Here is a 144179-nt window from a genome sequence, read left to right as displayed (position 1 = left end):
AGATTTCTCTAGGCTAAAGAATGCATAAGAAGTCAAGAAGTAACTCATCTGAGGGGAGGAAAGATACAGAATGGTAGCTGGAAGGGGTATCAGTGGTAGAAGAAGGTATCTGTGGGTGGAAAGATTTACAGACTAAGAGGAAGGAATATGTGAGCAGAGGTGATTGATGACTCAGCAAAGGGAGACAGGAACTGGTTCAGAGAGCCAGTGAAGGGGCTCAGAGAAGGTGGAAGACTGCCACTGCTTCTGAAACAAGGCAAGAGGAGGTGATGGCTGATAATAATGCAGAGAGATTTGAAGTACAGAGAAATTGACAAAGACCCTATTGCATGCCCTCCCTTGATTTCCCCAGGATAATAGCAGGATGAAGGTCTCTGCAGATGATACTGAAGAAAACTCTGATTTTAAAAATGATGTCAGATAAAATGGTTTGCCACTACTGAAACAGGGAACAGGGGACCGAACTTCACTTCATTTAGCACATTTATTTCTTGTAGGCAGTCAATAACGATGACAGGTAGTCAAGACTGGGATATAATTAGTGGGAAATTTCTCTCTGTGACACTGTCAGGAAAAGGAGGTCTTGTTTGATTAAAGAGCACTGACGTAGGCTGTTTTCATTGACTACTTTTATCGGAACAAAGCAATTGCTTCATGCCTTGATGTTCCTTTAGAATCAACCAAAGGTTCAAGACAGTTGGAAAAAAGGACATCTTCCCTCCCAAAGTGATGTATGTAGTCACTGACTTTCTTAGACCAGAAGGTCACTTGTGATTCCTGGTTACTTGTGGCAATCAGATGCTGCACTAATCATCAACTACATTGTTCTAGTCAGTCTAACATCTACTTCTAATTTATTACTCAAAATTTGCTTCTGCCCTTGGAGACACTAATTTTTTCTCATTCTTTTCTTATTGGCAATCATTTCTGTTTTCAGGAATTCTCCTACTCAGGAACTCACTCTGTATTAGTTATTGCTGAATACCCAAATTACCCCCAAATTTAGATGCTCAAAACAACAAATATTTATTATCTCATAGTTACTATGTCAAGAGTTTGGAAACAGATTAGTTGATGGCTTTGGCTTAGGGCTTCTCTCAAGGCTGCAAAGGAGTCCTGGCTTGGGCTGCAGTCTCATCCGAAATCTCCTCTGGGGGAGAATCAGCTTCCATATTGACTCCTCCATGGGGCAGCTCACAACCTGGTAGCTGGCTTCCTCAGTGAGAAAGAGAAGGCAAGAAAGATGGAAGTCAGTCTTTTTGTAACTTAATCTTAGAAGTGACATCTCATCTCTTTTGCCATATTCTATTCATTAGAAATAAGTCACTAGGTACAGCCCACATTCAAGTAGAGGGAGAAACTTGAACATCAAGAGGTGAGTGGGGCTTCCTGGCAGGTCCAGTGGCTAAGACTTCACACTGTCCACACTGGAGGCCAGGTTTGAACCCTGATCAGGTAACTAGATCCCACATGCCACAACTAAAGATCCTGCATGTCTCACCTAAGACCCAGCACAGCAAAATAAACGAATAATAATAAAAAGAGGTGAGGATCTCTGGGGACCATCCTGGGAACTTCTGCCATAGTCACACTGGTATCTCCCCCCAACCCCTTGCAACCAGCAATAGTAAATAAGCTATAGCTGATTGTTGTCATCACTCTGCATAGACAAGCTATACTCTCCCAACCTTTACCCCACTAAATTTGGTTCAGATGTTGAAACTGAGGTTACTGCACATGCACCAGGAGAATATGAAATGATTTACTGCTCACATAATGATACTTTCTAGGGAGATCAGGACCAGTTCCCAAGCTGGTCCAGTAAAATAAAAAAAAAAAAAAGGACTTGAAAGAGCAGAGAAAAGAGACTGATGTGGAGTTTCATGGTGGTTAGGGGGTGGGTGGGATGAGGGTCCCTGTGTGTGACTCAAGGCTTGTGTGGTTTGAACTGCCTGCTGGCAGCAAAGGAGGCCACATGTGGGCTTTCTTATCAGTTTTCCCAGATGTGCAGCAGAAGGGGAAAAGGAAGTGGTAGGGCTTGAAAACTGTCAGCAGTCAAATATCAAAAATGGAGTCAGACTCTTTATTACCCTTGAACTTCAGTGGATAACATTGGGTATTAAGATTCTAAGGTCTGATTCTGTGGTGGATCTGATGATTGATTATTTTGTATTTGTACTCACCCACTCACAGAAACACATGCCTAAAAACGTGAGTAGACTATAAATGGGTCCACATAGTTTAAAAATTTTCCAATAGTTTTGTCCTCAAAATAGTCACCTTGGGGAATCTTTTCTCCCCCAAATCACAATGTTATGATTTATCTAAAATATATTGGCATTTTGACAGTTGTCTTCAACAAGTTTATATTTTGATAAAAACAGCTCAGAGTGTTTTTCAACTTTTGCCTTTCAGTTTTAAAATGATTTTTCTTAATAGTTTGCTACGTCTCTTCTTTTTTAGAATTAACTTTGTTAAGGTATAATTTACATACAATAAATCAAATTTAAAGTACACATTTTGATGAATTATGACAAACATGCACACCTGTGAAACTATTGCCAAAATAAAGATACAGATGATTTCCATCACAACAAAAATTTTCCTGTGGACCTTTGCAATCTATCCTTTCTTATTTCCCCAGTCAGGTAAGGCAACCACTTTCCTGTTTTTTGTCACTGTAGGTTGCTTATGGAGAAGGCAGTGGCACCCACTCCAGTACTCTTGCCTGGAAAATCCCATGGACGGAGGTGCCTGGTGGGCTGCAGTCCATGGGGTTGCAAAGAGTCAGACACGACTGAGCAACTTCACTTTCACTTTTCACTTTCATGCATTGGAGAAGGAAATGGCAACCCACTCCAGTGTTCTTGCCTGGAGAATCCCAGGGATGGAGGAGCCTGGTGGGCTGCCATCTATGGGGTTGCACAGAGTCGGACACGACTGAAGCGACTTAGCAGCAGCAGTGACTAATTATCTTGAGCAGTTTTTCATGGCATTATTTGTTCTCCAAATCTCTCTTTTCTGGTAGATTACTATTTAAATCTTTTGTCTCTTTTTAACTGAATTTCTTGTCTTACTGTAGAGTTGTGCTTCTTGTATATTCTGTTTACAAATCTATTTCTATGTATGTATATATAAAATATCTTCTCCTAGTCTATGATTTGACTTTTCACTTTAACAATTCTTGAAGAGCAAAAGTTTATGATATTGATGAAGTTGTTTGTTGGTTGGTTTTTTTTTTTATAATTCATGCTTTTTGTATTTAAGATACCTTTGCCAAACCCAAGATCATTACAGTTTTCTCCTGTGTTTTCTTTTTATAGTTTCATAGTTTTAGTTTTATTGAGGTCTAGGATTCATTTCAAGTTAATTTTTGTATATGGTGTTGAGGTTCATCTTTTCCCTCCAAATGGCTTCCCAATTACTCCAACACAATTTATTGAAAAGATTGTCAGTTCCCCATTGCATTGTCCTTGTACTTTTGTCAAAAATCAATTTACACTATATGTGTTTGTCGGTCTGTTTCTGGATTCTGTGTTCCATTTTCCTGATTTGTCTAACTGCATCCAGTATAACATTGTAATGATTACTGTAGCTTTGCAATATCTTTAAGGGCTTCTCAGGTAGCACTAGTGGCGAAGAATCTGTCTGCCAATGCAGAAGACACAGGACACAGGGGTTTGATCTCTGGATCGGGACAATCCCATGGAGAAGGAAAAGGCACCCCATTCCAGTATTCTTGCCTGAAACATCCCATGGTCTGAGGAGCCTGGCAGGCTATAGTCCATGGGGCTGCAAAGAGTCCGACACGACTGAGGACTGAACACACACATTTTTGAAATTAAAAAGTGTATATTCTTTAACATTTTAATTCATTTGCAAACTTGTTTCAGCTGTATTCAGTTCTTTGTATTTCCATATCCCACTGGTCTTTTGATTGGGACTACATGGAACTTATATGTCAATTTGGGAAAGAATTGCTATCTTAACAATGAGAAGTCTTCTGATGCAAGAACACAGTATATTTCTCCATTTGTTATGTCTTCTTTAAATTTATACTCCAATACAAATTTTAAAAAAAGAAAAAATTCTCTTGGCAATGTTTTGTAGTTTTCACCACACAGGTGTTACCTATCTTTTGCCAAATATGTCAGTAATTTTTCATATTTTTAAATGCTATTATCAAAGATATTTAAAAATTTTAATTTTCTGATTATATGTTGTTCACACATAAAAATATAAATAATTTTTGTGTATTGATGTGGTTTCCTGTAACTTTATCAAAGCATTTTAGTATGTATTTTGGGGACTCTTTTACACAAAGAGTCATCACCTATGAATATAGCTATAAATTTTTTATACATGCCCTTTATTAGGTGGAGGACATTGTCTTCTGTTCTTAGTTTGCTGAGAATTTTTATCAGGAATAGATTTTGGATTTTTTTAACTAAAAGCCTTTTCAGTAGTTACTGAAATGATGATATGACATTTTGATTTTAGTCTGTTAAAATGGTGAATGACATTGATTTTTCAAATATTGAAACAACCTTGAGTTTCTGAGATTGAACCCCACTTGGTAATTGTGTGCTATATTTTTTAATATGCTACTAGATTTAATTTGCTGACATTTCATTGAGAATTTTTGCATCTATGATTATGAGAGATGTTGGTCTATATTTTTTGTTGTTGTTGATGTTTTCTCTATTATTTTTTTGGACCATTTCATGATTTCCTGCTCCTAATTGTTTCCTTTTCTATTTTCACCCATTTCTTTTCCCTGTCAGTAGCCACTGGTTAGTTCTCTGTATATGCAAGTCTGTTTCTGTTTTGTTATATTCTTTCCTTTTGTTTTTTTGGATTCCACATATAAGTGATAACATAAAGTATTTGTGTTTCTCTGACTTATTTCATTAAGCAGAATATCTTCCAGGTCCATCCATATTGTTGCAAATGGCAAAATTGTGTTCTTTTTATGGCTGAGTAATATACCATCTGGACTTCCCTAGAGGTTCAGACAGTAAAGAATGTGCCTGCAGCGCAGGAGATCTGGGTTCGATCCCTGGGTCAGGAAGACGCCCTGGAGAAGGGAATGGCTGCACTCTCCTGTGTTCCTTTTTGGCTAGAAGGAGATATCCCTCGATGGGGTTTTAATTTGCTTTCTTCTTATTATGTGTGAGATTGAAAATCTTGTATTATATTTAAGGGTCACTTGCCTTTCTGTATGTTCCTGTTCTTTGGCTTTTTTTTTTTTTTTTTTTTTTGCCTTCGAGGAGTTGGCATTTTTCTGTCTTCATTTCTTTGAGTTTTTTAGATATGGTGATTAGCCCCTTCTTGTTGTAAACCTATTCCAGTATCTTGTTTATATTTTCACTTTGTTTATGGTGTTTTTTTATCCCAAGAATATGGTTCTCATTTTTATTAGGTAAAATTTACTCATGTTTTCTTTTATTACATGTGGATTTTGAGTCATATTAGAAAGGACTTCTGGTCCTTACGCATATTTTTAACATCCTCAGAGTTGAAATTCTTTGCCTACTGAGAATGGATGTTATATTTGCCAATAGTCTAAAATTATTTGGAATAAAATCTGATGAATAAGGTAGGACAGAAAATTGAATAATGACAATTTTTATTAAATCACAATGTTTTTGTGTAGTGAGGAGATTGGCTTTTATATCAAATGCATACATTTTTCTGAAGTTGATTCCAAAGTGGAATTTTAGAAATATGTAGCTGGATAATATTTTTAAATATTAACTTTCCCTTCTACTGTAGTTCCTTCCTTACTTTTTCCCACTTAAGAAGGGAGTCTGGGGACAGTCCTGTGGTTAAGACTTCATGCTTCCATTGCAGGGAGCATGGGTTCAATCGCTGGTCAAGGAACTAAGATCGTGCATGTCTTGTGGCACGACCAAAAAAAAAAATGGAGTCTGTTCTATACTTTACAGCCTTGGAGGATATCTGCTATGACCAACCATGGGAAGGTTGATGGCTCTAGAGAGAAATAGCTATATGATACCTTTTAGCAAGAAAAAGCTTCCCTATTATAAGGGAAAGTTTCTATGTCTCAAGTAGCAGAGAACCACTGAGCCTGGAGAAGCCAGCTGAGAGGAACAGTGGATATCATATGGGCAGCTTGTGTGGACAGATGATCAACACAGAGAGCCCCTCCTGAATGATGTGAGACAGAGGAAGAACTTGGAACCACGAAAGATTCCCAAGCTGGTTGCGTAGAAACACCAAGAATGATTGTCATGCAGTTTCTTACCAACTTGGTTGTGTAGAGTCTTGAAATTGAAGTTTATTTTATAGAAAAATAAATATGGCTTATCCATTTAGATGAGATGTACTTTTTTTTTTTTTTTTTACAAATATTATGAGCAATGGTTAACATTTGTAGCTTTCCCAAGTGAGGGATTTGAAGAGATACATTCATTTGTTTGTCTGCTAAGAGAGGGTGGGTGGCTCAACTGAATTTGTTTCTATCACCTTATCACAGGGCTTTTAATTTAAATGCTTAGATCCCTAAGTGATCCCACAGATCACTAGGAAATTGGAAGGCAAAAAGATTGCATCTTCAATAACTTCTAATTGACATATAGAATTTTTTTTTCTGTTGTAAATGTTGGCAACAAACCTTCAAAGTGTTAGCAATACTTATCATTTCATCAGCAATAGACCTCACACAGATTTTCATCTCATAATACACTTACTGCATGTATATAAAAATGCTCTTTGCTACTTGTTGTTTAGTTGCTGAGTTGTATCCAACTCTTTGTGACCCCATGGATTGCAGCACGCTAGGCTTCTCTGTCCATGGGATTTCCCAGGCAAGAGTACTGGAGTGAGTTGCCATTTCCTTCTCCAGGAGATCTTCCCAACCCAGGGATCAAAACCTCATTTCCTGCAATGGCAGGTGGATTCTTTACCACTAGCCACCAGGGAAGCCCAAAATTGTGGTAGTTTCTAGATTCATTGCTAGATGTTCTTATTTATCTAACAAGGAAGCACTGTTACTATATTACAAATATTTTAAATATTTTTGTAATTTATATTTGAACATAATTTGTTTTCTTTGTGTTCATATGTTTTGTCTTGAGCATTTGCAGACTTTATTCTGACAAATGGCCCATAGGCTTCAGTAGATAGTAAAATGTGTTCTTGGCATAAAACAATTTAGGAGTGCCTGTTTGGTTAAATTCCAGGCTGGAGTCACCTCAAAAAGAGACAAGATAGCAATAAGGCAGCTCCTAGCTTTGCTTTTCCAGCTCCTTCTCAGCCAGAAGATTTGAGGATGTAACTTAACTCTGAGAGGATCTGACCTTGTGCAGTCATTTCAGGTTCAGTAAACCGCAGGAGCCCAGCAGTTTGTCTGTCTGACTTGACAGCTTCTACCAGGAGCAGTGTTTTCTAGGTCTGAGGGCCCGAAACTGCTCTGCACGCCTTGGCTGTTGACAAATTTGCATCTCTTCTTAACTTCTCATATCAGTGAAATATCTTTAAAGCTGACATTCTGGGCTTGGGGCCTTTTCTCATTTCCCCAGCATCCTGTCTTTGAATCCACTGCATTCAGGGCACAAGGCCTCTATCATCTCACTCGCTTCTGCCCTCCCAAAATGCCTTCTTCTCTGTCCACACCCCCTCCAGCTGTGGCAGGTGATGGCGCCAAGGGGCTGGAGGATTCCGGCATCCAAGACTTGCAGGCCCCTGCCAGGACCAGCTATCAGCTTTCACCACCTGAGAAGAGGAGAATGGAATCAAAATCAGGCCAAAAGCAAAGGCTGTGCTGAGCCAAAGTCTCTGATCTTGTCATTTTTTTTTTTTTAACACAAGGCTGTCTGATCCAGAACCCCCTTGTTTAAAGATCAACCTGAAAATAAGACTTTCCAGTGTCTGCTACCTAAGAACATTTTACTGCACGCAACTCCATCTTCTGTTTTAACTGTAGTAATGAGAGCTAACATTTTATAATGTCTGAAGTGCTCTTTTGTAAAAAAAAAAAAAATTATTTATTTTTTGGCTGTGCTGGGTCTTCATTGCGGCATGCAGGCTTTCTCTGGTTGTGGTGGCCTCTCTTGTTGTGGAGCATAGGTTCTAGGTGCGCAGCCTTCAATAGTTGCAACATGCAGGCTCTAGAGAGCAGGCTTCAGTAGTTGTGGCACATGGACTTAGTTGCACCATGGGGTGTGGAATCTTCCAGGGCTAGGGATTGATCTTTTGTCCCCTGCGTTGGAAGGTAGATTCCTATCCACTGCACCACCAGGGAAATCCTGAAGTGCTTTCTTAATTATGATTTTATTTATCCTCAGAGCAATCGTGTCCATCAAGTTTTCTTGCTTCCATTTGACAGAGGAGATGTCTGAGCCCTGATAGGTTTAAGACTATTTCTATAAAAGCACTGGCTGGAAGATAACGTAAGACTTCTGACTCCAGAGGCAATGCCAGTTTCACTGCCCTGTACTTTCTGCTGTCTATGTATGTACATGCTCAGTTGTGTCTGATTCTTTGCCACTCCATGGACTGCAACCCACTGGGCTCCTCTGTTCTTGGGACTTCCCAGGCAAGAATACTTGGAGAGGATTGCCATTTCCTCCTCCAGGGGGTCTTCCTGACCCAGGGATCGAATTCACGTCTCCTGCATTGGCAGGCAGATTCTTTACCAACTGCACCACCTGGGAAGCTTTCTACCATAGGAAGAAGTAAATGCTCAAGCTTGTGACTTGTTGGCTGTTTGTGTTCTGCCCTGAGGTTTTTTTTTTTCATTTATTTTTATTAGTTGGAGTCTAATTACTTTACAATATTATAGTGGGTTTTGTCATACATTGACACGAATCAGCCATGGAGTTACATGTATTCCCCATCTCGATCCCCCCTCCCACCTCCCTCTCCACCCGATTCCTCTGGGTCTTCCCAGTGCACCAGGCCCAAGCACTTGTCTCATGCACCCCACCTGGGTTGGTGATCTGTTTCACTATAGATAATATACATGCTGTTCTCTCGAAATATCCCACCCTTGCCTTCTCCCATAAGAGTCCAAAAGTCGGTTCTGTACATCTGTGTCTCTTTTTCTGTTTTGCATATAGGGTTATCATTACCATCTTTCTAAATTCCGTATATATGTGTTAGTATGCTGTAATGTTCTTTATCTTTTTGGCTTACTTCACTCTGTATAATGGGTTCCAGTTTCATCCATCTCATTAGAACTGATTCAAATGAATTCTTTTTAACGGCTGAGTAATATTCCGTGGTGAATATGTACCACAGCTTCCTTATCCATTCATCTGCTGATGGGCATCTAGTTTGCTTCCATGTCCTGGCTATTATAAACAGTGCTGCTATGAACACTGGGGTGCACGTGTCTCAGATCTGGATTCAATGCAATCCCTATCAAGCTGCCCTGAGGTTTTGTTTTTTTCAATGTTTTAAAATAATTCATATGAATTCCTAACATTTAGAAATTTGTAAATTTCACATCAAATCCAGGTTCCTGAATTTTTCCCGCTCTGGATGAACTAAAAGGTTTAGATATGTAGGTTATACAGTACTGCAAGGCAACAATTAATTAGAGCTGAGTAGTGAGGTTTCTTTTATATGGTGTGTGAATTACCTAGATTGCTGCAGTCCTCACCATTCCCTGTGGAGTCCTGGCATTGAGGCTGAACATCAGTTGTCATTTATTATTCTCTTTGTTCTTTTTTTCTTATAGTAGAATTAAAAGAGAAATGGAAAAACAACTCTTAAACTCATATCTCAAAAGTGGGAAAGTGAAATCTAGGCCTAGGGAAATTTGTTTATTTTTAGCTCGAATCGCCTGAGTCATGTAGGAATTTGAGTGTGTGAATCCTTATGGAGACAGTTGTTCCCAAATCTGGATGCCCATTGTAAACATTTTGGAAGATTTTTTAAAAATACATGACTCTGGGTTATGCCACAGACAGACCCATTGAGTCAGAATCTTCAGGTGTGGGCCCCAGGATTGGGAAAGATTGAAGGCAGAGGGAGAAGAGGGTGACAGAGGATGAGATGGTTGGATGGCATCACTGATTCAATGGACATGAACTTGGGCAAACTCCAGAAGATGGTGAGGGACAGGGAAGACTGGTGTGCTGCAATGCATTGGGTTGACGAAGAGTCATATACAACTTGGCAAATGAACAACAATGGTCAGTGATTTGTTAATATTTCACTGAATAAAGACCGTGGCCTGGTCAGGTCTCCTGAGGCTTGAACCAGCATTATAGGGTGGGGTTAATACCAGGAGAGTAGGGTGGAGGGACCTAGCTCCAGCTTCCGGGGGCACCTGCTGGGAACTGCCGTATGGAGGCTTCTGGGAACAAGCTATGCCTAGTAAACAAATAAAAGTAGGGAATATAATGAATAATTATGACATTTCATTTGGAATTACTTTCCTAAGCAATTTTGTGTATGTGGTTTTATTTCATGCTCAGGTGTGTATACTACAGATAGCCTAATTTCAGAGATTCTGTACTTACAGTGGGTCACAGATTGTTAATAGCTGCTGTGTGTTATATTCCCTGTAGACTCTCAAGGACCCCTTCCTCTCTACCTAAACATTGTAAAAAAAAAAAATCACTTAATAGGGACTTCTCTGGCAGTCCAGTGGTTAAGACTCCACACTTTGGGGCTTCCCTGGTGGCTCAGGTGTAAAGAATCCATCTGCCAGTGCAGGAAACATGGGTTCGATCCCTGGTCTGGTATGCTCCCACGTGCCTTGGAGTAACTAAGGCTGTGTGCCACAACTACTGAGCCCACACGCTGCAACTACTGAGCCTGTGCCCTAGCGCCCATGTTCCACAAGAGAAGCCACCACAATGTGAAGCCCTTGCACCCGCAACTAGAGAGTAACCCCTGCTCACCACAACTAGAGAAAAGCCCATGCAGCAGTGAAGACCCAGCACAGCCAAAAATAAATAAAAATTACAAAAAAGGGTTCTTCACTTCTGCAGGGGGTGTGGATTCGATCCCTGGTTGGGGAACTGAGATCCTGCATGCCGCATGAAGTGATCAAAAGTATTTAAAAACAAATAAAATTTTAAAAGAGAGGAATGACAGAATAAAAGATAATATTTAAAAAAATCAGCTAATAGTATTCATACTGAAGATAAGTTTGGCAGAGTATTGACATTATGTGAGCATCATCATAAAAGTGGCTTGGGGTGGGATGAAGGCTGTTGTGCTAAAAGTAAAAAGTTGTTCTGAACCTGGTTGGTTGATGAGTGAGAGGCTAGTGAGATTATGGGAAACTTGGTCAAACACATGTAAACGTTGCAGAGAAAAAATTTAGGATTGTGTTAGAAGACAAGATAGGCAGCTTGAAAAGGAATTTAGTTATATGCCAAAGGGAGCAGAGGGTTGGAACATAATTGTGCTAGATTATACTTTATAATATGATCCTCTGGGCTGGCTGTATATAATATAACTTCTGTGTAAGGATAAGCCTGTATCATCTTAATGGATTTTTGATAGAATACCAAAATTTTAAAGTAACAAGGCTGTGCTTCTATCAAGAAGTAATTCTCCTCATAACTCATTTTTTATTTTAATGTTCTGTACAGTGACTTGCTCATCACTCTTTTTTTCTTTCTCTCCGATCCTAAGTATATTTTTCCAAAAAGCAGCCACTGACAACCCTAAAGCCATTGTTCAGAGTTCTGACTCCTATGAGCCTCTCAGGTAATACTGTTCCTAGTATTCAATGTCATCTTTCTTATCCCGTCATTTGCTTTCTTGGCTGCCAAGCGTCTTCCATTTATCTGTCTCCTTTTTCTTGTGTCAGGCCATTCTGAGTGGTAATTTTTCATCCTGTCTGTTTCCTTATCCCAGTGGTCCATTCATTTCCTTCAGGCTCCCTTTCCTTCCTTCTTTGTGCCCCACTTCCTGACAACACTTTCTCTAGTGAAGTTTTGAAGCATTTCAAGAGTTGACAGCTGAAGATGGTGATGGGGCTGAATGAGAAGATGAGCTTATTGAATAGCAATCCCAGGGTTTCACATTAGAGCTCTTGGTGGCAAATGATGGAAAATCAACTCAGCTTAAGGAAGGAATTCCCAGTAGTAAAGACTTTGTATGCCAGTGCAGGAGACACAAGAGACATGGGTTTGATGCCTGGATTGGCAAGATCCCCTGGAGGAGGGTATGGCAACCTGTTCCAGTATTCTTGCCTGGAAAATTCCATGGACAGAGGAGCCTGATGAGTTACAGTCCACAGGATCGCCAAGAGTCGGACACGACTGAGCATGCATTCATATAGCTTATGAAAAAGGGAATTTATTGGCTCACGTATCAGAGGGGGTAAAGTAGGATAGCAGGGATTACTGTTGGAACCTGGACCTCACAAACTAGAACCAGAATTCAATGAATTTACTAGGTCACTGCCTCCCTTTTCCCCACTTTTTTTTTTTTTTTTTTTTGATGTTTCATTCTATAGGTGGGTTTCCCTTATGTGCTGGGAAATATGGCAACTGACTTTCAGCTCCGGATTCATATCCTCCAGCAGACAAAGGGCTTTCTGTCTCTTGCCCACCCCCTCCAACTGCGGATCCATATATCATTCCCAAGGAAGGCATTTGATTGGTCATGGGGTTGGGGGGAAGGGACTAGGATATGGCACTAACAATCTCACCAGAACCATTGACAGGGAGAAGAAAAGAGTGGTTCTTGAAAGGATTCTAGGACAATAAAAGTAGAATATAAGCACTATAGAATTAAAGCAACTTTTAATAAATTTTTTCCTCCAAAATTATACAGGGAAGAAGTCCCTTCCTCTGTAGTAACTCTTATAATTAAAAAATTACTTTGAAGAAAAGATTTATAGTACAGGTGTTCCCAACTACAGGACTTTTTGTTTTAATCTAACACCATGTTAGATTCTTTTTTAAAAAGTCAAGCAGCAGGCATGCATGCTGTCACTTTTAGTTATGTCTGACTCTGTGCCTTATGCATCAACCTGCTAGGCTTCTCTGTCCATGGGATTCTCTGGGCAAGAATACTGGAGTGGGTTGCTATGCCCTTCTCCAGGGTATCTTCCTGACCCAGGGATTGAACCCACGTCTCTTCACCACTAATGTCACTAATCCATACTGGTTGAGTAGTTCCCTCTCGCACTGACTCTGGGCTTGGTGGTTTCATTTGATCTGGGCAGTTGGACGATAATACAAAACAGAAGCTTGAAACATGTGGGCATTGGGGCTTACCTTCACCTACTGCTCTTGAGAACCCTGTTAAGCCTGGTTAATGTGCTAGATTATGAATGGCATGGCCTGGTTATACCCATTGTCTCTACAAACAGTGAACCACCGAGGTCACTGAGCATCAGCTGACCATGAAAACAGGAGTGAGCAAAGATGACACCACGTGGAGCAGAAGTGAGCCATCCCTACTGAATCAAGCCTTCATTTCTGAGGGTGGTGAGGCAGCAAACCATGTGGTCATCTGAGAGGAAGTCATTCCAGACCAAGAAAGTTACCAGCATAATATTCCTGGATATGATGGGCCTGACTTGGTCCAGGCATAAGGAAGCCAGAGTGACTGGAGTGCGGTGAACAAGGGGAAAGGAAGTAGGAAGTATGATCAGGGAGGTAGTGGACGAGAGTGAAGTTACCTGGGACCAATGCCGTTACAGTGACTGGCGTCTACTCTGAGTGACACAGGAAGCCTTTGGAAGGTAGCGAACAGAGTTGTCATCCATCTGGCAGAGGTTTTAACAGGATCACTCTGGCTTCTGCCTTGAGGACAGTTTGAGGTGGGGGAGTTGGCTAAGGTGAAAGGGAAACCAGTTGGGAGGCTATGGCAATGATCCAGGGAAAGAGATAATGGGAACTTGGATGATAGCCATAAAGGTGGTACAAGTGGTTGAATTCTGGCTATATTTTGAAAACAAAATAGCAGGATTTGTTGGAGGGTATGATGTAGGATGTATGAGAGAGATTAAGGAGTCAAGGAGGGACCCCAAGGTGTGGCTTTGAGGAAATGGTAGTTCCATTGACTTTGCTGGTGAAGTTACAGGAAGAAATTATTTGTAGGTGAAGCTCAGAAGGTCAGCTCTGGACATGTTAAATTTGAGATGTTCGATAGATATCTCAGGGGAGAGGTCAAGCGCGCAGCCAAGAGCTAAAGATTAAAGTCAGCTAGAGGTATAGGGTTCAGCATCATCAGCATGCAGATGCTAGTTAAAGCTATGAGACTGGAAGAAATTACCAAGGGAATGTGCACAAATTAAGAAGACTTTTAAGGACTGAGCCTTGAGGTATTCCAATGCTAAGGATAGGGAGATGAGGAGGAATTAACAAAGAAATCTGGGAATGAGCTTCTATTGAAGTGGGAAAAATAAACAGCAAGAGAGTGAATGTGAAATACCCCAGAAGCCAGGTCAGGAATATATTTCAAAGATGAACCAAGTGGTCAAATGAGCAAATGTGCCAACAAAATCATTGTTGTCAGGCCAGCAAAATCATTGACCATGTGATAATCATATTGCTGAGTATAAAATGACAAACTGGATTTCTGGTTCAAATCTTCTGTGAGTTGGATACTTCAAGTTGAACCTAGAGCAATGAAACTGCTTTGGGTCTCTTGACCAAATTGGGTAATATGAGGGTCAGACCTTGGACTATAATAAATTCGTGTGACCTTGTGAGGCTATTTGGCAATGCCTCTGTTTGTATCTGCTTTTAATGATATTTTGGCTTTGTCATGTGCAGGGCCTGCCTGGGAATTCAGTCTTCACATGTGCCTCTTCACCGGCCTGCCCTGTCAGAGCTAATCTATTAGCTGCTTTATGAGATATTCCATCTGGGCTGGGTCTTTCATGGATAGGTTTTTGGAGTCATTGCCACACACATGGTGAATGGAGCAGTAGAAACCATGACCTTTATCACAGTCAGATTGGAATTCATACAGCAGAGACTCGCCTGGGAACCAGAAGATTTCGTTTCTAGGGCTAACTCCATCGCTTACTTAGATCTGTTATTTAGGGTAAGTTACTAAATTTCTTAGTGTATTATCAGGAAAGGTTAGATTATACAGCTGTTAATAAATTAGCACTACACTCTCAGTGGCTTAACACAACAAAGGCTTATCCCTTGCTCCTGGTATATATTTATCCCAAGTTTATGAGCAGCCGCTACTCTCCCTAGTTACTCAGGAACCAGCTTGATGGAGGTTCCACCAGCTAGTAGCTTCTGACGCACTCCCACCCTCCTCCATCCCTTGAGCTCAGGGGAAGAGAGGAACAGGACTGGGAGAAGAAAGTGCAAATGGGTTTTTCACTTCCTCAGTTCTGAAGAACTATGCTTCATTTGTGTGCAAAGCCCATGGGTGAAAGCTAGTTTTGTGACCTCACCTATCATCAAGTCATGAAGTGTAAGGAAACAAACGAAATCTTCACTGACCATTGTAGTCTAGGTCACACTAAGTTTCTATATCTGTTGATACGATTAATAGCAATACTGTTGTTATTATCATGGATATATGATTATCTCATAATAATACTATTATTTATCTCAGATGTTAGGATTAAGTGAGATAATGCAGGTGACATGCTTAATGTAGAGCCTGACTGCTAACAAATGTTGGACAAGTTCTAGACATGATAAATGTATTATTATTATTAAAAGGGCTTTCCTGGTGGTTCAGTTGGTAAAGAAGCTACCTGCAAAGCAGAAGACTGCCTGCAGTGCAGGAGACCGAAATTAATCTCTGGGTTGAGATGATCCCCTGGAGAAGGGAATGGAAACCCACTCCAGCATTCTTGCCTAGGAAATCTCATGGACAGAGTAGGCTGGTGGGCTGTAGTCTATAGGATCGCAAGAGTCAGACATGACTTATTTTTATTATTAAGTGGGCAATAAATTGTTCTTTTGTTATTGTTATCATCATCATTTTGTGATTCTCTTAAGAGCAAAACTGATTTTGCCTAAGACCTTAACCATTTGTCACTTTTGGGCCATTGTAAAGTCATTCCGCCCTGAAGTTTGGCTTAGGATCAAGACAAGGGCCATTGACAAAAACATTCCAGGAAAACTGGAATTGAAGACGGCTTCTCTGTACCTTCTTCCTTTGGCCCACCCCTTTTGCGAGTATTCCTAGCCACAAATGCCTCTGTCGGCAACCCAGGAAGAAGTCTGAAGACATTGGAAGCATTTAGCTCTTTCTCCTCTTAAGTGATTTTCCAGGGTCCAGAGCGCTTCTTATACATCCAGGCTCTTAGAGTGTGAGACACGGGACGCTGCAGGGGCGGCTCAGTTTTCCTGGCAGTCAGGTTCCCATGTAAACAGTGGAATGAGGTGGACTTATAAAAATGGTCATACTCAACAAGCAGACTTACTCTTGTCTGAAAATGTTTTTCAACTTTCTCTTTTCTGTCTGGTTTGTCGAGGTCTAAAGATCCCACATGACCTCATTAAAAAGCAGAAAGCTCTGTTGAGAGGCCCTATTTGTTGTTAAACAGAGGGATGTGGAGAAGACTGTGCTGAAGGAAGGAGAAATGCCAGGTGCTCCTTTGAGCCTAGACTCCCTACAAAGTCCAGCAAGACTGAGTAGCCCGAGAGTTAATCCTGCCCCTGCCTGCTACCTGGGCTTTGCTTTCTTACATTTGGCTTCGAAATCAACCCTGCTCTTTTTTTTGGTTTGTTTGTTTTTTTTTTTCCTGCTCTTTTTTTTTTAACCTCCATGCCCTTCTTTTTTAAGAATTGTATTTATTTTTGGCTGTGCTGGGTCTTCGTTGCTGCCCACAGCCTTTCTCTAGATGCAGCGAGCAGGAGCTGCTCTCTAGTTGCGGTGTACAGGCTTCTCATTGTGGCGGCTTCTCTTTTTGGGAAGCATGGGCTCTAGGGCGCGGGCTTCAATAGTTGTGGTGCATGCACTTCAGTAGTTGTGGTGCATGGACTTAGTTGCCCTACGACATGTGGGATCTTCCTGGACCAGGGATTGAACCTGTTTGCCCTGTGTTGGCAGGCAGATTATTCGTCATTGGACCATCTGGGATGTTCCCCTTCTTTTTAATGCAATTGTGTATTATGTGTTTGAGGTATCTGTCTATCTTTTTATCTATCTATCTAGGCCAAGTCTTAGTTATGCCACGTAGGACCTTTAGTCACAGCATGCAAAACTCTTAGTTGTGGCATGTGAGGTCTAGTTCCCTGACCAGGGATTGAACCTGGGCGTTCTGCATTGGGAATGTGGAGTCATAACACTGGACCATCAGGGAATTCCCTGCCCTGCCCTTCTATCTATCATCTGTATTCTACCTGCCAAATGAAATCACACTCCTTCTTCAAGGTCTGGTTCAAATGCCACTTACTGCCTCCTTGAAATCTTTGAAGATGTCATTGCAAGGATTGTGTTTTTGTGCTATTAACAGTGTCTGGTGTTTAATAAATGTATGTCAAGTTGAAAACTTCCCTCTTCATTAATTGTATCCTTTAGTTTATGTTTTTGGAAGCCATTGACTATGTCAGAGTTTGTGGAAAGTTGTTTTTGCCCCAGAATCTCATCAGGAAAAACATTAAATGTTGAAATTCCCCCAAACTTCCAAGTTTATAAAACTTGAAATAGTTACTACAAGACATCATCCCTAAGTACATTGTATTCCCTTACCTTCTGTGAAATTGACTTGTAGATCAAAGTTTAACCATCAGTTCAGTTCAGTTACTCAGTCGTGTCTGACTCTTTGTGACCCTGGGGACTGCAGCACGCCAGGCCTCCCTGTCCATCACCAACTCCCAGAGTCTACCCAGACCCGTGTCCATTGAGTCAGTGATGCCATCCAACCATCTCATCTTCTGTCGTCCCCTTCTCCTCCTGCCCTCAATCTTTCCCAGCATCAGGGTCTTTTCAAATGAGTCAGCTCTTCGCAGCAGGTGGCCAAAGTATTGGAGTTTCATCTTCAGCATCAGTCCTTCCAATGAACACCAAGGACTGATCTCCTTTAGGATGGACTGGTTGAATCTCCTTGCAGTCCAAGGGACTCTCAAGAGTCTTCTCCAGCACCACAGTTCAAAAGTATCAATTCTTCGGCACTCAGCTTTCTTTATAGTCCAATTCTCACATCCATACATGACTACTGGAAAAACCATAGCCTTGACTAGATGGACCTTTGTTGACAAAGTAACGTCTCTGCTTTTTAATATGCTGTCTAGGTTGGTCATAACTTTCCTTCCAAGGAGTAAGCATCTTTTAATTTCATGGCTGCAGTTACCATCTGCAATGATTTGGGAGCTCAAAAAAAAAATAAAGCTTGCCACTGTTTCCCCATCTATTTGCCATGAAGTGATGGGACTGGATGCCATGATCTTAGTTTTCTGAATGTTGAGCTTTAAGCCAGCTTTTTCACTCTCCTCTTTCACTTTCATCAAGAGGCTCTTTAGTTCTCCTTCACTTTCTGACATAAGGGTGGTGTCATCTGCATATCTGAGGTTATTGATATTTTTCCCAGCAGTTTTGATTCCAGCTTGTGCTTCATCCAGCCCAACATTTCTCATGATGTTCCCTGCATAATAGCTAATAGATAAAGAGCAGTGACCACAGGCCAAGCACTATAAGTGCTTTGCTTGCACTGTATTATTTAATCCTCATAGGATCCTTGACTAGTTTTTGCAGTAGAGAACCAAGATGTAGAGAAGTGAAGGCAGTCCCATGGTTGGTTTCTAGTTAGAGACAGAACTGTTACTCAATTTACCTTTCTCTTACTCCAATCTCATGCCCTCAGCTCAGCCAAACTCTCTCAATAAAGAGAAACTATCAATAAAAAAAAGATGTATTGGAGTGTAGTTGATTTACAATATTGTATTAGTTTCAGGTGTATAGCAGAGTGATTCAGTTATACAGATACATATATTTATTCTTTTTCAGATCCTTTCCCCCTAATAGTTTATTACAGAATATTGCTTTGAGATCCTGTCCTTGTTGCTTATCTGTTTTATATACAGTTCAGTTCAGCCGCTCAGTCGTGTCTGACTCTTTGCGACCCCATGAATCACAGCACGCCAGGCCTCCCTGTCCATCATCAACTCCCGGAGTTTATTCAAACTCATGTCCATCGAGTTGGTGATGCCATCCAGCCATCTCATCCTCTGTCGCCCCCTTCTCCTCCTGCCCCCAATCCCTCCAAGCATCAGGGTCTTTTCCAATGAGTCAATTCTTCACATGAGGTGGCCAAAGTATTGCAGTTTCAGTTTCAGCATCAGTCCTTCCAAGGAACACCCAGGACCGATCTGTAGGATGGACTGGTTGGATCTCCTTGCAGTCCAAGGGACTCTCAAGAGTCTTCTCCAACACCACCATTCAAAAGCATCAATTCTTCAGTGCTCAGCTTTCTTCACAGTCCAACTCTCACATCCATATATGACCACTGGAAAAACCATAGCCTTGACTAGACGGACCTTTGTTGGCAAAATAATGTCTCTGCTTTTTAATATGCTATCTAGGTTGGTCATAACTTTCCTTCCAAGGAGCAAGCGTCTTTTAATTTCATGGCTGCAATCACCATCTGCAGTGATCTTGGAGCCCCCAAAATAAAGTCTGACACTGTTTCCACTGGTTCCCCATAGTAGTGTATGCTTATTCCAAGCTCCTAATTTATTCCTCCTCCCCCACAGTGTTTCCCCTTTGGTAATCATAAATTTGTTTTTGAAATTTGTGAGTCTATTTCTGTTTTGTAAATAAGTTCATTTATATCATTAAATTAGATGCTTTGTATGAATTATATCATATGACATTTGTCTTTCTCTGACTTTACTTAGTATACCTATCAATGTTTTGATGATTGCTATTGACATGATTATTATCCATCCATGAGTTGGTTCTCTTATTTATTTTCCTACTGTGTATGAGACTGCCGGCAACTGGGATAATTAGAGTGGGACTTGAGAACCCCTTTGGCCAGATGCCCTGTGGAAATAACACTGTATCAGTCTGCTCAACTTGGACAGCCTCATTCCATCTCTGAATATTGTGGGAATTTCCCACTGCACAGCTGTTGGCCAACTGAGAACTAATTAGTCCTAGAGCATAAATAATAACTGACCATGGGGAGTGCTCTTCCTGCGTCCAGTTGGGCTCTAGATGCCGGCCAAGTGTTTGACATGGCTACTCTAAGGCTGGGGCTAACTTGTGATATCTGAAAATGTCATCTGGGAATTGCCTGCCTCAGAACCACAGGAATGCTTGTTAAAAATGCAGATTCCTGGGCCAAATTTCAAGCCTGTAGGTTCATAATCTCCCACATGCCTCTTGCATTCATAACATCTGAGAACCACTGCATTTGGAAATTTGAGAGGGTGAGACTTTTTTCTCTATGTGTAATTTTTTTCTAGCCTTGCTTCTAAGAAGAGGTTTCTATTAGGTTATATGCTTATATAATGGTTATACAGTGGTTATACAAGGTCGTAGAGGCCATGAACTGAAGCATAAAGTCAAGTAAGAATTCTCCTGCTGGGCTTGGAGAATCAAATAAAGGCCCTGGGAGAAACGAAGACAATGTTATTTAAAGAGGAAGTAGCCAGCCTGTGGTCTTTGAAGTGGTGACAGAGAGAACAGCCCTGGAAGCCTTGCTTTAGTGTGCTTTCCTTCCAGCTTTTATACTCCATGCAGCAGAAGCCACACAGCTGAGGCTGGATCTGCATAATGTTGGAAGCAATTTTGGATCATATATCACATTTAAAAATCAGTGTTCAAGAAAATCTGGATTCATGGCCTCTCTTGATAACCCCCTAAATGTGGCATCATTGGGTCTGTTTTCTGAACCAGACGTTGATGAGAATTTCACAGACACCACCCACCCCTCCCGCTTCTGTTTGTCCATTTCACCACTATCCACCCCCTGCTCTCTTGCCGCACACCCGACCTTGTCACTCATTTCCATTACCTGCCAGACGTGCCTAAGCACATACCCTCCTGACAATGCATGGCTGGGAGAGAAGTGGGAAGAACACTGAACAGGAAGCAGAGGATCCTGGAAGCGTGTTCTTGGGATAAGAGCCCCCCACCATTTTAAATTCCTATGTTGACTCACTAGTTGAAAAAATTATAAATGTTTAGAGGAAACAGCATGAAAGCAAGATGACAAGGCGGGACCGGAAGGTAGTCAGAGTAAGTGGCTCCAGTCACCTCCCCTCAACTCCACCTGGGAGGTAACAGTCAGGGGTCTCTTCCCATATTTATGGAGCAAGGCTGGTTGTCTGTGTATGTCCTTGTCCTCCAGGTTTTTTAAGCGATAATTCTTTTTTTTTTTTTTAAATTGGAATATAGTTGCTTTTTGGGCTTCCCTGGTGGGTCAGTTGGTAAAGAATCTGCCTGCAATGTGGGAGACCCAGGTTCGATCCCTGGGTCAAAGGGGAATGGCTCCCCACTCCAATATTCTTGCCTAGAGAATTCCATGGACCGAGGAGCTACAGTGAACTACAGTTCAATGGGGTTACAAAGGGTTGGACACAACTGAGTGACTAACACCCACACATAGTTGCTTTACGCGGCTGTGTCAGTTTCTGCCATATAGCAAAGTGAATCAGCCATGCATACACATTTATTTCCTCGTTTTTGGATTTCCTTCCCATCTGGCCCCCACCAAGCCCTGAGTAGAGTTCCCTGCGCCATGCAGCAGATTCTTGCTGGTTATCTAGTTGATATGTGGGGGTGTATATATGTCAGTTCAGTCTCCCAGTGCAGCCCCACACTTGATGTCCGTGCTCGTTCTCTACATCTGCGTCTCTTTCTGCTTTGGAAATAAGATTATCTATGTCGTTTTTCTAGATTCCACATATATGCAGCAATATGCAGTATTTGTTTTCCTGAAGTGATAAATTCTTAAGTTACGTTTATGAAAGTGAAAGTGTTAGTTGCTCAGTTGTGTCCAACTCTGCGACCCCACAGACTGTAGCCCGCCAGGCTCCTCTGTCCAAGGAATTCTGCAGACAATACTGGAGTGGTTGCCATTTCCTTCTCCAGGGGATATTCCAGACCCAGGGATCAAACCTGAGTCTCCCGCATTGCAGGCAGATTGTTTACCACCAGGGAAGCCGTAAATTACTTTTATAGAAGAGACTTAGAGGCTTGTAGAAATGAATTTTGTGTGTGTGTGTGTGTGTGTGTGATAATGTGTATATGGTGACAAAAGAAAGAAATGTTTTGACGCAGGTTGTTACATACTTCCTGATACTTTCTAGGTACCAGCTGTTGGTCTGGCTTGATGCTTGCTGTGTTCATAGAGTATGTTATTTGATTCTCACAAACTCCATGAGGTAGATCTTGCTACCCAACCTTAAAGATGAGGAAATTGAAGTTCAGAGAAAAGAAGAGGTTTGCTTAAGGCATATTAGTGGCACGTGACAGTTGTTCAGTCACCAAGCTGTGTCCAATTCTTCTCGACTCCGTGGACAGCAGCACGCCAGGTTTCCCTGACCCTCACCATCTCCCGGAGTTTGCTCAAGTTCATGTCCATTGCATCAGTGATGCCATCCAACCTTCTCATCCTCTGTGGCCCTCTTCTCCTTCTTCCTTCAATCTTTCCCAGCATCAGGGTCTTTTCCAATGAGTTGGCTCTTTGCATCATGTGGCCAAAGTATTGGTGAAGCTTTCAGCATCAGTCCTTCCAAAGAGTATTCAGGGTTGGTTTCCCTTAAGATTGACTGGTTTGATCTCCTTGCTTTCCAAGGGACTCTCAAAAGTCTTCTGTAGCACCATAGTTTGAAAACTTCAATTCTTTGGCACTCTGCTTTCCTTATTGTACAGCTCTCACATCCGTACATGACTACTGGAAAGACCATAGCCTTAACTATATGGACTTTTGTCAGCAAAGTGATATCTTTGTTTTTAACACACTGTCTAGGTTTGTCATAGCTTTGCTTGCAAGAAGCAATCATCTTCTAATTTCATGGCTGCAGTCACCATCAACAATGATTTTAGAGCCCAAGAAGAAGAAATCTGTCACTGCTTCCACCTTTTCCCCTTCTATTTGCCATGAAGTGATAGGACCGGATGCCATGATCTTAGTTTTTTAATATTGAATTTTAAGCCGGCTTTTTCACTCTCCTCTTTCACCTTCATCAAGAGGCTCTTTAGCTCTTCTTCATTTTCTGCAATCAGAGTGGTATCATCTGCATATCTGAGGTTATTGATATTTCTCCTGGCAGTCTTGATTCCAGCTTGTAACTCATCCAGTCTGGCACTTCAAGTAATGTGCTCTGCATTTAAGTTAAATAAACAGAGTGACAGTGAACAGCCTTGGCATACTCCCTTCTCAATCCTGAATGAGTCAGTTTTTCCATACAGGGTTCTAACTGTTGCTTCTTGACCTGCATACAGGTTTCTCAGAGACCCGTAAGGTGGTCTGGTATTCCCATCTCTTTAAGAGTTTTCCACAGTTTGTTATGATCCACACAGTCAAAGGCTTTAGCATAGTCAATGAAACAGAGGTAGATGTTTTTCTGGAATTCCCTTGCCTTCTCTATGATCCAGTGAGAAACTTGATCGCTGGTTCCTCTGCCTTTTCTAAATCCAGCTTGAACATCTGGAAGTTCTTGGCTCCTGCAGTGCTGAAGCCTGGCTTGGAGCATTTTGAGCGTAACCTCACTCACATGGGGGATGAGTGCAACTGCCCTTCTTGGGGACTGGGATGACGACTGACCTTTTCCAGTCTTGTGTCCACTGCTGGGTTTTTCAAATTGGCTGACAGACTGAGTGCAGCACTTTAATAGCATCATCTTTTAGGGATTCTTAAATAGCTCTGCTGGAATTCCATCATCTACACTAGCTTTATGGGCAGTAGTGCTTCCTAAGGTCCACCTGACTTCACACTTCAGGATGTCTGGCTCTGAGTGAGAGATTACATCAACACGATATCCCGGTCATTGAGATCTTTTTCGTACAGTTCTTCTGTGTAAAAAGGTAAAGTGACAGAGCTGGGATTTTAAATTCAACTGTGTCTGATTGTGAAGTCAGTAGTTTTTCTACCAGGGAGTCTAATGTTATATTTTCTCATTTTTTTTTCATGGTTTCAAAAGACATGTTATAGTTGAAGACATATATAATGGTATTTATTGGATTGTGTTATACTAATCAGTAGGTCATGCCACCTTAGAAATTTAACAGCATTTTTCTAAATGATAGCAATGTTTGCTTGCTTTTAGGTTAGGGTGATCACAGGTGACCCATTCTAACTTCTAAGAATTTATAATTATTTTTCAATTATTTAGCATTGTATGGTTTAATATTTTTGGAAAAAGATCCTTAAAAGAAAGTGTATTAAAATCTGCAATTTCTTTCAAAGAAAGTGGGAACGTTTTGCCAATTAACTATAATGATCATTCTTTCATTTTATTCATTTTTTCCTCTAAATTTATTGAGATAATATTGACATGTAACATTGTACAAACAGCACACCATGTTGACTGATACACCTATCTATTACAAAATTATTACCAATATGGTGTTCACTAGTTCCTCTATCTCTTCACATAATTACCATTTCTTTTTTTATGGGGAGGATGTTTAATATCTATGCTCTCAGCAACTTTCAAAGGTATAATAAAATATTATTAATGATAATAACCATCATATACATTAGATTCCCAGACTCATCTCATAACTGAAGTTTATTCTCTGATCAACAACTCCCCTTTTCCCCCACCTCTCAGCCTGTGGTCCTACCATTCTACTCTGCTTCTATGAGTTCAGCTTTTCTAGATTCCACATGTCAGTGACATCATACAGTATTTATCTTTCTCTGAATTACTTCACTTAGTATAATGTCCTCAAGGTCCATCTATGTTGTAGTAAATAGGAGGATTTCCTCGTTATGATTGAATAATATTCTATTGTGTGTGCTGTATATTTACATACATTTGTATTTACATTGAATATTTCCATACACTTTCTTTCCCCCCCTTTTTTTTTTGTTGTTGTTGAAAAACACCGAAGTGGTTTCCATCAGTTCAGTTCAGTTCAGTTCAGTTGCTCAGTTGTGTCCGACTCTTTGCGACCCCATGAACTGCAGCACACCAGGCCTCCCTGTCCATCACCAACTCTCGGAGTTTACCCAGACTCATGTCCATTGAGTTGGTGATGCCATCCAACCATCTCATCCTCTGTCATCCCCTTCTCTTCCTGCCCTCAATCTTTCCCAGCATTTGGGTCTTTTCAAATGAGGCAGCTCTTCGCATCAGGTGGCCAAAGTATTGGAGTTTCATTGTCAGCATCAGTCCTTCCAATGAACACCCAGGACTGATCTCCTTTAGGATGGACTGGTTGGACCTCCTTGCAGTCCAAGGGATTCTCAAGAGTCTTCTCCAACACCACAGTTCAAAGCATCAATTCTTCTGCGCTCAGCTTTCTTTATAGTCCAACTCTCACATCCATACATGACCACTGGAAAAACCATAGTCTTGACTAAATGGACCTTTGTTGACAAAGTAATGTCTCTGCTTTTTAGTATGCTGTCTAGGTTGGTCATAACTTTCCTTCCAAAGAGTAAGCATCTTTTAATTTCATGGCTGCAATCCATATCTTGGCTTATTCTTTGGTGATAGCTGTTTTAGCTACTGTGAGGTGATATTTCATTGTGGTTTCTATTTTTTCTTTTTTGCTTTGAAGTTGTATGACTTCTTTGTATAATTTGAATATTAACTTCTTATCAAACAGATGATTTACCAATATTTTCTCCAATTCTATAGGTTACTGTTTCACTTTTTTTGATGGTTTCCTTTGTGCAGAAGCTTTTTGCTTTGTAATCCCACTTATTTTTGCTTTTGTTGATTTTGCTTTTGGAGTCAAATCCAAAAAATCGTTAAGACCAATGTCAAGGACTTTATTCCCTATGTTTTTGTCTAGGAGTTTTACAGTTTGAGGTCTTAAGTTCAAGTCTTTAATCAATTTTGAGTTAATTTGTCTGTGTGGCATAGGATAGGGGCCCATTTTCATTCTTTTGCAGATTGCTTGGGAAATCTTATGGACAGGAAATCTTATGGGAAATCTTATGTATTCCTGGTGGAATACAGTCAATGGGATTGCAAAGAGTTGGACATGACTTAGGAACTAAAACAACAACCCAGATATCCCAATGCTATTTATCTGGTGCCTTTGTTGTAAATCAAATGATTTAGATATAAGTGAATTTATCTCTGAGCGTATTCTAGTTCTTTGATCTATTTATTTTTATTGCCAATATTGTATTATTTTAATTACTATAGCTCTGAAATATAATTTGAAATCAGGAAGTATGATTCCTCCAGCTTTGCTCTTCCTCAAAATATCTTTAGCTATTCAGGGTCTTCAAAGTCAAATTCCCTGGGGCTTCTCAGTTCCTTTGCCAGATCCTCACGTTGGGAAATCTGCTGTGGGTCCTAGAACTTTCTCAACAGTATGAGAATTTATTTGGTATAACTGCTCTGCAGTTTGTGGGTCATGTGCTCAGTGGCTCTCTGGTGGGGTTAATGGCGACCTCCTCCAAGGGGGCTTATGCCACACCCAGGACTGCTGCACCCAGAGCCTCTGCCCTTGCGGCAGGCCCCTGCTGACCTGTACCTCCACAGGAGACATTCAGATACTCAAAGGCAGGTCTGGCTCAGTCTCTGTGGGGTCTCCTGGTGTGCACAAGGTTTTGTTTGAGCCCTCCAAGCGCCTTTGGTGTGTATGGGGTTTGATTCTAAATGTAATTTCACCCCTCCTACCATCTTGCTGGGGCTTCTCCTTTGCCCTTGGAGGTGGGGTATCTTTTTTGGTGGGATCCAACATTCTTCTGTCGATGGTTGCTCAGCAGCGAGCTGTAATTTTGGAGTGCATGGGAGAAGATGAGCGCATGTCCTTCTGCTCTGCCATTTGTCATTCCATACACATTTTTCAGTTCAGTTCACTCACTCAGTTGTGTCCAACTCTTTGCAGCCCCATGGAGTGCAGCAGGCCAGGCTCCTGGGTCCTTCACCATCTCCTGGAGTTTGCTCAAACTCATGCCCACTGAGTCAGTGATGCCATCCAACCATCTCATCTTCTGTTGCCCCCTTCTCCTCCTGCCTTCAATCTTTCCCAGCATCAGGGTCTTTTCCAATGAGTTGGCTCTTTGCCAGAGTATTGGAGCTTCAGCTTCAGTCCTTCCAATGAATATTCATCCTTCAGGATGGACGGGTTGGATCTCCTTGATGTCTAAGGGACTCTGTCTTCTCCAGCACCACAGTTCAGAAGCCTCAATTCTTTGGTGCTCAGCCTTCTTTATGGTCCCACTCTCAATTTGTACATAACTACTGGAAAAACCATAGCTTTGACTATATTGACCTTTGTCAGCAAAGTTATATCTCTTCATTTTAATACACTATCTAGGATTGTCATAGCTTTCTTTCTTTCCAAGGAGCAAGCGTCTTTTAATTTCATGGCTGCTGTCACCATCTGCAGTGATTTTGGAGCTCAAGAAAATAAAATCTGTCACAGTTTTTACTTTTTCTCCATCTGTTTGCCATGAAGTGATGGGACTGGATGCCATGATCTTGGTCTTCTGAATGTTGAGTTTTAAGCCAACTTTTTCACTCTCCTCTTTCACTTTCATCAAGAGGCTCTTTAGTTTTTCTTCACTTTCTGCTATAAGGGTGATGTCATCTGCATATCTGAGGTTATTGATATTTCTCCCAGCAATCTTGACTCCAGCTTGTGCTTCATCCAGTCCTGCATTTCTCCAGCGTCTCTCCATATAAGTTAAATAAGCAGGGTAACAATATACAGCCTTGACGTACTCCTTTTCCTATTTCGAACCAGTCTGTTGTTGTATGTCCAGTTCTAACTGTTGCTTCTTGACCTGCATACAGATTTCTCAAGAGGCAGATCAGGTGGTCTAGTATTACCATCTCTTGAAGAATTTTCCACAGTTTGTTGTGATCCACACAAAGGCTTTGGCATAGTCAATAGAGCAGAAGTAAATGCTTTTCTGGAACTCTCTTGCTTTTTTGATGATCCAACAGATGTTGGCAATTTGATCTCTGGTTCCTCTGCCTTTTCTAAAATCAGCTTGAACATCTGGAAGTTCACAGTTCACGTACTATTGAAGCCTGGCTTGAAGAATTTTGAATATTACTTTGCTAGCGTGTGAGATGAGAGCAATTGTGCAGTAGTTTGAGCATTCTTTGGCATTGCCTTTCTTTGGGATTGGAATGAAAACTGACCTTTTCCAGTCCTGTGGCCACTGCTGAGTTTTCCACATTTGCTGGCATATTGAGTGCAGCACTTTCACAGCATCATCTTTTAGGATATGAAATAGCTTAACTGTAATTCCATCACCTCCACTGGCTTTGTTCATAGTGATGCTTCCTTAGGCTCACTTGACTTCATATTCCAGGATGTCTGCCTCTAGGTGAGTGATCACACCATCGTGATTACCTGGGTCGTGAAGATCTGTTTTGTATAGTTCTTCCATGTATTCTTACCACCTCTTCTTAATATCTTCTGCTTCTGTTAGGTCCATACCATTTCTGTCCTTTATTGTGCCCATCTTTGCATGAGAAGTTCCCTTGGTATCTCTAATTTTCTTGAAGAGATCTCTAGTCTTTCCCTGTCTATTGTTTTCCTCTGATTATTTTCTTTCTGCTGGAATTTGATAGGGATTACATTGAATCTGTTTATTGCATTGGGTAGTATATTTAATAATATTAATTCTTCTAATTCATAAGCACAGAGTATCTTTCCATCTATTCAGTTTCTCTCTCATCAATATTGTATAGTTTCCAATGTATACTCTTTCACTTCCTTAATAAAATTTATCCCTAGGTATTGTATCCTTTTTGATATAATTGTAAATCAGATAATTTTCTTAATTTCTCATTCTAATAATTTATTGTTAGTGTGTTGAAATGAAACTGATTTTTGTGTACTGATTTTGTATCCTACAACTTCACTAAATCTGTTTATTATAACATTTTTTTTTGAGGGGGAGAGTCTTTAGGGTTATCTATATATACTGTCATGTGTAAGTAGATACAGCTTTACTTTTTATTTTCTGATTTGGATGCCTTTTATTTATTTATTTATTTATTTATTTATTTATTTATTTATTTATTTATTTATTTATTTATTTATCCTAGTCAGTCCTAGTACTGACTAGGACTTCCAGTACTGTTTTTAATAAGAGTTCAAAGAGTTGGCATTCTTGCCTAGCTCTTCATCTTAGAGAAAAAGCTTTCAGCCTTTCACCATTTAGTATGATGCTAGCTGTGGGCCTGTCATATATGGATTTTATTATTTTGAGGTACATTGCCTCTATAGCCATTTTGTTGAGAGTTTTGATAATGAATGATGTTGAATTTTGTCAAATGCTTTCTGTGCCTCTGTTGATTTTTACCCTTTTGTTACTGAAGTATATCACATTAACTGATCGGCAGATATGGATCCATCCTTACTGGAAAAAATCTAACTTGGCTGTGGTGTATGATCCTCTTAATATACTGTTATAATCAGTTTGCTAATATTTTGCTCTTTTTGCATTCATATTCCACAGGGTTACTGGCCTATAGCTTTCTTTCCTTGTAATGTCCTTGTTTGTTTTTGGTATCAGGGTAATGCTGGCCTGGTAAGATAAATTTGCACATGTTCCTTCTCTTCTGTGTTTTGGAAAGGCTGAGAAAGTTTGGTGTTCTTCAAACGGCTGATGGAATTTACCAGTGAATCCATTTCCTCCTGGGCTTTTTTTTTTGGATTGTTTTTGATTACTGATGCCATCTCACCACTTGTGATTTTTCTATTCATTTTCTATTCCTAATTCAGTCTTGTAGGTTCTAGAAATTTATCCACTATTCTAAGTTGCTATGTATTATTTATAATATTCCCTTATAATACTTTGTATTTCTGTGTTATCAATTTGTCTCCCCTTTCATTTCTAATTTTGAGTCCTCTCTTTATTAGTAGTCTGTCTACCTAGACGTTTGTCAGTTTTGTTTTATCTTTTCAAAAAGAAGCTCCTAGTTTCATTTTTTTCTCTAATAGTCTCTATTTCATCGATTACCTTCATTTTATTAATCTTAGACTTAGTTTTTTCTTTTTTATCGTTTATTAAGATGTAAAGTTAGGTTGGCTATTTGAAATCTTTCTCTTTCTTATGTAGGGATTTTTATTTACTGCTATAACCTTCCCTTTTACAACTGCTTCTGTTGCATCCCGTAAGTTTTGGTTTATCTGTTTCCAATTTTTATTTGTTCCAATTTATTTTTTATTTCTCTTCCAATTTCTTCTTCAACATTCGTTGCTCAAGGGCATTTTGTTTTATCTCCACATATTTGTGAATATTCTAGTTTTCCTTTTGCAGTAGATTTCTAATTTCATACCATTGTTGTCAGAAAAGATGCTTGATATGATTTGTTTTAATTTGTTGACTTGTTTGATGGTCTAATATATGGCTATTCTTGAAGAATGTTCCATGTGTGTTTGAGAAGAATGTGTACTCTGCTTTTGGATGGAATGTTCTGTAAATGTCTAAATCTATCTTGTCTAATGTACCACTTAAGTCCAACGTTTCGTTTTTGAATTTTGGTCTAGGTGATCTATCTAGTGTTGAATGTGGGGTACTAAACTCCCTACTATAACTGCCTCTTTCTCCCTGCAGAGATGTTTATTATTTGCTGTAAAGCAAGGGCTTCCCAGGTGGTGCTAGTGGTAAAGAGCCCACCTGCTAATGCAAGGAACAGAAGAGACTTGGGTTCGATTCCTGGGTCGGGAAGATTCCCTGGAGGAGGGCATGGCAATCCTCTCTAGGATTCTTGCCTGGAGAGTCCTCGTGGACGGAGGAGCCTAGAGGACTACAGTCCATAGGGATGCAGAGTTGGACATGACTAAAGTGACTGAGCACGCATAATGTGTATATTTGGGTGCCTTGATGTTGGGTGTGTGAATATTTATAATTACTATATCTTGGTGAATTGAACCCCTTTATCATTATACATTGACCTTCTTTGTCTTTTATTAATATTTTTGGCTTAAAGTCTGTGTGTTTGGTACAAGATTAGTTGCCTCCACATGCTTTTTGTTTCTACTTGTAAGGAATATCTTCTCCCATCTCTTCACTCTGAGCCTATGTGTGCCCTTAACTCTGAAGTGAGTCTGTTGTAGGTAGTATATATTTGGGTCTAGATTTTAATCCCTTCAGCCATTCTGGGTATTTTCATTGGTGAATTCAACTCACATATTTAGAGTTATTATTGATATGTAAGGACTTGACTAATGCAGTTTTATTAATAGTTATCAGTCTGTTTTATATTTCCATTGTTTATTTTTACCTCATTTCTGGCTACTTTTGTAAATTGGTGATTTTTTATCATCATATATTCTGTTTCCCCTTTATTTTTTACGCTTTTACTATAGGCTGTTGCCTTGTGGTTACTAAGATGGTTACATAAGACATCTGATAAAGAAAACAGTCTATTTTAAGATGAAAGAAACTTTAATTGTCTACAAGAGTTTCACCTTTTTGCTTTTCCTTCTTTAAATTTTTTATGCATTATTTACTTTTTATATAGTGTGTTCATTAACAAATTATAATAGCTATAATTATTTTTAATACTCTTTTCTTTTGATGTTTATACTGTAGTTAAGTGGCTAACACATCATCCTACTACAGAATTAGTTTTCTAAGTTTGAATGTTTACTTTTACCCATATGCTGTGTACTTTTGTACATTTTCATGTTTCTGATTGACATTATTTCATTTCAGCTTGAAAAACTACTTTTAGTATTTCTTGCAAAGCAAGTCTTGGGGTGATGAGCTCCCCCGAATTTTTTTCTGCTCTAGAAAATTTTGGGCTGGCAATTATTTTTCTTTCAGCTTTGAATATGTCATTGCATCTCTCCTGACCTAGACTTTTAGCTGAGAAATCTGCTTAGAGCCTGATGGGAATTTCTTTATAGGTTATTATCTTTTTCCCTTGGCTGCTGCTAGGATTCTCTCTTTGTTTTTGATTTTTGACAGGGTTATTATAATGTGTCTTAGATATGGTTTTATTTGCACTGAGTTAATAGAGTTATATAATTTTGTATACTTGGACATATAATTCTCTACCCAGACTTGGAAAGTTCTCAGCTATTATTTCTTTGTTTTAAATTGAGGTGTTGTTATCTCTGCAACCCCATGGACTGCAGCACCCCAGGCTTCCCTGTCCTTCACCATCTCCTGGAGTTTGCTCAAACTCATGTCCGTTGAGTCGGTGATGCCATCCAACCATCTGATTCTCTGTTGCCCCCTTTTCATCTTGCCCTCAATCTTTCCCAGCATCAGGGTCTCTTCCAGTGAATTGGCTCTTTGCCAAAGTATTGGAGCTTCAGCTTCAGTCCTTCTAATGAATATCCAGGGTTATTTTGTTTAGGATTAACTGGTTTGATCTCCTTGCTGTCCAAGGGACTCTCAAGAGTCTTCTCCAGCACCACAGTTTGGAAGCCTCAATTCTTTGGTGCTCAGCCTTCTTTATAGTTCCACTCTCACATCCATACATGACTACTGGAAAAACCATAGCTTTGACTATATAGATCTTTGTTGGCAAAGTGGTATCTCTTCTTTTGAATACACTGTCTAGTATTGTCATAGTTTTCCTTTCAAGAAGCAAACGTCTTTAAATTTCGTGGCTGCAGTCACCATCTGCAGTGATTTTGGAGCTCAAGAAAATAAAATTTGTCACCATTTTTACTTTTTTCCCTTTGTTTTCCATGAAGTGATGGGACCGGATGCCATGATCTTCATTTTTTGAATGTTGTTTTAAGCCAGCTTTTTCACTCTTCTCTTTCACTTCTCATCAAGAGGCTCTTTAGTTCCTCTTCACTTTCTGCCATTAGGGTGGTATCATCTGCATATCTGAGGTTGTTGATATTTCTCCCAGCAATCTTGATTCCAACTTGTGCTTCATTCAGTCCAGCATTTCGCATGATGTACTCTGCATATAAGTTAAATAAGCAGGGTGACAGTATGCAGCCTTGATGTACTCCTTTCCCTATTTTGAGCCAGTCCTTTTTTCCATGTCTGTTTTTAACTGTTGCTTCTTGGCCTGCATACAGGTTTCTCAGGAGACAGGTCAGGTGGTCTAGTATTCCCATCTCTTTAAAAATTTTCCACAGTTTGTTGTGATGCACATAGTCGTAGTCAGTGAAGAAGAAATAGATTTTTTAAAAAAATTCCTTTGCTTTTTCTGTGATCCAATGGATATTTGCAGTTTGATCTCTGGTTCCTCTACTTTTTCTGAATCCAGCTTGTATATCTGGAAGTTCTCAGTTCACATACAGTTGAAGCCTAGCTTGAAGAATTTTGAGCATTACCTTGCTAGTATGTGAAGAGTGCAATTGTACAGTCGTTTGAACGTTCTTTGGTTTGCCTTTCTTTTGAATTGGAATGAAAACTGACCTTTTCCGGTCCTGTGGGCACTGCTGAGTTTTCCAAATTTGCTGGCATAGTGAGTGCAACAGCACCATCTTTTAGGATTTGAAATGGCTCCAAATGAATTCCATCACCTCCACTAGCTTTGTTCATAGTAATACTTCCTAAGGCCCCCTTGACTTCACACTCCCAGATGTTTGTCTCTAGGTGAGTGACCACACCATCTTGGTCATCTGGTTCATTAAGACCTTTTCTGTATAGTTCTGTGTATTCTTGCCACCTTTTCTTAGTCGCTTCTGCTTCTGTTAGACCCTTGCTGTTTCTGTCCTTGATTGTGCCCATCTTTGCATGGAACGTTCCTTTGGTATCTCATTTTCTTGAAGAGGTCTCTAGTCTCTTCTCCTTCTGCTGTTTTCCTCTATTTCTTTGCATTGTTCACTCAGAAGTCTTTCTTATCTCTCCTTTTCTTTGGGATTCTGCATTTACTTGGGTTTATCTTTCCCTTTCTCCTCTGCCTTTCATTTCTCTTTTCTCAGCTATTCATAATGCCTCCTCAGACAACCACTTTGCCTTCTTGAGGTGAATATATCATTTGTTTCAAGAGCACAACATAATGATTTGATGTTTGTATATATTGCAAAATGATCACGTTAACATCCGTCACCATATGTAATTACAAAATTTTTCTTGTGAGAACTTTTAAGATATATTAGCAACTTTGTTATGCGTTGCAGTATTAACTGTAGTCATCGTGCTATATATGACATCCTTATGACTTATAACTTGAACTTTATACATTTTGACCTCCTTCACCCATTTCACCAATCCCTCCTTCCCCACGTACATTTGGCAACCACTAATCTGTTCCGTGTATCTGTGAATTTGGGAATTTTTGTTGTTTTAGATTCCACGTATGATGTCACATGGTCTTTGGTTTTCTCTCTTATGTCATTTAGCATACTGTCCTCAAGTTCCATCCGTTTTTGCAAATGGTGAGGTTTCATGTCATTTTTTATGGCTAAAGAATATTCCATTGTGTCTATATGTGTGTGTATAAAACACAATTTTTATCTATTCATCCATCATAGACACTTAGGTTGCTTCCATATGTTGGCTATTATAAGTCTTGATGCAATAAATTTGGATGTGTGTCTTCATCAGTTAGTGCTTTTGATTTCTTCCTATAAATATCCAGAAGCAGATATGCTGGATCATATGTTGAACTCTATTTTTAATTTTTTAAGAACCCTCCATACTGTTTCCCACAGTGGCTGCACCTATTCAGTCTAACGCATACCAAGTACTCCCTTTTCTCCACATCTTCACCAACACTTGTAATTTCTTGTTTTTCTGATAATAGCCATTCTGACAGGTGTGAAGTGCTATCTCACTGTGGTTTTGATTTCCATTTCCCTGATTATTAGGGATGATGAGCACATTTTATGTACTTGTCGGCCATCTGTACTTTTTTGGAAAAATGTCTGACACTCTACCCATTTTAAAATGATTATTTTGCTATTGAGTTGTATGATTCTCATTTTATATCTTAATCTATCAGATATATAATGTAAATATTCTCTCCAATTTTGCTTTCCGTTTACTGGCAGTTTCCTTTGCTGTGCAAAAGCTTTTTGGTTTGATATAGTCCTACTTGGTAATCTTGTTGCTTTCTAAGTTCACATCCAAAAAAATCTTAGTTGAGACTGATTTCAAGGAGTTGATCACCTGTTTTCTTACAGAAATTTTATGGCTTTACATCTTATATTCAAACTTTACTTGATTTATAGTAAATTCTGTAATTTCCAGCTTCATTCTTTTGTACATGGCTGTTGTTTTCCCAATACCGTTTTTGAAGAGACTGTCATTTCCCAATTTTATATTCTTGGCTCCTTTAAGTGAATAGGCTGGTCAAGTTCGTATCTAGGCGCCTTCCAGGTGGGCAGTCTGCTCCCTCTGATTTGGGCCTGGGTCTGCGTGCATGTGCACTCCCAAGTTGGTTAATTCCTTTGCTGTTTGCTACAGTCCTGTGGTTTGAATGTCAACTTGTGATTCCTGTTGGTTATCAGAATTAGCTGATCCAGGGTCCTTCCCTCAGGCAGCAGCCATGAAAGCTTGGGCATCAGACATGTGCCTGATCTCGTCTCAGGGACATACTGGTGACTTGAAGCAAGCTTGGGTGTCTGCTGGTTTTCCTAGTCTCGGAGGAGGATCACAGTCAGCCCCTACAGGAGTGCTAAATTAGAAGCCTGAACCCTAAGCATGAACTTTCTCTCCTCTGTGTATTTATTAAAAAAATATTTTTGATATAACTGCTTTACAATGTTGTGACGGTTCCTGCCGTCACATGAATTAGCTGTATGCATACATACACCCGTTGCCTCCTGGGCCTCCGCCCCACCCTTCTAGGCCATCACAGAGCAGCACGCTGAGCAGCTTCCCACATGGTACTCTATGTGTCAGCGCTGCTCTCGGTTTGCTCCACCCGTCCTCTTCCCCTGCCGTGTGCACAAGTGCGTCTGTACCTCTGCATCTCTACCAAGTATCAGCTTTCAAATAGTTTTTCTTTGTCTGTTTCCCGAGTGCATAAAGTCTTAAGTGTCTTAAAAGTTCATAGCTAGTGGTGGGACAAGTCAGATGCTTGAATGCAAAGATGGGTATGTTGCAAGTTACCTATTGAACGCCATGGCTAAAGTAAGTTTCTCAGATGGATCCAGCAAATCTCCAGGACATTGTTAATGGGCTACATATTGTTTAGACCCCCAAGCACACACCCCCCTGCACCCATGTCATAATTTGTATGTACTTAGCAATTACAAGACTATAACTATGCCCCAAAAGATTCCTCAACATCAGCCATTTATTGGTTTCATTTTAATGTTAATACATTCTAATATACATTGTAAAGATTTATTATTTTGTACTCTAAAGATCTCTTGAAAAATTCACTTACTATTTGTGTGGATAATTATTCTAGTTAAGACAAAAAAGATGAAGCAATACTCTTGGGGAATGCCACCAACTGAATACCAATACTCCAGAATTTACAGCTTATAACACAACTTTTATTAGAAAAGTTATACATAACATAGCATCAACTATTTTCAAGAACAATATTAAACCCGATAAGCAACAAAAACCAGACTAACAAAATGTGTAACGATAAACTAATGACCTTTCTATAATCAAACATTCAATTATCTACAATGTCTTTATACAAAGGGAGAAAAATCCATGGTTTACAGGCACATGATACTGAAATAAAGCGGCAATAGCAATTTTATACAATTACCATTCTCAAGAAACTGAATCATCAAAACAGTAATTACGAGTTCACAAATTTAAAACATCTCACATAATTTAAAATTATTGGGTATACACTGAAGTCTGATTTTTTTCCACACAAGTGCCAACACTTATGCTAGAACTTTTAGTGTATAATTTGCCCTAAAAAGTTAAGACATGTTTTGATAATCATAACAGTTACATGATTTTTGTGCTACCTGGCCTGTTAATATTTAAAGCCTTTATTTGGATGTTTTTCTTCACTTAAATTACAGGAAACTATTGGATTTCTGTTGCAAAGCTATTACAGTTCCAAACAAAGGAGTGTGCAAGCTTTGGAAAAAAAGATCAATACTAAAACTTACAATAAATATCAAAGAAGCCATTAGTTTTTACAGCGCTGTCTGCTTAAAGGTTAAGTCCTCCAGTTGTACAATTTCCCATCAGTCTGTCCTTTCAGTTAGCATAGCAATTTCTATTTTCATGATCGGAATACTCAAATATGTCCAAACATCTTTTTAAAACCTTGATTTATAGCTCCTGGAAAATTATAGATGCTTTTAATATTCACTCTACTCTAAAAAGTCTATTTCTGCTCATTTTAGAGTCTCACTAAAACAACAGATTTCAGTATAGTAAGATTCATTAAAAAGTTTCAAATGGAATGATTTACAAAATAGGGCACTTTAAACCAAGTCCTATCTTTTTGTAGTTACAGTACAATTAATTTCACATTCCCACCCCTCACCCCCCATGGTGAACTGTGAAATTATACTTTAAAACTCATCCCGAGAAGACAGTCTCTGTTTGGGGAACCATCCCTGAAGGACAATGGTCCCTGCTAAGACTGCTGGGTGTTGCTGATGGGAAAAGACAATTTCTGTCAAAGAGTCACACTGCTGTTCTTAACTGTCAGGTGTTTTTTTCCTGAAACGTTCTCCTTTATAATGGAGAACTAAGATAAAAACCCCAACCTTCTGCTGCTACTCAATTGTATGCGCCAATATTGCACACATCTGTTCTGGGGTGCTTGCTTTCTCCACCAGAATACAAACACCATACAAGCAGTTCTACTTTAAGAGGAAATGGGTAAATTTAAAATACTGGAAAAAATGAAAAGAAGGCAGAGACTTTGTACAGACAAAAATTAAATTTTCCAGAAGGGTTTTGCGTGCCGTGCACACTAGTGCAAGGAACAGTAGCACCGGCGCGGCAGCTGCTCAGATAATGTGGAACCTCGGTCCCGGCGTGGCAATGATGTCACTGTATGGTTCTTCCTGGGTCAGCTCGATGGCTTGCTGCTTTTTAAGAACCAAGAAGCTGTAGAACTTTGCTGCAGCTTGCTTTCTGTTCGTGTTTCGGCACAGCTCAAGCAAACTGATAGATTCAGCTCCAGTTTTAGCAAGAGCTCGCTGAAATAAAAAAAAAAGGAAGGATTAAATGAAGGCAATCAGCAAACCAAAGTAGTAATTTTAGAAGCATACTATTTTTGGATAGTATGCAAATGTTTCTCATGTTAAAAAAGCAAAGGGACAATGTTAACACAGACTCATTTCTTTGTAGATTTAACTGAACTGATAAAACACGCACTAAATGCAGCACTTAGTTTTGCCAACTTTCAACTATCCTTTGAATCTAATTTAGGAGACCCTGAGCATCTCACCTGGTATTTCACAGACACTCAAGCTATCTCCTCTGCATCCGATACATGAAGGCCCAAGGATAGGTGACACTCTAACCCTGTACAATTCAACACATTAAATTTGCTCAACCAAAAATAAGATGTATACACACACCAAGGAGCTCTGCTTTGCAGAGTAACAATGGGAAAGTGTTCACCTGGATGCTTTCCAGGCTTGATTTTAGCCTAAGAGCTTATGTATTAAAGTAGTTTAAGGTATGTGGTTTTGGAAGAAGTTTCACAAAAGGCAGGCTTGCTGGTTATATAGCATATAAGTTTTTTTCCTTTTAAGGAAACAATGCCAAAAGCCTTTGATGAAATTTTTTCTCTAAGCCTTCACTGGCATACCTGAAGACCATGAAGCATCTGCTGGGTCCTTTTGTTCCACCTTCTTTCCTCTTGATCCTGATCACCTCCTGAAGCATCTTCATCCTAAGTGAAAATGACCCCACACAAAAACAAACTGACAATACTGCTATAAAATGAAGCATTTCTGTTGTCTCCTGAAAGCTCTAAATTAAATTGTGTATTTTGGTTAGTGGACAGAACACTTAGCATTTAGTTCAAAGTTTTTTTTTTTTAATTACAGAAGAATGTCCTCTGTGCATTTAGCTGATTCTGTACTGATCTAGAAGCATGGGATCTACACAGTGCAGTCCATGGACTAATGCTGGCAAGCAATGGTTATTGGCTGCTGCTAAGATAAGAAACTTATATCAGGTATTTTGAAAGAAATGGGCTATAGTTTATAATATATATTTAATTGTAATAGCCTGGTTCCCAGTCACCTGCCACCTACAAGACTGAGGTTGGCACCAGGCAAGAGCTGAGATACTCCCAAACTATGTTGGCACTATACATAATACCCAAAGGACCAGGAGTTAACAATTTCAAAAATATCAGAAAGTATAATTTTAAATATTAATTGAACACAGTCTGAGATACTCTAGAACACAGGCTGGAAGAACTCTGGGGCTAAATTCTGACTTTAAAACAATATAAGGCTCATAATCAAGCCCTAAATGGCTATGAAACCTATGCTGGTATAAATTACAAATATGAACAGATGGTAATGAGAATTAGTCTTGGAAGAAACTTTAAACATAAAGGTTTAAATAAAATATTTGACAGGACATCAAAAACAAAAATATCTAAGTCTTCTATAACAATCTTAAAGATCTAACAAAAGCGGGGGGTTGGGAAGACAAAAGACCCTGAACAGCCAAAGTGTGCATGAGGAAAAGGAAATCCATTCCCAAACTACCTCTACTTTTTTAAAAAATAAAAATCAGATTAGCCAAGTCACATCCCACTCCACTCTAATGAAAAACAAACCCCTCACAAATAGAGGGGTTATACAAGAGAAGATGTTAGTAGCAGTAAGAACTGACCCTCAACCACAAGAGAACAAGAGCAGCTTACAATTTAGAAGTCAAGAAATCAGTCAAAGGGCAAACCTCTTGTCCTTCAAAAATCCACAAGGGACCGAGTGAGTTATTTAACACAGCATAAAACTTGAGGGTCTCGATGGTCTAGAGCAGTGGTCCACAACCTTCTGGCACCAGGGACCGGTTTTTGTAGAAGACAATTTTTCCATGGATGGGGTATGGTGTGATGATTTGGGGATGAATCAAGAGCATTACATTTATCGTGTGCTTTATTTCTATTACTACATTGTGATATATAATGAAACAAGTATAAAACTTACCATAATGTAGAGCAGTTAAGAGCCCTGAGCTTGTCTGCCTCCAACTAGACGCTTCCATCTGAGGGTGACAGGCGACAGGGGCAGGCGCGCCCCAGCACTAGCATTACCGCCTTGGTGCTACTGGCATTAGATAATCACAAGGAATGCACAACCGAGGCCCCCTGCATGTGCATTTCACAGTGGTTTGCAGGCCTGTGACAATCTAGTGCTGCTGCTGATCTGACAGGAGGTGGAGCTCAGGCGGTATGAGGATGGGGCGTGGCTATAAATATGGATGAAACTTCGCTTCCTCACCTGCCGCTCACCTCCTGCTGTGAGGCCTATTTAGTTCCTAATAGGCCTTGGACCAATGGTTGGGGACCCCTGGTCTAGACCACTAAGAATCTGGCTAAGTTTTGCACTTATTCAAACATTTTTATCACTCTGATAATTAACTCAGCTCCAATATGAAAAATAATAACAAGCTGGCTGAAGATTTTCACTAAACCTGGAATGGGAATTTACTCGTCAGACCTTTTTTACATTTCCTTACCTCCTCCTCTTCGTCCTCTTCTTTCTCCTTCTCCTTCTCTTTTTCCTTTTCTGGTAAAAGTTCTAACTCTGGAATTAACTGACAGATATTTGGAGGTTCTTCTGGGGGCAGCTCTACAGGAGGAATTTCCATCTGCTCTGCCTGCTGAGGCTTAAAGCAATAAAAACAAGGCAATTTAAGGATGCACATTTTAAGGGTAGCTTCTTTTAAGTATGCAGTTGCTGCAGTTTTCAAAATGAAAAGAAATACTGGGGTCACACCTCCACACTACCTCATAATCAAAAACTGATTACAAGTCTCAACATTAGTTTACAAAAGAAAATCTGTTCACTGTCTTATTATCCTAGAGCAAAGGTGCTTTGTTTTTATACCTACTATTTGCAAACACTAACAAAAAACCCTCAAAACTTTCTGTACTAACATTTTAGGAATAAACAGAATCCACTGACTCCAGGGCAATGCAAAAAGGCTCTAACATTAATTCGCCTGGCACAGGCAACCATTACTGTATAAGACTGCCTTAAGGTTATTGCAACTCAGCTTGAGTGCTAAATAGGCCTTTGGGCTTTTCCTGAAGCAAATAATACAAATGAGGAGACTATTTTCTGGGTCCATTTCTTGTATTTTCTTCTCTGACTTAATACAAACAAATGAGAACATTAAAATACTCACAAAGGAACAATTATCCAGAGAGTGGAGACTAGAGCAACCCACCTATTACCTGCTCCCCTTCCTTAACTCAAAAATGCACCCAGCCTTTTACAACTCCTTAACACCAGGGGGGGCTTAGAGAACTAGTTCTTAAAATTCGCAAGGAATATTCTTTTGCCAGTGTCTTGATGGAGGCTGAACCAAGAGCCTAAGGCACCAAAAAGTCTCCCTTTGTCCAAATTAATGTATTCTACAGACTTAAGCTTAGGAAGTTTCAAACCAGACCCCCTCCTTCCTTTTCACTTACCACAGGACACTGAAGTGAACTTAATGGTAGCCAGTTTAAATAGAGTAGCAAGATGCTACTTTACTTTTCGGACAAATATATTCTAGTTTCTTAACAAGATAGCCTGAAATTACTTTGTACTATAGATATGCAGGAATATTTGCTAAACAATAAGCCAGAATCTGAAAGAGAACAGAGGCCTAGGAATAAATGTACACTATATGGTCAATTAATTTAGCACAAAGGAGCTAAGAGTATACGAGGAGGAGAGGACAATCTCTTCAATAAATGGTGCTGGGTAAACTAGACAGCCACATGTATAAGAATGAAATGGATTAAGGACTTGAATCTAAGATTTGAAACCATAAAACTCCTAGAAAAAAACACTGGTAAGAAACTTACTGGTTTTGACAGACTTTTTTGGATTTGACACCAAAATCAAAGGCAATAAAAGCAAAAATAAAGTTGGACTTCATCAAACTAAAACACACTACAGAGGATACCATCAATAAAATGAAAAGGCAACCTACAGAATCGGGAAATACCTGCATATTATTTACCTGATAAGAGACTAATACTCAAGATATATACACAACTCAACATAGCTCAAAAGCAAAACAAACAAAATGGGCAATGGATCTGAACACACATTTTCCCAAAGACAATATACCTGATGACCAAGAGGTACAAGAAAAGGCTCAACACATCTCTAATCAGGCAATGCAAATAAAAACCACAAGAGTATCACCTGACACCTGTCTGAATGACTAACCTGTTAAAACGCCAAAAAAGACGAGAGACCGAGTGCTGGCAAGGATAAGGAGAAAAGGGAACCCTCACGCACTGCTGGTGTAAATTTAACTGGCTCAGCCATTATGGAGACAGTGTGGAAGGTCCTCAAAAAATTACAACTAGAAATTTCACTTCCAGGTATTTATGCAAAGGAAATGAAATTACTATCTGGAAAAGATGCTTCCATGTTCACAGCTAAGCTATGAAAACCTAAGTATCCATCAATACATAAATGGATAAAGAAAATATGATACACACACACAGATATATTATTCACAAGAAATTATGCCTTTTGTGACAATATGGATGAACCTGGAGAGCACTATGCTAAGTGAAAGGAAAGACGAGTCCTATATGACAGCTGTATCACTTACATATGGAATCTTAAAAAGCTGACATTCATAGAAGCAGGGAGTAAACTGGTGGTCACGAAGGCTAGAAGGTGGAGGAAATGAGATGTAGTAGCAGATGTTGGTCAGAGTATAAACTTCCAGTTTTAAGTAAGTTTACATACTTGAAAGTTGCTTAGAGTAGATACTGTGTGACAAGAAAAAAAATCTAATTCTGTAAAGTGATGGATAATAACTAAACTTATCATAGTAACCATTTCACAATATATACATGTATCAAGTCATTATATTGTACACCCCAAACTAATACAATTTATATATCAATTTTATCTCAATAAAAATGGAGGAAAAATGTTCCATCTTGCTAATAGCTATTTATTAGCAGAAGTTTGTTCTATTTTACTCAAAATGTATTTAACAGGTTCCTTATGTTGCTTTTCTTATTCTATCTAGAATTGTCTGATTCACCATGGGCTAATGTTTGAGAAATAAAATTAGAACCAAGTTCAGTGTCAAGGATTCCATATTAGCCAAGGATGCTCAGGCCACTCTGAAGCAAGACTATCCAAGAAAACAACTCCTAAACTAAAAACAACGCCCACTCAGGGCACACTGTGTTTAGACTTCTGGCTGCCATTTTTTCTCTCTGGATCCAGTCCTTGCTATTTTCTGCCCAAACCAAGATACTTCAAAAGGTCTCCTTAAATAACACTTGCTACTACTAGGGATCTAAAATACTGTCAGAACATCCCCAACATTTTGATGGAGAGATGTGCTTACAGGGATCACAGGTTCTGGGTCAATTTGTCCCGCTTTTCGTTTAACTCCCTGAGGTGGCGGCGGGGGCATGGCTGACTCATCCAAGTTTGTCCTGCTGGTCTCTATCGGCTCCTGGAGGCGGCTTGGCTCTTCCAAAATGGGCTCATCTACGATTGGTCATATGAAGAGAAGACTTAGATCATCAGTCCTTAACAATATTTTAGGACCACTTAATATTAATATGCTACAACATAGGTACTTTCCCTAGAAGGAAGGCAGAATAAAATTTTACCTCCACAAAAGTTACTCAACTTATAACAATACATTCAGAAGTGGGAGGGAGCTTTAAAAGCACAAGTGCCACTTCCAGTCCAAGGCAGGACAATCCTTTAGCAGACTAGCACTCAGCCAAGTCCTAAACCTTAAACTTTCTGAAAACAGAAAGTTTCCCATCTAACTAAGCAATCAGAGAATATAAAGCATGTATTTCCCTGTTCAAAAATTTGAGTACACTTCTTTGTTCCTGATTTCTTTTACTTTGGCAATAATATAGGTAAAATTTAAGCCAAATGTTCACTTAAACTTTATGAGGGAACTATTCTAATAGAACAGACCGATAACATCACGCTGCTGATGTTGCTGCTGCTGGTCCTCTCTGGGAACCTCTGGATTTTCAAATTCTTTGAGGAATTCATCCAAATTATCAGCCTCTCCTCCTTTCCTCCTTTTTCGAAGATCTTCTGGTACTAGTGGTGTAAGACAGCGTGTAAAAAGCTATAAAAAATTAAAAAAATTAAAAAATCAATTATATAATCTCTACTACAAATCACAAGAAATGAAAACCTACCACTAACATTACAATGTTTTAATAGTCAGTATATATATATATAAAATTGAGCACGATTTCTACTTAATGTTATACCATATTCACACTCCATTCTGTAATTTGAAGCCCTGGAAGATTTTCATTGCAGTAATTTTAGAAAATTTTGAGGATGAAGGTTTTTTTATCCATTGTCTAACTTGGAGATTAAGTTTTATCTACCTGCAGTTTATTTTCACTTTCATACACTTAAACCTCAATCTAACTGAAATCATACCCAATAGCTTTACATAGTACCCTTTGCACTTAATGATATGGTAATTTTATCAACTATTATTTCTAGTATTTTTAATGACTGAATATTCCACTGAGTGGAAATACATATGCATGTGCATATATATGCCACGCTTGAAAGATTTTTTAATATTTTAAGGTTCTTTAGAAAAATTTAACTGTAAATAATATTACTTAACATCTTCACGGAGTAGTTTCTTCCCCCATATTTTAAATTATCTCCTCAGGAAAAATTACTGACAATGAAATCACTAAGTCAAAACAAAACAAAACAAAACCTTAAGAACCTTCTTCCAAATGATTATGATTGTGCTTCCAAAAAAAAAAACAACACAGCAGTTTTAACAAAGCCTTGCTGCTTTAAAGACTTTAGATTATTTAAACAAAATCAATCAGTTCCAAGAATATTTCAACTCTAAAAAAGGGCCTGTAAATGAAAAGAAATTCTCATAAAGCTAGAAATCTATATTGTGGGAAAAGTAGAACCCACCCATGTTTTAGCCAGAAAGCACCATCTAAAGAAATGTAGACTTGAACCACGGTACACACTAAGGCAACAGAACTAATAATTTATCAGAGGAAGTTGAGAGAGAATTATTATTAAAAACACCAGTAGCTTTTTAGAATAGTGAAAATTCATTCCACATCTTTTAGAAATGTAGGTGTCACTTATCATAATCTTTCAGATCAGGTTTATATTCAGTATACTGTGGTTTAAGGGATTAAAAAGATGATGCCATATGGCTGGCTGAACAATACCTGATCAAAAATGATTTAAACAAAAGGTTTTAAAGTTTGTTTTAAAAAATGACCAAAATGTGTATGAAATTTAAAATCCTGCAAACGCCATTACCTTCAGTAGTCTGTTATTCCATAAAGGCTGAGCAGGTAAAGAGAAGAGTTTTTCCACTCCTCCTGTCTCTTTCCACATCATCAATTTCTTGGTGGGTGGTGCCAGATCCAAAGTAGTAACAATGTCAGAATAATCACTAAGCTGGGCTCTAATTGTCTTGCTATCCAACTCTTTGACACTGTCAACAATGAGCTTCCTCTTCCTCTTGGCTTTTGTTTCTTTGACTGGCATGATAAAAAGAAAATAAGGTCATCTTTCTGAGGCACCAGCATGAACCATACAAGGTGTCTCATTTTATTTCTGCCTTTCTACATGCCTAGAAGAAATGTTAAAGTTAAACGAGTACAGAATCTATTTTAACTGATGTTTCCCAAGCATCATATAGAAGCTGATGATAAATGTTCAATAATTTGCTGAATGAATATGTATAGACTTTTAGCACAAAACGGCCCCCCCCCCCCAAAACTGTAAGAACCAATTCATTTTTGCTCATGTAGTTTTATACTATAAACACGAAACATACTACACCTCATTCGGAGTTAGACTCAAGCGCTAGGTTTTGCAGATTAGGTAAGTGACCATTGAACAAAATTAACTTCACTTTATTTCCTCATCTGAAATATGGCCAACCACTTATAAGGGATTGTAAAATATTTAGTATAGTGTCTGGCAATAGATTGAGGACTCCATAAATGGCTGCAAGTACTATGGTTTTTATTAGAAAAGTTACAATTCATATACGGCAGCTGCATAAGCAGCTTAATGAAGTGAAACAAGCCCAAACCCAGTTAGATGAATCTGAAACTCCATCACTATACACTTTGTTTGTTCATTTATAATCCTTACTAAATTCTTACAAAGCAGGTAACATGATCTCAGTTTCTTAAGATACAGAAAGGCTCATGGTATTAAATAAATTCCTCAAGATTTCATTCTGTCATACGTTATATAAATCTATTGGTTTTAAAGATAAAATATGCACGTGGTTTAAAATTCAAAAATATGTTACACAGTAACAGCCTCTGCCCAGCCCCTGTCCTCCAGCTACTGAGTTCCCTTCCTGGAAATTAAAAGTTCAAGTTCTTGTAACAGCTGGTTAAGCTCAACTGTCTTAAACAATGCAGTATTTGTCCTTACTTTTTAAAACAGATCTCTGTGATATCTGTCAATAATACAGTACCTAATTTACTCAAAGATCCAGGCTCCCGTACTGCTGAAATTCCGTGAGGAAAGGCTTGTTCCTTTTTGTAAGTTCAGTTCCTAAACTGAGCTCGTTACACAGAAAGTACTCTTTTTAAACCGGAAGCCAAGTGCCAATTTTGGTGATCGGATTCTAAGTAGGAAATCTCGACAGTTAATCTTGTTTTAACTTAGAAGGAGTAACAACATCTTGAGTCACACTGTAAATGACTTATTCTATTCCACCATATCCATAAATCATTTAGAAATTGTTAAGTTTCACATCCAAATTACATATTGCCTCTTCTACTAGAAGAGGCACCTCCAATTATACTTTGCTATGCTTCTTATTTCAGCACTAAAACTGAATAGTCAATCTTGTTATTCTACTGAAAAATGCCTTGCAGTGTTTTTAAACTGTTATGCATGTGACCTGTTTGCATTTTTGTAATCCCCAAAGACTGAGATACATATTTGCAGAAAGCCTGTTTCATCCTTTGGAAGTTGTTTCACAGCAACTTGTAAAAACATTCTTTAAGATACTAAAATTGTCATTGATTAAAGATTCTAGTATAGATGACGGACAAAGGAGAAAAGTTATTTAAAATGAGTTACTGGAAAGTGTGTTTGCTCACCAGTGATATCAATAGGTTCCAAAGCAAAGGCTTCCTCTTCATTTGGAACAAGCGTTGTCTGATCAGTCATAGTTGGCATTGGTTCGACAGGATCCACTGAATCAGGACTATCAGGCCCACCCACTATAAAAGCAGAAATTTGGTCACAAAAGGCTTGGAATTTACCATACATCCAACAAATGGTAAGGAAAAAACCCCCCTGAGTAACTGAAAGAAACCCACTGGTACCAAAGAGAACACATTTTTCTAATTATAAGGTCTCTCCTGTTGACCTACTGGCCAAAACATAGAGAGGAGCACACGGTTCAACACATCAGAGAATCAACCACAGGCACTTCTTAAGAGTCACAGTTTGTTAAAAGCTGGAATGTTTAGTTTTTGGTCTTCTACATGAAATATGTTTTTGGATGCCATACAATCACATGCAATCACTGAGCATGAAATGCTTACTTGACACGTTATCATCCTCGTCCATATCATCGTGTGCAGGCTGCTCTGGCAACATCACCCCCGCCTCAGACAGGGCAGGGGGGTCGTCAAAGATACCACCATCATTATTACTAATCAGCTTGTCATCTGAAATAGGGAATGTAACTTAGTTGCAGTTTAGAAAAGAAATGCTGAAAGAACAGATGCCAATCACTGGGAAAATAAAATTATGTCAAAATGTAATTTAAAAAATTTAAATTTGTATTCAGTATGCATCTGTTCTCTTCATGGTAGTATACAGAAGTATTAAACACTTCCATACATGAAAAAAATGTCTCCTTAATTTTAAAACATACTTACAGACACAAATAGATAAGCCTGAAGAATTAGTAAAACTTAAAATTCCAAGACAAGCACTTATAAACAAAATTAGGTATTGCTAACATTTTAAGGTTACAGGTTTACAGATAACTGACAACTGAACCAACTGATCACAATTCACATATACATACCTAGAGAGATGCTCAAGACTGAGAATTAGCAGCCACTCTAAAACACTGCAACTAAATAAATTATGTTAAGAGTAATCACCTTGTAGTGACTTACCTAATATACCACCATCATTTCCTTCTCCAAAATTGTCATCCTTATATTGGTCTTCATATTCTAAATGGTTAATTTTCTCATTAAGATTGCTGGTGCTCTGCTCAGGCTCTAATAGGAGGTTAGAAGCACCAGTGCTTGCTAACATGTCATCATCCTCGAAAGCGCTGCCTTCTCTCATTATCTCACGATCATCCATTCCAAAGTCACCTAAACAAATTTTAGTCAGTCATTAGTTGAAAAAAGTTAGAAATACTGCTAACACAGAACAAAATGCCTTATGATTTAATTATAAAGCCATATTTGCCTCATAAATATTTGCCTATGTATCTCTGAATATGAAAACATCTGGTTTAAGCTTTAAATCTTCAGCATCTACATTGCATAAACCGACTCTGGGGCATGATCAGAAAATTCAAATATAAGATCCAAATTTGTTATGTGACATAACTTTAACATTACAGCTAGTGGCTAATGATTTCTTTCTCTATTACCAAAATCATTTTCTTGTAGAATACTGATGTTTCCAACTTCTTCTCTCATGGTTATCTCTTCCACTCTACTCTGGTTCAGGCTGAACTGCTGGGCCACATCAATGTCACTGTAAAAGAATTTCAAAACACTTTAGCCTCAATTCTCACTGTACTGTTTTATAAGGGAAAACATATCTCAATTCTATAAGGGGGGAAAAGGCATACACACAATCTGTGGAGCCTAAATATCTGACATTAAATAAATGCAATCCAAGAATCTAAATGATTTAGAAGCGAATTTCATTTGTATTTAAATTTTAAAAATGTTAATGACCAGTGAGCAAAATATAAGTATGCTGAAATCACTACACAAAGCAACATGGTATACAGAGAGGAAGAACTTAAGAGACGCATGGGTTAAATGGGTTTTCATCGGGGCCCTGCAATTTATCACCTGTGTGAACACTGACGTTAACTGGCTTTTCTGGAACTCTGTTTGATATGAACCAACCTCAGACTGGGTAATAGTGTAGCATGCATTTAGTGGGGGAAAAACACCTGCACACAGGAAGACCCTTGCAGGTGAAACTGGTGTTAAGGGTCAATTGTACACATTAAATAAAACTGGCAAAGTATCAATAATGAAAGAAACTGGATGATCAGTACCTGGAGCTCATAATACTAATCACTCTTACTTTCTAGCTGTTTTAAAAAGGAAAAACTTCACCATAAAAATTAAAAAAACAAAACCAAAAAAAAACACCAAGTATAAAGAGAAAAAGTAAAGCAGTCAAATAGTATCTAGCACTAATTAACATAATAAATTCAAAGTAAGTAATAAATTTATAATTATGCCAGATTGTTTTTCTAAAAAAGCAAAAAAAAATTGTTAAAAAATAAACAGGGCTTGATGTAGAGGGTTTCCTGGTTAATTGTGCTACTTAATCACTTAGTAACAGTCACATTCCCTGTCATGGTAATAATAGCTGGATGCTGAAGACCTGAGAAGACGTAAACAACATACCACAGTCCTTTGTTGTAATGGTCATCTCTGTATAACTTTCTGTTCTCAAATCTGTGCTGTGACAATGACCTTCACTCGCTCTTTGAATAAAGTTATCTCCCATGCTTATTAAAAAAAAAGAACAAAACTTGTGGCTGAGTATAGCTTGGTCAAGATGATAAAATGGTAGAAGACTTTAGTAAATACCTCTGAAAAAAAATCATGAAGCTACAGTTCAAGTTTACTGATATCATTATTATGTAAAGCAAACAGCTAGACAGCTGTTCAATTTACATAATGGCCTAAGCAAATCAGAATTCTCTTTAGCAGTGTTAAAGCTGACATCATTTACATGGTTTTCTTATAGAAGAAACACTTCTGGGTTATGTTTCATATTTATATACTGTCATAAATACAGCATATGCATTTTGGCTACATGTTATCTCGATGTCAAAACATCCCAAGGAAACTATGTATTTGTAAGCCAATAATGTTTTTTGGTACACCAAGTCAATAATTAAACAAAAGAGAAAAAGAGAGACATACTCTAAGTCAGGCAGTGGCTGATCAAAATCATGAAATTCTTCAGGTAAAGTAATGGCATTGTACGCAGCTTCTCGATTTTCCTCAGGCAGGTCAACAACACCTGGAAAAGTAACAAGAAGCTTGAAGCCCTGGCTATACCGAAGATCATCAAGGGGTGCAGGAAGGCCAACTGTCAGTTTAATTCCCTAAGGTTCCATTCCAGGAGGGCTGCTTCAGCATCACTGAGGCACAAGCGCCTCAGCGTCCTCTACAATCGCCAGTCACGCTTCTTGTATCACAAGAGAACGGGCAAAGCACTAATTATGAATTTAACTGAGAAATCTTTAATAAAGGACACAGCAACAAATAAGTATTAGCAACAGCTTTCTATATAAGCACGAAATTTATGAGAAAAAGGAATGACTGCAAAAGAGTATCCCAAATGTTAAGAGGAATTAGTTATTTTAGAAAAGTGGGATTAAATTATTTTTATTTTCTTTACATTTCCCCTTATATTTTAAAGTGGTCTATAATAAACATCATTGATTTAAAAAAGGAACAAAATATTATTTTAGCAAAATACGCTTAGTAGACACAAAGTAGAAAACAATCAAGTATCACAGCCTCCGCTTAAGCATTTCACTTTTAATCAAATCTTAGAATCTCAAAGATCTCACTATTCATGCTACAATAATTTTAAATAGAATACAACATCAGTAGAAATGAACAGTATAAAGCAGCTCCCCTACACATTGAGATTATTTTAATCAGAATAAAATTTCGTCAATACTTCAAAAAAAAGTATACAATTGTAATTATCTATGCAGATGGAAGTCTGGTTGCAAGAGTTCAGTTTTAGAAATCAACTATTACCTTAAAAAAAAAACAACAAAGAAATATAGAGAACATTTAATAAAGTTTTAACAACTTCAGCTAAAAGTGAATTTGATTTTAAGACTACATTAAAATTCTAAGATTTTTTTTCTGAGCTGTGTTTTTAAAAACACAGAACAATGGGTTTTCAACACTTCAACCTCTGATGACTGCTGAAAAAGGAGTTAAAAGGGCAGCTCCAAAGGAATAACAAAAAAGGTCTGCCATAATTCCATTCACAGAACAAAAATGAAATGGGCTATCTCCCTTGAAACACTGCCTCTCCAAGCTTTGCCCATTTTTGAAGGGCTCCTTGTATTGCAATTAAAACAAACTATGCCCATCTAGAAATACATGCTTAGCAGTTTTTCACCCTAAACACAATGAACTTCAAAGTTAAAACAAAAAAGTCAACAATACCTGGCCGAAAAGCCATCTTTATTTTAATGAATGCCTCATTACAATCTGCCAGGAGGTATTTGGCTTTTCTGTGATAGATTCGAACTACTCCCAGTAAGAGATGTCCTGATGTTCGGAGTGCCATCTTCACCTGCGGATTAACATTAATTTATACAGTAATATTCTGGTTTCAGAGAAAAATTCAAAGCCTGTATGTTGTGCAATTTATAGGCAGTTTATATCTCTTCATACTTTTAACCATTTATTTGAAGTTACCTCATAATCATGTATATATTTTCTCACCTGTAAATTTCCTGAGTATACCCGAAAGACAGACAGAAACCCATGAATTAACATGGATATGAATGTAGCTATGATGCAAGTACTAGGCAACCCATGAATTGCTATCATTAGCACATTAAGTATGTGACACTTCTGGATGCCAATCCAGAGTCCCTGCTCCCTGTCAGTTAACTGAACTCTGATTTTATGTGGGAAGTGAACATCCCCAGACTTGAAAAATGATGGTCTCGTTCCTCTCTGCTGATGCTTGTTTCTGAGTGGGCATATAACCTAGTTCAACTAACAAGGAGTATTAAGTAGGTCAGAGAATTCTGAGATTTTCCCAATTAAAAAAACAAAACAAAAGCCTCCACAAAAAAACTGAACCCCCCTCCCTTCTTCTCCCCTCCCTCCCTGTGAGTAGGTGGGGCTCACAGCGGCTTGCAGCAGCCCTGTAACCCAGGGTGTAAGCATGAGGACAAGAAGCCAGCAAACTAAGAAAGGGGGGTCTAGGTGAGTCCTTGGATGACATGTTTGAACTGCTGAACCAATCCTAGATCTTCCTACTTCTAAAACTTCTAGTTAAGCCAGACCACTAATTTCCTTACTGTTTAAGCCACTTTTCACTTAATTTTTATTACCTGAAAATAAAATTTAGCTGGAAAGCACACTAACCTATAGTGGATAATAGTATTTTTTTTTTTTTTTTAAAACAAGAAATCATACTCCTCAGCCTGTATTTTATCAAGGTGGATCTTGATCAGTGTTTATGAGGGGGTCTATGTGGGATGAGACACAGTAGTTGGGAAAAGAATAAGGGAATTAAACCCTCAATCTAAACAGAATCAGAATTCCTCTGGTTACCATAAGATTTTCTAAAAGCACAAGAAAATATGAGTTCAATTTTATCAGATTGTTTTCCAGATCACACCACAGAAACATCAAATTCTAAGGTAGCAAAGAAAGCTGCTAAATATTTGCTTACAGCTTAACTTATGATTATTATACTATGTTACATATAACTTACAATACAATGTGTTGTTTTACTTAATATGTACACTCCCTATAGCAGTCTAGGATTCTATTAACAATAACTCAGAATCTACATTTATGGTCACATCACATGACAGCACAAAATGAAGTTTAGAGTTATAAATTCTTATTTAAAACTGTAATAAATTTGTGACTAAATCTAGGTCACATCCGATGATGAATCTCTTACCCAATTAAAACACGCTCTTAATGGAAAAATGAGACTCTCCCTTTACGGTTTGCCTTAGGAAATTTGAAATTAATAATGACTACACCTAACCCTTCACCTGAGAAAAAAGGAGACAAAAAACTCAACCGTGGCAAGCCATTATCTTGTTCAGAATTAGCAACTTTTAGAAGGTTGTGTATGGAAAACAGAGTAGTGGGTACCTTAGAAGAAGGGGATGGGGGAAAGGCAAAGGGGTAAAAGGATCAACTGTATGGTAATGGATGGAAACAGAACTTTAGGTGGTGAGCACGTTGCATGGTATACAAAAGTAGAAATACAAAATCTATTACATAACGTTGCAAATCAGTATTACCTCAAAGTAAATTACTTAAAAATGAAGATAACAGTTCCCTCATTTAAAAAAAGGTAGTGTTTGGGCAAAGGCTTTCTTTCTTTCTAGATTAGTTTGGTTCAGAGTTTAGGAGATAAAATGAGGTGTGGAATTTCTGTGGCTGAGCTTGCTCATTATTAAGCGTGTAGGTATGATCAAGAACATAGGATATACATCCAAGGACAGCTCTGCAGGGGCTAAGAGGGACCGTTCCAACCAGAACGGGGGGGAAGGCATAGAGTTTTTAGTGGGCCATCTGTCTGACACTTCTTGTAAACGACTAAATCAACATTTCCCCACAAGAACCATGCAACGAAAGCAAACATTAGAAATTTTTAGGTCATCTCATCCTGTGGAGATATCTATTGTAATATATTCTATCATAATAAACCAAAATCAAAGAAAAACAAGACTTAGAAGTGATTTTAAAGTTATAAGTGTCCCTAATGGCATACAAAGTACTCTGCACATATTATGAAAAAATGTTCTTTTAAAAGCCAAATCAGCTTCAGTATTTGCTTATGGATTTTGTTAAAGATTAGCCACACATATCCATTTCCAGAAAAGAGTTCAAATTCTCCTTTCTCCATTTACTTAACTCAGTAAGCATACCTATAAAAAGAAAACATTTCTCAATTTGACCAGCAGTGCATGTTGGTACAACTTCCCCATAGAATACACTGCTAATGCATCAGATATCTTAAAAATAAGTACATCACCTGCTCCAACAATCATATTCCTAAAACATCAACATTAAGGAAAGACAGAGAACAAAAGATTTTACAAAGAACAGTTACAAAATGGTTGTTTTTTTAAAGAGGAAAATAAAACTTGTAATCATACCACCTACAGCAATCTTTAGTAATATTTTAACATGCTTTCTACGCTTTTATATGTGCATACACACAATTTTTCTTTTTGTGTATGTGTATAAAAAACTGCATATTGTTTTGTAATGAGCCTGTATCCAGGAAAAGCTCTGTCCATAGCATTACTGTAATTTTTAATGGCTGCATTAAAATACCAGAGGAATTAAATTCAAAATTTGGGGAAAAATATGGATTAGCTCCCTCCTTTCAAAAAAATGCAGCTGGTAAAATAAATCAAGCACAATCATAACAATAAATTACAGATCCATTATCCTTGATCTGAAGTCCTAGGGGTCAAATGTGTTTTGGAATTCAAAGCTTTTTTGAATATTATAAAGTTAGTGCAGTGCACTGCCATTTATCAAAACATTCCCTGGAGTGTCTGCAACAGCCACCCCCCCACCATAATCATACACATTAGTGTTTCCACAGTGAATTTATGAAAACACAAATGACCTCACTTCAATTACAGTCGAGTGGGTTTCTGGGTTTTTGTGTGTATTTTAAGTTCTGTGCATAAGACACTATGACACTGTACAATACAGCTGCTAAAATGATGGCAGAGTTAGGAATAGAGCTTCTCCTGAATGCAGTCTTGTTACAAAACATACAATGCAGTTTTTGTATACATGCAGTAAAAGGGAGAAAAATTACATGTATAACACATGCACCCATGAAAGTCTAGAAGGCATACCAAAATATTAAAGGTTTCTCTAGGTGGTAGAACTAAAGGTCACTTATTTTCCCATTTGCAGAAAGTCCAATAAATTCTACAATAATAACTCTAAAATTGGCTGAAGTTCCATAGAAACTTTATAATGTACTTTAATTCCAAATAAAACTTTCACTTCTCTCCTGTAAAACATTTTTCTACCTAACTTTCTGAACAAGTCTCTGCTACATCCCAGCTTTATTTCTGGGATCCTCTTGCTCTTTCAGCAATAAAGAACTACTCTCATTTAACTGTCAATTCTAACAGTAGCTCCCAATACCGATACAGAGACGTGCAATCTGGAATCTTTAAAAACAGGAAAACTGGTAGATGTATGTGTATATGCATATGTATAAATACAACATCCAGGAAAGGACCTTTAAAACACAGACATAATATATGTATAAAAAAATTACATTCAAGGCCCTTCATACATTTAAAAAATCAACCTGTTTATTCCTCAATGAAATGCTAATGATGTTAGTAGCTTTGCGTCTGTGTGTTTAAATGGTCCACCTTTGGCAACACAAAAACCATGTATTAAGTCATACTATTTGTGAAATCCAAGGGTGGAAACCACTGCTTCAGAAGTTTCATAGGATATTAAGAAAATCTCTAGAAACAGAGCAGCGAACAAGGCAGATAAGGTTAGGACATTCACAAGCCTTCCATTCTAGTGGTACACAGTAATTAAATATTTAGGGAAAGTGCATGGCCAAGTACAAAATTTCAATGATGGGAAAAAGGTTGGTATCTTCAAGAAATAGCAAGCAGGCCTGTGAAGCTGAGGTGGAGCCAGTGTTCTGGAAACTGTTCACTATGTGGATAAAGTAGTTGGGTCTGGCCCCTGTAACATTTTCCAAATAATGGGTCCTTATTTTGAAAACTTTATATAAATTCTATAAATTCCTCAATCAAAACACCTATACTCATATTTAGTATAAAAACATCTACAAAGTCAAATATAAAATATTTGGGTACTGCCAGACCATGCTTATCTGTCATTAAAAGAGGCAAATGAAAATTATCTTTGTACTCACAACACAATTTTTAGAGAAGAGAGTATCAAATTGAGACTCTGGCTAATCTATGGATTTTCTTTACCCCCAATATACACAGATGCCTGCCTAAGAACTCGTTTTTATAGAATTCTATTTCACACATCAGTGAACAATCAACAAAGTGAATAAAAATATCAAAATCAAACATACCTTTGGTGAGATGATGCTCTCCACACTGCTCTCTAAATTACACTCAAACACATGGGCTTTGGTTAGCTTCTTATCCCAGTGGGCCGCAAGCCAGATTTTGGCCAGTGGCCCTCTTTTACTGAGGACAAAATGTGCGTAGAACATTGTTCTGGTTGACTATGAAACAGGAGGAAACCTGAGGGGGAAGAAAAATTAATACAAATGCCACATGAGAACTGAATTATCAAGATGTACAAGAAATCTGGCTCCCCTGATGGCTCAGTTGGGAAGGAATCCACCTGCCATGCAGGAGACCCCGGCTGGATTCCTGGGTCAGGAAAATCCCCTGGAGAAGGGAAAGGCTACCCACTCCAGTATTCTGGCCTGGAGAATTCCATGGATTGTATAATAGGGGTCTCAAACAGTCGGACACGACTGAGCGACTTTCACAAAAAATATGAAATGTTTCCTTTTCTTTTAAATCTGAGAACTATGTATGAAAGGCTCAAGTGAAGTTGAGTATGAATTAAAGCAACCTATTGTTTAATTTTGATAGCATTAAGAAAAAAACTGCCCGCCCATACTAAGGTGAAAAGGGGACAAAGGTCAGATCACTTTTATGCTGCACTGTCATCTTACAATAAAAGTGTTAGTATGTTTTCTCACTTTAAGTAAAAGTTGTCATCAGAAAACCTACTCTTTTTGAAGATCCATCCAGTGTTAATTCTATTCCAATCCAGATTACTAACTGTGAAAGTCAGTAAACTGTGAAAGTTTGCTTTTGGCCAAAAGTTAGAAAATGTGTTCCTCATGATAAGAAAAAAATGTCCAGGAAGAAAAACACTTGAGCAGAGATATTAATCAATGAGGAAATTTCCATTTTAGAACCCCATTTAAAAATGAGACTCTCAGCCAAATGCATTGTACAATAATTGCTACCTCATGTCAAGCACTTTACATTTCACCAAGTTGATAAGTAAGTGGATTGACCCCATTTTATTAGTTTAGAAAAGCTGAGCCTTAAAAAGAAGCGTTACCAAAGTTTTCTCAACTCAGGAATCTGGAAAGCACTTGCCCTCTTATAATTTAAATACTAAATTGAGAAAAATGATACAGTATACAATTCATCATGACTGAAATATTCTTAGTAGAAATACAAGTATGTTATTTTCCTTTTAGTAATCTAATGTATAAATACCCAAGGCACAAAAACAGCCTGAAATACTCCAGTTTAGAGAACACATGAACTGTGTAAAATGGTAACTTCCCTTAGAGCATGTCGTTTTTCTTTTCCACAGATTTTTAAAAATCTTTCACCAAATGAATTTCTATTTTTTTCTAAAATGTCCGTAACTGGAAAAAGGTAAGTCATACTTTTACAGAAAGCATGAAAAGTAAGAAAATTTTAAAACTTATTTCACACCTATCCCTTGCTCCCTACCATTCCGAGGTTCTGGCCAAACACCAAATCTTCTTTAAACTTTATCATTTTGAGAATGTTACATAAATGGAATCATACAGTATCTGACTTTGGAATAGTTTCTTGGATTCAGCATGTTAAAAAACCTATCAAGGTTCTTGGTGCATGTATTAATAGTTTGTTTCCCTTTGACGCTGAGTAGCATTCCCTGGGATGGGTATGGTACCACAATTTGCTTAGCCATTTTACCTATTGAAGGACATTTGGTTGTTTCTAAGTTTTTTGACTATATCAAATAAAGCTGCTATAAATACTTGTGTATACAGACTTTTGGTGAATATAAATTTTCACTTTCCAAGACAAATAGTCTGAGCTGTAACTGGACAGACAGCACAATAAATATTCTTTTAACTTTTAAAGAAACTTAACACTGCTCTTATCAAAATTCTAGTGAGGCTTTCTTAAATAAGCTGCTGACAAGATTTTTCTAAAATTCATAAGGAGAGGCAAAAGACCTAGAATAATTAAAACTAATTTGAAAAACAAAAACTGTGAAGACTCATTCTACCCAATTTTAAGACTCATTTTAGAGGTGTAATAGTCAAATACTGTGTGACCAGAAAGACACACAAATCAATGGAACAGAGTAGAGAACACAGTAATAGATCCACACAATTAAGTCCAACTGATTTTTCACAAAGATGCAGAATTCATAGGAGGGAGGTAGTCTACTAGTCTTTTTGACAAATGACACTTCAGTGATTAGATATCACCCCACAGGCAAAACAAACAACAACAAAAACACAAAACCCTCAACCCAAATCTCACACATTATATAAACATTAAATTACAGACTTAAATATAGAACTATAAAATTTTAAGGGGGAAAAAAACCCCACAAGAAAACACCTTTAACACCTAAAGCTTTGTAAGAATTTTTAGACATCACACCAACAACATGTCCCATAAAGGGGTGAAGAACCTATTATGAAGGAACCCACTGGTGCAAGCCACGTATCTGAGAAGGACCTGGATCCAGAATATATATAAAGAACTCTCAAAACTAAAGAGTTAAAAAAAAAAAAAAAATCCAACTAGAAAAGGGTGGCAGGGGGGGAATTTCAAGGAAGAGAAAATACTGAAGGCAAATTAAGAACAAGAAAGATGCTCAGCATCGCTAGTTAGGAAAATGCAAATTAAGACTCAATGAGATATCACTGCACACCTCTTTTAAGAGCTAAAATAAAAAATAACAGCAACAGCTAATGCTGGTGAGGGTACAGAGAAGCCACATATCTCATAAATGGCTACTGGGAATGCAAAATTTCCTTTTGAATTAGCTTAAGAAAAAAAGATCCAGGCTAAGTCAACTTGAATTTTCATGCTTTCATAAAGGGACCCTAACTTTAAATAAGAACTTTGCTTACTGTACTTTCAATTAAAAACTGTGCTCATTCTTTCCAGTAAGGTACAGAAAATACATATATATTAAGCAATTCCAGGCAAGAGATTTCACGCCTGTCAAAAATGTTTGGGAGGGTGGTAGTTCAAGAGTAATATGGTCAGGTTTGTCTCATCTTGATGCCAATAATTGATGGAATTTTCTCTCTGAACCAGATGCTTTCAGGGAATCATTAACTCACACTAGGAAAATTTTTTCAAAAGAAAAAATTGGCTTCATCAACTGCCTAAAGTTGTGAAGTTTTTCTTGCACATGTGGAGTTAAGAGAAGAACTAAAGAAGAATTCATGTCATTCTAAAGTAAAAGGACTAACTCCCCACCCCACAAAAAGCAAAGAAAAAAAAAAAAAAACAGCACCTCAAGTGTACCTTATACCCTAGTAAATCAAAATATGCTTCCCATAATCAAAAAGAGCCTCCTATGTTGTAGCACTTCTACTTCAAGCCTTAAAGTTTGTTAGTGTAAAAATCAGGCTGCCTCTATAGCATTATAAATATAATCCACAGGATTTTGTAGAAATCCAATACGGCTTTGAAATGTCACTAAAAACACTGACTTAGAAATATAGTCGCTGTTACACACAATAAGCCCCAAGTTTTACTACAGGAGACAGTCATGTTCCAAATAAGTTAAAAAAAAAAACCTATTTAGCTCCTACAACACTCTGCTGCATGTCAAATACTAAATATGTGTTTAATGAAAATGGAAATAAATACACCAAGTGATCTCATAATTGATACATGTAAAAAATTTTGGAAATTTTAGAAATTGAAACTGGCATGTCTCAACAGGTGTCAGTAGCTCAGGGCCAGCACTTCAGCTGCTGGTTAAGAGTTCCACGCTTAAAATACCCCAGCTATGTCCAGGCAGAGATTCCTAAACAGATGCTTTCTTGGCATTGGATGAGGAGTAACTAAAGCAGAGTGGTGCTAAAATTAATCTGGGAAACAATTAGCAAGAGGAAATCACCTTAATAACTAAAGGAAGCCTGATGGGACAATAGTGATCAACTACTGACTTATATCTAAATAAGAGTAAAATTTGGTCATCCTCACTTTTTGCAGCATTTCTTTCCTTTACTGATACCAAACCTTTAGCCTGCCCCCCACCCCCACAAAAAAAGGTTGGTAAAAAGTTCTAAAGATTCTAAATTTTGGAAATCCCTTACAATAGATCTTAGCAGAAAGCCTACATTTCTGCTTACCAGAAACATAGCTTACCAATTTCATAATTTCTCCATTTATTTATAAAGCAGCAAACAACTTTTAAAAACTGATCCTAAAAAGTAATTTAAAAAATTTGATATGAAATGGCAGAGTAGTATTTAGGAACATATTCAGCAACGCAAAAAATGGCACTTTAAGATATTTCGAAAAAACCAGTCAAATTACAGCTCATGTTTCTACAATGATGTTAAATCATTCCAATATTTCACTCATCTGTTGGAAAGCAGGGCAAGATAGTGGTTGTATAAACTGGTATGCCCTCTTTGAAGGGCAATTTGGCAAAATCTTAATACTCTCCAGCCAGAAACTGGGCTTCCATTAATAAGCCAAAAGTATACTTGAGGATGTATAATAATGACAGATCAAAAATTAAACTTACTAAGACCTCAGAATTTTACGTGTCCATCCTCTTCATGACAGTCTTAGAAGATAAATACTGGCCCATTTTATAGACCAAGAAAGAAAAGAAGAGGTATAAGGAACTTGGCAAAGGTCACCAGTAATCAATGCAAATGCAACTTTAACTTCAGAGCCCACAAAGTCTAACTAAATGTTTTGCTGCCTTGCCAGCTCGACTACAAAGTATTAGGAAAAAACCTACCTAGCCCCTAATAAAGTGATTTTAAGCAAATCAATACAATCATGCAATAGAATTCTATGCACTCTCAAAACAATGATAAAGTATTGAAAAGAGAGTTCTCTCTATATATGTATGTTAACACGCACTTGCAGGAGCATAAAATATCTGCAGTGAAAACAGAACTGATGAAAGTGGTCACCTTTGAAAAGTAGGTCCGGTGAGCAAGTAAGGCCTACCCTTCTGCACTGCCAGACTTTTTTTTTAACTCAAGGCATACACAAATGTCACCTATTGAAAGTAAAAACAATTCTATTGGGAGTACTTTCCCAGTAACTAGTGAATTAAGCTGGTTATTCTGTGGTGTTTATTTTCCCTAACCATAAAAAACTGGAAGGTGGAAATTCAGTGATTACTAACCTCGGAAAACAACATCATCTAACTCAGGTAAGAATGCAACCGTCTTCTGGGGTTTGTGGGGAGGTTCTCCAGAACAAAAGGTATTTGCAATGCTCTACATCAGAGCTGCGTCCCTTTTGATACTAAAGTTCTTTGAAGGAGGGTTTTACAACCAGATAGTCCTAGGTTCAAGTTCAGCTCCCTCCTTAGCTGTTCTGTAACTGTTAAAAGCGATTTAACATGCGAGTCTCAGCCTTCTCAGCTCTAAAATGGGAATGTTTCCCAAACAGGGTTTTGAGAATTAAACATCATACCTAACACAATGCCTTTATAGACGCAGTTACTCTGGGAAAAAAAATCTCCTCGATAGTACATAGAAGTTATCAAGATCATGCCTAATAACTCTGATATCACAACATTTAAAGATAAAACACAAAATCTTCATTTTCAATATCAAGAACTTTCCTTTCTGTACCAAATAATGAGATAAAACTCAGAATCTTTGTGTTCCAATAAATGGAAACTCACCAGGAAAATCTCATCCTTAAGAAGTTAATTTTAGAGTGCAGTAATATGTTGCCTCTACACACAAAAAAGGTCAAGATTATGCGCTACCACCATGTTTGACTTGCATATAAAAAGCAAAGTCCACTGAGTTATGCACTACTGTCACCTCATCTGCAAACTGTTAAATAATTTAATCACCGGGTATGGCACAGGTCCCCATCAACGTCTTTTTAAAAGTAATTGATTAGCAGCCTCCAACAATAGGCAAAGAAATTTAATGACCCTACAACTTCAAAAAGCTTCCCCAATCTGTCTTCAACATTCTGCACAATCACACAGCTCACTGGCATTGACATTCGTTGGAAGAAAATAGAAATTTATTTTCTGGAATTCAATGATTACTCTAAACAGCGTAAGGGGAGCAGATGTTAAACTTTGGCTTGCAAAGAGAAGCCGATGAATACTAGCCTTTATCCGAAACCCTTAAAAACACAAGCGCGTTTTTGAACGCTGGAAGCCTATCAATCAAATCTAAAGGTGGCCAAACCTTCCAGCGTTTCCCTCTTTGAAGAAGGTCGCGAAGTCTGGCAGCACAGCTCGACAGTGTCACCCCTAAACTATTACAGCAGATCCTTCTCAAAGCCTTTCTCAGCGAGGAAAAAAAGACACCACCTATTTGTCAGAAACACACACCTCCCTCCCAAACATTCAATATCCTCAATCTCCAGGAAAAGTCTGGGAGGAAAACCAATTATGCTAATTTCCCAAGAATCATAGGCAACTTCCCTTGGTCGCGTTTGCTATTGGTCTAACATTTGCTATCCCCATCGTAACCATTTTCCTTTAAAAAAAAAAAAAAAACAAAACGGGGAATGGGGGAGCAGCAACAGTCCCCGGCTGGGGGCCCGCCGCGTCCTCCGGGCCCGCGTGTCTCCGATCACCGCACCCGCGCGCGAAAAACGGTTGCGGCCCCTCGGAGCTGGCATCGCGGGCTCCCGCCGCCTCCCGCCCGAATCCCGCGTCCTCCTAGACAGCCATTTTCACCCGAGGAGTAGGCGGCCCGGTCCTAGAGCGGGCTCGTTCAAACCTCCTCCTCGCCCTCCGCGGCCCAGGCTTTGCCCTGCTCCCCGAGGGACCCGCCGAGTAACGGCTCCTCTGGCCTAGAAACAGACCTGGACCATTTGTTACTCAACAAGAGACGATGCGGGCCCAGGCGGCGCGGGTCCCGGCCGAGGACGGGCCCTGGGCCAGGGACCCGGGGCGGGCGGCGCTGCCGTCCCGGAGCTCAGGAGAGTGGCAGCGGGGCTCCGTCCCGGGGCGCGGGCCGTGCCGCGGCCTCCCTCGCCCTCCCGCCCCGCTCCGGAGTCCGGATCCCCGACGGCAAGGCGGCGGGGAACGGGTGGGGGGGGGGGGGGGAGGGAGCTGGAGCAAAAGAAGGGGTCGGCCGACTCTCTTACCTTGCTCTCCGCCGGGAGTTGGGCGGGCTGGGTGGCCTGGGGAGGGGAAAAGGGTCGGGGAGGGGGCGGGGAAAGGGAGGGGAGCCCTAGTGCGGTGTAGCTTCGCAGCAGCTCCCGCCGCCGCCACAGCCGCCGCCTCCTTTTCCGATTCACTCAAACAAACAAGATGGCTGCCGTTACGCCGCGGCTCTTCCTGCCGCCCAAATCCTCGGTTCAAATCGGCAGGATGTTTACGGTCAAAATGGTACCTGTGCGCCTGCGCAGCCAGCCTCGGACCCAGAAGGAGCGACGCAGGCGCAGCGACCATTTCCTTTTCCTAGGAACCCGCCCTCTGGGTGAGCAGCCCCAGACTGAGCCAGCGCAAAGCTGATTCCCTTGCTAGAGGGTCCTGTAGTTTCGCGACACTGGCAAGTGGCTCACGCGCAGTGCTTGCCAGTGAAGCGCTAACTGGATTCAGTTTTAGTCTTGGGCTTATTTTAAAGGGGGAAAAAAAAAAGACAACTTCTCTCTGTGCAGTTTTATGTGCCCCTGACACGTTCATTTTAATGAGTCTGTAGCAACTAAGGTAGCATAAAACCATTAAATATGGTATTTAAAATGTAGGGGTTCATTCATTCAGTCAACCTATATTTATAGACGGTCTTCCCTGAAACATGCTAAGGTCTGGAATCTAATGACTAGATAATGAGATAATATCTGCCTAAGTGCTGTGACCCAAAGTGCTTAAGAAGATACAATGGTCTTGCCCCGCCTCCTGCTCAAGCTTCCTGGCCCCTCTCTTCCTCACTGTGCTCTAGTCACTGCACCTTTTAAATTACCAAATACACCACGAATGCTCCTGCCTCACGATTTTTGCACTCGCTGGTCCCTGTGCTTAGAGCAGTTGCAATTCCATCCCTTCCCCTTTTGTCTAATTTCTTTTGCTTTTAACTTAAAAATGTTTTCTTGGCGTATAGTTGATTTTCAATGTTGTTTTAGTCTCAGGCATACAGCAACGTGAATCACTTATACACACACACACACAATCTATCCACTCTTTGATTATTTCCCTAAATAGCCATCACATAATATTGAGTAGAGTACTGTTTGCGACCTCATGCACAGTAGCCTGCACCAGGCTCCTCTGGCCATGGGATTTTCTAGGCAAGAGTACTGGAGTGGGTTGCCATTTCCTTCTCCAGGGAATCTTCCCGACCCAGGCATCGAACCCAGGTCTCCCACATTGTAGACAGACCCTTACCGTCTGAGCCACCAGGGAAGCCTCCTCTGTGCTAAAGTAGGTCCTTATTATTTTATATATAGTAGTGTGTACATGTCAATCCCACTCTTTCCATTTACCCCCCACCCTTACCCCCTAGTTACGGTAAATTTCCTACATCCCTAACTTATTTCTGTTTTGTTAATCTTACACATCTTAGTTGAAAAGCCACCTCCTCAAGAGAGTCTTCCCTGATCCTCTGTATTATGTAGGATAACACTATTACTATAAGAAAAGGTCTCCATCCTGCCCCAAACTTAAGGGCTTTACAACATGGCCCTGCCAATTTCTGCTTGTATGACCACGAGTAAGTAACAGCCTCTCTCTGTGCTTTTGGTTTATCACCTGAGAGGATTGTTGCGAGGATTCATGAATTAATATGTGTAGAAGCTTTTGGAATGCCGCATGGCCTGTTACAAGTAATCTCAGTTTTATTACTTACTATCTTCATTATCATTATCAAAATTATTCTCCCCTATAATTTTTTCCCCCTAAAGAATGGCACCCTGAGCTAGACATAATGCTCCAAGCCAGAGTAGAGGAGAGTAGGATCAGCATCTTTGGATGTGGACACCCAGCACTTATAATCCAGCCCAGTTGCGTGCTAGTTTTTCAACTGCCCTGGACCCTTCCAGGGTTTTCACACTATACAATACAACTCACTTTTAAATTTCTTGTGTTGTAGCAACAGGTGGATAAGAAAGTGAGCAGCTTTCTGCTCCACTTATTCTGGGTCACCTGATTTTGGCTTGGGGCACAGTTCAACTCAAAAGCTGAAGTCCATGAGCCAAGTGGTCATGGCAGCTGGAACTCAAAGCTTCATCAGGTGACTCCTATTTCAGTTGGGCAATTTTTTTATTTGTTCTTTTTTAATGGGGACTTTGCCGACTGGAAAAACCATAGCCTTGACTAGATGGACCTTTGTTGACAAAGTAATGTCTCTGCTTTTTAATATGCTGTCTGGGTTGGTCATAACTTTCCTTCCAAGGAGTAAGTGTCTTTTAATTTCATGGCTACAATCACCATCTGCAGTGATTTTGGAGCCCAGAAAATAAAGTCAGTCACTGTTTCCACTGTTTCCCCATCTATTTGCCATGAAGTGATGGGACCGGATGCCAAGATCTTAGTTTTCTGAATGCTGAGCTTTAAGCCAGCTTTTTCACTCTCCTCTTTCACTTTCATCAAGAGGCTCTTTAGTTCTTCTTCACTTTCTGCCATAACTGAGGTTATTGATATTTCTCCAGGCAATCTTGATTCCAGCTTGTGTTTCTTCCAGCCCAGCGTTTCTCATGATGTACTCTGCATATAAGTTAAATAAGCAGGGTAACAATATACAGCCTTGACATACTCCTGTTCCTATTTGGAACCAGTCTGTTGTTCCATATCCAGCTCTAACGGTTGCTTCCTGACCTGCATACAGGTTTCTCAAGAGGCAAGTTAGGTGGTCTGGTATTCCCATCTCTTTCAGAATTTTCCACAGTTTATTGTGACCCACACAGTCAAAGGCTTTGACAGAAATAGATGTTTTTCTGGAACACTCTTGCTTTTTCAATGATCCAGCAGATGTTGGCAATTTGATCTCTGGTTCCTCTGCCTTTTCTAAACCCAGCTTGAACATCTGGAAGTTCATGGTTCATGTATTGGAGAATTTTGAGCATTACTAGCGTGTGAGATGAATGCACTTGTAAGGTAGCTTGAGCATTCTTTGGCATTGCCTTTCTTACGGACTGGAATGAAAACTGACCTTTTCTAGTCCTGTGGCCACTGCTGAGTTTTCCAAATTTGCTGACATATTGAATGCGGCACTTGCACAGCATCATCTTTTAGGTTTTTCCAGTAGTTATGCATGGATGTGAGAGTTGGACTAGAAAGAAGGCTAAGTGCCAAAGAATTGATGCTTTTGAACTGTGGTGTAGAAGACTCTTGAGAGTTCCTTGGACTGCAAGAAGATCCAACCAGTCCATCCTAAAGGAAATCAGTCCTGGGTGTTCATTGGAAGAACTGATGCTGAAGCTGAAACTCCAGTACTTTGGCCACCTGATGTGAAGAGCTGACTCATTTGAAAAGACCCTGATGCTGGGAAAGATTGAGGGCAGGAGGAGAAGGGGACGACAGAGCATGAGATGGTTGGATGGCATCACCGACTCAATGGACATGAGTTTGGGTGGACTCTGGGAGTTGGTGATGGACAGGGAGGCCTGGCATGCTGCATTCATTTCATGAGGTCGCAAAGAGTCAGACACAACTGAGCGACTGAACTGAACTGAATGGGGACTTTAAGAGGCTGGCAATAAGGATAGCTGTTGAAATTCCAAGCTAAGTAGGGAAGGGGTGCAAGCACTGTTATTATTTTCAACATTATTTCCCTCAACCAATACAGATTAAATGTTTAAAACATTTACAGAACTTCTGTGGTGGTCTAGTGGTTAAGAATCTACCTGCCAGTGCAGGGTACATGGGTTCGATTCTTGGTCTGGGAAGATTTCACATGCAGTGGTGCCAGCTAAGCCCATGTGCCATAACTCCTGAGCCCATGCTTTAGAGCCTGTGAACTGCAACTTCTGAGCCCATGCACCCTAACTGCTGAAGCCTGCGCACCTAGAGTCTGGGCTCAACAACAACAGAAACCACCACAATGAGAAGCCCACACACTGCAACTAGAGAGTAGCCCCCCTCCATACAACTAGACAAAGCCCATGTGCTGCAATGAAGACCCAGTTCAGCCAACACACAAAACTGTTACAGAAGTAGATGATCAACACACAGTAATAGAGTTCTTTAAGATTTAAACACAACTTCATAGACTTAATCATCAGATTGCTAGACTTAAAACATAATTCTCTATGACATAAAATATATAGTGTAAGTAGGCGAGATTAGATTAAAAGTAGGAGGTTAGATTAAGAGAGCAATAAGGCAAATGGACAGATTTTCAGTATTAATAACGGAGTGTTAAGTATGTTAACACAGAGTGTTAAGTATGTTGTAACAGAATTTAAAAGCTATTTAAATAAATAAAAAATCAAGGTATAAAATATTTGTTTTATGCGGTTACTAAAGTTCATTAGAGTCCAGAAAGAGTGAATAAACCCTTTAAGATGTGGTATAAACATTTTCCAGTCATTATCCATCCATTTTTATCTGTTTAGATTCTGACTTTTCTTTTAATGTCAACAATATTTTTTATCCCTAAAAAGGATGGTACTATTTTGATCAAAAAGGAAACACATTCTAAGGACAACATAGTAAAAAAAAATGTTATAATCAGATGCATTATATTTAAGAAGCAGCAGGACTAAGGACAAAACATTGGTTTTGAAATATCATATTAAGATAATAAGTTAGCTAAATCACAGAAATCTTAGATTTCATTCACAATCACATGCTCAGCTTCAGGCATGTGGGTTTGAATCAGGATCCTGCTCTGGAAAGGGGCTGCAAACATCCCTGTCAAGGCCATACTAAGGGTCTGTTCAGGCAGGTAGGTGTCTACAAAGAAATACTGCCAGGGGCCAGGAGTGGCCCCAGGGATGCTGCTGATCTCTGGACCAGGTGGGAATGTGAATTTGTCAACCCCTGAGATTGAGGCTTCTCAGGTGGCTCAGTGGTAAAGAATCCACCTACCAAGCGGGAAAGGTGGGTTTGATCCCTGGGTCTGGAAGAAGGAAATAGCAACCCACTCCAGTATTCTTGCTTGGAGAATCCCATGGCCAGAGGAGCCTGGTGGGCTACAATCTATGGGGACATGACTGAGTAACTACACACACACAGTTAGTCCCTATAGTCTTCTATCTTTTACCTTGCTTCCCTACTGTTATCATTCATTTCTTTTGTGCAGTGAGACCATGAGAATCAGAGGCAAAGGTGATCACTGTATCTTATGTTTTGGATCTAATCAGTGGCTTTTCATCCAGTGCTGCCACCCTCTATGTCTGTGTGGTAACAATACACCTAATTACCATTCAGCAAGTACCTATTTGATAATTACTATATGATAACACTGCTTTCAATATATTTTAAATTTTTAAAAATATTTTAAAAACTTTCCTTTCACTCTACATCCCCTTCCTGCCATTGTACCATGTTCAACTACTCTTTACATCAAAATTTCTTTAAAGAATTGTTCACGTTTTGCACCTCCAGTTCCTTCCTTTCCACAGTCTTTTCATTGCAGTAAAATATATGCAATACAGAATTCACCATTTTAACCACCTTAAAGTGTATAGTTCAGTGGCATGTAGTGTAATTACAATGTCATAAAACTATCACTACTAATTCTAGAACCTTATCAACCAAAAAGAAAAACCTATACCCATTCAACTATCTCTCCCTATTCCATCTTCCCTCTGGCCCCTGGAAACCACTAATCTCTGGATTTTCCTGTTCTGGATATTTTATATAAATGGAATTATACATCTTGTGACCTTCTGTACCTAATTCTTTAGCTTAGCATAATGTTTTCTAGGTTCCTTCACGTTGTACTGTAATCTGTACTTCATTCCTTTTTATATGTGTATAATATTCCATTGAATGGATATGCCACTTTGTTTAACCATTCATTAGCTGATGGACATTTGGCTTGTTTTCACCTTTCGTCTATTGTGAATAGTGTTGCTATCAACATTTGCTTAGTCATTTGTCTGAATACCTGTTTTCAGTTCTTCTGGGTTTATCCCTGGAGGTGGAATTACTGAGTCATATGTAATCACTGAGGAATAGCCAGACTCTTTCTCCAGTGTCTATACTATTTTATATTCCTACCAGCAATGTGTTAAGGTTCCAATTTCTCTAAATGCTCACCACCACTAGTTATTTTCTGTTTTATTTATGAGTTCTATCCATCCAAGTGGATGTGAAATGGTATCTCATTGTGGTTTTGACGAGCATTTTTTCACCTGTTTGTTGGCCATTTATATTTCCTCTTTAGAAGATGTCTATTTAAATACTTTGTCCATCCTTAATTGGATTGTTGGTCTTCTGTTGCTGAATTGTATGAATTCTTAATATATTATGGACTCTTTCATCGGTATATTATTTGTAGATGTTTTCTCTCTATGGGTCATTCTTGACAAAAATTAGCACAGAATCCAAAAATCTCAAATGTTATGATATTCAATTGTGTGGGTTGAGAGTAGAGTGTTGTTTTGTTTTTTGATTTAGTTTGCCTACAGGCTTATTATTAGTAGAGATACAAATTTTGAAGTCCTTTGTTTTTGTTGTTGTCGTTCCATCACTAGGTTGTGTCCAATTCTTTGCAATCCCATGGACTGCATCACGCCAGGTTTCCCTGTCCTTCACTATCTCCTGAAGCTTGCTCAAATTTCACGTCCATTGAGTCAATGATGCCATCCAACCATCTCATTCTCTGCCACCCTCTTCCCCCTTTGCCTTCAATCTTCGCCAGCATCAGGGTCTTTTCCAATGAGTCAGCTCTTTGCATCATGTTGCCAGCCAAAGTATTGAAGTTTCAGCTTCAGCATCAGTTCTTCCAGTGAACACTTAGGGTTGACTTACTTTAGGATTGACTGATTTGATCTCCTTGCAGTCCAAGGGACTCTCAAGAGCCTTTAGCACCACAATTTGAAAGCATCAAATATTCAGCACTCAGCCTTCTTTATGGTCCAACATCAGTATATGACTACTGGAAAAACCATAGTTTTGACTATATGGACCTTTGTTGGCAAAGTGATGTCTTTGCTTTTTAATATGCTGTCTAGGCTTGTCAGAGCTTTCCTTCCAAGGAGCAAATATCTTTTAATTTCATGGCTGCAGTCACCGTTTGCAGTGATTTTGGAGCCCAAGAAAATCTAATACTGCTTCTACTTGTCCCCCTTCTATTTGCCATGAAGTGATGGGACCAGATGCCATGATCTTAAGTTTTTTAAAAGTTGAATTTTAAGCCAGGTTTTTCACTCTCATCCTCTCAAATCCTTTAGTTGTAGGCAAATCTAGAGCCTATATTTAATATCCAAATATTTCCCTAAACATTGGAGTTTTTATACATGCAATTTAGTTCTCAGACTATTTGAAATATTACCATGGAACCATAATTAAAATAAATGTTAATGGGTATAAGAAAGGCCACTAACAGAAATTCAATGTCTCTGAATCTTTCCTAATTTCTGAACATTTGCAGAAGAATTTAAATTTAATGCATTGGATTATCAGGCTTGGAAATTTGGTTGTACATGTCTAACATTACAACTGATAGGCTGATTTATTTTGGAAGTTAGTAGACTCCTGAAATTTTTGTAAAATAAAGACCGTCCAAGAAGAATTGCTATGAATGACTTACAGAAGATGTGTCAGTCAGAGTCTAGCCAGGAGATAGAAACCACTCAGTAAATTGAATGGAACATTTAAATATAAAGCATTATTATCTAGTAATGAACTACTAATAGCAGGGAGTAACTAAGGGATAAATAATTAATAGTTAACTAAATAAGAGGAGATGACATCTTAGCAATAAAGTAAACTTGACAGAATACAAGAAAAGCAGACATGGGGGGGCGGGGGGCTACTACTTCTACAGCTGAGGCTAAAACCCATGGAAGGAGAAGATTTGGAAAGAAGCCAACACTGACATACAGGTCCTGTTGGAGAGGGTGTGGCTGTGGCCTACTTAATGACAGAATTTGCTGAAGTGTCAGCAGCCAGGGCTGGCTGGAAACCGCCTGTTGTGGCCCCAGTAAAACTAGTTGGGAATCAGCCCTCTGGGATGCTGGTGAAACTCACTGGGAAGTCACTTTCTGATTTTTTGCATGTCGCTGGCAAAACATGTTGGTGCATGAGTGCCTATGTGCTGCATGGGTGTCCTATGTTGCTTTCTGTCAAGAGTGCAGGAGCAACCTCCCCTCACCGCCCCAACCCTCCATCTTCACACAAGAACCCAAAAGAGCAGTCCCTGCCTCCAGCAATGTCACTGCCTCGCCCTCTGCTGACAAAGACTAACTCTGCACTAGCTGACATGGGGAAATGTTTGCAGGGTCCAGTAAGCACAATGCAAAACAAACACAGGTGAATTAGGAGCTCAGAGACAATAAATTGATAACTGGCACAGATGGTGACTTGTGACTATTTGTGGGGAGAACCCAGGTTTATGGTTTGTGAAGAAAAGTTTTGGAGGTGGTTATTTGTGGAATACATGCTAGCACTGTGATTAGTTTGAGAACAAAAGCTTAGCAATGGCTGAAGCAGGAAACCTGTAATAATTGAAAAATAGTTTATGTTGCAGGTTATCTGAATTTGTGAGCCAAGAACTTCCCCAAACAGGAAATTCTCTCTTGGAACAGACCCAAAGATAATGCCAAAATAGGTACTATACAAATACGTATGAGTCAATATCACATGTTCTAGATAAAGTGTTCTGTTGCATGAAGAATTGGAGATACCAGCAAACAAATGATTTTGTGTTTTTCTTTATCCGGGAGGACTGTTGTGACATTAGATCAGGCCTAGCTTTCAGGACCTGGAAAAAAAGATGCACTCTTCCTTTTAGGGGTTTATCAGTGAAGAATTCCTTTTTTTCTACAATAACAGTGGTTTCAGGGACAAAGAATAAAACATTTACACTGGATATTAATCCCTTATGGGTCATATCATTTGCAAATATTTTCTCCCACTCAGTAGACTGTCTTTTCATTTTGCCAATGGTTTCCTTTGTTGTGTAAAAGCTTTAAAAAATTTAATTAGGCCCTATTTATTTTTGTTTTTATTTCCCTTGCTTTAGGAGACAGATTCAAGAAAATATTGCTGCAATTTATGTCAAAGAATGTTCTGCCTATGTTTTCCTCTAGAAATTTTACAGTATCTAGGCTCTTACTTTTGTACATGGTGCTATAGAATGCCCTAATTTCATTTTTTTACATGTAGCTGTTCCATTTCCCCAGCACCACTTAGCAGAGACTTTTTTTCCTTCATTGTGAATTATCGCTTCCATCCTCATAGATTAACTCACCATTAGTGTGTTGGTTTATTTCTGGGATGTCTATCCTGTTCACTGATCTATGAGTCTGTTTTTGTGCCACTACCATACTGTTTTGATTACTGCAGTTTTGGAGCATAGCCTGAGGCCAGGAAGTGTGATTTATTTAGATCTGTTCTTTCTCTAGATTGTTTTGGCTATTTGGTGTTTTTGTGTTTTCATACAAATTTAAAATTATTTGTTCTTGTTCTGTGGAAAATGCCATCAGTATTTTGATAGAGATTGCACTGAATCTGTAGATTGCCTTGGGTAATATGGTCATTTGAACAATATTGATTCTTCCAATCCAAGAATACAGTATATCTTTCCATCTTCAATTTCCTTCATCAGTGTGCTATAGTTTTCTGAGTACAACTCTTTTTATCTTCATAGCTCATACAGCTCAACACCAAAAAAAAAAAAAAAAAAAAAAAAAATCAGACAACCCAATTAAAAAATGGGCAGAAGGACTGAATAGATATTTTCCAAAGAGGAAATGCAGATGTCTAACAGGCACATGAAAAGGTGTTCAACATCATTAATTAACAGGGAAATTCAAATCAAAACCACAGTGAGATATCACCTTATACCTGTCAGAATGCTGCTGCTGCTAAGTAACTTCAGTTGTGCCCGACTCTGTGCAACCCCACAGATGGCAGCCTAGCAGGCTCTTCTGTCCATGGGATTCTCCAGGCAAGAATACTGGAGTGGGTTGTGATTTCCTTCTCCAATGCATGCATGCATGCTAAGTTGCTTCAGTCGTGTTTGACTCTGTGTGACCCTATGGATGTGCAACCCTTTGGACAGCAGCCCACAATACCCCTCTATCCATGGGATTCTCTAGGCAAGAATTCTAGAGTGGGTTGCCATTTCCTTCTCCAGAATGGCTATCATAAAAAGTCTACAGGGATTCCCCTGGCAGTCCAGTGGTTAAAACTCTGTGCTTCCACTGCAGGGGGCATGGGTTTGATCCCTGGTCAGGGAACTAAGATTCTGAATGCTGTGTGGTGTGGCTGAAAGCAAACAAATAAACTGGCAAATGTTGGCAAGGATGTGGAGAAAAGGGAAAATTTGTATGATATTGGTAGGAATGTAAATTGATGCAGCCTTTGTGAAAAATAGTATAGAGGTTTCGTAAAAGAGTAAAAATAGAGTTGCTGTATGATCCTGCAATCCCGCTGTTGGGCACACACCTGCAGAAAACCATAATTTGAAAAGATACATGCACCCTAATGTGCATAGCAGCACTATTTACAATTGCCAAGATATGGAAGCAACCTAAGTACCCATCAACAGATGAATGGAAAAAAAAAAAAGATGTCACACACACACACACACACACACACAATGGAATACTACTTGGCCATAAAAAGAATGTAATTTTGACATTTGCAGCAACATGGATGGACTTTATGCAAAGTGAAATAATTCAGAAAAAGACAAGCATTACATGTTATCACCTAAGTATGGAATCTAAAAAAATACAACAAACTAGTGAATATAACAAAAAAAAGCAGATTCACAGACACGGAGAACAAACTAGTGGTTACCAGTGGGGAGAGGGAAGTAGGGGCAATATGGGGATAGGGATTAAGAGGCACAAACTCCTGGGTATAAAGTAAGCTATATGGATATATTGTACAATATGGGGACTACAGCCAATATTTTATAACTATAAAGGAAGTATAACTCTTAAAAACTGTGAATCACTATTTTGCACACCTGAAACTTATGCAATATCATAGGGCAACTATACATCAATAAAAAAATAGAAAAAATATAAATTTGCACTTGGAAGCAAAACATATATATTAACATAAAACATCTGGAGCAAACAGCTCCTTGATAAACTCAAAGCCTTGCATCTTTTACATCTTCCTGCCCTATCAACCTAAGAATACTGGCTTCATGGTTGTAATATGATGCCTGTTGTGGTATGTATCATTTCATCTTTTAACTCAAGAAGAAGGAAAAAAGGAATTGACATCTATATATGTGCTCAACAGGCATCGTTGGTATCAAATTGTTTCGCCAACATTTATTGAAACACCATGTGTGTGGCAATGTATCAGACTGGAATTTAGTGATTAATTAAAATATGTATATTCTGGGCCTTTAACAAATCCTACAGGTTCAAATATGAGGCTTCTCCTAACGAGGGTTTCCTTTCCCACCTCATTCATGCCTGACTGCAAAAGCACAATCTACCTTGAACCCCTGCACACTCACAGTAGGAATCTTCCTCTGTCCTGAGTCTTCTTGGTACATCCTGGGACTTTAGGATAATATTTTATGTAACGGTGTTTTGTGGCAGAATTCCATAATGTAAAACCCTTAAAAAATGTACATTTTATTGATGGTAGTCAATATTGATTCTGTGTCCTGCTTTCTCTCTTCTTCTCACATCAAAACCTAACAAGCTATTATGTTAGATGATATAAGACTGTCATTTTTAAGGAGCATTCTCTTTGTTGTTAGCGTCTGACTTTCATCTGAAGTGGGAAATATACTGACTAGGAAAACCAAAAGAGAAACTCTCTTTTGAAAAATGATTTTCAATAATAATGACAATTTCTCCTGATATAAATGACAACTTTAGAAGGGTCAGTCCCTTCTGCACTTTTTGGGAACTAATTCTTTCTGACTGTGCTGTGCAGGTCCTGGGTTCTTAGTTCCCCGACCACGCACTGAACCTGGGCCCTTAGAAGTGAAAGTGCAGAATCCTAACACCTGGACCACCAGGGAATTCCCTGGGAACCCACTCTTAAAAACTCATACAATAACTCTTTAACAAATAGAAAAGAAACCCACAGTATATTAAAAGTGCAATATAATTGACTCACATGTTATTTAATAACTTTGTATTACAAATTTTCATACCCATGAAAAAATATGTTGGCCCTATCCATCCTCTGATACCTTCTGCTTCATCCACTTTCTGTATTAAGAAATCTCCTAACAGTGTGGAGATTTCTTAAAAAACTGGAAATAGAACTGCCATATGACCCAGCAATACCACTTCTGGGCATACACACCGAGGAAACCAGATCTGAAAGAGACACGTGCACCCCAATGTTCATCGCAGCACTGTTTATAATAGCCAGGACATGGAAGCAACCTAGATGCCCATCAGCAGACGAATGGATAAGGAAGCTGTGGTACATATACACCATGGAATATTATTCAGCAGTTATAAAGAACTCATGTGAATCAGTTCTAATGAGATGGATGAAACTGGAGCCCATTATATAGAGTGAAGTAAGCCAGAAAGATAAAGAACATTACAGCATACTAACACATATATATGGAATTTAGAAAGATGGTAATGATAACCCTATATGCAAAACAGAAAGAGACACAGATGTACAGAGCAGACTTTTGGACTCTGTGGGAGAAGGTGAGGGTGGGATGTTTCAAGAGAACAGCATCGAAACATGTATACTATCAAGTGTCAAACAGATCACCAGCCTAGGTTGGATGCATGAGACAAGTGCTTGGGCCTGGTGCACTGGGAAGACCCAGAGGGATCGGGTGGAGAGGGAGGGGGAGGGGGGATCGAGATGGGGAATACATGTATATCCATGGCTGATTCATGTCAATGTATGACAAAAACCACTACAATATTGTAAAGTAATTAGCCTCCAACTAATAAAAATAAATGAAAAAAAAAAAAAAAAAGAAATCTCCTTTTACCAGGTTTGTCTTTTCAGAGGAGTAGCCCATCCTTGTCTTGCCTCTATAAAATTATACAAACAATGAAGAGGATTTTCCCTCTATGATGTTTTTCTGAGATGGTTTTCTTTTTGAAAAATGTTTTCAGCTTCAAAGGCAAACACCACAGACATACAAAAAAAAAAAAAAAAAAAAGAAGGAAAAAAACCACACTAGACACAGAGTTTAGCTGCTTCAACAGAATGTACAGAAGACAGGAAGCAACAGCCAGATCCTCAGGCTCTGACTGTCCCAAATCACACAAGTCATCAACTGAGTAATCAGAAAAGGAAAACCAGCCATTTTTAGCTGAAAGAAGATTTGAATCCATGATATGCACTGTAAATCCACAATGGATGCTTTATAACCAAACAGCTGGTTTTTGTGACTTAATTTGAGTTACCCAGTGCAACATATCTTGAAAATTCCACAAAATATCCTACAGGATACATTATGCAAAATGCTCAAATATTGAGATGCAAAATTTTCTTGCCCCTGGGGAGCAGTCTTAAGAGTCATTCACAGCAGGTGCAAACTATTCCAGAGAGAGGGCTGGGCTGGAAAGAATATATTTTTTTCATCAGTTCCAGAAATCCATGATTCTGAGGGATTAGGAAATTTCTGGAATGGAGTAGGTGTTACTTGGTTATTAGAAGAGGAATCTAGAATTGTTCATTTAGTTTGTGGGATCATATAAACTCGGACGTGACTTATTATGGTCATTTAGTGTTCCTGATGATCAGCTTTCTTGACGTCAGATGGGGGTGTAGTATTAGTCAGGGTTCAGTCGTAGATAACAGGGCACATTTGGATAAACTAAGATGAATGAGATAGATGGTGAAGAAAAGCTGACTCTTTCTAGGTCTTCAGGAGAGACTCCCAGAATATCCTCTAAAACAAGGGCTACCTCTGCAACTGTCAGGAAGCTGGGGAATGAGAAAAGCACTGCCAGCACACTTCCAGAATCACGCTACATTAGCTATGGACTGGAGTCAGGAGCTTCCTCCAGCATTAGCGCTCCAGAGACAGACCATGCCTACTATATACCCACTCCAGCAAAACCACATTACTGGCATCCTCACCTTTCCTTCCTTTTATTTACTAAGTGAACACACACATATTTATTGAGTACTTACTACAACAAATGACTAAAATATATAGTACATTAAAAGGTGATAGGGCTCCCCTGGTGGCTCACTTGGTAAAGAATCTGCCTGCAATGTGGGACACCTGGGTTTGATCCCTGGGTTGGGAAGATCTCCTGGAGAAAGGAATGGCTACCCACTTCAGCATTCTGGCCTGGAGAATTCCACGGACTGTATAGTCCATGGGGTTGCAAAGAGTCAGACACGACTGAGCAAGTTTCACTAGAAGGTGATAAGCGCCATGGAGAAAAATAGTGTAGGACAAGTAGAGCGTACTGAATGGGTGAGGAAGGCTCCCTAAGAAAATGATACTCGGGACGTCCCCGGCGGTCCAGCAGTTACCAGTCTGCACCTCCACTGCAGAGGGCACAAGTTCAATCCCTGATCAGGGAACTAAGATCCCGCATGCCACATACTATGGCCAAAAGTTAAAAAAAAGAGACAGTGATATTAATACTTGTGTGAAGATTTGAGGGAAGTGAGAGGATGAACCCTGTGAGTTCCTAGGGAAGGAGTATCCAGGAGAGGGAACAGAAAGTGCAAAGGTTCTGAGACAACAGGCTCCCTGGAAGTCTTAAGGAACAGAAAGGAGACCAGTGTGAGTGGAGTGGAAAGAGGGGATAAGCCTTCTATGAGACAGTCAGACTTATTCCAAAGTAGAAATGTCTTAAGATGCTTCTTAAATAATTCATTGCTTGGTTTGCTATATAGGCTATGTATTTTGAACTAGGATATTAAAGATTTGGACAGATTTTAAACTAACACTTCTTAAAATCAAAGAACAGCTCTATTAATACTAATCTGTTTGAAGCTATTGTGCTTTCAAATAATATTCTGTACTTAAGGTATCATATCTAGTTTAGTGTTTTTTCTTTGTATTGTTTAAGTTTTATCATAAAGAATTTAAAAACACCCATCTTTGATGGAAAGGTTTTGTGTGAAGAATTAATCAGTTACATGATTGAATTCTACACTTTGGTAGAGTCTTACAATTGGCTTCATCTTTATTATGGTACAACTATTACATCCAAAAGAAAATATGAGTATAAGTTTTGTCAGATGCATCACTGAAACACGTCTTTAGGATGGAGAATAATAAGTAGGCCAGTTTGACAAATATCTCTTTTCAATGGGAGGCTAAACGTGAAACAATGAACTCGTCTCTGTGTGATAGAAGCTTACATTTGACCAAATACTTTCAGAAATAACATGCATATTCTAAGAATACTGGTTTTTATCTGAGACACAAGTGATCTTATTGTAAGAACCACTGCATTGCCATTATAATCAAGAATGAGCCGAGGGATTTAGAGGAATATATGGGAGGTAGGCTGAGGAGGAAGAACACAGAAGACATCTAAGAGACAGAAGGTGTTAGAGCAGGCTTTCTCAGACTCGGCGTGACTGTCCTTGTGCCACTGTGGCAGCTGTCCAGTGCTCCGGGTCTTTAGCAAAGCATTTCTGGCCTCTGTCTACTAGTAATATCTCTCTCTCCCTCCTTATGTGACAGCCCCAAGCATCTCTGGTTTGAGGACCACTGAGTTATAATCAGAAGAGTGAAACAACCTAAAAAATTGCTCTGAGTTTGAAATCTGGAAGAGAAATCTCCACCTATGAATCTGGGAACAAAAGGACTTCCTGAACAGAGACCTAAAGAATTTAAAATTGAATCTTCGATGCAATTTTAATATTATTTGCAACCTTTGTTAAACAATTATTGGTAAAAATCATTAGTTAAATATTTGTGTACAAGTTTTTGTGTGGACATAAGTTTTTAACTCTTCTGAGTAAACAACAGGGAGCAGAATTTCTGGATCATATGGTAAGAGTGTGTTTAGTTTTGTAAGAAGCTGTCAAACTGTCTTCCGAAGTAGATGTACCATTTTGTATTCCTACCAGCAATGCAAGTTCCTGTGGCTGTGCATCCTCATCGGCATTTGGTGGAGACGATGTTGTGGATTTTGGTCATTTTAATAAGTGTGCAGTGGTGTATCACTGGCATTTTCACTGATATCTTCCAGATGACCTATGAGGGGTTCTCTGGTGGCTCAGCTGGTTGAGAATTTGCCTGCAATACAGGAGACCTGGGTTCAATGATGTGAAGTGTTTTTTCACTCACTTATTTGCCCATCTACATATCTTCTTTGGTGAGGGATCTGTTAAGGTCCTCGACTCATTTTATAATTGAGGGCGTGTGTGTGCTGAGTCGCCCTTCAGTTATGTCCGATCCTTGGCGACCCTCTGCACTGTGGCCTGCCAGGCTCCTCTGTCCATGGGATTCTCCAGGCAAGAATACTGGGGTGAATTTCTGTGCCCTCCTCCAGGGGATCTTCCCGACCCAGGGATTGACTCTGCGTCTGTTATGTCTACCTGCACTGGCAAGTGGGTTTTTTTTTTTTTTACCACTAGCATTATTACAGATATCAAGAAAATAAAAAGACTAGGAGAAAAACCTTGCAAAACACCTATCTGACAATTGACTAGGTTTCTTACTATTGAGTTTAACGCTTTTTGTATAGTTGGAATAACAGCCCTTTATCAGATACATATTTTGCAAGCTTTTTTCTCCTAGTGTTTATTTTCTCAATATCTTTTGCAGAGCAGGAATTTTTAATTTTAATGAAATCTAGCTTATCAATGATTTTTTTCATGGACTATGGCTTTGTTGCTTTATCTGAAAACTCATCCTCAGGGCTTCCCTGGGGACTCAGTGGTAAAGAAACCACCTGTCAATGCAGGAGACACAGGTTTGATCTCTGATCCAGGAAGATTCCACATGTCACAGAGCAACTAAGCTCGTGCACCACCAATATTGAGCCAGGGAATTGCTACTGCTGAGTCCACACGCTACAACAAGAGAGTAGCCCCTGCTCACAGCAACTAGAGAAAAGCCCGCACAGCATCAAAGACCCAGCACAGCCAAAAATGAAGAAAGAAAGAAACAATTATTTTAAAAGGTCATTAAAAACCGTTTAACTTTCTTCTATATTTTCTCCCAGGAGTTTCATAGTTCTGTGTTTTGCATTTAGGCCTGTGATCCACTTTTGAGTTAATTTTTGTGTAGAGTGTAAGGTCTACATTTAACTTTACTTTTCTTTTTTGCCTGTGGATATCCATTTGTCCCACACGATTTGTTGAATGGAGGAGACTGACAGCAGAGAGACTGAGTATTAACAAAATTCACTAGGAAAGGGTAGAAGTTACATTTAAATGAAAGTGTAGCTTTGTAGACTATACTTTTTAACTACCAGTAATTCTTGCCAGTAAGTATAATAATGATACTGGTAATCACTGCTATTTCTTGAGCTTTGCTATATTAAAGGCACTTTGAGGGGTGGTGAATTAAACTGTACATGATACCATTTAGTTTCTAAAAAGAAATATATTACATATGTATATATGCATATATATTATTTATTATGCTATAGGTAATATTTTTCACTGCATTTCACAGATGGACAAGCTAAGACTTAAGGAGGTTTAGCATCTGCTAGTAAGCAGCTGACGCGCTCTTTGGACAGAAGTCTGACTAATTCCATAACCCATGGGTTCCACTGTCAGCTACTACTTAACTTTAGGGAGTTTACTTTTACCAGTGGTCTCTCCTGCAACCTACAGGCCTTTCCTAAGAAAGAGGAATAAAGCAACTCTTTTGCCCAAGTCCAAAGATAGGTCAAAACCCAAAGTCTCCTTTAAATTGTAAAATTCCAGGATATCCAACGTGGCTTTGCAACTCATCCAAGACTGTATTTATTACTCTTGTTGTAGGCCACCCTCTCTCCCTTCAGACTATACTACAAAGCTATAGTAATCAAGACAATATGGTCCTGGCTTAAAAACAGAAATATAGACCAATGGAACAGGATAGGAAACCCACAGATAAACCCACACCTGTGTCACCAAATCTGTGACAAAGGAGACATGATTATACAATGGAGAAAACACAGCCTCTTCAATAAGTGATGCTGGGAAAACTGGACAGCTACATGTCAAAGAATGAAATTAGAACATTCTCTAACAGTATACACAAAAATAAACTCAAAATGGATTAAAGACTTGAATGTAAGGCTAGACACTATAAAACTCTTAGAGGAAAACATAGGCAGAACATTATGACATAAATCTCAGAAAGATCTTTTCTGACCTACCCCCTAGAGTAACGAAAATAAAAACAAAAATAAATGGGACCTAATTAAACTTCAAAGCTTTTGCACAGCAAAGGAAATCATAAACAAGATGAAAAGATAACCATCAGAATGGGAGAAAATATTTGTAAACAAAGCAACTGACAAAGGATTAATCTCCAAATATACAAACAGCTCATGCAGCTTAATATCAAAAAACCCAAACAACTCTATCAAAAAAACAAACAACTCAATCAAAAAATGGGCAGAAGACTTAAATAGGCATTTCACCAGAGAAGACATATAGATGGCCAACAAATGCATGAAAGGATGCGCAACATCACTCATTATTAGAGAAATGCAAATCAAAACGACAATGAGGTATCACCTCACAGTGGTTAGAACAGCCATCATTAAAAAGATCTACAAACAATAAATGCTGGAGAGGGTGTGGAGAAAAGGGAACCCTTTTGTACTGCTGGTGGGAATGTAAATTGATACAGCCACTATGGAGAATAGTATGGCGTTTCCTTTAAAAACTAAAAATAGGGATTCCCTGATGGTTCAGTGGTTAAGAATCTGCCTTGCAATGCAAGGGACACCAGTTCACTCCCTGGTCTGGGAAGATTCCACATGTCTCGAAGCAACTAAGCCCAACTGCAGCAACTACTGAACCTCAGACGCCTGGAGCCTGTGCTCCACAACAAAAGAAGCGACCACAGTGAGAAACTGTACACTGCAACCAAGAGTAGCCTCCGCCTGCCACAGCTAGAGAAAGCCCAAGTGCAGCAACAACGACCCACCACAGCCAAAAAATTCAAAAAATAAATATTTTTTAAAAACCAACTAAGAACAGAACTACCATATGACCCAACAATCCCATTCCTGAGCATATACCTACTGAAAACTGTAATTCAAAAAGACACATGCACCCCAATGTTCATTGTAGCACCATTTACAAGAGCCAGGATAAGGAAGCAACCTATGTGTCCATTAACAGAGGAATGGATAAAGAAGATGTGGAATAAGTATATAAGTGGAATATAACTCGGCCATAAAAAGAAATGAAATTGGGTCATTTGTAGAGATGTGGATGGACCTAGGGACTGTCATACTGCGTAAAGTCAGTCAGAAGGAGAAAAACAAGTATCATATATTCATGCATATATGTGGAATCTAGAAAAACGGTACAGATGATCTTATTTGCAAAGCAGAAACAGACACAGATGTAGAAAACAAATGTATGGACACCAAGTGGGACGGGATGAATTGGGCAACTGGGATTGACGTACACACACTACTGATACTATGTATAAAACAGATGACAGATGGGAATCTGCTGTACCACTTGAGGAACCCCACTCAGTGCTCTGTGGTGACCTAACTGGGAAGGAAATCCAAAAAGGGGGATATATGTATAGGTATAGCTGATTCCCTTTTTTGTGCAATAGAAACTAACACAATATTGTAAAGCAAGTATACTCTAAAAAAAAAATTAATTTAAAAAAATCACACAAAAAATAAATACAGGCCACAGAGACTAAGTGCCTCATGAAATATGGGATGGCAGGAGGAGCCTTTGGTTTTCTAATGGGGAAGTGGAGGATGCCAGTAATGACGTCCCATGTTTCCGTGAGCATGTATTATTGGTCTTGCATTCATAGAGTTGAATCCATAAATTTATAGAAAATTATACTTATTTTCTTCATCTCAGAAATCAGAAGTTTCCAAGTAGGAAAGCAAGTTGACTTTCCTGTAATTTTCTTAGCTCATTTCAGTTCAGGAGCCTTTTACTATCTGAAGTTTTCTAAGTGTAGCTCAGAGGCAAAGGAATCTTCCATTTTAAATAGCATGAAACATCTGGGAGTTACTTCTTGTATGTGAAATTAACAGTTCATGGAATTCCATGAACTGTAGAGTTTGTCCTAAATTCACAGTAGAATGAAAGTCCTTTTCCCTGACGGAAAACTTCCAGTGGTGTGCTGAGATTGGTTTTGCTCAAGACTGCATTTTGCACATTGATTTAATTAGGTGATTCTCATTCTACGTTACTTGAAGATGATGTCTCTATGGGATGAAGTGAATTTTTTTTTTAAACAGAGATATGATGCAGGAGGAATTAGTTATTAGCTAATTTCAGAGACTGCTGATCCAGTCATTAGACTGCCAGGCTGAAGGGATCTGAGATTGGGAGACTTTTCAAGAGCACTCTTTTGATGGTAATAATTGAACAATGTTCCATATGAGTTCTTCCTTATATTACAAGTTCACCTTTTAGAATTCAAGACATCTGGTAAACATGAAATTCTCTCTCAAAAACTTTCTGCAATATATATTCTTTTAAACATTTTGTGTGGAAAGTTTATTTCACTAAAACCTGGCAAGCCCTAGCATGCAACTCCAACATATGAGACTGTTCCCTTTTGTTCTAAACATAGCACTGTCCTCTGGATGGGGGCCAACTTTCACAGAAAAGACCTGATTGATCCCGTCTCTCATTATAAACCTTTAATGATATGGAAGACCCAAACACAATGCAAAATAAGAACAGACTGAATCTTAACTGCATTTGAAAACAGGCTGAATTCATATTAGTTTTCTGAACACTTTAACCCACACTAAGCTTACTGTCAATAAAAGCCTCTCTGATTTAAAATAAATATTATTATACCTGCTGCTGCTAAGGTCATATCTTTCCATATTTGTGCAACTGCTTCTTACATTTATCCTTAGTTAATTTCTTATTAGTGTATTTTGGTTCACCTTAGTACACATCGGTATTTTTTACTTTCGATTTTTGTCAACAGTGTCATCTGGAAATTTGGGGTATGTAACTTTATCCAAGTCATTAACAATAAACAATGAAGCAAATAAATATTAACTGGCTAGCACCAAGGACAGAGTCAATATATAGTTAAAGCAGTTAGTTAGATTCTGTTACCATGTGTATCTTTACATAGACCCAACTTCAGTATTAATGTACACTTTTCTAACAAAAGACTAATTCACATACCAGACGGCTAATGGATTGATTTGTAACAGAAGATTTAACTGCTGTGACTAATGTTATCATCATGTCCATAGCTGAAATTCTTCTTCTTATTATCAAGATATCTGGGACTTCTTACTCAATAATCAGAAAAGAATGTTTTGCAAATGATCTTGCAAAGCAAAATCAAATTTAATATACTTAAGAATTATTTCATCTTTTTGTATTCATTCATATAGATTAACAAGAAATCCGATTTACCAATTGGTTGTGATTCAAATGTCAATTTGGGATTGTTTTGGCTAGAATTTGTAAGATATTTTCCCTAGTTATGATATTACCAAGGTGGTTAAATTCCCAGTTATTTCAACAAAAGCCTGTTTGAACTGTAATGTAGATAAAACAATGTACTTTTAGCAAAAACAGGAAATGGTACCTGTCTTAAAACTAATAATTAAATCAAACACACAGAATGAATGAAAAATGCTTCATAAAATATTCACAAAAATTCTCCTACCTTCAGTTTCTCTTGTGGTAAGCTGGTCCCAGTCTGCTTTCAACACCTTCCTTCCATCCTCATGGCACAATGGGTATATCTGTAAAGTGGAATTTATTATGCTGCACTTTAGTATCAACTTATTTTTGCTCTCTTCTTTACTAGAAGAATCTTTTGTAAACTCTGACTTGCTAGTGGAGATTTTGAGATGTTTTTAAAGAAATTTTGGGAGGATTTAATTATCAGCATGATGCACGCAAAAACGCCAACAGAAGGCCAGTTCAGTGATCCATTATTGGTAAGAACATTTATAGGAAAAGAGGATAGTTGTCTAACCGTTGCTGAACTACAGAAAATAATGTTTCATAGCAATCGCTGAGTGAGAGTCAGCTGACTGGTTTCTCAGAATAAGTCTTAAACCCTTTTAGTCCCAAATTGCTTATGCATTTTATCAGGAGTGCCAATTTCTTCCCAGAGGAAGCGTTGGAATAATAAAACAAAATAGGGTTCTGTTCCATACCAAGTTTGGACAATTTTTTTTTTTAACAGATATAATGTGGTCTTGAATATATAAACAACTCTGGTTTTTAAAAAATATGTGGTTTGGTTCAGTCTTACTAATGAACCCAAATTTAGCTCTCCACATTTAGAGGTCATAGGTGTGTATATATGAGAATATTACAGAGAGACTTTGTGTGTGTGCGGAGGCTTCACACTCTCTATGGAATCAAGGTCAGGAAGACTGTGCCCTCAGCACTGTGATGATTTATGACAAAGCAGGTGTTACGCAGCATGTTGAAACAAAATAGAATAAATGCAAGTGTTCACAACATTACATTTCAAGCCAGTAAGGACTAGTTCAAAAATATGAAAACCTGCAAAATATTAAAACTGCGGGGAAATCAATTTTGCCTTATGAAAACAAGATATCAGTGTATCCTGAACAGCAGATGAAGATGATTAGTAAGAAGAGTTATCCAATATGCGTGCATGCTTGGTCACTCAGTCGTGTCCAACTCTTTTTCAGCCCCGTGGACTGTAGTCCGCCAGACTCCTCTGTCCACGGAATCCTCCAGGCAAGAATACTGGAGTGGGTTGCCATTCCCATCTCCGGGGGATCTTCCTGACCCAGGGATCAAACCTGCATCACTTGCATTGGCAGGCAGGTTCTTTACCTCTGAAGCAACCAGGGAAGCCTAATGCCAGCATTATAAATAGGCTCTATGTTATATTTTAAAATTCTTCACTGGAGTGGTAACATTTCTACTTAAACAGAAAAGTTAAAAGCCAAAGATGTTCTTCCATGAGTTAATTATTAAGCACCTCTCGGTAGATATTTATGATTCTTGGATGATGGAATCAGATTTTGTCTAATAACTACTTGAGATGATGAAATCCAGTAGAAATAATTTATTATATTAATTAAGAGATACTGTAGAGACAGGTTTAATAGTAGTAGGAATCAGACAGTATTATTAAGGTTGGGGTGGATATATAAAATAATGCTTTTCATGACTAAAATTTATCTTGATTCACTTTCTTAAAATAACTCTTAATGTATTTCATTTCCCTGATACTTTTATTACAATTCTCTATGAATATCACTTAGCCTAGGTAGGATATTTCATTAATTAAGTATAAATTGTATTATGTCAAGACAGGAAATAATAAAGTTATGTGTGAGTGTTAACATATCTGAGAGTAAAAGAAAAATTAATCTAACCAAGATGCCAATCACAAAAATAAATTACATGAGTTGAAGAAAAATGTGAATGTCAAATAAAAAAGAGGAATAGCATTCTAAATCTAGCAAGGTGAATGGGTAGAGTTGAGTTCCAGATAAAGAAATATTTAAACTCATAACTATTACTAGGCTTAATTTCAAGCTGACAAATTTCAATTTAGATTTCTTCCTACCCTGAGCTACAGCAATATGTCTCCATTTATTGATGAATACTGTCAAGAATGACAATGGAAGACGAATTAAACCATCAGGACACTCCTCCTAGGATAGAATGCCATCTGTATGAGGGAACAGAAAACAAATTAAGTGTAAAATTAATGTGTATCACCAGCATCCTCAAAACACCGACTCATCATCAGGCTGAAGTAAGCCTTTGTTATATATTCTTCAGCTTTCAGTTGTCAGTAAGCATGGGGTCTTTGAACAAAAACAAACGTCTTCCCAGAAAGGCTATGGTAAGTAATGATAAATTGTCAAAAGACACATTCAAGAAAAGCAAAAATTAAATAGGGCTCTTTTTATTTAATTTTTTCATTCAATTTTAAATTATAATTTATTTAAAAAACTTTTTTTTTTCAAAATTTCCCTTTAATTAGTAAGAGGAAATTAATAGGCTTATTTTAGAAAAAAAAAAAAAGAGAAACAGAAAGCAGAAAAGAAGCCTGTGAAATGTTTACTAAAGAAAAGCACACTGTTATTCTATACCTCTCCAAACTTTCATTCTTTCTTTAAGCTAACTATGCCTATACTGAATATACATTCAAAATGTATATTAAATTCTGTATCTGATATGTTTGTATACACATATATTGTCTTCTGTACTTTTATTCACTTAGTGTAATATAAGCATGCTTGCATGTTACAACACCCTGTTGATAAAGATAATTCTTAACGCATTCACGGTATTCTGACTAGTGTATACAATATCTCCAGATATAAAAAACATTTTAACTTGATGCATATAAATAGCTATCCAAAGACTGTAACAACTTGCACCATTATGTCACCATCATAATATGAGACTGCTTATTTCATTTTTCTTCCTAACATTAGTCTATTTATGTACTGTTTGCTCCATTTCTTAGATCTCTTTATCAGTTCCTATCCAAGTACTCCACAGTTTAAATAATAAAGCTTTAGAGTGTATTTTGATATTGAACAGCCAAATGTCTCCTAAAATTCCTCCTTTTTCATCAGTCTATAAAAAGTTTATTAGGCCTTCCCCCATATTCATGTTGCAATTATTTTTAAAAGCAATACAAATAATCTTACAATTCTGATTATGTCTTATTGCCTCAAGCCCTTCAATGACTTACCTTTTGTCTACTGTGGTGGTGATCAAGTAGGGGCTATCCCATCCCCCAGGGAACATCTGGCACTATCTGGAGGCATTTGGTTGTTGCAGCTGGAGGGGTGGGGTGCTTTCTCCTGGCATCTGGTGGTTAAAGGTCAGGGACTCTGCTGAACATTCTTCATTGCACTGTAGAGGATGACCTTCCCCAACAGCAAAGAATTTCCCCCAATTTCCAAAATGTCAACAGTGTGGAGGTTCAGAAACCTTTATAAATGGAGATAAGTTGAAAATTCCATTGCTTGGCACATCAGTCTCTCTTTCATCTAAGTTAATAGTCTTCAAACTGAGGTATGTATACTGATGGTCAGATTCCAGATTCTCAACATGATCTTCTGGAGAAGGCACCCAAGTTCAAAATAATTCTTCAACATTAGAAGGAGGGAGAGGACGGGGAGGAAGAGGCATATTTTTCATCCATCTCAAATTTTACTATGTTGCAATGCCCCTAGGCTAAAAGGAGAAAACAGAGTAGCAAGCCTACTTAAACCAAGACAGTGCATAAATCCACACAGCTGCATCCATGTGACTTCAGCCTTTTTTTAAAATGGAATATACTAGTGTATTTAATAAATGCTAAGCCAACCCACTCCAGTACTCTTGCCTGGAATATCCCATGGGCAGAGGAGCCTGGTAGGCTGAAGTCCATGGGGTCGCTAAGAGTCGGACATGACTGAGCGACTTCACTTTCACTTTTCACTTTCATGCATCGGAGAAGGAAATGGCAACCCACTCCAGTGTTCTTGCCTGGAGAATCCCAGGGACAGCGAAGCCTGGTGAGCTGCTGTCTGTGGAATCACACAGAGTCGGACAAGACTGAAGCGATTTAGCAGCAGCAGTAGCAAGCTTATCTCTATGCGTAATTTTTTTCTAGATATTTCACAGGTTTATGATTCCATTTGAACTTAACTGGTTTTGTAAAAAAAAAAAATCCGTTGGGCATATTTTAATTGGATTACATTGATTTTATGGATTAATTTAGGGAATAAAGCTAGTGCAGGTGATGGAATTCCAGTTGAGTTATTTCAAATCCTGAAAGATGATGCTGTGAAAGTGCTGCACTCAACATGCCAGCAAATTTGGAAAACTCAGCAGTGGCCACAGGACTGGTAAAGGTCCGGTTTCATTCCAATCCCAAAGAAAGGCAATGCCAAAGAATGCTCAAACTACCACACAATTGCACTCATCTCACATGCTAGTAAAGTAATGCTCAAAATCCTCCAAGCCAGGCTTCAGCAATACATGAACCATGAACTTCCAGATGTTCAAGCAGGTTTTAGAAAAGGCAGAGAGGAGCCAGAGATCAAATTGTCAACATCTGCTGGATCATCGATAAAGCAAGAGAGTTCCAGAAAAACAACTATTTCTGCTTTATTGACTACACCAAAGCCTTTGACTGTGTGGATCACAATAAACTGTGGAAAATTCTGAAAGAGATGGGAATACCAGACCACCTGACCTGCCTCTGGAGAAACCTGTATGCAGGTCAGGAAGCAATAGTTAGAACTGGACATAGAACAACAGACTGGTTCCAAATAGGAAAAGGAGTATGTCAAGGCTGTATATTGTCACCCAGCTTATTTAACTTATATGCAGAGTACATCATGAGAAACGCTGGGCTGGAAGAAGCACAAGCTGGAATCAAGATTGCTGGGAGAAATATCAATAACCTCAGATATACAGATGACACCACCCTTATGGCAGAAAGTTAAGATGAACTAAAAAGGCTCTTGATGAAAGTGAAAGAGTGAAAAAGTTGGCTTAAAGCTCAACATTCAGAAAACTAAGATCATGGTATCTGGTCCCATCACTTCATGGCAAATAGATGGGGAAACAGTGGAAACAGTGGCTGACTTTATTTTTGGGGGCTCCAAAATCACTGCAGATGGTGACTGCAGCCCTGAAATTAAAAGACGCTTACTCCTTGGAAGGAAAGTTATGACCAACCTAGATAGCATATTATAAAGCAGAGACATTACTTTGTCAACAAAGGTCCATCTAGTCAAGACTGGTTTTTCCAGTAGTCATGTATGGACTACTAGTGAGAGATGGACTATAAAGAAAGTTGAGTGCCAAAGAAGAGATGCTTTTAAATTGTGGTGTTGGAGAAGACTCTTGAGAGTCCCATGGACTGCAAGAAGATCCAACCAGTCCATCCTAAAGGAGATCAGTCCTGGGTGTTCATTGGAAGGACTGATGTTGAAGCTAAAACTCCAATACTATGGCCCCCTGATGCAAAGAGCCGACTCATTGGAAAAGACCCTGATGCTGGGAAAGATAGAGGGCAGGAGGAGAAGGGGACGACAGAGGATGAGATGGTTGGATGGCATCACCAACTCAATGGACATGGGTTTGACTCTGGGACTTGGTAATGGACAGGGAGGCCTGGCATACTGCGGTTCATGGGGTCGGAAAGAGTCGGACACGACTGAGTGACTGAACTGAAGGGAATGCTGATAGACATGTTATTTGTCTTATTTATATCCCTTAGTGGACTTCCCTGGCGGTTAAGATAGTGAAGACTCTGCCCGCAATATAGGAGACCCAGGTTTGATCCCTGGGTTGGGAAGAACCCCTGGAGAAGGGAATGGCAACCCACTCCAATATTCTTGCCTTGAGAATTCCATGGACAGAGAAGCTTGGTGGGCTACAGTTCATGGGGTCACAAAGTAAGACATCACTGAGTGACTAACACTACTATATCCCATAGTAAAGTATTATAGTTTTCTCCCCATTTCTTGTTAAGTTACTTGAATAAGATCTTTTCTACCTTGTTACTTTAAAATAACTAATATCTGAACATGCAGTTGGCCTGACGTAGACATCCCGCCCTGTGACTCTTGATTACTCACACTTATCTGCCTGGTGGACTGGTTGGGTCTCACTCATCTGTATATTCTCAGCACTGGGTAGGGTGCGTTACACATTGCAGGTGGGCCACAAATGTCTACTGAATGAAGAAATGATAGAGGCATTTATAGGCAGGACATCTGAGTTTTAGTACTATGTATTCCACATAGAGCCCTCTCCTTCCCCCCCTTTTTTAAAATAAGTATTCAGATTATTTTATTATTATTATGGGGAAATAGATGTATAGATTAAAGCAATTCCTGCCATTGTTTGTATTTTCTCCTATAACAATGATAAACACTACTTGAGCAGTTACATGCTTGGCACTGTGCTAAGAGTTTTGCCCATATTTACCCAATTCAATTTTTCCCCCCTAAAGGTTACTGTTAATCACTTAAATAATAGACTTTAGGACTTCCCTGGTGGTCCAGTGGTTAAGACTCCATGCTTCCACCGCAGGCTACATGGATTCAATCTCCTGGTCGCTTGCGAAGAGCCCATGTGCCACACAGTGCTGCCAAAAAAAAAAATACAGTTAAAGAAACAGACTTTAGTTTAGAGAAGTTTTAGGTTCACAGCAAATGGAGTGAAAAGTACAGAGAGTTGCCCTATACCCTGTCCCCACCCCACTATGCATGCACATGTACACACACACCTCCACACATGCACTTTCCCTCACAATCACTGTCAGACACCAGGGTAGGACGTTTGTTACAACTGATGGACCTACAATAACATCATTATACACACACACGCACACTGACATTTTCATTACTAGCTTTTTTATTTTGAAGGACTGTATCATGTGTCTTGTCTTTCTCATTATAAAATGCAAATACGTTTTCTGAAGGCAAAGAATAGGATCTAGTTCTCTTAGTCCCACAAACTCTAAACCTGCTATGGGCAAGACCTGGTGTGAGGCTTTTCTAGAACTATCCCAGGAAGGGGGTGGCGGGGCGCTGGTTGTACTTGAACACTGGGTGGGTAGCAGGCAACTGGGAATACCAGGCTCCCAAAAGACATTCTTAAAACCAAACAGAAGAGTTGACTCCCATCAGAAGAGAAGAACAATCCAAAGACTGGCCTTTTCTTCTCCTAAAAGGACAAAATGAAGAAAAGAAAAAATAATCATTAAATCACTGAGGCAATTAGTGCTTTATTGAGAAAATACTGGTGGTCATGTTCCATTCAAAGGTGATATACTGGACAGAAACTGCGTTTCTAGAAATCTGTCCTAAGGAATGAAGTAGAGTTGGGTGCCAAAACATGCAAATAATACAAACATCTGTAGCATGCTTACAATGTGCTATGTAGTTCATGGCATCAGTGAGGCTGGTGATGTAATCCATATTTTATGAGGGAAACTTAGGCTCAAAGTAGGAAATTGACCCAAGTCACCAATCTATGAAGTAAAGTCTAGATCAACTCAGAATCTCTCTGATGACCTTGACTTTTGGGTTCAGCCTGTGTGTGTGTGTGTGGTGTGTGTCTGTCCTTGTGTGTGTTTCAAAGTATTTCCGTCCTAAGCAACAACGTCAGGGAAGTCACGGTTTTGATGTCAGTTATATTTCCCCAAAACCAGTCTGAATACATTCTATCTACAATCTTCAGAGAGGCTGGCTCTCTCTTTTATGTTAAGGTCACCAGCACGCTGGTTGAAAGGCTAACACCCTACGGCCTGAAGGCAGGACTGTAAGTGTAGAGTCCAACAAATCTCAGGGTCTCTCATGGATGGAGGGATTAGTGACCCAAAGGACTCTTAACCTCAAATAGTTTAATGACAGTACTGGATTCCTGGGCTTATCCTATTCCTGGCATCCAAGAGCAGTGTATCTTTTAAATTCTTATCAATCACTTATAGGAAACATCACTCATTACACCACTGTAAGGATTAATGCTGAAGTTAAAGCTCCAATACTTTAACTACCTGATAAGAAGAGCCAACTCACTGGAAAAGACCCTGATGTTGGGAAAGATTGAGGGCAGGACAAGAAGGGGGCGACAGAGGATGACATGGTTGGATAGCATCACTGACTCAATGGACATGAGTTTGAGCAAACTCCGAGAGATAGGGGACAGGGAAGCCTGGTGTGCTGCAGTCCATGGGTCACAGAGAGTCAGATACAACTTAGCAACTGAACAATAAAAATGCTAATTAAGGGGATGACAGAGGATGAGATGGCTGGATGGCATCACCAACTCGATGGACATGAGTTTGAGTAAACTCTGGGAGTTGGTGATGGACAGGGAGGCCTGGTGTGCTGTGATTCATGGGGTCGCAAAGAGTCAGACATGACTGAACTAACTGAACATATCCTCTGGTGTAGATGTCAATGAGAATACTTTACCAAATAATCTACTCTGAAAATGCTGAATCTTTTTAGGACATCTCAAGTGCCATTTAATTGTCCCTAGGAGGTGGCAAGCCAGGCTTCAACAGTACATGAACCAAGAACTTCCAGATGTACAAGCTGGATTCAGAAAAGGCAAAGGAACTAGAGTTCAAATTGCCAACATCCATTGTATCACAGAAAGAGCAAAGGAATTCCAGAAAAAACATCTACTTCTGCTTCATTTACTATGCTAAAGCCTTTGACCGTGTGCATCACAACAAACTGTGGAAAATTCTTCAAGAGATGGGAATACCAGATTATCTTACCTGCCTCCTGAGAAACCTGTGTGCAGGTCAAGAAGCAACAGTTAGAACTGGATATAGAACAACAGACTGGTTCAAAACTGGGGGAAAGGAGTACATCAAGGCTGTTTATTGTCATCCCGCTTATTTAACTTCAGAGAGTTGGACACGACTGAGTGACTGAACAAGAACAAAGGATGTGGCTTAGGGATAATTTGCATTATGCTCCCAAGTACAAGCCTACACACACACACACACACACACACACACACACTCTCTCTCACCACAAAATTCTTATATTGATGTAACTTAAAGTCAATTATCACACAGGCCATAGAACAGCCTCAGCAAAAAGACAACACTAGTATTTTCACTCCAGTGTTACTTACAATAATTAAAAAAAAATAAAGTTGAGTAAGAATGGCTTGGTTCAAAAAGGAAATCCTGACACATTCTTGGATTTCTCAATGGCAACACTGATATTTTGGGCTGCAGAATTCTGTTTGGGGAGACTGTCTTATGCTTTGAAGGTGTTTAGCAGCAGCCCAGCTTCTAACTCACTCGATGCCAGTAGTACTCCACGTCTCCCAGTTGTGCCAATCAAAAAGGACACTGTAAAATGTCTACTGGGGGCAAAACTGCACCTGGTGAGAATTACTGGTTTACAGGATGGGATACCACATGCTCAGCTGTGTCTAACTCTTTGTGACCCCATGGAATGTAACCTGCCAGGCTCCTCTGTCCAGGGATTGCTTAGGCAAGACTACTGGAGTGGGGTTGCATTTCCAACTCCAGGGGATTTTTCTGACCCAGGGATCAAACCTGCATCTCCTGCATTGGCAGGTGGATTCTTTACCACTGACCCACTTGGAATACCATACTATGAAGCCATTAATAATAGCTTGTAAAGAATTTTAATGACCCTGGAAAATGTTCAAAATATGAAAAAATCAGGATTAAACAAAATAAGTATGGCCCCAATTTATAAAATATAAAATGGATATATGCACTAAAATGTAACTACAGCTAATCTTTTTTCATGTGCTCATTCTGTACCAAAGATCAAGTTTTCACATGTATTATCTATTTAATTTCTGAATAACCTTATGAGGTTGGTACCATGATGAACCTCATTTGACAAATAAAGAAACTGAAGCTCAGAGAGGTTAAGAAACTTTGAAAGGTAATATCAAAATATTAACATGTTTGAATAGTAAAATTTGGGTGCTGTTTATTTATCTATTTATTTTTTCCAAGCTGTCCTCAATAAATATTTATTACCTTGTATCAGAATACTTAAAAGACATTGTGGAATCACAAACCTTCCTTTTAGAGAACAAAATGCATTTCCTGAGTGCTTTCTTACTTTTCATGTAATACCTATCATCTTAGTCTTCTTCCTATGACTTGACTTTTTAAAAAATTTCTTTTTTCATTGAGGTATAATTGACATAAGACATTATACTTCAGATATACAACATAATGACTTGGTATTTGTATATATCAGAAAATGATCACCACATTCAGTCTAGTTACAATTTTTTTCCTGTGATGAGAAATTTTGCCTAAATCTACAATGGACTATTACTCAATCGTAAGAAAGAATGGAATTCTGCCATTTGCAAACAATGTGGATGAACCTGGAGGGTATTAGGCTTAGTGAAATAAGTCAGACAAAGAAAGACAGATACACTATGTTATCACTTATATGTGGAATTTAAAAAATAAAACGAATATAACAAAACAGAAACAGATTCACAGATATAGAGGACAAACTAGTATTATCAGTAAGGAGAGGGATAAGATAGGGATAGAGGATCAGGGATGTAAACTACTATGCATAAAATAAACAAGCAGCAAGGGAAGGACTGATGCTGAAGCTGAAACTCCAGTACTTTGGCCACCTAATGTGAAGAACCAATCATTGGGAAAGACCCTGAAGTTGGGAAAGTAAGGTGGGAGGAGAAAGGGACAACAGAGGATGAGATGGTTGGATGGCATCACCGACGCCATGGACAGGAGTTTGAGTAGGCTCCAGGAGTTGGTGATGGACAGGGAAGCCTGGCGTGCTGCAGTCCATGGGGTGGCAAAGAGTCGGTCACGACTGAGTGACTGAAATAAACTGAAATAAGCAGCAAGGACATATTGTACAGCACACAGAAATAAAACCATTATCTTAAAATAACTTTAAATAGAGTACAATCTATAAAAATGTTGAATCACTGATATGCACCTGAAAGTAATATATCCACTGTACTTCAATTAAAAAAAGATCTGCTCTCTTAGCAACTTTCAAATATGCAATACAGTATTATTACTATAGTCATCATACTGTACCTTGACTTCTTTTTTAATAACATTTTCTTTCTAATTATTTGATCACTTAAACCTGTAATGAAGAATCTTCCCCATTATTCTAGCCCAGGTGAATATTTAGTGCTTCAGTTTAAAGCCCTGAAATCACTGAAATAAAACTTTGATGAAAACTTTCTAGAAAAATAAGGTACCCAGATACCTTGAAACAATTTTTTTCTAGCTTAAAATTAACTAGAAAACTCAAAAAAATCCCTGTTGAGATCTTTTGAAATATATCAGCCAATATTCCTCTCCTTGGTGAAGAATGTTCATAGGCAGAACAGATAAAAATAGCTTTAGTATGCTTTGAGGATGGTGAGTCCTTGAGCCTGTGGAAGCTTAGGTTTTTGATATCCCAAGATCAGGACACAATACTGACGTTTAGGAAAGTAAGATTTCTGACCACTGGAAGATAATTTTTTCTTTTTTTTGCCACTCCACTCGACTTGTGGAATCTCAGTTCCCACAACAGGGATCAAAACCAGACCCTTGGCAGTCAAAGTGCAGAGTCCTAACCACTGGACCTCCAGGGAATTCCCGGGGAGATACTTTTATGTTGCTACTTGCCTGTTTGAAGATTATTCAAAGTGGCAAACAAAATCAAAATCACAATGAGGTACCACCTCACACTGGTCAGAGTGGCTATCATTAAAAAGTCTACAAATAGCAAATGCTAGAGAGGGTGTGGAGAAAAGGGAACCTTCCTACACTGTTGGTGGGAATGTACATTGGTGCAGCCACTATGGAGAACAGTATGGTGGTGCCTCAAAAAACTAAAAATAGAGCTGCCATGTGATCCAGAAATCCCACTCCTGGCATATGTCAGGGCAAAAGTATAGTTCAAAAAGATACATGCACCCTATGTTCATGGGCTTCCCTGGTGGCTCAAATCGTAAAGAATCCGTCTGCAATGCAGGAGACCTGGGTTCGATCCCTGGGTTGGGAAGATCCCCTGGAGAAGGGGAAGAATACTGGCTACCCACTCCAGTATTCTGGCCTGGAGAATTCCGTGGACAGAGGAGCCTGGCAGGTTACAGTCCATGGGGTCACACAGAGTTGGACACGACTGAGCAACTTTCACTACATTCACAGCAGCACTATTGACAATAGCCCAGACATGCAAACAACCTGCATATCCACTGACAGATGAATGGATAAAGAAGATGTGAGATACACAGACACATACACACTCACACACACACACTAGAGAATAGTTCTCAGCCACAACAAGAATGAAATAATGCCATTTGCAACTAAATGGATGGAACTAGAGACCATCACATGATGTGAAGTAAAACAGAAAGAGAAAGACATCGTAGGATATCATTTACCTGTGGAATCTAAAATATGACACAAATGAATCTATCCATGAAACAGAAACAGACTCACTGATATAGCTGCGGATGCCAAGGGGGACAGGGGTGGGGAAGTGTTGGAGTAGGAGTTTGGGCTTAGCAGATGCAAACTATTATACACAGAATGAATAAACAACATGGTCCCATTGTATAGCACCAGGAACTATATTCAGTCCTGTAACAAACCATAATGGAAAATAATATGAAAAAAAAACATATAACTGAATCACTCTGCTGAACACCAGAAATTATTGCAAATCAACTACACTTCAATAAAAAAAAAAAAAAAGGCAAACACAGTTGGTTTCTGATCACTAATGAAAGCATTTTTTGTATGTTGGTTATTTATGTTACCCTCTTGGCTTGGTAAAAAGAAGTCTTCATGACTGGCTCTGCTGACTCATCTGCCCTTGACTTCACAATTTTTCTAAGTTCTTGACCCTCATTCCGTCTGCATTAGTTTCCCCCTCTCTATATGTTCCTACAACTCAGTGAGCTCCCATCAGAGGTTTCTCATAGAATTATCGGTGGAAACCTAAAAAATCTTCATAAGTTGCCTCTTTCTGGAAGGAGATGTGGTTTTAGTGATGAATAGGTGTCACTATTGAGTAGTAAAATCACCAAAGCTCATGCTATTTTTCATGTATTTCTTGACTAAAAAAATGACGATATGATATTTGACTCTAAGCTTCAAAGTCAAATTCCAACTTATGGAACATTCAGTCCCACTTTCCAGTCCCCATTCCAATAACACATTCACCAGGAAGGTATTTCTCAACAATAAACATCAAACAAATACACAGTTTTCACATGTGTATTGGGTCTTCATCTAACATTCTCTTTATCCAGGTCCTCTTTCTTTGGAGTCAGTTGGTAAGAAAACAAAAGTTAGGTATACAATTTTAACCAAAGGTACTTTAAAACAGGCCACCACAGACAGAAGAGCTAGACTCAATACTACCCATGTCACTTTAATATATTTGAGCAACTTAGAATTGATTAGGTATTCTCAGGTTGGTTTCTGCCTCTAAAACAAAACTTTTATCACAGCCAGCAAAGTTATAAGGAGTTTACAATACTGAGAGCCTCGGACCATCTTTGTCCATCACGTGGTCCCTTCTTTCCTACCCCTCATCCCCTCTTTCTGGCTAGATGCTGAACTCTGGAGCCATCTTGGTATATGTGATGGGAATGAGAAGGTAATTTGGGAATAGAGAGAGGAGAATTAGTTTAGCATACCCATGTGTACTGAAATGTATATTCTATAGAGATTTAAAAAATCAAATCAAAATGCTCAAGTGTGTGTACTAGCCATTCACTGGAAATTATCTGTTAAAAGATGTTAGGTTAAAAATTAGCAAAGTGAATAATTGTTCAATCTATTAATATAGTCAACTGGCATGCACATATTAATGCATTTTGCTAGTAAAACAATTTAACAATTCAAAACCTAAACTATTATTAATGTCATGTATATTTTCTTTTACAACGTTAGTTTATCTAATGATTATTCTGCCTGCTTTTATATCACTCTTCACAAAACACCTCTAGTGAATGATATCACAGGTGGAAGTTAGTTATTCAGTAGAACTCAGGCTGGAAGCAATAGGCTTGGAACATTAAGAGCTTTGCAGCTAGAATTCCTGGTTCAAGTTCCAGCTTCGACCCCTGTCATATTTATAACGCAAGTTACTTAGTGATCTTAAGCTTTAGTTTTCATTTCCCTAAAAGGAACACACAGTCGAAGGCTTTGGCGGTGGAAAATTCTTAAAGATGGGAATACCAGACCACCTGACCTGCCTCTTGAGAAACCTGTATGCAGGTCAGGAAGCAACAGTTAGAACTGGACATGGAACAACAGACTGGTTCCAAATAGGAAAAGGAGTACATCAAGGCTGTATATTGTCACCCTGCTTATTTAACTTATATGCAGACCCGGGTTCGTTCCCTGGGGCGGAAGATCCCCTGGAGAAGGAAATGGCAACCCACTCCAGTACTCTTGCCTAGAAAATTCCATGGATGGAGAAGCCTGGTGGGCTACCGTCCATGGGGTCGCAAAGAGTCAAACATGACTGAGCGATTTCACTTCACTTAGAGTACATCATGAGAAACGCTGGGCTGGAAGAAGCACAGGCTGGAATCAAGATTGTCGGGAGAAATATCAATAATCTCAGATATGCAGATGACACCACCCTTATGGCAGAAAGTGAAGATGAACTAAAAAGCCTCTTGATGAAAGTGAAAGAGGAGAGTGAAAAAGCTGGCTTAAAGCTCAACATTCAGAAAACTAAGATCATGGCATCTGGTCCCATCACTTCATGGGAAATAGATGAGGAGACAGTGGAAATAGTGTCAGACTTTATTTTGGGGGGCTCCAAAATCACTGCAGATGGTGATTGCAGCCATGAAATTAAAAGACACTTACTCCTTGGAAGGAAAGTTATGACCAACCTAGATAGCATATTAAAAAGCAGAGACATTACTTTGCCAATAAAGGCCCGTCTGGTCAAGGTTGTGGTTTTTCCAGTGGTCACGTATGGATGCGAGAGTTGGAATGTGAAGAAAGCTGACCGCCGAAGAACTGATACTTTTGAACTGTGGTGTTGGAGAAGACTCTTGAGAGTCCCTTGGACTGCAAGGAGATCCAACCAATCCAACCTAAAGGAGATCAGTCCCGCGTGTTCATTGGAAGGACTGATGCTGAAGCAGAAACTCCAATACTTTGGCCACCTCATGAGAAGAACTGACTCATTGGAAAAGACCCTGATGCTGGGAGGGATTGGGGGCAGGAGGAGAAGGGGACGACAGAGGATGAGATGGCTGGATAGCATCACTGACTCGATGGGCATGAGTTTGAGTAAACTCCGGGAGTTGGTGATGGACAGGGAGGCCTGGGGTGCTGTGATTCATGGGGTCGCAAAGAGTTGGACACGACTGAGCGACTGAACTGAACTGAAAAGGAACATAATTGTCTGCCTTATAAGGGTTATTGAGAGATTAAATGATATATAATGTATATGAAGATTTCGGCACAGTGCCTGACATACAGCAGAAATTTAATACATGACAATGATACTGCTGAAAAAGGAGCAGCAGGAAGGAGAGCTGGGGCCAGGAGGATTTGGATAATGGTGGTACCATTAAGAAAAATTGGAAACCCAGAGAGAGGACTTGGCTGATCCAGAATGAGGTTGATAAAAGCATATGATAGTAATGATCTGGTATGTGAAGTGGTAAAAGTAAGTTTTTAGGAAATAGCATGTTAAGTGTCGAACACGCCTGTTAGCCTGGGGAGAGGCTGCAATGTCTTTTTATGGACAGCAGGGGGCCCCCAGGCACTGGAAACAGCAAGCAAGGCTCCTTTTTTTTTTTTTTTTTTTTTTTGTACTTTGCTCAGTTTTCTTACTGCTGGCAAAAGCTAAGACCTAGCCTCATTTGGGGTCATGGTTTAAAAGACAAGGATTAGAGAAGTGCAGAGCAAGCCATGGGGCACCAAGGATAGCGAGTGACCACCAGAAGCTAGAAGCAGCAATCTTTCCTTAGATTCTGGAGGGATCCCAGCAGGGCTGACACTTTGATTTGGGGCTTCTGGCCTCTAGAACTGTGGGAGGATAAATCACAGTCTGTGGTGATCTGGCAATCATAGGAAACTCACACACCTTCCTTTGTAGGAGAAGACCTGCATGCTGTGTGACACCTCCAAGGTCACAGAGTCAACAGGTAGCCAATCTCGCATTCCATCTTGCCTTTTAACTGTTCTTTAAGAATTTTATTTTTCTTAAAGAGATGGGAATACCAGACCACCTTACTTGTCTCCTGAGAAACCTGTATGTAGGTCAAGAAGCAACAGAATCAAACATGGACCAACCAACTGGTTCAAAACTAGGAAAGGAGTATGTCAAGGCTGTATACTGTCACTATGCTTATTTAACTTATATGCAGAGTACATCATGTGAAATGCCAGGCTGGATGAATCACAAGCTGGAATCAAGACTGCTGGGAAAAATATTAATATCAATCATCTCAGATAGACAGATGATACCACTCAAATGGCAGAAAGTGAGGAGGAACCACAGAGCCTCTTGATAAAGGTGAAAGAGAAGAGTGAAAAACCTGGCTTGATATTCAACATTAAAAAGTCTAAGATTATGGCATCTCGTTCCATCACTTCATGGCAAACAGAAGGGGAAAAAGTGGAAGCAGTGACAGATTTTCTTTTCTTGGGCTCCAAAATCACTGCAGATGGTGGCTGCAGCCATGAAATTAAAAGACGCTTGCTCCATGAAAGGAATGCTAGGACAAACGTAGACAGCATATTCAAAAGTGAAGACATCACTTTGCTGACAAAGGTCCAAATAGTCAAAGCTAGTTTTTCCAGTAATTGTATGGATGTGAGAGTTGGACCATAAAGAAGGCTGGGAGCTGAAGAATTGATGCTTTGGTACTGTTATGCTGGTGAAGATTCTTGAGAATCCCTTGGATTGCAAGGAAATCAAACCAGTCAATCTTAGAGGAAATCAACCCTGAATAGTCATTGGAAGGACTACTGCTGAAGCTCTAATACTTTGGTCACCTGATGCAAAGAGCCAACTTACTGGAAAAGACCCTCATGCTGGGGAAGACTGACAGCGAAGGGAGAAGGGGCGGCAAAGAATTAGATGGTTAGATATCATCACAGACTCAGGGGGACATGAATTTAAGCCAACTCTGGGAGATGGGAGAGGACAGAGGAGCCTGGCCTGCTACAGGAGTTCGGCACAACTTAGCGACTGAACAACAACAAAAAACCTCAAGCTATATACAGCTTTCTGTATGTGAATCATACCTCAATAAAATGCTATTTGTTTGTTTTAGATAAAAGAAAACAGTTTAAAATCAGTGCAAGCTTATGCCATATAGCACAGGGAACTCACCTCGGTGCTCAGTAACAACCTAGAGGGGTGGGATGGGGTGGGATGGGAAGGAGGTCTCAGAGAGAGGGGATATATGTACACCTAGAGCTGATTCATGCTGTAATACAGCAGAGACTAACACAACATGGTAAAGCACTTATACTGCAATTAAAAATAAATAAAGACAAATCATGCAATAGAAAAAGAGACATTTCAAAGATAAGAGACAATTCACAGAAAAATCAACATAAAGAAAGGACAAGTTTAAAATAACAAACACTTACTATCTCAAGATTTCTGTGTTCAGGAATCTGGTGTAACTCAGCTGGGTTTTCTGCCTCAAGGTATCAATTGAGGATGCAGTCAGGTGCTGGATGGGGCTGCAGTCATCTGAAGGCTTGGCTCAGGGAGGATTTTCATTCAGGCTCACTCACGTGGTTATGTCAGTATCAGTGTCTCATGGACTGCTGGACAGAGGGCTCATTGCTGTCCTCCAGCCCTTGCTTCGTGGCTTCTCAGAGGTCAGCTCCTGGCATAGCAACCCGAGTCCTTCAGAAGAGGCAAGCAAGGAAGTACAAAAGACTCAGCAAGGTCAAACTCAGTCTTTCTATAACCTCATCTAAGAAGTGACATGCCATTTCAAGAGGCCAGTCAGTGGCAAAGAATCCTCCTGCGATGCAGGAGATGCAGGAGGCATACGTTTGATCCCTGGGTCAGGAAGACCCCCAGAGGAGGGCATGACAACCCACTCCAGTATTCCTGCCAGGAGAATCCCATGGACAGAGGAACCTGGTGGGCTATGGTCCATAGGGTGGCGAAAAGTCGGACATGACTGAAGCAACTGACCATGAACACAATCTAAGAAGTGACATCCCATTTCCAGGCGCCAGTGTGGCACTAGTGGTAAAGAACCTGCCTACCAATGCAGGAGACATAAGACACTTGGGTTCAATCCCTGGGTCAGGAAGATCCCCTGGAGGACGGCAGGGCAACCCACTCCAGTATTCTTGCCTGGAAAATCCCATGGACAGAGGAGCCTGGTAGGCTGTAGTCCAGTGGGTCGCAAAGAGTCGAACACGGCTGAAGTGACAGCACCAGGCATGCACACCCCCAAATACTAAAAATGTTTCTGACAATTACCAGCGCTTCAATTTAAATCTGTGTCATCAGTCACAAAAAGAAGGCATTTGCTAGCATATTTCTTCTGCTCGGGCATTCTTTGAACAGGGTTTTCTGCGTGTGCTCAGTTGCTCAATCGTGTCTGACTCTTGGTGACCCCATGGACTGTAGCCCATCAAGTTCCTTCCTGTCTATGGGATTCTCCAAGCAAGAATACTGGAGTGGGTTGCCATTTGCTCCTCCAGGGGATCTTCCCGGCCCCGGAACTGAACTGGTATCTCCTGTGTCTTCTGCATTGGCAGGCGGACTCTTTTACCCCTCAGCCATCTGGGAAGCACACTGCACTAAATACGGTCCAACGAACATGTGGGTTGATTGAGTAACATTTAACTTTCACTGCAAAGTTCAATCTTAAAAGAAGGTAATAATATTCTCCAGCAGATTTTGCTTCTTGAGTACTTCCTGGGTATTTATAACTTATTCTGAGAACTGAAATTACCAAAGAAAATAGTTAAGTCATGTGTCTTATGTAAAAATATATCTATTGGAATGGGTATCAAAGTTGCTGTTGGACAAATATGACATTTATTCTATTTCTCAAAACTTTTGAATATCATAATACATAAAAGGCAGAAAAATGTCCAGGTTTTCAAGTTTCTGTACTTTTCTGGTGTCATGTTTAGTTGAATCTTCAAAGAAGGCTGTAATTGAAATGTCTTCAAGAAACACAGCCTGAAGACAAGATAAATAGGCAAAACTGTATTAAAATAACATACCCCTTTTATATGTGGTGTGGAAATGAAGCTGTGATGCTCTACTCAGACTATAAAGTGACAGTCTAAAATTACAGTGTCTTGTATATCTGCTTCTATATACTCTCTGTCAATAAAAAAGTTACTGTTATCTATATTTCACACATAACCCATAACTCATTTAACCTAATAAAACAGGAAGTGTTTTTGAACAGTTACTAGAAATTTTTTGTACCTCCCAACAACTAGCTTTTTCCTGTTTGAGGCAAGTATGCTTCTGCACATCTCTGCTCAGAAATGATTCAGTCAAATTTCAATTTACCAAAACTCCCAGTCCTCTGGATGCTTACATCTGCACTCTACTTTTAGAAAAAGGAAATAAAACAAAAGGATAATCAGATATCAAGGCTTTCAAAACAGAAAATACACTCATCTTCTTGGATTTCTACATTTGTTTAGTTCTCACTCAAACTGTATAGCCACAATAGGCCAGCTTCCCCTCTAGTTCATGATTATCTTTTTTCTGCGACTCAGGGTGAGGAGTTGCCTGCCCAGGGACAGTGCTGGAAAACAGAAGAGGGTTGATTGTGTGACACCATCTACAGATTTCGCTGGCACATCACAAGTGCCCCATCTGTTCACAGTTCATTGGCTGAAGCTAGTCCTATGGCCAAGCCTGAAGTCACTGTAGTGTAGAAATACAATCTTTCCATTGCAAGAAGCAGAGAATACTGTGAGCAATAAAACAACTCACCAAACACACTTAGAAGATGTGAATCAGATGATTCTACTGATGCCATGTGATCACTGACAAATTAAAATGGTCATCCAACCCATTAGAATGGTCTGTGTCCAAGCTGAAATCACTTTTGTAGTTCAGACTCGACAGCTTCCCTTGCAATCCTAATACCAATTCTCTTGTATCTTTTAGATTCATGGCACTGATTTTCGCTGATGTAATGTTCAGAAACATGTCTCTACATCAAGAACCCCATCACATCCCTCATGTGAGAAGTATGGATAACATATACGAAGGGCCATAGGGCATAAATGGTTCAGTGCGCTCCTGTGTGCTTTAGTTAATCTACTTAGTAACTGAGTGAAGAGGAAAAGATTATTTTCTTTTTACTTGTGAACAAATTGACCCAGAGAGCTTACACAAAGTCAAATGGCCAGCAAGGGGTGAAGCTGGGATCTGAAGCCAACATTTTGACCCCAGGGTTCTGGCAAATTAAGCAAGAAAGACAGTGACTACATTCCAGACATTCCACAACCAAAAAGAAATTTTTGCCAACCATTAGTTAGCCAGGAAACAGAATGATCACGTTCCCCACAGGCTCTCAAGTGATTCAAATCACTAATCTGTTCACTGAAATAAATTACAAAATATTTAAGGCTTACAAGGAAAATCTTTCTCTGAAGCCTAGAAAATGTTTCTTTTTTGCACAGAACACTTGATAGAAAAATATTTGAGAACACTTGATAGAGAAATATTTGTTCCTTTTCTGCACAGAACACTTGAGGACATTCTGTTTGCAGTGGGAACACAGAGAACCCGCTGCTTAAAAGAATAATTGTTAAAAAAAAAAAAGAATAATTGTTTAGAGGGGATGGTTGAAGATGAAGTGAAGAAGTGAAATTAGAGCTAAAGGTTTTCAAGGTACAGATAAAGAACACATAAAAGAACTGGGATCCAGGTTTCCCAGGGAACAGCAAATAGGCAGGGGAAAAAAGTAGAAATGAGCTGCAACAAAGGTGGATATTAACTGGTGAATTTACGTAAAAGGATTTAGAAAGGAGACTAGAATTTGCATAAGGAATTTCTGACTTTTATTTTGTTGCTGTTCATACATAGGAGGATGACATATGCATTCAGGGTTTCCCAGGTGGCATTAGTGGTAAAGAATCTGCCTGCCAATGCAGGGGGACCTAACAGATACAGGTTCGATCCCTGGGTTGGGATGATCCCCTGGAGAAGGAAATGGCAACCCACTCCAGAATTGTCACCTGGAGAATCCTATGGACAGAGAAGCCTGGCGGGCTACAGTCCACGGGGTCATGAAGAGTCGGACATGACTGAGCGCACGCGCGCGCACACACACACACATGTGCATTCAACCTCCTTCCGCTGTTCAAAAGGGCTGAGAGAAGGTGGCCTTACTAAACACAAGGGAGGAAGCAGGGTGGCACTTAGGCTAGGGAAGAATTGGTTTAGGTAATTGGAATAAAAGAAATTCAAAGTTCTAACCTTCTTTAGCAGATTTTAAATGATTCTATAACTGTATATTGCCTGATATGGAATAAAGAAAAGAGCAAAACCCTTGGAGACACATAGATCTGGTATCAAATCTTACCTCAGCCATTTCTTTGTCTACTATATGACCTTAAGCAGTCTCTTACTTTCTTTGAACTCCAGGTTCCCATACAAAAAATAGAACAAAACAAACCTAACATGGGATTTTTGTGAAGATTAAGTAAACTGTCTACTATTTATATCTGTGTCTATGTGTGTATATCTAAAACTATATTTGCATCTGTACCTGTGTCCATATCTATATACTACTTAAGAGGTGCTCTATGGATGTTAATTGCTTTCTGCCTTGCGGTATTAATCAATTTACTAACTCATTTAACCAGTATTTAAGTGTTTGTTTCATGCTAGCATTGTGCTTGTTTCTGAAGATGATGAAAAGGTGATGAAGACAGAGATACAGTCCTTAAGAAACTAAAGGAGAAACAGACATACAGACAACATGATTCCAGACATCACATGGTTTCAGAAAGTTCGCTGAGACTTCTAGGTTCAGGCACTGTCAGCTGGATAGACTTGGGATTGCTGTCATGACCTGTCACTGCATCATGCAATCCATATTGCACAAATGCACTGAAGAAATATACACTACAAGGACAGGAGTTATTTTTCTTTTCATTAGAGGATGCTGTGCTAGTTTTAAGCAGGCCCGATTTATCAATTTGGAGTCACTCTGGAGAATCTCATAAACTGACATGATTACTTCACATTTGTCTTGGCTCTCTGCTTGGTCTACTCAACTTCTTCTGCCTTATTTCTCTCCCCTTCATCCTTCTCTTTGTTCTGATGCCCTCTGTTTCTCTCTCTCCCTTCTTTTCATTCATCTAACAAAATTTCACACAGTGCCTACATTTCTCATGCTAGTAAAGTTATGCTCAAAATCCTTCAAGCTAGGTTTCAGCAGTACATGAACCGAGAACTTACAGTTGTACAAGCTGGGTTTAGAAAAGGCAGAAGAACCAGAGACCAAATTGCCAACATTCATTGGATCACAGAGAAAGTAAGGGAATTCCAGAAAAAACATCTACTTCTGCTTCACTGACTACATGAAAGCCTTTGATCATGTGGATCACAACAAATTGTGGAAAATTCTTAAAGAGATGGGAATACCAGACCAGCTTGCTTGTCTCCTAAGAAACTTGTGCACGGGTCAAGAAGTAACAGTTAGAACCTTACATGGAATATCGGACTGGTTCCAAATTGGGAAAGGAGTATGACAAGGCTGTATACTGTCATCCTGTTTATTTAACTTACATGCAGAGTCCATCAAGCAAAATGCCAGGCTGGATGAATCTCAAACTGGAATCAAAATTACCAGAAGAAATATTAACAACCTCAGATATGCAGATGATACCACTCTAATGGCAGAAATCAAAGAGGAACTAATAGCCTCTTGATGAGGGTCAAAGAAGAGAGCAAAAAACCTGGCTTAATATTCAATATTCAAAAAACTAACATCGTGGTATCTGGTCCCATCATATCATGGCAAACAGATGGGGAAAAGTGGAAGCAGTGACAGATTTTATTTCCTTGGGCTCCACAATCACTATGGATGGTGACTGGAGCCATGAAATTAAAGACACTTGCTCCTTAGAAGGAAAACTATGACAATCCTAGACAGTGTATTAAAAAGCAGAGGCATCCCTTTGCTGACAAAGATCGTAATCAAAGTTATGGTTTTTCCAGTAGTCACATACAGATTTGACAGCTGGACCATAAAGAAGGCTGAGCATGGAAGAATGGATGCTTTCAAACTGTGGCACTGGAGAAGACTCCTGAGAGTCCCTTGGACTACAAGATCAAACCAGTCAATCCTAAAGGAAATCATCCCTGAATATTCACTGGAAGGACTGATGCTGAAGCTGAAGCACCAATACTTTGACCATCTGATGCAAAGAGCAGACTCACTGGAAAAGATCCTGATGCTGGAAAAGATGGAAGGCAGGAGGAAAAGGGGGCGACAGAGGATGAGATGGCTGGATGGCATCACCGACTCAATGGACATGAGTTTGAGCAAACTGGGAGATAGTGAAGGACAGAGAAGCCTGGTGTGCTGCAGTCCACGGGACTGCAAAGAATCGGACATGACTTAGCAACTGAACAACAACTAAATGCCAGATGCCATTTTAGGTACTGAGGTTATAGCAGTTAACAAAAGAAAGTACCTATTCTCATGCAGATTATATTAGCAGACAGTAGAAGATACATGAGATAACAATAAATATATGACAGTTGGTATAGGTATTAAGGAACACAAAGCAGGGCAAAGACACAGAGAATGACAGAACCGAGGGGTGTACGTCTGCTAATTTAGATCAAGGAAGGTTTCTCTGATGAAGTGGCATTTGGGCAGAAACCCAAACCCAGTAAGGGAACTAGCCATTCATGTATATGGAAGAAGAGACTCCTAGGAAGAAACAATAACAAAGCAAAGGCCCTGAAATCAGAACAGTAAAGAGAACAGGGTGGCAGGATGGCATAAGCAAAGGAGAGGGAGCATCTGAGATGAACTGAAAGAGTTTTGTTGCGACTCTGGATATATTGCAAGGTAGGGCCTACACCATATGCTGATGAATTTTAGGCAGGAAGAAAGAGGGAGAAAAAAAAAAGTGCGGGTGCTTCCCAGGTTTATGGTGTGGGTAACTGACAGAACAGAATTTTCATTTACTGAGTTGGGGGTGGGGGTACTTCAGACTGAGCTGTTTCCTTCAGTATTTCTAATAGCCAAAGGCTCCTCTGATAGCTCAGCAGGTAAAGAATCTGCCTGCAATGCAGGAGACCCGGGTTCAATGCCTGGGTTGGGAAGATCCCCTGGAGAAGGGAAAGGCTACCCACTCTGGTGTTCTGGTCTGGAGAATTCCATGGACTGTATAGTCCATGGGGTCTCAAAAGAGTTTGACACGACTGAGCGACTTTCACTTCAGTTCAGGTTGGCTACTAACAGATTCTCCTAATTTTCTCTGTATCAACACATTTATTTTGCCTTTGAAGGCTATTTTTGCTGGGTACAGAAATCTATGTTAATTTTTTTCTTCTGAATCTAAAATAAACATTGTTCTAATATCTTCTGGCCTTCATTTTCTTTTCTGACAGGAAGTCAGCAGTCACTTGATCATTGTTTACATATGTGGATATTTTTCCTGTGGCAGAGTAAAAGCATGTCTGCAAATTTTTTGATACTCCTTACTTCAAAACATGGAGCCTAATCCCCCACCACTTAAATGGGGTCCAGATTTAGATACCTGGTTCTAGTAAACAGAATGTGGTAATGCTGTGTGATTTCCAAGATTAGATCATAAAACAGAACACACATACAGAGCTTCCATCTGACTGTCTCTTTCTCTGTCTTGTTCTGAGGTAGGCTGGCCACTATATCATAAGGACACTCAAGCAGTCCTGGTGAAGGATGCACAGAGAGAGAAACCGAGAGGCTTCCCTGGGGGCCTGGCAGGTAAAATCCACCTGCCAAAGCAGAAGACACAGTTTCAATCCCTGGCCCAGGAAGATCCCAGGTAACTCGGAACAACTAAGCCTGGGAACCAGCACTGCAGGATCCATACGCCATAACACCTGAAGCCTGCACACTCTAGAGTCCATGCTCCACAAGAGAGGTCACCACTATGAGAGGCCAGTGCACCGCAACTAGAGAGCAGCCTCCACTCTCCACAACTACAGAAAAAACCCACTCAGCAACAAACACCTAGCACAGCCAAAAATAAATAATTTTTTTTTTTTAAAAGAGAGTAACTGAGGCTTTCCACCAAACACCAGCACCAACTGCCAGCTATGTGAATGATCCACCTTGCATGCGGTCCCTATAGCTCCAATCACACCCAACTTTAGATGACTATAGTTTGGGCTGGCATTTGACTGCAATGTCATGAAAGTCCCAGATCATTATCTAAGCTGTTCCCAAATTCTTGCCCATGGAAACCATGAGACATGATGTTTATTGTTGTCGTTAGCCACTATATTTTAGGATAATTTGTTATGCAGCAATGAATAACTAATCCATCTCCTAACTCAAATGTCTCTGCATGCTATATTCACTCTGATTTATCAATGCTTTAATTCACCTTATTTATATAAAAAAATACTGTAAAATTCAACATTAAAATGCACCAAAATGCACAACTGAAAAATTTCTATCTATGGAGAAAATTATTAATTTGTGGTAAAACTATCCTTCTAAAACACAACTTTGTCTTAGTGGTTTACTTTCACAGCTTGAACACTCTAATACTTGGTATATAATCAGATATTAAATAAATATTGCTGATGAATAAATGAATGAGTTTGTTCCTTCAGGTTTTAAGCTTCTAGAGGACAAAAACTGTGCATTATTCCCTTTTTTATCCCATGTGAAACAATGCTTAACTGAACATGCTCCATTCACTGTTTGTTGAATTAAATCAAACTTGGCTAAAATCCTTGTTGAAGAAAATGATCTAGAAGCAGAAGTGGAAAATCATGGCAGAAAACTAATTTTAAACATTTATACTGCACATTGACGGGTGCTGGTTTTTAAGCCTCAACACATATCACATATATGCAATAAAAGCCACACAAAAATAAAGAAACCCCTAAATCTCTAAATTTATATTCAGTTGGTTCATAGTAGACCATATGAATGTTCATAATTTCCACCAAGAGAACACATCTTCAAACATTTCTAGAGAATCTTGATAGAACAATATACAATGATAGATGTATGGCTGTTCAGGTTGTAAACTACTGAAACATGTTGAAATTGGCAGATTATCTGCAGAAGCAGTAACCTGCATTCCACTTTATTCAATTATAGCCTTAATCCATTTCTGTAGAGTTGAATTTTATGAGCAGAGGGAATCTGCACATTCAGTCATGCAACATGTAAACTGAGCAATGTCTTTCCTCTTTCGGAAGCAGTGTGTATCCAAGGTGTGTCTCAGTGGCTTAGAATACAAGCTAGACTTTTCCAGGTCAATTCCCAGCCCTACCACTTAGCAGTTTGGCGATCTTTGCCTTACTAAGTCAATTCAGTCGTGTCTGACTCTTTGCAACCCTACGGACCACAGCCCAGGCTCCTCTGTCCATGGGATTCTCCAGGCAAGAATACTGGAGTGGTTTTCAGGGCCCTCCTCCAGGGAATCTTCCCGACTCAGGGATCGAAAACGTGTCTCTTATATCTGCATTGGCAGGCAGGTTCTTTACCACTAGGTTCTTTACCACTAGTACCACCTGGGAAGACTTACAGCTTAACAAGTGCCTTAGTTTTCTCACCTGTGAAACAGAAACTAACAGCACCTTTCTCACTGGGTTACTGTGAAGATAAAATGGGTTGATCTATGAAAAGGGCCTGACACACAGTAAATACTAATAGCAATTAGCTCTTACTGCCCTCCAATGCCAATCACGAACTTGGAACAGTTTGTGGGAATTGTGGGTAACCTGTAAATCTTAATTAAACAAATGATTAATTCTGAGAGTGCTACACAGATATTTCTGCCCTTTGTGTGTGTGTGGGGTGGGGGGAGGTATTTGCATTCTATGATCACATAAAACTTTTAACTGTTTATTCCTTTTTAGAAATTCATTAGACCCCAAAGAGGCAGCTGATTATGTTCACTGATAAAGGATATACAAGTAATATTGGCACATGATTACACTGAATTGGGATTTAGAAAATAACACTTTGGAGTAAAGGACTTTGCCATTGTTCAGTCGCTCAGTTGGGGTATCCAATTCTTTCCGACCCCATGGACGGCATCACTCCAGGCTTACTTTTCATTTTAACCCCTTCATAATGTGAAAGTGGCAGAATGGTCTTAAGTACAGAAGAGAACATGGAGTTTCAGAAACTAAGTGTCTCCTACATTGTTGGGCTTGTGGAAACAAGTGTGTGTGTACTCAGTTGTGTCCGACTCTTTGTGACCCCATGGCCTGCAGCCTGCGAGGGTCATCTGTCCCTGAAATTTTCCAGGCAAGAATACTGGAATGGGTTGCCATTTCCTACTCCAGGGGATCTTCCTGACCCAGGGACCAAACCTGCCTCTCCTGCACTGGCAGGGGTTCTTTACCAGCTTAGTCACCAGGGAAGCCGTGTGGGTTCCCACAAGCTTAGAATTGTGGAAAGATTATTCTAATTTGCAAATAGGGCGAAGCTTCTCCCACTAGACTGTCTTAGCAATGTGTGGGATGGCTAAGGGGTCTAATTAAACTTTATATCCTCAACACCTGTCACAATGCCTAGCCGTCAGTAGAAAGCCAGAGAAAAATATTTTAAAGGGCTTCTGAAATAGTAAACAATCAAGGCAATCCGGGTCTCAAATGTTGCATCCGGACCTCACTTCCACCTACCTGGATGGACTCAGTCTCTCCTTGGAATGACACTCAAGGAGCGAGAAAAAGGGATCCAGTTGAAAACTCTTCCCGGAGTCATGGGAATTACTTCGTTTGTTGCTAAGGGGGAAAGAAGACAGGCGTGAGGCTGTAGGAGTGGAGCGCCTCCGAGTAGCAAGCGATAGCCCCGTCCCACTTGGCAGGGGTCCCGCGGGTTCCACGAGTTTCCCCGCCCCCGCCTTCACCCGCCTTAATTCTCACACTTGGAAAGAAACCCTTAGCCATACAAGCTCTGGAGCCTGGGAGCCGGCACCTCCGAGATGGGCATAGAGGACTCCGGCCGCCGCAGAGAAGGGCCCTCCCGGGGGCCCCACAGCATCCTCCACGCGGCCGGGCTCCGGTCCTCCGCCCTGCGTCCCTCACGAGGCTTCCTCGAAGGCGGCAGGGGCGTGGACGGCCCGGAGGAGGCCCAGGCCGCCGGTCCGCGGCTGGAAGAGCTCAAGCGGCGGCTGGTGCGCGCCTTCCAGCGGGCGGTGCTGCGCGGCAGCTCCAGGCTTTTGCGGGAAGAGGCGGCGGCGCGGGAGGCGCAGAGCCGGGCGCGCGTGGAGAGCGCCCTGGCCGGGCTGCGCGCCGAGCTGGTGAGCGTGCCCGCGGCGGGCTCTCGGGGCCACCTCGCCTTGGTCCTCGCCCGGGGCCCTCGGCTGTAGGCCGCGCACGTGCCCCACCGAGGACTGGGGAAACCGAGGGCAGCTTTTTCCGGCGAGACGGTGAGGCCGTGCAGCGCGGGCCAACTGGGTCCCCGACGGCGCTGATGCTACTGCCTCCTAGGCAGCATTGGGAGGGAGCCGGCCCTGCAGAGCCGAGGTGCTGGCTGGCTGTCTCCGGCGAGGGCTGAGTCTACTGGTGACACACCTAAGTCCCCCGTAACCACTCCTCCTCAGCTTGCTCTCTATTTTTTTCCCACCAAATAGAAAGTTCCCTCTAGGGCGCTTGCAGTATACGCGCTTGAATGGGGCTGGGGCGGAAGTTTCAATGAAATAAACTCAGGGGATGGGTGGAGCGATTCCATTAGTAAATGTTTCTTTTATTCTGCAAGTTTTACTATTACCTTTCTCCTTGGTAAGAATTCAGAAAACAGGAAATGGCAATAAGGAATTTTGTAAAATTGTAGCTCTTTAACATTAGGCAGGAGAACTGTAGGTAAATAGGTTAGTTACTGTTTTGTAATTTAAACCATTTTCGAGTTAGGCAAAATTTGAAATAAGAGCAATTTAAGCTTTAAAATGGTGCTACCTATGATTATGCGTGGGAATTCCTGGTGGTTCAGCGGTAAAGAATACAGCTGCAATGCAAGAGACCCGGCTCAATCCCTGGGTTGGGAAAATCCCCTAGAGATGGGAATGGCAACCCACTCCAGTATTCTTACCTGAGAAATCCCATAGACAGAGGAGCCTGGTAGGCTGCACAGTCCATGGGGGTCCCAAGAGTTGGGCACGACTTACCGACTAAACCACCATCACCATGAATATGCATAGTGGAGATTTGGAAAGTTATACTCTCTTGCACTGCATACTAATAAAATAGTAAGTACTACCTACTTTAGAACGGATTCAACCATCAGTTAATTGTCTGAACCTTAAAAGTTTACCTTGTTTCTGTCTTTAAGAAGGGCAAGAAAGTAGTACATTTAGTTTTCATTTAATTGTACCTGTGTTAACAATTTGAATTTGACAAAGAATGTATTAATTTTGACCCAGCCATATCAAAGAAACATACGATTTTCTTCTGACAGCTGAGCAGTGGGTGGGTGAGACCCCTTATTAGAAGAGATGGCCTGGAGGGGTGTGCTGTGGGTCAGGATGCCACCGGGATGGCTGAGCCACCCCTCTGCTGCTGACCTGGGGTGTCACCCCCTCACACCTCAGTTGACTGATATTTAAATCAGGTGAAGAAAGTATATTCAAGAAGCTCCAAGACACTTGAACTTTAGCATTCTAACTAGTCACTCCACCAGAAGGAGTTTTAAGCAAGTAATGTACCAGGGTGGGGAGAAAGTAGAGAATAAAATTTCAAACAGGTGAGGGTTCACAGCCCAGCATTAATATTTACAGTCTCTGCTGTTATTGTTCCTGTTACCTTAGGAATGCTAATTAGCAAGTTTAGGTTTCATCTGTAAAATGGAGATAATAAACCCATAGGATGGCCATAAGTATTATGTGAGATAATGTTACATGAAGTGCCTAGAATATAGACACTATTCAGTGACTTTTATTGTTTTTTGGTTGTGCCCCCGAAGTGGCAGATACATAGGCATGAAAGATCAAGGGTTTTGCTGGAAAGAGGCAGAGATTGTCACACAGATGCTGCGTTCCCAAGACACAGACCATAGTCATTGTCTTGGCCAGCCATCTCACCATTGTATGTGACCAGTCATGAAGAAGCAAAAGAGTGTGGATCCTTAACACTATCACCACTAGAACAAGTCATTTCTGATCATGGTCTCTTAGCCAGATTTCTATAGGAATTGACACCCATCCATACGTGTATATCCACATCTCATTTGTTAAGGTGGTATTTGTGTAAGCAACAATGATGAACAGGTTCAGTTAATTTACAGACATGTTGCTATTTTTGTTTTCATTTATTTTCATGTTGCTATTTTTGAGATGTCATTTATGCTATTACTTGTTGTTTGAATTGGTCTTCTTAATGGGATGCGTTGAGTTCTGGGAGTCTGTGAGTGAATTTCAGGGGTTCTATATATTTCACATTGTATGCCAAGCTTTGTGTACACATAAAATGCACATCTTTCCCCAGAGTGAATTAATAGCTTTCATTAGATCCTCAATAGGATCCATGAGGAGAGAAAATTAAGAAACTATTGGTGTTCAGACTTCCTAAAGAATTATGAGTTACATGTACTATTAAAAAAAAAAAAACAACTTAGATGGTAAGCCATTATCAATAATTTAACTGATTCTTGGCATGAAAGTACAGGATGGGTATTCATCAATTCATCCACTTATTCATTCCTTCACTCAGTTTTTTAACAAATACACAGAGAACCCAACATGTTGTGTGCGCAGGCAGTGTACCCGCAGTTAAGGATACCATTAAGGATAGGAACAGACTTTGTGCTCAAAATCACCAGTTTAGTGTAGGCTGTGTGCTAGGAGAGGGACTTTACGGAATGCTGTGGAGGCCCAGATAAGGTGAGACAGAGAGGGCTTCTAAGAAGAGCTGGCATTTGGCTGGGCTCACCAGCAAGTGGGTGGCAGGGGGCAGAGAGGGCAGAAGACGTGGCTCAGTATGACGTGTTTATTCCAGGACAGGCAAGCTTTCTGACCAGCTGCCCTGGGGGTGGCTGTGTGTGTGAGTGGAGGGGGCCAGCAAATAAAGCTGGGAGAGCAGGGCAGGTTTATAGGGCCTCTGTGCCACTGGAGAACTGACGCTTCCTGTAGGCCAGGTGTAGGGGCTTCTTGTGCTGGCGGTTGGGTTGTTACTGTTTGTTTTCCTGGATGTTCATTTACTTCATTCTGCAAATTCTTGCTATTAGAGAAATGGTTCCAAGTGCTGAAGAATGAAAAATATGTCAGAGGAAAACGGAAAGAAATTATATCCAATGATTTTATTTTGCGAATTATGAGGGGACCACCCATGTTTTCTTTTTACCAATGGAATGTCCTGGGTCACCCTTGGGTGGTTTCTGATGGGGAGTTGATGCTGGGTTTTCAGCAGAGAGAACAAGGTTCTCCTGAACTGCATTAAACAAGACCCTAACTGAAGAAATATGCAGAGTTGGTTACTAGTTTTCAACTATAATGCAAAGATTATGCTGGACTGCCTCTTAGGTACACTGCCCGAAAGATCTATTTTTTCTTTTTAATACACAAGGACCTTCACAAACTCCCATTGGAGGGAGGTTATAAATCAACCTTGCTCTACAACAGATTTCACTCTAGAGTGAAAATTATTAGATTCTATAAGTACACATAACTGTACATGTGCCTCTAAGGGGTCATTAAATGTTTTGCTCAACAGGGAGACCGTTTAAAATCTTAAGAACTTGAAATGACAAGTAATCAAGTAAATGGGCCCAGGTCCTGAAAGCTCAGGTGGCCCTGGGCAGTTATCCTGGAGCTCAGAAAGCTCATAAAGATAAGTGATTTCCTCGCAGATCACATGCCATTGCTTGGAAACAGCCTTCCAAGGACAGGAATTTTTCAAATGGATAGCTCTGTGCATCAGCTGTTTTTGTTTTCATTGCAAGGCCATTTTGAAAACTATTTGTATATCTGGATTTTACCTTGTCGTATAGAAAGTCAGTTTTATAGTCAGGCCAAATAGTCAGAACTGGAGAATAAGATGAGAAATACATCTTTCTTGATGTCTTTTTTTCCTTTCCTACAAAATCCTGATATTTTTCCTGTGCAGAGAGCAGGTTCATTTGATCCATACCTCAGGCTAATAAAAACCCTTATTCTTTTTCTAACTTTCAGCTGGAAATGCGTTTCCAGAATCGTCAGCTGGCCAGAACTCTGCTGGATTTAAACATGAAAATGCAACAACTGAAAAAGGAGGATGAAATGGAAACTGCATCAGAATCGCAAAGCTACGAAGATAATGCTCAGAATCTGGAATGAGTACATGCACAGATGAAGATTTGAAACCTAAGAATAATGCAGACAATGCCAAAACGGTTCTAACAGTAACATGATGGATGCTTAGCATAAGATTTTAGGGGCAATTTTTAGACCAAAATCTTCTAGGCCATGGGGAAGTGCCAGTGCTATGAGAGGGGAGAGAGAAAATGGTGTGTTGACAAGTTTTAAAGTTATGTCTTGTTTTGTATGGGACATAGAGGTAAAAGAATGTACTGAGACTTACGTGTTGGTCCAGTGGTTAAGAATCTGCCTGCCAATGCTTGTTGATCCCTGGTCCTAGAAGATCCCACATGCTGTGGGGCAGCTAAGCCCCAAGCTGCAACTATTGAGCCACATACCGCAGCTACTGAAACCCGCACGCTCTGAGCCCCTGCTCTGCAATAAGACAAGCCACCGCAATAAGAGAAGCCGCTGCAATAAGAAGCCCGAGTGCCACAACTTGCTGTCTGACAGCCACTCGCCTCCAGTAGAGAAAGCCTGCATAATAATGAAGATCCAGCACAGCCAAAATAAACAAACTGTAAAAGAAGAATGTATGGAAGAATGTCTTAGTGCCAATTTCCAGCATTTTCTCTTGTGCTACCTTAATTTTCTGACCATACCCGAACTTTCAACAGAGTCTGTTAGTTTTTGTTCTACCTGATTATTCTTCATTTGTCTGCCCAGTCAGCTGTTCAGTAGTCTTCCCTCCGCACCCTACCCCACCCCCGTTTTTGGAAGAATTACTTCTGCCTAGATTCCAACCATACCCTTCAGGTAGAGTCTGCCATTAAGGGTAACTCACCACCTTGGATATAGTCATGCAAATTAAGGCAGTTTGGTCAGATTGTTCTTGGGAGCTTTTGGACTAGAGCTAAGGGAGCAGATGAGTCTTAGAAGGTGATGGTGGAAAAGCTGTGGGACAGAGGGACTTGGAAGCTGCTGGCGGCTACCAAGTGAGAAGTTGTGAGCTCTTTGCAGAAGATTGAAACAGCGCCCCTGAGAGAGAACTGCTTTTCCTTGGCTCTGGGGTCCAGCTGTTTAAATCCCCAGTCCTGGCTGTCATTAAGATACATGAAAATTCTCTAGTAGCTTCCTATTACAATGTCCTTTTACCAAATCAACTGAGTTGGAGTTTTATGATTGTATTCCAAAGATTCCTAACTAACACAATTATTTCATTGTTAAGTTTTCAGGAGTTAAAGGGCTCCTGTTGAATTAGAATAGCTACCTTTACCTTAAAAGTGCTGCCTTCTGGATGCAAAAAATAAAGTTAATTTAAAAAATAGTTGCCATATTCATAATAATCATCTGTAAAAATGAATTTATAAAACAGGTTATTTGCACATTAACAATAAAAATTAGTTCTGGAAGAAAAAGCAGAACAGAATGGATGTGGTCTTTCTCTTAAATACAAGTTTTATGTGTGTGAGGATTTGAGGATTTTCTGAACAAATTTTAGTTTGTCCTTAACTTTTTTGGGTTACTATTAATGAAACTCCAATACTTTGGCCACTAGATGCGAAGAGCTGACTCATTTGAAAAGACCCTGATGCTGGGAAAGATGGAGAGCAGGAAGAGAAGGGGATGACAGAGGATGAGATAGCTGGATGGCATCACTGATTCAATGGACCTGGGTTTGGGTCAACTCTGGTAGTTGGTGATGGACAGGGAGGCCTGGTGTGCTGTGGTTCATGGGGTTGCAAAGAGTCAGACACGACTGAGCGACTGAACTGAACTGAATGAATTCTTTAAATTCTTTGATACTTAATTTCTTCTGTCTGTGAAACTGAGGTACCACTAGGGTTCAACTTCCAGGACATTGTCAATGAGCTGTCAGCAATATCCTGAGACCTAGTCCCTGGATTTCTTGTGATATTCTGCATATGTGCTCCTGCCTTCCAAATATACAGGCTGATTTCTTAAATTGTATTTGTAAAACAGATTTCTTATATGTTTCTTCATCAAAGTTATAGACATTCTGAAGAAAGAGGCAGTGGAATTCCTCATGATCTATTCTTCAAAAGAGACTAACCAGATATTGGAGCAGTCATTCTAAAGTACATTTTACAGTTTAACATTTATAAATTCTTGAGATTTTGTGTTTAGCAGATACTCAAGATGCTTTACTTTATAAGTGCAATTCCTTACAGAATGCAGAGAAACTGACATTAGTTAGAATTCATGTGAATGATTTGGTTCCACTAAATGTGCTCTGTTGGGAATCAAAAGAAACTTAAAAAGAGAACTTCTGAAAATGGATGCATTGTTTTTCACATTGTCAGATAAAAAGTCCACAATTTATTGTAAAGTTCTTGGTCACCAGTTTTTTGTCCTATCTTTCAGTGATAAACTTTGGATCACCATATCTTTTAGGAATGACAGATGGAGAAACAGAAAAAGAAACTCTTTGTTTCAAAAGTCTCTTATTTTTTGAAGCCCTCATTAGAGGAGGTGGCTTATGATATTAGCTGACACAGAGAGATACAGTGAGAACTTGATACTTGGGACAACTATTGCTATTAAATGTTTTTCCTTTGTTTCCCCTCATGAAGTGAATTCTGCTCTCATACCATATCCCTCCTCTTTTTTTTTTTTTTAAGTAGCAGAAGCCAGATTGTGTTCATATATAGATATATTTTTGCCATTGCACTCAGCTGTTTATTGTTTGCTGAATTCTGGTTCTGTTCGCTGCACACAGACAACAGGGACTGTTTTCTGTAGGACTTGGGAATGCACTTCCGTGGCTATACTTCCCCACTTTTCAGAGTGTTTAAATAAGTGAGAGCGACTGTGTGACATTTTAAAGAAATACGAGGTGGAAGGGACCAAACTACTGCCAGCTGGAGGGGAAAATTAGAAAATAATTATACCTAAAAGATGATCAGGGAAGCAGTAACTGGGTAAGTCAAAGTACGTAAGATGTTCATCCCAGTAGTGGATAGAGAATGCCAAAGACGGGAACTGAAAAAAGAGTTTAGTGAGGAAAATAGGGTGTTAAGGTTTTCCAAAATGCTGATTTCTCACAGCTTTAATTACAGGGGGAACCATGTTAGTTGGGAACAGGCTTTCACTCTGTGGTACCTGGTCAGGACCTACCAGTGAAGAGGTGCCAAATTAATGATGACACTTAGGAACTTTGCACAGGTTGTTAGGCATTAAATCCCTTTACGGGTGGCCTGGATGAATCCACATTTTGGTTGCTTGCCAGACTGCTTCTGCTATTATAACAGGTGCTTCTGGAGCACCAGCCTGGGCAGAGTCTGATGTGAGTAAACCTGAGATGGCTGAGCCAGCACCAGTGTAACTGCAAGAATGCCGTCTCCCCTGGTCCCTGCCCTGGCAGGGTGCCGGGCCATCAGGCAACCATCAGTTCGGTGTATTCACCACTGTTATCACTGCCGGAGTCCCTCCCAGCCCTGAGCCTGGCACGGGGCCCTCCGGTGCCAGCTGCTTCCTCTTGTTCATTGTCGCCACCTCTCCTGCCTCTTTGGCTGTGTCATTAACAAGGGTTATGGAAGGATTAGAAATATGGGTGGGTTTCAGGTTGAACCTATGCCACTCTGCTTACCTCTGCGTCTGGCAGCCTCTTGTCTCACCTGGACCAGGTGCTGTAACTCAGAGATGGGCACATACCTCTCACAGCAGCCCGAGCCAGGTACTGCTTCTCAGGGGGCCATGCACCATCAGTGCTTCTGGGTCCTGCCTCTGATGAATGCTGGGGCTTACAAATTTCTACCTCTTCCTTAAAGAACCACACTGCTTCCATCCTTCAGTACAGGAGGGACCCTCAGGATGTAATGATAATGAAGCCAGCAATGTCATGGGCCATCCTCTTCTGTGCCCAGTGTTGTTCCAGGAATGGAACAGTATGTATTAGCTTATTTAATCCCACGATGATTGGTATGCACGTGGACCATGATTTTGAAGTCATCTGGCCTTGGTAGTTAGCCCTGGCTCTGTCACTTGCCAGCTTAATAACCTAAAGTAAACTGCTTTTAATCTCTTTAGATCTGTTGAAAGAAGCTAGTCAAATGGGTTGTTGTTTAGTGGCCAAGTCATGCTTGTTCTTTGCAACTCCATGGACTGTAGTCCACCAGGCTCCTCTGTCCATGGGATTTCCCAGTTACAAGTACTGGAGTGGGATGCTATTTCCTTCTCCAGGGTATCTTCCCGACCCAGGGATAAAACCCACGTCTCCTGCATTGGCAGGCAAGTTCTTTACTGCTGAGTCACTGAAGCCCCAAGTCAAAATAGTATTTGTCTTATTTCAAACCCGAGGAGCTCAAGTTAAAGAACTTTGAAGCAGGTTTGGGAGACAGAGTGAATGGTGAAGGCTCTTTCACTTCCTGCATTTCTTACTTTTACATCTTCAGTTATACATGATCGTACTGCACTTTTGGACTCAGACCTTTCCTGTGCCTCTTTCTTCGTCATGTCTTCACTGTGACTCTCTAACGTTCTGCCGCCTGCTCTCTGTTGTAATGTTGCCTCTTCTGCTGGTTGGTAAATTGATGTACCAAATTTGAGAGGAGGCACCAGGGAGATATGAAGTAACCAGTAACTGCTACTTACCAACCCCTGAATCTACCTGGCACACAGTGCCATGTGCGTTTAAAACTCAGTCATCCCAGCAACACTGTGAGGTTGGAACGATTGCTTTTCCCATTTTATCGGGGAGGAGATGAGTATCAAGGAGGCTGAGTGAGTGGAAATGTCAAGATTCTGGTCCAGGGCTGGGTGTAGTGTGATTTTTGAGACCCTCCCAAGGGCTTCCCTTGTGACTCAGCTGGTAAAGAATCCGCCTGCAATGTGGGAGACCTGGGTTTGATCCCTGGGTTGGGAAGATCCCCTGGAGAAGGGAAAGGCTACCCACTCCAGTTATTCTGGCCTGGAGAATTCCATGGACTGTATAGTCCATGGGGTCACAAAGAGCTGGACATGACTGAGCAACTTTCACTTTCAACGTAATGCGGGAGACCCAGACACAAGTGGATAAATTTGATACTATAACAAAAAGTGAGGTGCTAGGCATATTTTCTGCAAGGGTCAGACAAGATTTCCTTGAGGACATGCTCTTAAGTTCTTCCTGTTTCACCTGGAAAAAAGCCCTCATTCTGTGCCTTACATTCTACATAAACAAGCTGGGTGATCCAAATACACTACTCCACTCTATTTGGGCCTCATTTTACTCATTGGAGAATTTCCCGGTGGCTCAGATGGTAAAGAATTTGCTTGCAATGCAGGAGACCTGGATTCAATCCCTGGGTTAGATCCCTGGGTTGGGAAGATCCCCTGGAGAAGGGAAAGGCTACCTAGTCCAGTGTTCTGGTCTGGAGAATTCCATGGACAGAGGAGCCTGGTGGGTTACAGTCCATGGGGTTGCAAAGAGTCGGACACGACTGAGCGACTTTCACTTTACTCACTGGAAAATGAGAGGAAGAGTGGAGTGGTCTCTAAAGCATTTTTCTAACTTGGAGACTCTATTCCAATGCTGCCTGCTTGTACCTGGACCCTCCATCACCTCTGACTCACCCACACTTCCTGACACCTGTGGTTGGGGTGGGAGAGGGGGAGGCGAGCTGCTGGCTGTTAATCACTGGCCCTGGGCTGTGAGTTGTACTCTCCTGGTCCTTGACCCCATCACGCCCTGGCTGTGGCAGCCTTGATGACAACGGGAAGCAATTTCTGTCACTCTCAGATGCCTCTCTGCTCTTCTCACCCACACTGTGACGGCAGCCAGGGGAAAATGTCACATTTGCACTTCACAAGGAGACAAGCATTGCTCAGACCTTTTATGTGTTAGGTTTTGGAAGCAGCCTGGCAGATTGCCTGCTGAGGGGGACGCCGCAGGCGGAGAGCTGTGTAATAGTTAGCTAGGAGTGCAGTCTCTGGAGTCTGGTGACAGAGGTGGAAATCTTGGCTTCTTCAATGCAGCAGTGTTCCTACTGCTGAAGTTCAGTTTGCTGCTTCTCTGTAAAGTGATAATAGTCACACCTACCCACCCGATGGACTTGTGGCGATCTCATGGATTAAGGTATGTGAAGTGTTTAGAATGCTCTCAAGTAGTGCTTATTATTTTAACAGCCCACCTAACAAACATCCTGCTCATCTTTCTTGTCTGTTGGAAGTGCCCAATTCCAAGAGAGACTGAGAAGGACAGTTCTCACTTTCCCCAGATCTTCTGGGAGCTCAAGATGGCTATGAAATCCCGTTTGGTACAAGAAGACATAAAGGACATTTGTGGGGGTTTTTATGAGAACCGGGCTTCCCCTGTGGCTCAGCTGGTAAAGAATCTGCCTGCAATGCAGGAGACCTGGGTTCAATCCGTGGGTTGGGAAGATCCCCTGGAGAAGGGAAAGACTATCCACTCCAGTATTCTGGCCGAGAGAATTCCACGGTCTGTATAGTCCATGGAGTCACAAAGAGTCAGACATGACTGAGCGACTTTCACTTTCACTTTCTGAGAACCATTTTCTCCCCCTCCAAAAGGAGGAATAGGAATAAGCTCTCTTTCTCCTTAAGTCCTTCTTGCTGAGGAACACTGTCACACAAGGTGGGAAAGCTTGCACCTGCTGCAGCGATCCTATGACCAAGGTAGGAGGTACCTGGACTCTTTGAGGATGCAGAAGACAGCAAGATAAAGAGAAGCAATGTCACTGAGGCCACCAGTGAGGTCCTGAGACTGAGACTGCCTACCTGTGGCTAGTTTTGATCTCTAATAGAAGAGCAACATGGATAAACCTGAATTATTCATCTCTTTTATTTAAGTATTTAGTTCCATGAACACAATGAAGGATCACTAACTGATACACTTGCATCCCAACAACCTCCTGGGATGAAGATTCAGGATGATGTATTATCTGACTGCAACCTTAGATATCAGAAGCTACATGCAAAGGACTACAGAAACATCATTTAGTTGCTTAAATGCCTGTAATGAGGACCTACCTTAATGCAACAGGAGACCAGTCAAAGCACATCAGAACAAAATATGTCTGAGAGAGACCCTCTCCCTAATGCTGTGGAGGCTCTGGAATTCCACAGTAAATGTTCTAATGAAAATATTTCTACATGCTCACACTTGTTAAGGGAAAGACAACAGGTCCAAAAATGGAGTCACTTATGCTAAGCCCCATGTCATCAAGCTGAGACTTAACTCAATTACAGTTTAGGGCCTCTGAGAAATGGAAGCTTAAACCAGTCAACCAGTAATCATGTGATCAGCACTAATCAGGTAATTTGTCTGATAGAACCCTGCCATCCCTTAAAAGAAAGTGACCCTGCAATAACCAACCCACTTTTTTTTTTTTTTTGGTCCTAATATAACTTCCTTGTTTCTACTCCCTTTTGGCTATAAGAGTCTTTCATTTTGTTGAGCTCCTATCTGCAAGGTTGGATGCTGTCTGCTTCAAATCGATTTTTTTTCTCAAATAAACTCTTAAAATTTTTTAATATGTCTCAGTTTATCTTTTAACACACTCCGTCAAGGATACCCAAATGCCTATGGAACCTACTACCTATCTGAGTCTGTCAGAGAAGTCATTTTGTTTTTTAGCAACTGAAATAAATTGGAATGAAATAACTTCCTAAAGTGTTTGAAGAGTGAACTGGCAGCAAAATACAGTAAACTGTTCATCAGCTTTAAATTTTTATTTCAGGGAAGTTTAGCAAACTGTCCAAAAAATAAAAACCAGCCAAAATCAAGTCTATACAAAAATTGCTTCTGAACTGGTATTAAGGATGCTCCTCTCTCTAAACTTCTAAAGGATTCATTGAGGAATTGCCATGCAAAAAAATTCAAGATTTCGAGTGAGATTGTCAGGTTGCTGAGAGCACAACCAATGGCTTGATGGTTTATCGTTTACCCTGAACCCTGCAGCTTACCGAGTTCTTTATGGTGTATAAGTTACCACTTGTTGTCATAGCCAAATGTTTATTAAACCCACAATAACCTTCTGGGGGTATGTTGCTTGAGGCTGTTGAAATTTGAGGGGCAGCAAGAAAGCTTGTTTGACTTTGGGAATATGACCCTCTTCCTGCTTCCCAAGATGTCACTCTCCCTAAGTGGTCAGTATTACCTCCAGGAGGAAGTACCATTTTGGGAGTCAGAAAATCCAGCTATGGGAGCCAGCTCTGAGTTGAACCTGCTGTGTGATATCTGGTGAACTGTTGATGTCTCTGGGCTTCAATTTCCTCATTTATATAGTCAGAGGTTGAACTCAAAATGATCTTTAAGATTCTTGGGGTTAAGCATATTGTCTCCAACGGATGCTTTTGGAATCACCCTTGGAAACCATGCTTTCACCAGTTCTTTGGCGTGGATTATTTTAGGTGGTGATTTGGAAACACTGACCTTTAGAGTATCTGTAGTGAACAATTAAAGACGAGGAAAAAAAAAGGAAAAATACAGAATTTAAATTCTTTGCCCTTTATAATTTGGCCTTAAGTTCAATTGACAGGCATGAATCTAATAGTCCAAATATTCTTTTTTTTTTTTTTTCCCTCACTCCCTCCCTCCTCTTTCCCTTCCTTTTTTCATTTAAATTTATTTTTATGCCTATTGGGGGCCAGGCACTATTCTAGGCATGTGCTGGACATCAACACTGAAATGAACATCTTGCTGGTGCTAAGCATAGGAGAATGAACATGAAAGAAGGCGTTCTAGCTCTCATGGGTCTATACCTTGAATGAGGGGGCAGATAATTCATTAAGACACTGTAGTGTAATGTGATCAGTGCTATGACAGGGGAGAATTTAGAGTGCTGAGGGAGTAAACTGGAAGCACACTTAACCTGGGTGAGACAGGAGGTGGAAGGCTTCCAGAAGAGAAGGCTGGGGAGAGAAGAGGAGGAACAGACAGTCTTTGGCAAAAACAACTGCTCATGGAAAGCCCAGGGATGGGCAAAGTCATCATGTCCTAGGAGGAGGTGAAGAGGCTCAGTGTAACTGGAGTTTAGATGGAAAGGGTAAGATGTGAGGAGTATGGCTTGAGTCGTAAGGAGAGGTGGCTTTAGGATGACAAACATCGCACCCTTTGGATTTCAGACTTTATCCTTAAAAGCAAGGGTAGCCATTAAAGAATATTTTAAAATTCAAGTTTCATTATAATAATACATGCACATAATACATAAAAAGAGTAAAGTCTAAAAGCCTTACTCAAAAACTCTCAGTGCCCTAATGGTACCCCTGCCCTGATACCATCCCAGAGGAAATCACTGTCAATTCTTTCACTTTCAAAATAATGCCTGTTTCTTTTGTTGTTTTTGGATATTATGCTTTTTTATTATGACAGAGAAAAATTCTAGCTCTCTTATCTCTAATCCCTTTACTCTTCCCAATATTATAAGGGGGTGGGAGGGGGAATATACCTTTCCGTAGAAGTCTACAGGCAGGTTTCCACACACAACGCAATAGCAAGGAATACTGAATGTTTGGATTTAGTCATATCTCAGCTACTATTAAAACAACTCTATAAGTCCATTAAGATAATTTGCTAAGCATTTTGGGATACTATATGTGTGCTCATAATTTCTGTCTACTTAGCTGAAATGGTTAGAATCTAGAAGAATTTTACAGAAATTGAAGCAACCACACTTGAACTGAGGGAAATGTAGATTTCACATCTTTAATGAGAGTTCAATATTAGGAAAATGTCTGTCTTGATTTTTTGTCTTAAAGAATGTGGAGTATATTAATGCTTCTATACTTTGTGATTTGATTTATGCTCCCACTTTTTATGGCTCTTGTATCTTAAATAATAAATACCCTTAAGATTTCCTCAATATCCTTAGGAAGGAAAAGAAAATAAAGGAAACACAAAATAAAGGAAGGAAGGAAGGAAAGAAGAAAGAAAAGCTAAGTACAGCTATTTATTTATTCACTCATTCATTCAAGATATCATTGAATCTCTTTATGTATAATATTCTACCTTGTTTATGGAAATCTACAAAGATATATGTGATGTAAAGGCAGAAATGAAGATATAAATGAGAAAGTGGGACAAGGAGAAATAAAACTGGGTGAATAATTGACACCAGGGTAGGATCAGTACTTGAAATATTAATTTTTGAGTATTTTTAAGCAATAGGTCAAATATTGAGCCTAAGCTTTCCAACAACTAACATTGCAGTCTATTTACAGTGAATCATCAAGGACAAATTATTTACAATATATATGCCTAGGAGCTCAATAAGTTAGCTCATTGTATTAACTCATTAACTGGAAAACAATTGGGTTCAATGAAGGCTTTCCAGAATGATGACTTTTGCCTTTAGCATGGAACATTAACCTTATAGAGCTATAATTAAAAACAAGAACCAATATTTTAAAAAATTGGAGTATAATTGCTTTGCGATGCTGTGTTAGTTTCTGCTGTCCAACAATGAGTCACCTATATGTATACATAGATTTGTTTAGGCCAACTTCCACAGGACTGGAAAAAGTCAGTTTTCATTCCAATCCCAAAGGAGGGCAATGCCTCAAACTGCCATAAGAGCACTCATTTCACATGCTAGCAAGGTTATGCTCAAGATCCTTCAAGCTAGGCTTCAGCAGTACATGGACTGAGAACTTCCAGATGTACAAACTAGGTATAGAAGAGGCAAAGGAACCAGAGATTAAATTGCCAACATTCACTGGATCACAGAAAAATCAAGGGAATTCCAGAAAAATATCTATTTCTGTTTCATTGACAAGTTAAAGCCTTTGACTGTATGGATCATAAACTGAGGAAAATTCTTAAAGAAATGGGAATACCAGACCACCTTACCTATCTCCTGAGAAACCTGTATGTGAGTTAAGAAGCAACAGTTAGAACCTTACATGGAACAATGGACTGGTTCAAAACTGGGAAAGGAGTTCGTCAAGGCTGTATATTGTCACCCTGCTTATTTAACTTCTTTGCAGAGTACATCACGTGAAACGCAGGCCTGCATGAATCGCAAGCTGGAATCAAGATTGCCAGGAGAAATATCAACAACCTCAGATATGCAGATGATACCACTCCTCTTGATGACAGTAAAAGAAGAGAGTGAAAAAGGTGCTTTAATACTCAAGATACAAAAAACGGAGATCATGGCATCTGGTTCCATCACTTTGTGGCATACAGATGGAGAAAAAGTAGAAATAGTGACAGATTTTTATTTTCTTGGGCTCCAAAATCACTGCGGATGGAGACTGCAGTCACCAAATTAAAAGATGCTTGCTTCTTGGAAGGAAAGCTTATGACAAACCTAGACAGCATATTAAAAAGCAGAGACACCACTTTGGTGACAAAGATCCATACAGTCAAAGCTATGGTTTTTCTAGTAGTCACATACAGATGTGAGAATTGGACCATGAAGAAGACTGAGTGCCAAAGAACCAATGCTTTCAAATTGTGGTGCTGGAGAAGATTCTTGAGAGTCCTTTGGAATGCAAGGAGACCAAATCAGTCAATCCTAAAGGAAATCAACCCTGAATATTCACTGGAATTACTGTTGCTGACCTGGAGAAGGAAATGGCAACCCGCTCCAATATTCGTGCCTGGAGAATCGCATGGACAGAGGAGCCTGGCAGGCTACAGTCCACAGGGTCGCAAGAGTCAGACACGATTTAATGATGAAACCACCACCACTGTTGCTGAAGCTGAAACTCCAATATTTTGGCCACTTGATGCAAAGAGCCAACTCATTGGAAAAGACTCTGACACTGCTCAAGATTGAAGGCATAAGGAGAAAGGAGCGGCAGAGGCTGAGATGGTTAGATAGTATTATCTACTCAAAGGACATGAATTCGAGCAAACTCAGTGAGGTAGTGAAGGACAGGGAAGCCTTATGTGCTGCAGCCCATGGGTAAGAGACTCGGATATGACTTAGTGAGCGAACAACAACAACAAAAAATAAAAGCCATGCTACCTGCATATTAAAAAAGTTATCTTCATTATTTTAAGTAATCTTCCTTCTTCCTGTGTCCATTTTATCCCTTCTTATTCTACATTGATGTCAAGACCTTGACATAGATTTTACCCCATTGTAACTTTCACTCTCCTCAATTCATCACAAAACTATTCTTACTGATACTCACTTTAGCCATGACATTAAAGTCATTTTATGGGCAACAATAGCCTGGGAATAGTTTGAATTTGTTCAGTTTATCCAAGAGTTGATTCATTTTCACTGAAGTAAAAGTTAAAAGTTAAAGCAAGATCAATACAAGTTACAAAAATCTCATGTTGCTTCTAACACATTTATTCACCACGTAGTAAAAAATATAACCATATCCCTGTCTAAAGGCACTTCATTTATGACACTCTCCAGCAAAGATCTGATTTCAGTGTATGGAAACTGACACACTGCTTTATGAAGTATTAGTGCATTAACAGTTCATAATTTGGGAACAGCATACAGTTTTCACTTTATACACAAGGGAGAGTAATTTCTGAAATCCCTCCCACATGCCAAGGTCGAGTGCAAGGACCACAGAAAAAACAGCAAGACTCAAGGAACTCAGAGTCTGGTGGGGAAGGAAGACAAGTCAGCAAACAGGTATGATGCAATATGATGGTATTAATATAGGTATTGTATAATAGGTGTTACATAAGGCATCTAAATTGGATTGGGAGTTGGGGAGATCAGGGAAGGCTTTGCTTAAAAATTTAGGAGGTCTTTAGACTAACAGAGAAAGCTCATTTCATGGAATTGATGAAATTACTTAAATTGGGCTTCATTTATTTCCCTGAAACACCAGGTCTGAAGGGAACCATGAGGCTGTTTAAAGTTTCCCTCTTAGATTTCAGGCAGGACTGTAGTTATACCCTCCCAGAAACATGAGAATCAAACTTACAGAAATAATTTCTTTTAAAAAATTGTGGTTAAAATACACATAACATAAAACTTACTACTAGTGATATTTAGCACATTAACAATACTGTACAACCATCACAACTATCTAGTTCTAAAACATTTTTATCAGCTCTAAATGAAATGCAATACCCATTAAATAGTCACACCTCCATTTTCCTTTCCCTCTAGACACTGGCAACCTTTAAAATGCTTTCTGTATTCTATGGATTTGCCAATTTTGGATATTTCTTATGATATGTAATATTTGATGATATGATATGAATGATATTTCATATGATATATGAATATGAATCTGATATGATGATATGACTTTCATATCTCATGAAATAAATGACTTTTTGTGTGTGACTTCTTTCACTTAGCATAATAATTTCAAAGTTCATCCATATTGTATCATATATCAGTATATGGTATATTTATTTCTTTTGTGGTTGATGATATTCCATTTTAAGGATATACCACATTTTACTGATCCATTCATTAGTTGATGGACGTCTGGATCAACTTTTTAGCTATTGTGAATAGTGCTGCTACAAGCATCTGTATGTAAGTTTTTCTATGAACACCTGTTTTCAGTTCTTATGAGTTTAGAATGAGAAATGTAATTGCTGGGCCACATGGTAATTTTATACTTAGCTTTTCATAGAACCACAAATTACTTGCCACAGCAGCTACAGTATTTTACTGAATTTACTTTTAATGAGAAAGCATTTCTTTCAAGGCTATCATATGCTTTGTTAATTTTTTCTCTCTTGACTTTAAAAGATCACTTGGAGGATTAGTAATTTTTGTGAAACTATTAAAGGCCATCTGAAAGCAGCCTTTATATATTTAAATTAGAGGTATTATGTATGCAGGCATTCATTACAGTGTAGTGTACAAGAAGTTTGATAGTTCAATAAATTTACATGAAATTCAATCTCTATAGGTGTGAGCTTTTATAATCTTAGAAAACCTGAAGCTGAAAGGAGACAAATTGAGTTGAATTAGTTTGCCACCATCTAACCTGTTTTTCCTAATGAGCTATTGGAGGCACAAAAAAGTGCAATTCTTTTGAAGTATGGGCATGCTGACTGTGGTTGTTAAATCCATTAATCAAACTATCTTTATTCAGAACATTCTAATGAACTGAAATTCAAGATTGCTTTAATCCAAAGTAGAAGCTCAAGCATAGATGAACCAATGACATTTGCACTGTTCCAGCCAACTTTCATATCTGAGAGATAACCAGGCAGAAAACAAATTTGAACTATTTATGGCTTCAGACTGTTTTGAAAACTCTATTGAGAAGAGCAGACAATTACATATTTGTCCGAGCTCCTATTATATACTTGGCTCACATTGGTGCTTTAGGAAAGATCATCAACTTAACAAAGTATTTATGTAGACCACTCCCCTTAGCATCTGGATTCCTGGATGTCAGACTTTCTGAGAAAAACCTGTATACTAGGCTTGAATCAATCCAAGACTGGATACAGTAGATCAAGGTGGCTGTAGAAGCTCACAGAGCAGGCCCAAAAGCAAAAACAAGACATCAAGAGCCCTGTCTAAATTTTTATCATTTAAAAATGCCTGATGCTATATAAAATCTCTCCATAACCTACTCAAGCACCTTGTTGGGAAAGGTGGTATATTCACATGTGAAAATGAAAGTCGCTTAGTCATGTCCTACTCTTTGCGGCCCCATGGACTATAAAGTCATGGACTTCTCTAGGCAAGAATACTGGAGTGGGTAGTCTTTCCCTTCTCCAGGGGATCTTCCCAACCCAGGGATCGAACCCAGGTCTCCCATACTGCAGGTGGATTCTTTACCAGCTGAGCCACAAGGGAAGCCCAAGAATACTGGAGTGGGTAGCCTATCCCTTCTTCAGTGGATCTTCCTGATCCAGGAATGGAACCAGAGTCTCCTGCATTGCAGGAGGATTGTTTACCAACTGAGCCATCAAGGAAGACCTGTACCTTCACATACCTTAACCCAATAAACAGCCTGTACAAGTATTAAGTCTTCTAGTGCTACTATGTATTATGCATTTTACATTTCTTATTTTAGATGCTCACAACAATTATGTAAATAGATAGTAAAAGTAATTGACAAAAGCTGAAATACAAACCGAAGGATAACTTATTCTAAAGGCCTGAGATCTTTGCTAATGTTAGCTACCTTCAAATAAAATAAAAAATGTAAAATAGTAACAAATTTTGTCTTTTTTTTTTTTTTAATATGCTGTGCTGTGCTCAGTCATGCAGTCATGTCTGACTCTGTGACTTCATGAACTGCAGCCTGCTAGACTCCTCTGTCTATGGGATTCTCCAGGCAAGAATACTGGAGTGGGATGTCATTTCCTCTTCCAGGGGATCTTCCTGACCCAGGGATCAAACCCATGTCTCCTGCATCTCCTGCACTGGCAGGTGGATTCTTTACCACTAGTGCCACCATTGGTGTATGATATTATGTTAATATCAGGTGCACTACTTCGTGATTTGATATTTGCATACGTTGTGAAATGCTCACCACGATAAGTCTGGTAACCATCTATCTCCATACAAAATTATTATAATATTATTGACAATAATCCTTATGCTGTATATTATACTGCTGTGACTTATTTATTTTATAAATGAAGGTCTGTACCTCTTAATCCCCTTCACCTGTTTTGCCCCCAAACCTCCTCCTCTGGTCATCACCCACTTGTTCTCTATGACCTCGGTTTTTGTTTTGCTTTCTAGATCCCACATGGATGTGAGATCACATGGTATCATCTTTCTCTGATTTGTTTCACTTTAGCTTAATACCTTCTAGATCCATCGGTGTTGTCACAAATGGCAATATTTCATTCTTTTTAATGGTTGAGTAATATTCCATTATGTGGAATATATATGTATATACATATGCATACACATGTGAGTACATATGTGCTGTGTGTGTTTAGTCACTCAGACGTGTCTGACTCTTTGCAACCCATGGCTGTAGCCAGCCAGGATCCTCTGTCCATGGGGATTCTCCAGGCAAGAATACTGGAGCGGGTTGCCATGCCCTCCTCCAGGGCTTCTTCCCAACCCAGGGATTGAACCCAGGTCTTCCGCATTGCAGGCGGAACTGCAATGGGCGTGGCAAATCACTCCAGTATTCTTGCCTGGAGAATGTCCACGGACAGAGGAGCCTGCTGGGCTACTGTGTCCCCCTTACCCTTTCATCTACTGATGGACACTTAGGTTGCTTCCGTATCTTGGTGATTATAAACAGTGCTGCTATGAACACAGGGGTGCATATAACTTCTCAAATTAGTACTTTTGTTTTTATTTAGGTAAATACTCAAGAGTGGAATTGCTGGATCATATATAAGCTCTATTTAAATTTTTTTGAGGAATTTCTACACTGTTTTCCAAAGTGGCTGTGCCAATTTACAATCTTATTAACAGTTAATGAGAGTTTCCTTTTTCCTCACATCCCCTACCAACATTTTAAATTTGTTGTCTTTTTAATAATAGCCACTCTGATAGGTGTGAGGTGGTAACTCATGCTTTTGATCTGCATTTCCCTGATGTTTAGCAATGCTGAGAATTTTAACATGAGACTGTTTGCCAGCTTTATGTCTTCTATGGAAAAGTACCTATTCAGGTCCTTTGATCATTTTTTAATCAATTAAAAAATATTGAGTGGTATGAGTTTTTTGAATATTTTGGATATTACCCTCTTATTATGTATTTAGCAAATATCTTCTCCCCTTCAGTAGGCTGACCTTTCATTTGTTGATAGTTTCCTTCACTGAGAAAAAGATTTTTAGTTTGATGTAGTCCCATTTATTTATTTTTGCTTTTGTTTCCCTTGCCTGAGGAGACATGTCCAAAAGTATATAATTAAGATATATGTCTATGTTTTCTTCTAGGAGTTTTATAACTTCAGGTCTTACATTCAAGTCTTTAATCCATTTTGAGTTTATTTTTGTGTATGGTGTGAGAAAATAGTCCAGTTTGATTCTTTTACATGTAGTTGTCCAACAGTCTCAGCATCACTAATTGAAGAGACTGGTCTTTTCTCCATTGCATATTTTTTGTCTCCTTTGTCATAGATTAACTGACCATTAAGCATGGGTTTATTTCTAAGCTATCTATTCTCTTACATTGATCTATATGTCTGTTTTTGGTGCTTGTGTCGTACTGGTTTGATTTACTGTAGATTTGCAGTAGTTTGAAATCAGGGTGTGTGATACTTCCAGTTCTGTTCTTCTTTCTTGAAATTGCTTTGGCTATTCAGAGTCTTTAATGTTTCCATATGTATTTTAGAATTATTTTAGTTATGAAATAATAATTTTTCCAATCCATGAGCCTGGGATACTTTCCATCTGTTTGTGTCATCTTCAATTTCTTTCATCAGTGTCCTACAGTTTTCAGAGAACAAGTCTTCTACCTCTTTGTCTAGATTTCAGTTCAGTTCAGTTGCTCAGCTGTGTCCGACTCTTTGCAACCCCATGAACCACAGCACACCAGACCTCCCTGTCCATCACCAACTCACGGAGTCCACCCAAACCCATGTCCATCGAGTTGGTGATGCCATCGAACCATCTCATCCTCTGTCGTCCCCTTCTCCTCCTGCCCTCAATCTTTCCCAGCATCAGGGTCTTTTAAACGAGTCAGCTCTTCGCATCAGGTGGCCAAAGTACTGGAGTTCCAGCTTCAACATCAGTCCTTCCAATGAACACCCAGGACTGATCTCCTTTAGGATAGACTGGTTGGATCTCCTTGCATTTCAAGGGACTCTCAAGAGTCTTTTCCAACACCACAGTTCAAAAGCATCAATTCTTCGGCTCAATATCTGAGGTTATTGCTATTTCTCCCAGCAATCTTGATTCCACCTTGTGCTTCTTCCAGCCCAGCGTTTCTCATGATGTACTCTGCATATAAGTTAAATAAACAGGGTGACAATATATAGCCTTGACATACTCCTTTTCCTATTTGGAACCAGTCTGTTGTTCCATGTCCAGTTCTAACTGTTGCTTCCTGACCTGCATACAGGTTTCTCCAGAGGCAGGTCAGGTGGTCTGGTATTCCCATCTCTTTCAGAATTTTCCACAGTTTATTGTGATCCACACAGTCAAAGGCTTTGGCATAGTCAATAAAGCAGAAATAGATGTTTTTCTGGAATGCTCTTGCTTTTTCAATGATCCAGCGGATGTTGGCAATTTGATCTCTGGTTCCTCTAGCTTTTCTAAAACCAGCTTGAACATCTGGAAGTTCATGGTTCACATACTGCTTAAGCCTGGCTTGGAGAATTTTAAGCATTACTTTATTAGCATGTAAGATGAGTGCAATTGTGCGGTAGTCTGAGCATTCTTTGGCATTACCTTTCTTTGGGATTGGAATGAAAACTGACCTTTTCCAGTCCTGTGGCCACTGCTGAATTTCCCAAATTTGCTGGCATATTGAGTGCAGCACTTTCACAGCATCATCTTTTAGGATTTGAAATAGCTCAACTGGAATTCCATCACCTCCACTAGCTTTGTTCGTAGTGATGCTTTCTAAGGCCCACTTGACTTCATATTCCAGGATATCTGGTTCTAGGTGAGTGATCACACCATCATGATTATCTGGGTCATGAAGAGCTTTTTTGTACAGCTCTTATGTGTATTCTTGCCACCTCTTCTTAATATCTTCTGCTTCTGTTAGGTCCATACCATTTCTGTCCTCTATCGAGCACATCTTTGCATTGAATGTTCCCTTGGTACCTGTAATTTTCTTGAAGAGATCTCTAGTCTTCCCTGTTCTGTTGTTTTCCTCTATTTCTTTGCATTGATCACTGAGGAAGGCTTTCTTCTCTCTCCTTGTTATTCTTTGGAACTCTGCATTCAAATGGGTACATCTTTCCTTTTCTCCTTTGCTTTTCACTTCTCTTCTTTTCACAGCTATTTGTAAGGCCTCCTCAGACAGCCATTTTGCCTTTTTGCATTTCTTTTTCTCGGGGATTGTCTTGATTCCTGTGTCCTGTACAATGTCATGAACCTCCATCCATAGTTCATCAGGCACTCTGTCTGTCAGATCTAGTCCCTTAAATCTCTTTCTCACTTCCACTGTATAGTCATAAGGGATTTGATTTATTTGATTTATCTAGTCATAATTCTAGATTTATTTCCATGTATATCATTCTTTTTCATGAATTTGTAAATGGAATTGTTTTCTTAATTTCTGTTTCTTAGAGTTTTTTGTTAGTGTATAAAAAATCACAATAGATATGTACATTAATATTGTAACCATAACTGTACTGAATTTATGTATTAGTTCTAACAGTTTTTTGACAGTCTTTAGGATTTTCTATATATAATATCATATTATCTGAAAACAATGATGGTTTTACTTCTTTTACAGTTTGGATTCCTTTTATTTCTTTTTCTTTTCTGGTGTGGCTGCTGCTGCTAAGTCGCTTCAGTCATGTCCGACTCTGTGCGACCCCATAGACAGCAGCCCACCAGGCTCCCCAGTCCCTGGGATTCTCCAGGCAAGAACACTGGAGTGGGTTGCCATTTCCTTCTCCGATGCATGAAAGTGAAAAGTGAAAGTGAAGTCGCTCAGTCGTGTCCGCCTCTTAGCGACCCCATGGACTGCAGCCTACCAGGCTCCTCTGTCCATGGGATTTTCCAGGCAAGAGTACTGGAGTGGGGTGCCATTGCCTTCTCCGCTGGTGTGGCTAGGATTTATCAATATGAAAATTGGCAACAGTGGACATCCTTGTCTTGTTCTTAAGAAAATGCTTTCAACTTTCATGTTGAGCATGATATTAACTGTGAGTTTATCATATATGGTCTTTATTAGGTTGAGGTATTTTCTTTCTATGGCCACCCAGGTGCTTCAGCAGTAAAGAAATTGCCTGCCAGTGCTGGAAATGCAGGTTTGATCTCTGGGTTGGGAAGATCCCCTGGAGAAGGAAATGGCAACCCACTCCAGTATTCTTCCCTAGGAAATATCATGGAGAGAGGAGCCTGGGGGGCTACAGTCCATGGGATCACGAACTACTCAGACAAGACTTAGCGAGTATATAATGACAACTACAATTTTCCCTCTACACCGTTTTTTGAAAGTTTTTTTTCTTTAGATCATGAATGTTGAATTTTGTCAAAAGCTTTTTCTATATCTATTCAGATGATCATATGATTTTTATTCTTCAATTTGTTAAAGCTGTCTATCATCACATTGATTAACTTCTGGCTATTGAACCATCTTTGCATCTTTGGGATAAATTCCACTTTGTGAAAGTATCAAAGAATTGTTGAACTCAAGTTTGTTAATATTTTGTTGAGGATTTTTACATCTATGTTCATCAGTGATATTGGCTTGTAATTTCACTTTTTGTGGAGTCTTTGGTTTTGATACCAGGGTGATGCTGGCCTTGTAGAATGAGTTTGGAAGTGTTCCTCCCTCTGCCATTTTCTGGATTAGTTTGAGGAGCATAGATGTTAACTCTTTTTAACATGTTTTGTAGAATTTACTCATGAAGCAATCTGGTTCTGGACTTTTGTTTGTCAAGAGTTTTTTTTTTAAATATTATTACCAACTCAATTTAATTAGTAGCAATTGGTCTGTTTATATTTTTGATTTCTTCTTCTATTGTGCATTTTTGGAATTTCTCCAATACTTCTAGATTGTCCATTTATACTGCTATATAGTTGTTCACAATTATCTCTTATGTGGTGTTGGCTGTAACTTTTCTTTCATTTCTGATTTTTCTGTTGATTTGGGCTCTTCTATTTTTTTTTTTTTTTGATGAGCCTCGCTAAAGTGTTATTGATTTTGTTTCTCTTTCCAAAGAGTCAGTTCTTTCTTCATTGATCTTTTTTATTGTTTTTTGTGTCTATTTATTTTATTGTCACTGTTTACTCTGTTTTTTGTTTCTTTCCTTCTATTCACTTTGTGTTTTGGTTCTTCTTATTTCTCTAGTTCTTTTAGGTGAAGAGTTAGAGTCTTATTTGAGATTTTTCTTCTTTCCTGGGGTAGTCTTGTATTGCTATAATCTCCCCCTTAGAACTGCTTTTGCTGCATCCTATCGATTTTGGATCACTGTGTTTCCATTTTCAATTGTTTTCATGTATTTTTAAATTCCCCCTCTGATTTCTCCCACAACCCACTAGTTGTTCGCCAGCATATTGTTTAGATCCCACATGTGTCTTTGCAGTTTTTTCTTATAGTTTACTTTTTGTCATATTGTGATCATAAGAGATGCTTGCTCAATTATAAAAAAAATTACCAGGTAAATAAGAGAGGAGAGGGTGTTGTTACTAAAATGTGGATAAAGAAGATGTGGTACTTATATACAATGGAATATTACTCAGCCATAAAGAAGAATGAAACAATACTGTTTGCAGCAACATGCATGGACCTAGAGATTATACTAAATAAATAAGGCAGACAGAAAAGAGAAATACCATATGATAGTGCTTATACATGGAATCTAAAAAAATGATTCAAATGAACTTACAAAACAGAAACAAAGTCACAGATGTAGAAAACAAACTTATGGCTGTCACTGGGTAAAGAGAGGGAAGGGATAAATTGGGAGATTGGGATTGACATATATGCATTGCTATATATGAAATAAATAACTAATAAAGAACTACTGTATAGCACAAGGAACTCTACTCAGTACTCTCTAATGGCCTATATGAGAAAAGAATCTAAAAGGGTGAATATATGTATAACTAATTCACACTGGAAACTAATGCAACATTTTAAATCAACTATACTCCCAATAAAAATGTTAAAAATTAAAAAAAAAATACCAGAGGAGAGGGTGTCAACACTCAAGTACAAAATGATGACAATAAAAGCCCATTAGTGCCATGAAGGCAATGACGCTAAGTTCCAAAAAACACTTTACTGCTAGCTTCCCATCTTTTAAATGTGTGTCTAAATACAAGAACCAGACTTGAATAACACAAGTCTCTGACTCATTCACCAAAGGGAGTTTGGGGGCAATTTGCAGTAATGTATCCTCACCCCTTGAATGTTTCTGGCTGTTCAACTACTTCTTTTAAACCTTGAAAAATAATAAACAGCTATATTTTGTCATTGTTACAAGAGAAAAGTAAGGATGTGCATTTTTATAAAGGACTAAGGCAGTGTTGTGACTCAAACAAATATCCCTCAGGATCGAGGAATCAACTTTTAGAAGTGTAGAGTGAATACATTTTTAGGATTTCTCTGTCTGAAGTGGCAGTCTAAATTTAAAAATATAAAAAACATGTAATCCTGGTGAGTCCAACTTAGCTTGTATTAAAAAGCAGATGGAAGAGAAGAGAGTTGGTAATGGGAAGTCAGCATAAAAAATTGAAGAACCACCTCATCTTTTCTATATGACTTTTAAATTGTCTACAGAATTATTTTTCCTCAGATGGTAAAGAATCCGTCTGCAATACGGAAGACTTGGGTTCAATTCCTGGGTTGGAAAGATCCCCTGGAGGAGGGCATGGCAACCCACTCCAGTATTCTTGCCTGGAGAATCCCATGGACAGAGGCGCCTGGTGGGCTAGAGTTCATGGGGTCGCAAAGAGTTGGACACGATTGAGTGGCTAAGCACACAGGAAATTATTTTAATTTGAATAGTCTATATCTACTTGAAGCATGTTGTTCAGTCATGCATTTTTCCACATTATCATGGAAATTGTCCACTCAGGACATTGATAGTTAACAAGGATTGATGTGCTCTGATTTCTACATCGATTAAGCTACATTTCACCTCTATAACTTTGAAACCACCAAAGTCAATTGGATTTTCTAATCTTCAAAGTGTAATGGTTTGTCTTTCAGAGTTCACAGAGGTAATCCGTGTATACCTGAGTAAACCAAGTCCATACATGAGGATGATTCATAATGATTAAGCTGTATTGTAGTTTCCTCATGGTAGCATATATGTTTATAAAGTATAACCAGCTACAGTTAGAAGTGATAGTGCTTTCTAAATGATAAGATATAACTTACAGTTGTACTTTTTAGATTAGTAAAGGAAAAAATTGTGTGACACACCCAGTAATTTTAGGGCAGGCTGGCTGAAATTTGGAGATTCAAAGTCTTCAACCTTCAGTGTCATAAACTTTCTAAAGGTAATGCGGGTCTTCTGGGATCTTTTCTCTCCTGGAAGAAGATGCACTATACTATCATAAGGAAGCCCTGTGCCTTGATATCACAGACCAAAAAAGGGTGAGGATAGTTTCCCAATACTAATTCTGTGATGTCAGCCAAATCACTTAATATGAAAACTGTTTTCTCCTTTATAAGGTGAGAGTAATGATGTGAGTGAAAAAAAAGTGAAGTTGCTCAGTCGTGTCCGACTCTTTGTGACCCCATGGACTGTAGCCTACCAGGATCCTCAATCCATGGCATTTTCCAGGCAAGAATACTGGAGTGAGTTGCCATTTCCTTCTCCAGGGGATCTTCCCAACCCAGGGATTGAACCCGGGTCTCCCGCATTGTAGGCAGACGCTTTACCATCTGAGCTACCAGGGAAGCCCTGAGAATAATGATACTCCTCCATTAAAACCTTTGAAACCCCTTGGTTTATTCAAATACATACTAACTACCCTTGTGAATTCTGAAGGCTGACATATTACACTTACACGATCTGAGAATGCATTTCAATTCCTATTGGCACACAGGAGAGGCAACTGTATTAATCAGCTGTGCTGCAATAACAAATAACCACCACGTTTTAGTGGATTAGGACAACAAACATTCATTCTAGCCCGTGTTCCTTGTCAATAGCCGCAGGTCAGATGGAGCAGCATCTATATGAGACCTGTTTTATTCACGGCAGAGAGGGAGGGAGAAAGAAAATTAGAGCAAGTACATTATGCTTCTATACGCTCTTGTGGGAACAGACAAACAGCCAAAGTAAGTTACATGACAAAGCTTGCTATTAATGAAGAAGTGAAGTACACTTTTCCCCCAAAGCCACTGCAAGTCTCATGGCAATGAATAAATATATTTTAATTTCTTATAGGAAGTGAGAGTGAAGTGTTGGGAATAATATATCTAGTAGCTCAGACAGTAAAGAATCCGCCTGTAATGCAGGAGACCTGGGCTCAATCCCTGAGTTGGGAAGATCCCCTTGAGCAAGAAATGCAACCCACTCCAGCATTCTTGCCTGGACAATCCCACGGACAGAGGAGCCTGGAGGGCTACAGCCCATGGGGTCACAAAGAGTCAGATATGATTAAATACAGTGCATTACATTATTGCCACAATAACTATCGCTATTACTAGAGAGGCTGCACTGGATTGTGGGTAAGAACATAGACTCTGAACTTGGGTTTTTATCCTACCTCTAGAGTTACTTGCTATAGGAATTTGAGCAAATTATCTTTCTATGCTTGTTTGCTCATCAGGAAAATTTGGATAACAACAACATTTATCCCTTCCCATAGGATGATTAAGAAACTGATATGAGTTTTTGTGTATATATAAATACATAAAAATCTATATATACTTAGAATGATAACTGACATGCATAGTAAGTAACATGTGTTAGCTATTATTATCACTGGTTATATTGAGGGGATAGTAAATTTAAATAGGCATTTCTTATAGAATAAACAAGTCAATTAAAGTAGCTATGATAGGAGAATGGTATATTAATTTCCCACATCTCTTAGAGTGACCTTCTCTACACAATTCAACTGGTCCATATCATTGATTCTTTACCACTTTTTCTTTTTTGGTCATCAGTCTTTGAAGATATCCTGGCAGAAAAAGCAAGAAGGAGGATTTGATGGCTAACATTATGGCATAAGCTACTAACTTTGTTTCCTCTTTTTGAGACCATTTGATGATATTCCCATTTTCAATAGCTTTTAGGGAAAGTAATTTTTTAGGGGCAGAGAGAAGCTTTTTCTCTGTTTTCAAAAAATAAAATACAGAAAGATGTTAAAAAACTAAGAAGAAAACTACCATATAACCCAGCAATCTGACTGCTGGGCATATACCCTGAGAAAATAATAATTGAAAAAGACACATGTATCCCAATGTTCAGTGCAGCACTATTTACAATAATCAGCACATGGAAGCAACCTAGATGTCCATCGACAAATGAATGGATAAAGAAGATGTGGTATGTGTATACAATGGAATGTTACTCATCCATAAAGAGGAATGAATTTGAGTCAGTTCTAGTGAGGTGGATTAACCTAGAGTCTGTTATACAGAGTGAAGTAAGTCAGAAAAAGAAAAACAAATGTTGTATACTAATGCATATATATGGAATCTTGAAAAATGGTACTGATGGGCCTATTTTCAGGGCAGGAATAGAGATTCAGACGTATAGAAAAGACGCATGGACACAGCAGGGGCAGGAAAGGGAGGGATGAATTGAGAGCAGCACTGAAATATGTACGTTATCCTATGTGAAACAGATCGCGAATGGGAAGTTGCAGTATAACACAGGGAGCTCAGTCTGTGCTCTGTGACCAACTAGAGGGGTGGGATGGATGGGGGGAGAGGTGCGAGGGAGGTTCAAGAAAGAGGCGATTCATGTTGATGCATGGCAGAAACCAACACAATATTGTAAGGCAATTATCCTCCAATTAAATAAATTTTAAAAATAAATAAATTAATTAAAAAATACAGAAGGATGTTGGTTTCTGATAATGAACATGAGTTCTTCTCTCCTCCCATGAGCTTGTTTCCTTAGACAATGAGTACGGCATCTTTCCACTATTTTAATACTCTATTTTGAGAAATAATCAAACAGGTAATTCCCGAAATAACACTGCAACAGTAGTAGAGCATGGCCATCTTTCCTCACTATCATAATGATGGAAATTCTATACAGCAGATTGTGTCTGATTAATTCCCTCCATCTATATAACAGATTCTGCTTGAAAATTTAACCTTAATTTCCTTTATATAGTCCCTGCAAAATTTACTAGTTAAGGAGATGTTAATATTTAATATCTAAATATTTATAGATATCTATATATATATATAAATGAATGTTTCAACTAAAACAATAATGACCTTTTGTGTATTATAAAATGAACAAACTAGGAAAAACTAGATCAAATCCCATAATTTCTCATTTTAGATACTACCAACTCCGGGAGATAGTGAAGGACAGGGAGACCTGGCCTGCTGTAGTCCATGGTGTGCAAAGTCAGATACGACTTAGTGATTGAATAATAACAACAGATACTACAAAAGCACAAGAAAAGAACCAGTTACACAATTACATTACTTCAGAAGTTTTTCCTTTCATCTTCAAATGAATCACATCTAATTGCACGTTTACATCTTTGTTTTATTCTTTCTATTTACTGAATGAATTTGTTTGGCTGTACCAGGTCTTAGTTGTGGCATATGAGATCTCAGTTCCCTGACTAGGGATGGAACCCAGGTCCCCGGCATTGGGAGCATGGAGTCTTAGCCAATGGACCACCAGGAAAGCCCCTATACCTATCTTCTAATTATTAACATTCTTCCTATTCCTGGCATGGGATTCAGGCATCCAGGAACAATGTACAAAGTTGCTGAAAAAGTTATCCAGACACTGGGATTGAAACAGAGGTTTGGGACCTGGCCTCCCCACAAACAAATGAAATAAGAGTCTGTGAACTCTTGTGGAATTGAGGCAGAGAAATAAATCAACTGGTGAGTGACTTTAATCATGGAGGAATACACAACTGCTGTTTCTGAGCTGGGTTGAGGCTTCCCTGGTGGCTCAGAGGGTAAAGCGTCTGCCTACAATGTGGGAGACCCGGGTTCAATCCCTGGGTTGGGAAGATCTCCTGGAGAAGGAAATGGCAACCCACTCCAGTACTCTTGCCTGAAAAATCCCATGGATGGAGGAGCCTGGTAGGCCACAGTCCATGGGGTTGCAAAGAGTCGGACACAACTGAGCGACTTCACATTCCTTCATTCATTCAAGATGGTTAGGACTATAAGGAAGAGGAGTAGATGACAACTCTGTACTCTCTCCTCAATGTATGTTTCTCACCTTCAGCAGACCTGAGCTCACAGGAAGAAAAGCCTTAACTTTTCATGGATGTCTGAGTTTTAATTGTTATGCTGCACATATGAATTAGTGAACTGACTGAGAATATTTTGGGGGACTAAAGTGACCAGTGGCCTTCCTTGGTGGCTCAGATGGTAAAGAGTCTGTCTGCAAAGCAAGAGACCCAGGTTCGA

The 144179-nt window shown here is 39.5% G+C and overlaps 2 protein-coding genes and 1 long non-coding RNA gene across 4 annotated transcripts; 1 reads left to right on the top strand and 2 right to left on the bottom strand.

Moving 5' to 3' along the window:
• Positions 1-36377: 36377 nt before the first annotated feature.
• On the bottom strand, positions 36378-63371 carry RAD21 (RAD21 cohesin complex component). 2 transcript variants are annotated; one of them, XM_020883391.2, is made up of 14 exons: positions 63161-63371; positions 56134-56308; positions 51489-51618; positions 50217-50316; positions 48689-48795; positions 48198-48404; positions 47613-47738; positions 47163-47285; positions 45349-45572; positions 43993-44152; positions 43400-43545; positions 40541-40690; positions 38649-38732; positions 36378-38031 (listed from the first exon to the last, which is right to left on the bottom strand). In XM_020883391.2, the coding sequence occupies exons 2-14, from the start codon at positions 56275-56277 to the stop codon at positions 37840-37842; spliced, it is 1893 nt and encodes a 630-aa protein (XP_020739050.2). In that variant the 5' UTR covers positions 56278-56308; positions 63161-63371; the 3' UTR covers positions 36378-37839. The 2 variants fall into 2 exon arrangements, with proteins under 2 accessions (XP_020739050.2, XP_020739051.2); XM_020883392.2 differs by lacking the exon at positions 63161-63371 and adding an exon at positions 60600-60622.
• A 13907-nt stretch (positions 63372-77278) lies between these two features.
• LOC110131054 (uncharacterized) lies at positions 77279-113066 on the bottom strand. The gene is made up of 7 exons (XR_011491479.1): positions 112550-113066; positions 102313-102577; positions 90794-91886; positions 87907-88394; positions 86764-86868; positions 84868-84946; positions 77279-79305 (listed from the first exon to the last, which is right to left on the bottom strand). It is a non-coding gene; the product is annotated as an uncharacterized lncRNA (long non-coding RNA).
• AARD (alanine and arginine rich domain containing protein) lies at positions 112792-118553 on the top strand. The gene is made up of 2 exons (XM_020883399.2): positions 112792-113169; positions 117031-118553. The coding sequence occupies exons 1-2, from the start codon at positions 112852-112854 to the stop codon at positions 117172-117174; spliced, it is 462 nt and encodes a 153-aa protein (XP_020739058.1). The 5' UTR covers positions 112792-112851; the 3' UTR covers positions 117175-118553.
• Positions 118554-144179: the final 25626 nt, after the last annotated feature.

The sequence above is a fragment of the Odocoileus virginianus genome, chromosome 15 (assembly GCF_023699985.2).
Source record: "Odocoileus virginianus isolate 20LAN1187 ecotype Illinois chromosome 15, Ovbor_1.2, whole genome shotgun sequence".
NCBI lineage: Eukaryota > Metazoa > Chordata > Mammalia > Artiodactyla > Cervidae > Odocoileus > Odocoileus virginianus.
Note: the sequence above shows the minus strand (reverse complement) of the source record. Positions and strands in the feature narration are given on the sequence as shown.

What these genes read in the sequence shown, in the direction of transcription:
- RAD21 (XM_020883391.2), bottom strand. Translation starts at nt 56,277, where the DNA reads ATGTTCTACGCACATTTTGTCCTCAGTAAAAGAGGGCCACTGGCCAAA. An exon ending in GGAACCTATTGATATCACTG is followed by an intron (nt 45,573 to 47,162) that starts GTGAGCAAACAC and finishes TTATCATGCCAG; the next exon opens with TCAAAGAAACAAAAGCCAAG. An exon ending in AAGAGGACGAAGAGGAGGAG is followed by an intron (nt 38,733 to 40,540) that starts GTAAGGAAATGT and finishes ATTTTCACTTAG; the next exon opens with GATGAAGATGCTTCAGGAGG.
- AARD (XM_020883399.2), top strand. Translation starts at nt 112,852, where the DNA reads ATGGGCATAGAGGACTCCGGCCGCCGCAGAGAAGGGCCCTCCCGGGGG. An exon ending in CCGGGCTGCGCGCCGAGCTG is followed by an intron (nt 113,170 to 117,030) that starts GTGAGCGTGCCC and finishes TCTAACTTTCAG; the next exon opens with CTGGAAATGCGTTTCCAGAA.